The following is a 136,942-nucleotide window of genomic DNA, read 5'->3' as shown; positions in this document are numbered from 1 at the left end:
CGTCTAGTCCCTCCAAGTCTCCCTCCCTGCTCCACCCCAGAGAATTCCCAGGGAACAGATCTGCCACGAAGTCCTGACAGGCACTTCCCTCCCGCTGTGACTTGGCTGCTAAGACTCACCTTCGAGGAGCCCTCAGGGGGGGTAAGCTGCCGCTGATGGGCCTTGTAGTCAAACTTGTAGTAGGTGTGGAGGATGCGCCTCAGATAGATGCGACAGATCTCCTCAGTGGTGCCCTTCTCCTCCAGGTAGCGCTGCACGCGCTCAATGATGGCACACACCTGCGCCTCATCCTTCAGGTGCTCCACGTACTCTGGAAAGGAGGGCGTCCCTCATCTCAGCCGGGCACCCGCCTCTCCTCATCGTGCGTCCCCGACCAACCCAGTTAGCTCCATGTGGTTTCTGCGCCCATCAGCAAAGTCTCCTCACGGTGCCCTGAAAACACCATCCCCTCCCTGGACACACCGAAGTCGCTTTCCATTCCCGTCGGGTGTGCTCTTCCGACGAACCTCTCCCCATGCCAACGGCCCCTGCTTTCTGTCGCCTTCTCCAGCCATGATCTAGAACTGTCTCATTTATTTACTTACTGAAATGGCTTTCTCCTTTCTCCAGCACCAAATCGTAAGCTCCATGCGCCTGAAAGGCCTCTGGCTGACTTGTTCATCACTACACGCCTGACCCAGGGGACAGGTGGGCACACTCCAATTTCACGGAGTAAGTGTCCTGTATTTCCCCCAACCCAAATGCCTCTGGATCCAAGCTAAGCAAAGTGGACTGAGGCCAGACCTCAAGGATTTTCAAAGTGTAGTCCCCAGACAGCAGCATCACCTGGGAACATGTAAGAAATGCAAAATTTGGAGCCCCTTCCCCAGATCTACTGAATCAGAAGTGATGGGGGTGGGGCCTAGCATCTTCCCAGGTCGTGTGTGTGAATGCTGGGCTAAGTAAGGGCTGGCTCCCCAGACACTCTAATATAATGCTTTGTTTCATTCCCTGCACCTTTCCTCTAACTGATGCCCACACTTGCCCAGGCTCACCTTGGGAGTGAGGATCAGTATTTTGCATTATTTTGGTAAATTCTTCATCCATTCGTTCCACCAGGGTTAGGATACAGCCACGGACACGCAGTGGCTGAAAAGGAAGGTAGGGGAGGAGCAAATAAATTAGCCCAGATCTCAGTGCCAGACTTCAACCCTCCTGTCTCCACTGAGCCTTCCCAAGGAAAAAACATACACCTCCAATTAGCCTCCAATTTCTCTCTTTACCTGGTCAACATTGTGCAGGTTCTCACTCTCTTCCAGAATGTTCTCTCCAACAAAGATGTTGGGGTTTGCAAACAGGATGTCCATGAGCTCATTGATGCAGTCTAGGCACTTCTGCCACATCTCAGGCTGCAAGAGATCAGATGGCAGTCAGAGGTGTGAAGGTGGAAGAAACGGAGGCCTCCCAAGAACTCCTTCACCAGGAATCCACAGGGCCTTCAACTACCAAGACTGCTTCCACAGCCCTCGAGTTTTAAGACACTAGGCACCCCACACCCCCAACCCACCAGCCCAGTTCTGGGATGGTTCTTCATTGCCCTCACCTTCATGTACGTGGCCAGGTTTGGGTTGTAGTCATAAAGAGAGGCGATGATATTGAACTTGATCTTGACTATGACACCCTCTCCCAGGTTGTTTTCAGATGCAATCTGAACGAGCAGCTGTAGCAGCTCAATCTGGGCTGCACTGGAGGGGAGCACAGGTGGGTGAGGCATCGGAGACAAATCAAAACCCTCCTCCTGTCACGCAATGTGCCCTCTGCCAACAAGCAAGGCAGTGTCATTCCCACTAACACCCTAGCCTCACCACCCGCGTCCTTGCTTCTCCTTTATAAATTCCAAACAGAAGCAGCAATAACACTAACAATCTGCCATCCTCTTTAGGCACCAAATAACTAAAGAGAGCATCATTTCTGTTTTACAGATGAGCAAACAATCCCAAAAGGTTAAGTGATTGGTTTAAGATCAAAGAGAGAGTCAATAGCAGAAAATGGACCGGTAAGTTCCACGTATACCATTCCTTCAACTATAGCCACATATAGATCTTCCCAAAACAGCACTATTTCCCCACTAATCTCTACCTGTGTCTTAAAGAAAAAGAGCATTCCCAGTCCAGGCCCGTGAATCTTACCGATCAGTTCCCTTCTTGCCTCGTGCCTGTAGGATCTCATTCAGCTTCTTGATGACAACAGCATGGGTGATCTCAGTTCCCTTGGCAAACATTTTTGGTTTCTCCTAGGCAACACATGTCCCATCATTCTTGCCCTAACTTTTCTCCCAAGCCCTGAGTGGGGCAGGGAGACAGCTGTATGCTCTACCAAACCATTTCCCAATTCATCTTGATACTACTGTCCTCACCTTAACAAGGGGCACACCCCCCCGGACCCTTTCCCACTCTCCGCCGTCATTGTCCTCCTCCTCCTCATCCAGGCGCTTAGATTTCCTATCGTGCTTCTTCTTGGCTTTGTCCTCTCGTTTCTTCTCGGCCGCCTTCTTGTCCTCCTCGGTGGTAGGGGCCCTGCCAGGAGACATGGGAGAAGGTGAAAGACCAGTCCCAGTCCACCTCTGAGGCTGCTTCTTCCCATGAACTTCCCCTTTCCCTCCATCCAGCCCTGGGTTCAAGTTACAATCTGTGAGAATGAGCTTGAGTCAACCATAACCATAACCATAACCATAACCATAACCATAACCAAAGCAAGGACTATCAAGCTTGTGAACTTGACAGGCTACTTACCAAGGTCTGTCACCATATCACACCCACTAAGAAACTCTTATGGCGGAAACAGTGTGGCCTGGTCTAATGAGGTAGAGGGGCCCACCCAGCCGCAGGAGACACAAAAGCAGCCTGCCATGTTGTCCCATAGCTAACCTCTCAGGTTTTCCAGAAAAACCTATATTGATAAGCTATGTAGCTTTTAATACTAGTTGCTCTATCCAGACTGATCTTTTCACCAGCCAACAACTAATCAGTTTGAACTTAGTGTAAAAAAACTGCTGTTCCTAGACTGTCTGCTCCCTGCTTATGACAATTAACCTAAGTTCTGAATTTAAAAAACAATAGCGTAAGACAACAAAATTCTCCCACAAAAGTGAAAAAGATCAGTGGCTACCCCAAAGTGGTCTTAAGCCACTTGGTGTCTGAAACCATCTCCAGGCTTTAATACTTATCTAATGAAATACAAACCCCAAATCAGAGAGAAGTTATCACAAACTTTACATAGATACTAACAAAAAAATCTTTCCAGTTTCAAAAGACAAATTATCAACAGAGAGGGCACACAAGCAGGGGAGAGGAGCAGAAGGAGAGAGAGAATCTTAAGCAGGCTCCACGCCAATACGGGGCTTGATCCTACAACCCTAGGATCGTGACCTGCGCTGAAATTAACAGTCGGATTTTCAACCAACTGAGCCATCCAGGCACCCCATCAACTGCCATTTAGACATCTAAAAATAAATTTTGGGGCACCTGGGTGGCTTAGTCGATTGAGTGTCCAACTTCGGCTCAGATCATGATCTCGAGGTTCGTGAGTTTCATCTCTGTATCAGGCTTGCTGGTGTCAGTGCAGAGCCTGCTTGGGATCCTCTGTCCCCCTCTCTCTGCCCCTCCCCCACTTTCCCTCTCTCAAAAATAAACATTAAAAAAATTAATAAAAAATAAAAATAAATTTCATTTGAATTGTTTAAAAGGTCTGAATATATTTTAGAAATAGTTTATACACTTGCCAGCTGGATTAAACTTTTCCCCTTGCCAAAGGACATATGCCAGAACTCTTAACAACAGCTTGTTCGTTTTCTCTCCATACTACTGCCATACTAATGATAAAAACTCACTTTATAGGTAAAATACTTTGCAAACATACAAAGTATGCTCATTAAACTGAAATCTCTTGGTCATATCAACTCTAAAGCTCTGAGAAGATCAAAAAACCTAATGCTATTTAAAAACCAATGCAGCTTAAACTTCAAAAGACCTTCATCTTTCTCACCCTAAAGTTTTACTCCTAACCCTGAGGGGGTTGGGATTTATACTTCAAAAACACAACTCTTACCCTATGAAAAAAAAAATTTCTTTTTTAAGATTTTATTTTTAAGTAATCTCTATACCCAACATGGGGCTCAAACTCACAACCCTGAGGTCAACAGTGGCACACTCCAATTGAGCCAACCAGGCACCCCTTCTCACCCTACGAAATTCTAACTGAAGGACTAAAACTTGGCTTGACCTCTCTACTATGACAGATAACACTCTGGTATATTCACATGTTGTTAGAAATTACCAGAAAACTAATGCTTACGCTCTCAGTTATACATCCAACAGAGACAAGCTACTGTTGCAAAAGAGCATCACCAAATACACTTCTACTTAAACACACGGCCAAGAGACTAAAGATGTGTTTGTTTGTTTTAATGTTTATTATTTTTGAGAGAGAGAGACAGGATCTGAAGCAGACTCTGTCCTGAGAGCAGAAAGCCTGATACGGGGCTTGAACTCACAAACCACGAGATCATGACCTGAGCCAAAGTTGGACACTTAACTGACTGAGCCACCCAGGTGCCCCAAGACTAAAGATATGTTAATCTTTTTTGCCTTTTTTCTCCGCTGCTAACCTTTTCGACAATTAAGTATTATCTAAATTTCAAAAAAATCTTGATAACTCACTGCTGGAAGGCCATCAAAGGGATAAGACTGCCAGTTAACCCTTGAGCTGGACACAGGCAATAGGAGGCTCCTTACCCTCTCCCCTGTCCTTGCAACGTACATTCTGCCCACCATTCCCACTTTGGGGGCCGTTTCCAGAATGCAACCTTGTGAGTGATGTGTTAAGACCATCTGGACTGTATATGTGACACTATCACGTTAAGACCTCTATCTATACTTTTATGATTCAGGTAGGCAGGTGCGGAGATAACACTAGTCTCGTAGCCTCCCAAGATAAGTCTTGTATTTGAGTCCCTTTGCTTATTAAACCTGCCACATACCAACCTGGAATCATCTGCTTCTTTCCTTGGTCTTTCCCTGTCCTCCATGTACAGAGACTGGTTTCAGATTTCACCCTCAGAACTCCCAAGGTTGTTGTGAACCAATACATCTAACATGGCAGGCAGTCAATAAATATTTGTGGAATGAATAGAAAAAAAAAGTGTAACTTGGCAATTTATCAGAAGGGATTTAAGACATTAGATTTCATTAGTCTGTACTTAAGAATTCCTACCCCAATTATAAATTCAGAAACATTACTGTATAATCTGTCATTTACCTCTAACGTGGCCCATACAGCAAATTAAATACACATTTTAGCCCCAACCTCATATTAATTTCCTTAGCTAAGAACTGAATGACCCTAAATAAATACAATAAATAAAGTCAAGACTGTAATAAAAACGTGCAATAACATCTTATTGTACTTGGACAAATACCCTGAAAAATAAATCAATTAAGAGAAAAGTGAGGGCATCTGGTTGGCTCAGTTGGTTAAGCACCCAACTTTGGCTCAGGTCATGATCTCACAGTTCGTGGGGTTGAGTCCCACATCAGGCTCTGTGCTGACAGCTCAGAGCCTGGAGCCTGCTTTGGATTCTGTGTCTCTGTCTGTGATTCTCTCTCTGCCCCTCCCCCACTCATGCTCTGTCTCTCTCTCAAAAATAATGAAAAAAAAGGAAAGAAAGAAAGAAAAGAAAAGAAAAGAAAGAAAGAAAGAAAGAAAGAAAGAAAGAAAGAAAGAAAGAAAAAAGCCACTTGTGGGGCACCTGGGTGATTCAGTCAGTTCAGTGTCCAACTCTTGATTTTAGCTCAGGTCATGATCCCAGGATTGAGCGATCGAGTCCCGTATCCGGCCCCATGCTAAGCATGGAGCCTGCTTGGGATTCATTCTTTCTCTCTCTCTCTCCACCCCCTCCCCGTCTCACGTGCTCTCAGAAAATAAATAATAGAAAAAGAAAAGAAGCCACATGAGGAAAAAAGAAAAAAAAAGAAAAAAGCTATTTGATTTTAAAAGTTCACTATACTGGGGGACACCTGGATGGCTCAGTTGGTTAAGCATCTGACTCTTGGTATCAGCTCAGATCATGACCTTGTGATCGTAAGATCAAGCCCCGCATGGGGCTCCACACTAAGTGTGGAGTCTGCTTGGGATTCTCTCTCTCCACCTACCCCACTCACACATGAAAGAGTGCACATGCTCTCTTAAAATAAATATTAAAAAGAAAAAGTTCACTAAACTGGGGTGCCTGGGTAGCTCAGTCCATTAAGCGTCATTTTGGCTCAGGTCATGATCTCATGATTCATGGGTTTGAGCCCCACGTCAGGCTTGGTGCTGAAAGTGCAGAGTCTGCTTGAATTCTCTCTCTCTCCGTGCCCCCGCCCCCCCCCCCCCCACCCCCGCTCTCTCAAACTTAAAAAAAAAATTCAGAGCTGCTTCTTTATAAAACACAGACTCTTGTGTTTCTTATAATATCTTTGATTGTCCTCATATTTTCTGCCCAAAGCCACTACCTAATATCCAGGTGCCTTAATGTTGCTAGACATTAAGAGACGACATCTCATGAAAAAGAGACAAACTCTTGAGATTAAATCCATTCCTTTATATGCTTGTTTTAATCAGAGAAACAAAAGCTGACGGGCAACTGGGTGGCTCAGTCGGTTAAGCGTCCAACTCCTGATTTCGGCTCAGGTGAGGATCTCTCAGTTGTGACACAGAGCCCCGAGTGAGCTGGAGCACTGAGCATGAAGCCTGCTCTCCCTTTCTCTCTGTCCCTCCCCCTCTCTCACGCACTCATGCTCTTTCTCTCAAAATAAATAAACTTAAGACACTGAAAAAAAAAAAAAAGCTGAGAAATTCTGAGGAAAAGGGTATATAGACTGGCTTACTATGGAGATGGTGAAAAAGGATCCTGCAAACATTAGGGAAAAACTATCATGCTTCTAGAAAACCCATTAACAACTAACACTAATGCTGGTTGGCTTAGTTAATGAGAAAATACATGCAATCAGAATTTACTGTTCCATATCATCTGTGGTTTTTGTCTTTCTCCTTGTTCCTTTGTATTATTTAAATCTTTTTCTTTTTCTTGGTTGGAAGTCAATCTTAAAATCTGGTCTTGTGTGGGGTGCCTGGGTGGCCCAGCTGGTTGAGCGTCCGACTTTGGCTTAGGTCACGATCTCAGTTTGTGGGTTTGAGCCCTGCGTCGGGCTCTGTGCTGACAGCTCAGAGCCTGGAGCCTGCTTTGGATTCTGTGTCTCCCTCTCACTCTGCCCCTCCTATGCTCGTGCTCTCTCTCTCTCAAAAATAAAAATAAACATTAAAAAAGGAAAAAAAACTTTTTTAATTGGTCTTGTGATACAAGTAAAACAGTGTCTCTGGATTATTCTTTGACATTATGAAGTCAAACTCAACGTCAAAGACCTCTGAGGATTCTATGGTTAACCCGACCTCTGTCAACTGGAATTTTAACTAAATCTAATTTTAGGTGTTTTTTGGGCTAGGTATACAAAATAAAATTTCATGTTTAAAAAAATATGTATCGGGGCGCCTGGGTGGCTCAGTCGGTTAAGCGGCCGACTTCGGCTCAGGTCATGATCTCGTGGTCCGTGAGTTCGAGCCCCGCATCGGGCTCTGTGCTGACAGCTCAGAGCCTGGAGCGTGTTTCAGATTCTGTGTCTCCCTCTCTCTGACCCTCCCCCGTTCATGCTTTGTCTCTCTCTGTCTCAAAAATAAATAAACGTTAAAAAAAAAAAATTAAAAAAATATGTATCAAGGGTAATTTCCAAAAGGATAGGATGTAACTCCCAAGCCAGTAGAGAAACAAACTGAGAAAAAAAAAGACAATCTAGAAATGGGTTAAAAAGTAGGAAAAAAGTGAAAAGTAAAAGAATGAATTTAATCTCAAAATAATTATTCTGAGTGAAAGAAGCCAAATCCCTCCCAATCAAGTAACATACTGTGATTCCATTTATGTAAAAGTCTAGAAAACGCAAACTTTTCTAGGGATAGAAAGCAAATCAGTGGTTGCCAGGGAAAGGGAGGGGGGCTGGTTGCCAGAAAGATGACGGCATGATTGGGGGTTTTGGAATGTTCAGCCCCACCACGACCACTAAGATGGGAAGAAGGACTGGAGAGACTGACATCAATGACTTAATCCATCATGCTAAGGTAATGAAACCTCCACCAAAATCCCTAAATGATGAAGTCTAGAAAGCTCCCTGGTTGGTGAATGTATCAAGGTATCAGGAACGAGGGGCACCCAGAGGGAACGGGGGCTCTGTGCCTGCTCTCCCATACTCTGCCCTACGCATGTCTTCCAACCGGCTGTTCCTGAGTTGTCCCCTCTAAAATAAATGGGCAATAGCAGGTAAAGTGCTTTCCCAAGTTCTTTGGGCTGTTCTAGCAAATTCTCAACTGAGGAGGGGGTTGTGGAAACTCCGAATTTACAGCTGGTTGGTCAGAAGTCCAGGAGCCAAACTTGGACTTGCCACTGGTGTCCGAGATGGGGGCAGTCTTGTGGGGTCTGCAGTTAACTCCGGGTAGTTTCAGAACCGAACTGCATATTGAACACCACGCTGGTGTCCGGACAGTTGGAGAAAGTGGAAGGTGTGAAGAAAAAAAAACCCCACACGTATGGTGTCAGAAGTGTTGTGCGTAAACGCGTATCAGATACGCATGCTCACTGGACTTGACCGGTCAAGGGGAGCACAGAATAAAAAATGCTTCCCAGACTAGCCTGTGCCTGGTCCTCTATAGTGTCAGGGAACTCACTACCTCCTAAAGCAACACAACCCTAACTTCTGAAAGCAGAGCAAATCCCAAGAACAGCAACAGTTCCTATAGGAAAGCAACACTGTTACCAGTGAGCTCCACACTGGACCCCTGCCAGGTGCACAGGGGCAGCTCTTCACCTTGACCTCAGAGGAAGAAACAGAGCCTATGGAGGTTCAGTGACGTAGCAAAGTTGACAGCTACCACAGGACTAAGGGCTGGAACCAGAATCCAAACCAGACTCCTTCCCCATTCCAAGACGGTCCCGGCCAAGTTCAGGAAGACTTGCTGTGGTCTCTATTTTACACGCTACGACGTTCTCAGGGAGAGGGGTCAGAGTGGCAGTGCCGTGTGCTGGCCCCGGGCTCAGCCACTTCCCTATGTCATCGTTTTAGCTACCCTTGGAGGCAGGGTCAAGTAACCCTCATTTTAGATGACAGAACCTGGAAAGGTTAAGGAGCTTGTCCAGTATCGCACACATGGCTGGTTGGGGCCAGAAAGAGATTCACATTCAGTCCACACGCGGGGAGTCATATCCCGGTTAAAACATTTGCCTCCGGGGCTTCCAAATCCCATCCTCAATCTTATGAGACACATTAGCTTTGTGCCCTTAGCCACCCAACATACTCGACCCTGAGGTCCCCCCGCTGGCCTGAACAACCCGCAAGGATTCCGTGGAAAAAGCAACAGCCTTCAAGACGACGCCAGGCTTTCCCACCCTCCCCACTGTCGCCTGAAGCACCACTACTTTTCTTACTTCTTAAGGAATCTTGAGGCCAGCACGGTCTGTTTTCCTTCTTCCTCTTCTGAGTCTGAATCAGAAGATGTGGAACCCGTGTCCCAATCTTCATCATCCTCTGAATCTTCCGAGTCCTCATCTTCATCCTTACAGAAACAAGAGAATCGGCAGGAAGATGATGAGGAGGCCGACTGGCCAACCCGCTCTGCCAGCTAACACACGTTCCAGACTCTCTCAGGAGCAGAACACGAGTGGTCATTTGTGAATCGGCATATTAGGAGCTGGACTGGACCGCCAAGGCCCAGAGCGAAGGGCTGGCTTGCTCCAGGGACACACAGCTCCCCAGGGGCAGAGCTGGGCCCCGAATCTATTCTGTTCTCTCTGTCCCAGGTCGCTCAGCGCTCTAATCCAAGGGGAAGCCTGTTCCCAAACCGGACTCTACTAACCCCACCCCTCCCAGTCCTAGGGTTCTGGGAGTCTTCTCCCCAAAAACCCAAGAACGGTCCACAGGAGGCAAATCACCCTTCGTAGTCTCACCCTGGCTCTTACCTCCATTTTTTTGAGGAACTTGCGACTGTCTCCAGAAGGGGCTTCTGGTTTCTTCTTCAGGAAAGCTGCAGCGCTGACTCCATCCTCATCCTCATCCTCATCCGAAGAGGCTGGTGGCAGAGGTGCGAGGAGAGAGCCAGATGGTCAAGAGCAAAGCTGAAGGCAGCGAAGAAGCCAGGCCGAGGGAAGCCCCAGCTCTGGGCCTCTAACTGCCTGCAGTAAGGGGGTCCCCTCTCACCTTCTGAATCCTCCTCATTCTTCTCAGCATCTTCATCTGCAGACTGTTCAGGGTTCTTGACAAAGGGAAACGAGAGAATAATTCACGAGGCCTGCCAAGCACCACCCTGGCCTACCCCCTCACCCCAGACAGTCGTGACCTGATTCCTCCTCTAGTCACATCTTCCGTTTGCAAACGCTTTTGTCTCACTCGTGGAGTCACCGTCCCCACAGGGCAGAAGGTCTGCCTCCAGCATCCCTACCTGCTTATAATTTGTAATATGGGACTCAAAATCTCGGTTGTATTTTCGGATCTTCTGACGCAGGGTGCTCAGGGCCTTAGCATTGTTCTTGTTCATCTTCTTTTTCCCTTCCTTATCTTCCCACAGCTAAAGGAAAGAAGAGGGCAGAAAGGGGGAAGAGGGGGCTGTGACTAAGTGGTATCTTCTTAAACTCCAGGCTTCAGCACACCACTATGAGTTTTGCTATCTGTACACCGTCTGTACTACTTACCAACCATATTTGTTATTTTTTTAAAACAGATCCTTTGTGTATTACCACCAAAAGAAAAGAAGCCACAGATAAACAACATAAAAACAAATACGATTAAGATGCTTGGCCGAAAAAGGTCCCTCTCCTCACTTCATGCCCCCGTTTCTTATGTTCTAGGAAGTACCGTACACACAGCAAACAACCAAGAGGCGACAGGATCCCTGGAAGTGGGTTAGGCGCAGGACCTAGGACCACGATCCCCTCTGGATCCACCCTTACCCACAGGAATCACACCTCATTAAGATAGTCCTCCAGGTCAGCCAGGATGCGGATGTAGAACCGGGGGACACCTTCCTTGTCCACGATGCTCTTAGCCTTCCCATATGCTTTCCCCAGGAGCTCAAACTCTTCCAGGCACTTGGTAACATCCCGGATCTTCATGGCATTACGGATGGTTCGGATGAGGTTGGTCAGCTCCTCAAACCTAGATCGGGAGCCCAAAATCACACTGGACATGCCCACCGACACCAGAAAAGCCACCACTGCTGCAGAGACTCCCCGGCACCCGGCCTCCCCCTGGCCTCACCTTTTGTCCTTGGCACTTCGGACAACTCTCTTGGTATCTTCTTCATCCTCACTGAGCAACAACGGCCTGTTTGAAACAACAGAGATCACTAACTTCCCTTCCTGGCTCCAGTCTTTTCAAGTGATCTCTAGTGCCCTTCTCAGACGGGACAGAAAAAATGGAAATATTCAAGCCATCATACCACACTCATCCTTGAGTCTTCCTCTTCAAAACTTCATCATCTATAACCCCGTTATTGAAGCCTGCTTCAAGAATGCCCTTTTGTCACTGTTGCACCTACAAAAATGACCATCCCCATCCTCTCAAAAATAAAGGTGCTTATTCACAGCGTCAGAAAACTTATTACATGAAGACACAACTAACTAAGCACACACACACACACACACACACACACACACACAAAAGGTACCACAACTAGAATGAAAGGAAATGGCTTTAAGAAGCTGGTATTTGAATTAGATCACAGAAAGCAATGGTTCCCAGAATGTGAGAGGCCAATGGCAAGGTTAAAGTCCTAATGGCTTTAACATCTCCATTACTAGCGCTTTTCTTTAATAAGACCACAGACAGCATTCAGCTGGCAACACACTTCCATTCTTTTCCTTCCATTTTATTAATCTTTCCAATCATTTTCTATGTTAGAAGTCATATTGGTTTTCCGATTGTGGCAATAATATAAAATCGCATGCAGGTAGGTACACATGGGTACATATGTGTTTTCAAACCGCACAGGGATATAAAAATCGTGAAGGTGGGGCGCCTGGGTGGCTCAGTCGGTTGGGCGGCCGACTTCGGCTCAGGTCATGATCTCGCGGTCCGTGAGTTCGAGCCCCGCGTCGGGCTCTGGGCTGACAGCTCAGAGCCTGGAGCCTGTTTCAGATTCTGTGTCTCCCTCTCACTGACCCTCCCCTGTTCATGCTCTGTCTCTCGCTGTCTCAAAAATAAATAAAACGTTAAAAAAAATAAATAAATAAAAATAAAAAAAATAAAAATCGTGAAGGTGACACGTGTGGGAAGGAAGTTGGAGAAACAACGTTCCACTGATGCAAAGAATTTTAATTCGCAGAGATAGGGAAAGGGTATTTAAGAGAACACCCCCCTCCCCGAAAAAAAAGGAAAATAATAGATGTTTAAATAGATGTTTGTGAACCAGCCCACAACGCCAGGTGGCTGGGCTTCAGAGCCACATCAAGCAGCTCTGAAATACCAAACGAGCATTCTGGATTTCTTTTTGCGAGCAGCGTTTTTTAGCGGTCAGAATAACCACGACTTTTGTTGGAGTCCCATGCCGAGCAGAGGAGAGGTGGCACAGAAGCTGTGGACATATAAGCCAGCTAGGAAGCTGATGCAACAGACCCAGCCAGTGGGAAACCTCTGGCTCTATCCTTTGTACCCGGCGGGTGGTACACAATTCACAGCACCCCGAAGCATGAAGGTTGTCCCGCCAACACTACTGCTCTGGTTCCTCGAACTCTCGAGAACTCGCTCTCGCTCTCGCCCCCACCTCCCCTCCCCACCTCTCCCACATACGCGGCCGCGCGGAGCCTGCCGAACGCCGCACGCCCCGACTGGTCACCCCCGCGCAGTCCCCCCACTCACTGTTTGCCGTAGTTGCCCCCGACGGGTTTGGTGACGAGCTCCTCCCCTGACAGGGAGGACTCGGACTCGCTGTCCGAACCGGTGGTGAAAAACCGCGACATGGCGACGGGCTGAGAGGCTGCGGCGGGCGCAGCGGGACCTGTGGGGAAAGCCGGAGTCACAGGCCACAAGAAAGGACTGGGGTCGTCACCTCTCGACCCCCACCTCTCACTGTCCCCGCAAGTACCCCGACCTGCGACCCCTCCTCAAAGAACAAGGCCCAAGAAAAACACACCGTCGCAACTCGGGAGTCACACTGCGTAGCCGGCACAGCGGAAACGGAAAGAGAGGGAAGGCGGGACGCTACGTCACTTCCGGGAGATGCTGCTGAACTACACCGGCGACTACAATTCCCAGTGGTCTTCGCGCCACTCAGGGGCGGAGACCGGCCTGACGTCACCTTGGCAGGCAAGGCGGTTCCTCAAGAGTCTCACAGCGTACTGCGCGATGTCGTCACGTTTTGTTACTCAGGTACATCCTCAGCCACCTCCTGCGGAATCAGAATTTCAGGGCCGGGAGTTTACTTTTTTAAAGTGCCCACGTAATACTGATGAGCTGCTAGGTTTTGGAGCTAGGCTTAGAGCAAACTTCGAATCAGACTTTGGATTCAAATCCTAGCTCCACCGTTTTGTGTGAATTTAAGCAAATTTCCTGATCTGTGTTTCATTCTCCCCAAACTGTAAAATGACAATGATAGCACCTACTTCATGGGGTTGCATGAAAGTTAAATGGCTTCGTATATGTGAAGCATTTAGGACAGTGCCTTGTACAAAATAAGCATGTAATAATTAGCTAGTATTCACTCATTATAACACAAATACGTATTTATCAAGCATTTATCATGAGCCAGCAGTGTTCTAGGCACTGGATACAGCAGTGAACAAGACAGAAATGGTCCCTAACTTCCCAAGGAACTCAGTCTAGTGGAGTGGCTTAAAGTAACAAGTAAACATAATTTCAGATAGTAATAAGCACCATAAAGATATTAAAGTAGCTGGTTAGGTGGGAAAGTTGTTTTGGATAGGAAGGTCAGGGCCTCTTTGAAGAGGTGACATTTGAGTTGAGATCCAAATGACAAAAAGAAGGAAGCCATGCAGAAGGTCTTTCAGGGAAAGAGCATTTCTAACTCTTCTTCTAGGAAAGAGAAACAAGTGCAAACGTCCTGAGGCCAGGTTCTGGGAGTAAAGGGAATGCCAGTGTGCTATCAGCAAAGTGATCAGGCATTAATAGTTTAGATGTAGACAATACCAGATCATTCAGGTCCTTCTAGTCCTGTGGATTTAAATCCGGGTGGGTTGAAGAAACCATCAGCAGGGGTTTTACCACCACAGGGACTGTCTTACATTTTTAAAGGTAGTTTCATTCATTCAGTATTTGCTGCACGTCTGGGCCCGTGTTTAGCATTGAAAGCACAATGCTCCTCTGAAAAAAGTGGGAATTAACAGCAGACTGAAGGGAAAGAAGGAGGCCACTTTGGGTAGGGAAAAGAGTATGAAGATCCCAGAAACAGGAAAGCTCTGGGACATTTAGCGACTGGTATACTGGGATTAGAATGTGGCAGGGCCTCTCTGCACATCTTGGCCAGTCATCTCTGTTCTTCCCATCTCCCTCTCTCTGTCTGTCTCTCTCTCTCTTCCTCTCTCCTTCCCTCTCTCCCCACAGGTCCATTTGATTCCGACATCAACTTCATCACCTCCCAGAACAGAAAAAGAATGCATTGAAATTGCCAAGGGAGCCCAAGGTAAAGGGTGAAGGAGGTTGGGTGAGATAAAGATCAACGTCAGTGAGGATGAAGAAATGCAAATTAACACTAAAGGAAAGCTACTGATTTTAGCGTGGCTTCCTGTTACTCCCCAGACCCTGATAATTTGCAAAAAAATCATCTCATACTGAATTTTTTTAAACCAATCTTTTACTAAGTGATTATGAAAAATTTCAATTTAACAGGAAAGGGTTTTTTTAGTAAACTTTTTTTTGAAGTGTAACATAGGTTCAGATGAGTGACAGATACAGCTTGATGAATTTTCGTAGTGAGCAGACTTATAGAGCCAGCACTCACATCAAGACCAGAACATGACCAGAGCCCCCCCACCCCACCTCTAAATTCTGTTCTTCCATTCGCCTCCAGTTACTACCTAGCAGGGTAGTAGATTTTATTAAATTTTATTAATAAAATTTATTTTTTTATTTTTTATTTTTAAATTAAAAAAATTTTTTTAATGTTTTTATTTAATTTTGAGACAGAGAAAGACAGAGCATGAGCAGGGGAGGGGCAGAGAGAGAGGGAGACACAGAATCTGAAGCGGGCTCCAGGCTCTGAGCTGTCAGCGCAGAGCCCAACGCAGGGCTCGAACCCACGGACTGCAAGATCATGACCTGAACCGAAGTCGGACGCTTAACCCACTGAGCCACCCAGGCGCCCCAATAAAATTTATTTTATTAATTTATTTTATTGAATTTATTTATTCACCATTTATTTTATTATTTATTATTAATAAATTACTAATATGATCCATTATTTATTAATCATTTATTTTATGAAATTTTATTTTTTATTATAAAATATTTCAAACATAGAAACAAGAATAAAGAGTACTCTAGTGAACATCTATGGACCCACAACCCATCCAGGGTTGTCACAACTTAATATGCCACATTGGATGAAGCTTTTGTTATTTTTTTTTAAAATAAAAACACACTCAGGAACTCCTAGGTAAATAGAGGTCTTAATGAACAAGATTCACATCCACAAATATCTTTAAGGCACTTAGTGTGTGTCAAACCCTTTCACATGGACGGTCTTTCTCTTAATAATATGTGTGCATGATTACAGAATGTAATCACGTTAATTAATTCACACAACGTAAATGATACAGGGGCGCCTGGGTGGCTCGGTCGGTTAAGCATCCGACTCTGATCTCAGCCCAGGTCTTGATCTCACGGTTGGTTGTGAGTTCAAGCCCCATGTTGGACTCGGTGCAGATATATGTGTGTATGGGTATGTATATGGGTTATATCAATAAGGATGTGTAGATAGCGAGGTTTCTGATAGATCTTATCGATATAATCCTTATAATATGCATACACACATATATCTGTATCTTTTTATGTACCAATATTTATACAGAGAGGTATATCAATAGAGAGGTGGAAGAGATATATCCCCTCCTTTTTTCTTACACAAATCATTAGCACATTTTTGTGCTTTTCTGTATCTTATTTCATTATTCATATATTTTGCAGCTCTTTGTAAAATTTTTTCCATGTTACTGGACAGTGTGATGCTAAGTGAAATGAGCCATGCAGAGAAAGATACCATATGTGTTCACTCTTATGTGGATCCTGAGAAACTTAACAGGAACCCATGGGGGAGGGGAAGGGAAAAAAAAAAAAAAAAGGTTAGAGTGGGAGAGAGCCAAAGCATAAGAGACTCTTAAAAACTGAGAACAAACTGAGGGTTGATGGGGGGTGGGAGGGGGGGAGGGTAGGTGATGGGCATTGAAGAGGGCATCGTTTGGGATGAGCACTGGGTGTTGTATGGAAACCAATTTGACAATAAATTTCATATATTAAAAAAAATTTTAAAAATAAAAATAAATAAATAAATAAATTTTTTTCCATGTTTATTTATTTTTGAGAGAGAGAGAGAGAGAGACAGAGAGCGAGTAGGGGAGGAGCAGAGAGAGAGAGAGACACAGAATCTGAAGTAGGCTCCAGTCTCTGAGCTGTCAGCATGGAGCCCGACGCGGGGCTCGAACTCACAGACTGTGAGATCATGACCTGAGCAGAAGTCAGACGCTCAACCGACTGAACCACCCAGGTGCCCCCACAACAACCCTTTAGAGAAGAGGATGGTGTCGCCTAGGCAGGAGGTCAAGTGACCTGCCCAAGAGCACACGGCTAGCCCGTATTCCAACCCAAATATTCCTTCACGGCCTTCAGAACTGTTGAGAGCTTTTCTGTTTTAGAGCAAGATCCTAACAATTTGTGAGTTAAAAAAAAAACAAAACTTGGTCTTCTCAATAGGATGGGTGGGAATGAGGTCAGCAGAGTAAAGAAAAGCTGAGAATTTCTTCCTTTAAGGGCAGAACGAGGCCTCATAACTGGAGCCAAGCGTAACATGGGCGTTTTTAATAGGTGAATTTTGTCAATGCCTAGATTTTGATGGGCTCCTTGATGGTGGCAGAACAGGAAGCACACCCTGGCAGAGCTTTGATCAGTCTGGTGCATACAGTTCATGTGGGCGTCACACACCCCTCGGCAGATTGCTTCTCTCTGAAGGCCTGTAATAATGCAACCCGCAAGCCGAAAGGTGTTAGTCATCACTGGCATTTGAACAGCAATTTCAAACGCACAAAGGCATTTGAAACTCGTGACAAACTTGTAGGTAGGCAGGAAAAGCAGTCACTACTAACCTCATTCTACACATGAGAAAACCAAGACTCTGAAAATGCAGGTGATGGCTCAGCTAGTGACAGATCCTCTAATTCGGAGGCCACAGAAGACTCTTCTGGATACATTGTTTTACTTTGTAATGTTGAGCAAAGGGGGATACATTATTTTCTTTTTAATTTTATTTTTTCAAATTTACATCCAAGTTAGTTAGCATCTAGTGCAGCAGTGATTTCAGGAGTAGATTCCTTAATGCCCCTTACCCATTTAGGCCATCCCCCCCGTCCCACAACCCCTCCGGGAACCCTCAGTTTGTTCCCCATATTTGTGAGTCTCTTCTGTTTTGTCCTCCTCCCTGTTTTTATATGATTTTTGCTTCCCTTCCCTTATGTTCATCTGTTCTGTGTCTTAAAGTCCTCATATGAGTGAAGTCATATGGTATTTGTCTTTCTCTGACTAGCTAATTTCACTTAGCATAATACCCTTTAGTTCCATTCCACATAGTTGCAAATGGCAAGATTTCATTCTTTTGGATTGCCGAGAAATACTCCATTGTATATATATATACCACATCTTCTTCATCCATTCATCCATCAACAGACATTTGGGCTCTTTCCATACTTGGGCTATTATTGATAGTGCTGCTATAAACATGGGGGTGCATGTGTCCCTTTGAAACAGCACACCTGTATCCCTTGGATAAATGCCTAGTAGTGCAATTGCTGAGTGGTGGGGTAGTTCTATTTAATTTTTTGAGGAGCCTCCATACTGTTTTCCAGAGTGGCTGCACCACTTTGCATTCCCACCAGCAATGCAAAAGAGATCCTCTGTCTCCGCATCCTCGCCAACATCTGTTGTTGCCTGAGTTGTTCATGTTAGCCATTCTGACAGATGTGAGGTGGTATCTCATTGTGGTTTTGATTTGTGTTTCCCTGATGATGAGTGACAGTGAGCATTTTTTCACGTGTCGGTTGGTCATCTGGATGTCTTCTCTGGAGAAGTGTCTATTCATGTCTTTTGCCCGTTTCTTCACCAGATTATTTGTTTTTTGGGTGTTGAGTTTGATAAGTTCTTTATAGATTTTGGATACTAACCCTTTTTCTGATACGTCATTTGCAAATATCGTCTCCCATTCTGTCGGTTGCCTTTTAGTTTTGCTGATTGTTCCCTTCGCTGTGCAGAAGCTTTTTATTTTGATGAGGTCCCAGTAGTTCATTTTTGCTTTTGTTTCCTTTGCCTCCGGAGACGTGTTGAGTGAGAAGTTGCTGTGGCCAATGTCAAAGAGGTTTTTGCCTGCTTTCTCCTCGAGGATTTGGATGGCTTCCTGTCTTACATTTAGGTCTTTCATCTGTTTTGAGTTTGTTTTTGTGTCTGGTGTAAGAAAGGGGTCCAGGTTCATTCTTCCGCATGTCGCCGTCCAGTTTTCCCAGCACCATTTGCTGAAGAGACTGTCTTGATTCCATCGGATGTTCTTTCCTGCTTTGTCAAAGATTAGTTGGCCATACATTTGTGGGTCCATTTCTGGGTTCTCTATACTGTTCCATTGAACTGAGTGTCCGTTCTTGTGCCTGTACCATACTGTCTTGATGATTACAGCTTTGTAATACAGCTTGAAGGCCGGGATTGTGATGCCTCCTGCTTTGGTTTTCTTTTTCAAGATTGCTTTGGCTATTCAGGGTCTTTTCTAGTTCCTTACAAATTTTAGGATTGTTTTTTCTGGATCTGTGAAGAATGCTGGTGATATTTTGATAGCGATTGCATTGAATCTGTAGATTGCTTTGGGTAGTATTGACATTTTAACAATTTTTATTCTTCCTATCCAGGAGCTTGGAATCTTTTTCCATTTTTTTGTGTCTTCTTCAATTTCTTTCTATATCTTTTAGTGTATAGATTTTTCACCTCTTTTGTTAGATTTATTCCTAGGTATTTTATGGTGTTTGGTGCAATTGTAAATGGGATCGATTCCTTGATTTCTCTTTCTGTTGCTTCATTGTTGGTAAAGTGAGATACATTGTAATTGTAAGAGGGGAGCAGACTGAGAGGAGACAGGACTGAGCATGGCGGTGGGGGGGGGAGGGTTGCCTTAAGACTGCTCTCTGGGACTGAATCCTAGGTACCACGCTCTCTCTCACTCCCTCCAGCCGTGGAGGCCTCAGTTCTGGTGGATCCGGTGCCCCATTTTTAAAACAAATATCTTAAAAAAATTTTTTTTGGTAATGTTTTATTTATTTTTGAGAGAGATAGATAGACACGGAGCACACATGGGGGAGGGTCAGAAAGAGAGGGAGGGAGACACAGAATCTGAAGCAGGCTCCAGGCTCTGAGCTGTCAGCACAGAACCCTACGTGGGCTTGAATCCACAGACAGTTAAGACCGTGACCTGGGCTGAAGTCAGACACTTAGCCGACTGACCCATCCAGGCGCCCCTTAAAACAATTATCTTGAGACACTTTATGAAATTCATAGACACTATAACCTTCTGACACATACAATTTTTTTTTTTTTACTTTGTGTGTGTTTTATTTTCCCAAATAGCTCCTGAACTCTTTGAAGACAGGAATAATATCTTTTTCAAAAAAAAAAATTTAACATTTATTTATTACTGAGAGACAGACAGAGAGAGACACAGAGCATGAGCATGGCAGAGGCAGAGACACAGAATCCGAAGCAGGCTCCAGGCTCTGAGCTGTCAGCACAGAACCTGACACGGGGCTTGAACTCACAAACCGCGAGATCATGACCTGAGTCGAAGTTGGACGCTTAACTGACTGAGGCACCCGGGCGTCCCTTTTTTTTTTTTTTTTTTTTTTTAATTGAGACAGAGGGCTCAAGTGAGCAAGGGTGGAGAGAGACTCCCACAAGGGGCAGGGGACAGAGAGAAAGACAGAGAGAGAGGGAAGAGTGGCGCACCCAAAGCGGGGCTCACGTTCACCAGAAGCAGGGCTCGTGCTTACCCAATGCGAGACTTGATGTGAGACTCCCTGCGAGACTCAAACTCACAAACGGCGAGATCATGACCTGAGCCAAAGTCAGATACTTAACTGACTGAGCCACCCAGGCACCCAGGGCTATAGTATCTTTAATACATTTTAGTATCTCTTTCAATGCATTTCTTTTTTCTTGTTTCTCATTTTTAAAAATATTTATTTACTTTTGAGAGAGAGAGAGCGCGTGCACAAGTCAGGGAGGGGCAGAGAGAGAGGGAGACACGGAACCCAAAGCAGGCTCTAGGCTCCAAGCTGTCAGCACAGAGCCCGATGCGGGGCCCGAACCCATGAACCATGAGATCATGATCTGAGCCAAAGTCGGATGCTTAGCCCACTGAGTCACCCAGGTGCTCCTCCCTCAATGCATTTCATGTAGTATGTGTTCAATAATGTGTCCTTCTTACGATTACTATTGAAAGGCAAGGCAACATACATACAAGTTGTTAGTTTCACTTCTACCATCATGTTAGTTTTTCCTGTCCTTGAGCCTCATACACATAGAATTATAATGTATGTCCTGTTTGTGTCTGGCCTCTTTCAGAAGTGAGTGAATCTGTGAGATTCATCCATGTTGTTACATACTGGTCGTTGCTCTCCACTTGTGTAACTAGGCCATAACGTATTAATTCTCCTGTTGGTTTGGGTTGTTCCCACTCTGGGGCTATTATGAGCAAAGCTTTTATCAACATTTTTACACAACTCTTTTTGTGGACATTAATACGTACCTTCTTTGGTGAGAGAGCCCATAGCTGAACCATAGAGTAAATGTATATTCAGCTTGAGTAAATACTGCTATACTTGAACTGTATTTATAAAGGAGAAAAAGACAAATAAACTCTATTTGAAATATGTGCTCAAGGGGTACCTGGGTGGATCAGTTGGCTCAGGTCATCATCTCTCGGTTCGTGGGTTTGAGGCCCGTGTCAGGCTCTGTGGCGACAGCTCAGAGCCTGGAGCCTGCTTCGGATTCTGTGTCTCCCTCTCTCTCATTCATACTCTGTCTCTCTCTTTCTCAAAATAAATAAACATTTAAAAAAGTTTAAATATGTACTTAAGGGGTGCCCGGGTGGTTCGGTCAGTAAAGCGTCCAATCTCTGATTTTGGCTCAGGTCATGATCTCGTGGTTCATGGGTTCAAGCCCCAAAAGAGCTCTGTACTGACAGCTTGGAGCCTGCTTGGGATTCTCTGTCTCCCTCTTTCTCTGCCCCTCCCCTGCTCACACACCCCTTCTCTTTCTCGCTCTCATTCAAAAATAAATAAATAAACATTAAAAGAAAAGGAAAGAAGTACTTAAATATGCAAAGGTTAAGGTGTGATTTCCCTAGAAGATATAAGGAAAGAGTCAGAGATTTACATCTACTTGAAATGACATAGTTTGGATTTATGAGAAGACAATTATAATATGAACAAATGTTGAACTTGTTTCTTTATATTTGATAATTTGAAAGAGGTATGTGTATATATACTCAGCCTTTTGACATATATTTAGAATCACAGTGAACGAGGCAGCTACGGTGTAGCCTTATAGGTTTTACTATAAGGGATGCCTTCAGTGAGGGGTATTTTCCAAATATAGTGAGCAGCTCTTGGGAGAGATCCAAAGAAAACAAAACACAGTCTTCCTGCAATGTAAATAATAGTTGAATTCCTGGAAAATTTGGTGCAGATTAACAGCAAGCAAGATATATCTTAAAAAAAATTTTTTAATGTTTATTTATCTTTGACAGAGAGAGACAGAGAGAGAGAGAGAGAGCATGAGCGGGGGAGGGACGGTGAGAGAGGGAGACACAGAATCGGAAGCAGGCTCCAGGCTCCAAGCTGTCAGCACAGAGCCCAACGCAGGGCTTGAACTCATGGACAGTGAGATCGTGACCTGAGCCGAAGTCAGATGCTCAACTGACTGAGCCACCCAGGCGCCCCATCAAGCAAGATATATCTTGAGTTTACATGTAAAATGAAGTTAGATTTTTGGCACGTATTGTTAGATGTCTAGCAGGGACACCGACAGGCCACTTGGGTATAGGAACATTATTCTTCATGCAGGACAATATTACACATAGCAGGATGGCTTGGCCCTCACCCTGTAAGGGCCCTGCCTTCACTCACAGTGAGATTCAAAACCCCCACATACTTCCAAAATGACGACAGGGGGCAGTATCACCCCATTGAGAACCACTGCCCAAGCAACACCTCTTTTGTCCAATATGGTCAACAATAGCCATCTGTGGTTTGTTATATATTAAATGAAATTAGAAGTCCAGTTTTTCAGTCATACTAGCTACATTTCAAGTGCTTAAAAACACACGTAGCAAAAACTTCCCACAGAGAAAAGCCCAGATCCATATAGTTTCACTGGTTAATTCTGCAACTACTTAAAGAATTGATAGTAGTTCTTCACAAACTCTTCCAAAAAATAGAAAAAAGAATACTTCCCAACTCATTAAATGAGGTCAGCGTCACCCTGATACCAAAAACTAGAAAAAAATGACATAAGAAAATTACAGACTAATATCTCTTATAAATAGAGACACAAAATCCTCGACAAAACACTAGAAAATCTAATATACAAACTGTGACCGAGCGAGGTTTATTAGGAATACGAAGTTGTGAGGGGGTGCCTGGTGGCTCAGTCAGTTAAACATCTGACTCTTGATTTTGGCTCGGGTCACGATCTCACAATTCTTAGGTTCAAGCCCCTCATCGGGCTCTGCGCTGAAAGTATGGAGCATGCTTGTGACTCTGTCTCTCTCTGCTCCTCCCCTACTCACTCTCTTTCTCTCTCTCAAAATAAATAAATACGCATTAAAGAAAAAATGAATCAATGTAATACACCATATCAATAAAAGACAAAAACCACACGATCATCTCAATAGATGTGAAAAAAAGAGCATTTGACAAGATGCAAAACATCTTCATGATAGAAACACTTTGCAAAGTAGGAACAGAAGGGAACTTCCTCAATATGATATATAGGACATCTACAAAAAATCCACAGCTAACATCATACTTAATGATGAAAGATTGAAAGCTTTCCCCCTAAAATCAGGAATAAGACAAGGAAGTCTACTCTTACCACTTCTCTTCCACATTGTACTAGAGGTTCTAGCCAGGGCAATTAGGCAAAAAATTACATAAAGGACAGATTAGATAGGTTTGCAGACCTCGTATGTAGAAAATCCTAAGGAATTCATCAAAAACTGTTGGAAGTAATATTGAGTTCAGCAAGGTTGGAGGGTAAAAGAGCAAAAGACAAAAAGCAATTGTATTTTTATACGTTTGTAGAGGCCAATCCCCAAAGGAAACAAGGAAAACAATTTCACTCACAAATCACCGAGAAAGAAGAAAATACTTAGAAATAAATTTAACAAAAGAAGTGCAAAACGTATACTTTGAAATTAGAAAGCATTGTTGAAAGAAAATAAAGTTCTAAGTAAGAGGAAATGCATCCCATGTTCATGGATCCAAAGAGTTAATATTGTTAAGTTGGCAATACTTCCCAAACTGATCAACAGGTTCAGTGCAATCCCTATCAAAATCGCAAGTTGGTTTCTATGCGGAGATTCATAAAACGTTTTTGAAAAAGAAGAACAACGTTAGGGGATTCACACCTCCCTATTTCAAAAACTCTCTACAAAACCACAGTAATCAAGACAGTGTTGTAATAGCATAAGAATAAGCATGTAGATCGATAGGATTGAATTGAGAGTCCAGAAATAAATCCCCAAATTTACAGTCAACTGATTTATAACAACTGATTTTCCAAAACAAATCAATAGGGAATGTTTTTTTTCTTTAACAACGTTTTTTTTTTAAATGTTTACTTATTTTTGAGACAGGGAGAGATAGGGCGTGAGTGGGGGAGGAGCAAAGAGAGAAGGGAGACACAGAATCCGAAGCAGGCTCCAGGTTCTGAGCTGTCAGCACAGAGCCCGACATGGAGCTCGAACCCACAAACTGTGAGATCATGACCTGAACCTAAGTCAGACGCTTAACTGACTGAGCCACCCATGTGCCCTGGGAATCTTTTCAATAAATGGCGTTGGGACACCTGGATATCCACATGCAAAAGGATGAAGTTGGGCCCCGTGTTAGGGGTCCCCAAGACCATCCTCAAGTTCAATGATTCACTAGGAAGACTCATAGGACTCAGCATATAGTCATACTCACGGCTGAAAGGAAACAAGCCAAAAATCAGCAAAGGGAAAAGAAAGACACATGGAATGAAGTCCAGGGCAACCAGATACAAGATTCCGAGTCTTGTCCTGGTGAAAACACATATTTAAATCTCCCAGCAATGAATTGTGACAACACCTATGAAATGTTGCCATCTAGGGAAATTCCAAACTTCTAGAAGGAAATCAAGTGTTCAGCAGAACCCATAGTGTTTGTACAAGCCTTTTAAGAAGTGTGTGCCCCTGGTAGCAATTAATGATGGGAATCCTCCTGAAACCTAAGTTCTCAAACTCCAACCACAGGCCAACCTTGCAAGCAGCCTTTTTACAAGGTTAGTCGTTTAGGCCTGCTACGTTAACTCTTTTCTGGGCATACCCTTACCTCACATGACATGCAAATAAGAACTCAAAATGGATGAAAGAATTAAATGTAAGAGCCAAAACGATACAACTTTTAAAAAGAAATAGGGAGGGGCGCCTGGATGGCTCAGTCAGTTAAGCATCTGACTCTTGATTTGGCTCAGGTCATGATCTCACGGTTTGTGAGTTCAAGCCCCAAGTTGAGCTCCACGCTGACAGTGCAGAGCCTGTTTGGGATTCTCTCTCTCTCTCTCTCTCTCTCTCTCTCTCCCTCTCCCTCTGACCCTCCCCCCCATCTTAAAAATAAATAAATAAACTTAAAAAAAAAAGAAACACAGGGATAATTCTTCTTGACTGTAGCTTTGGCAATGCTTTCTTAACTATTTCACCAAGAGCTCAAGCAGCCAAAGGAAAAATAGATAAATTTGGCTTCATCAAAATTCAAAAGTGTTGTGCACCGAAGATATCATCAAAAAGGTAAAAAAAAAGTAACACACGGAGGAGGAGAAAACATTTGAAAATCCTGCCTCTGATAAAGAATTTGTATCTAAGATACATAAAGAACTTTTTTAAAAAATTTTTTAACGTTTATTTATTTTTTGAGACAGAGAGAGACAGAGCATGAATGGGGGAGGGGCAGAGAGAGGGAGACACAGAATCCGAAACAGGCTCCAGGCTCTGAGCCGTCAGCACAGGGCCCGACGCGGGGCTCGATCTCACGGACCGCGAGATCATGACCCGAGCCGAAGTCGGCCGCTTAACCGACTGAGCCACCCAGGCGCCCCAATACATAAAGAACTTTTACAACTCAAACATTTTTTTAAATGGGCAAAGGACTTTTTTCTCCAAAGAACATATACAAATGACCAATAAGTACATTAAAAGACGCTCAAAATCCTTAGCCATCAGGGAAATGCACATCAAAACCTCAATGAGATACCATTTCACACCCACTAGGAGGCTATAATAAAACAAAGAACAAAAAACCAAACAAAACAGGAAAAGAGTAAATATTGGTGAGGATGTGGAGAATCAGAACCCTCACGCGTTACTGGTGGAACGTAAAATGGTATAGTCACTTTGGGTAACAGGCTGGCAGTTCCGTCACGAATTAAACAGAGTTACCAAATGACCTACAGTGTTATAGGCCCTGTTACTCAAGAGAAATGAAAACATATGTGTGCTCAAAAACTTGACCCAGTGGGGCGCCTGGGTGGCTCAGTCGGTTGGGCGTCTGACATCGGCTCAGGTCATGATCTCGCGGTCTGTGAGTTCGAGCCCCACGTCGGGCTCTGTGCTGACAGCTCAGAGCCTGGAGCCTGCTTCGGATTCTGTGTCTCCCACTCTCTCTCTCTCTTTCAAAAATAAACACACACACACAAACTTGACACAAATACTTAGAGCAGCATTGTTCATAGTAGCAAAAAATTAAAATTAAAAAAAGGAAACGCGCTGGATTTCCATCAATGGACACGTGGATAAACAAAGCATTGTATGTCCACACAATGAAATAATATTATTCGGCCATAAAAAGGAATAAGATACTGATCCATGTTACAACATGGGTGACCCTTAAGAATATTATGCTAAGCGAAAGAAGCCAGTCACCGGGGCCACATGTTATATGATTCCATTCACACAAAATGCCCAGAATAGGGAAATCTATAAAGACAGGAAGTAGACTGGAAGTTTCTTAGGGCTGGTGGGGGTAGGGTGGGGATGGAAGGGTAGGGAGTGACAGCTACAGAGTACAGGATTCCTTTATGGGGTGATAAAGGTGTTCTAGAGTTGACTGTAATACGGGGCATACTTATCTTTGATTATACAGAAAACCGATTACTGTATACGGTTACGTGAAGCAATGTATATCTCAGTAAAGCTGTTAGAAACGTTTAGATAATCCAGATTGGATACGTTTCCACTCACTTAGCAAATGATCAAAAATGATTATACCCAGTGCTGAGGAGGGTGCTGTGAAGCACACACACTTGACAGGTGCCCTAAACTGGTGAAACAAAACACCTTTCAGAAAATTATGTGGTGACGTATCAGCCCTCAAAGAACGCGCATCCTTCAAGTTTCACTTTTGAGAATCTACCCCAGAGAAATACTGTTATATACAGAAAAATCTAATGTAAAAGGGTTATGTTTAATAATAATAATAACAATAAATGGATACAAGACAAATGGCCAGCATTAATAGAACGATTAAATAAGCTGTAAAGGGCCACAGTGATGGAATACTGTGTACCCGTCAAAATGAAACATATTTTTCTATCTAAAAAGTTCCTGGCCTTTCGAAGGACAAACTCATAAATTTGTTGAACCGAAAAGGAGGATGAGGGAAGTCCTATTAAAAAAAAAAATGTTTTAAAGGGGCACCTGGATGGCTCAGTGGGTTAAGCGTCTGACTTCACCTCAGGTCATGATCTCATGGTGAGTTCGAGCCCCGCATCAGGCTGTCTGCTGTTGGCACAAAGCCTCCCTTCAGATGCCCTGTTCCCCTCCCTCTGGGCCCCTCCCCTCCCCTGCTCTCTCTCTCTCTCTCTCAAATAAACTTAAAAAAAAAAAAGTGTGGTCCCAAGAACAACAGCATCAGCATTACCTACACTTACGATAGAAATGCATATTCTTGGTCCCCACCCCACACTTCCTCAATCAGAGCCCTGGGGGTGGGCCCAGCAATCCGTATTTCACTAGCCCTTTGGAGCACACTAAAGTGTGAGAACCACTGGCATAACGCAGTCTAACAGGAGAGGCAGGATTCCAACTGTAGCAGGATCAAAGCTAACATGTACTGAGTGCTGACTCTGCCTTCCCACGAGGTCATGTCGTTTCCACAACCATATTACGAGGGGTTGGAACTTCGGTTATTCCCACTGGACAAATCAGTGAACGGAAGTGCAGAGATGAAGGTAATTGCCCGAGATCGTGAGTTAGCGAATGGTAGAGCTGGGGCCCGCAGACCGGGCTTCTCTGCCTGCAAAGCCCACGCTATTAACCATCATGCCCACGTTTCGCTGAGCGTGGGCCCCAAACATCACAAGTAGTGATGGGATGGATGGTCTCAGAGCGTACTTGGATGTTCACTTTGAACTCCGAGAGTTATGTACCGGTAGGTCTTCCTCGACTGAGGACGGGGTTCTGTTGTGATGAACCCATTAAGTTGAAACTATTTTAATTTGAAAATGCATGTGATACACCCAACCTACTGAACATCATGGCTTAGCCGAGCCTACCTGAAATGTGTTCAGAACACTTAGGCCAGCCTGCAGTGGGGCAAAGTCATCGAACGCAACATCTATTTTACAATGGAGTGTGGGATGCCTCATGTGATTGACTGAATACCGTACTGAAAGTGACAAAATGGTTGTACGGGAACACAAGGGCTGTAGGTGAGTCTGTCGTTGACCCCGGCGATCGCGTGGCTGACTGGGAGCTGAGGATCGCCGCCACTGCCCCGCGTCACCAGAGGATAGCACCACGTATCGCCAGCCCGGGAAAAGATCAAAATTCCGAATTCCAAGTAGAGCTTCTACTGACTGGCTCTCACGTTCACGCCATTGTAAAGTCGGAAAATTGTAAGTGAAACCCTCACGAGTCAGGGGCTGTCTGCGTTTATTTTAATGAGGTGAAGAAGAAAACCTGTAACTAGCATTCCACACTCAAGGTTAAGCTTCCTTTTAAAAATTTGTATGGTCATAAAAAAAAAAAAAAAAAAAAAAAAAAAATTAAAAAAAAAAAATTAAAAAAAAAAATTAAAAAAAAAAAAATTAAAAAAAGGGGCGCCTGGGTGGCGCCGTCGGTTAAGCGTCCGACTTCAGCCAGGTCACGATCTCGCGGTCCGTGAGTTCGAGCCCCGCGTCAGGCTCTGGGCTGATGGCTCGGAGCCTGGAGCCTGTTTCCGATTCTGTGTCTCCCTCTCTCTCTGCCCCTCCCCCGTTCATGCTCTGTCTCTCTCTGTCCCAAAAATAAATAAAAAACGTTGAAAAAAAATTAAAAAAAAAAAAATTAAAAATTTGTATGGTCACTTAATTAAAAGAAATACTAAGTGAATAAAAGCACTCGATGGGGACGCCTGGATGGCTCAGTCGGTTAAGCATCCGACTTCAGCTCAGGTCATGATCTCACGTGTGTGGGGGAGTTGGAGCCCACGCTGACAGTGCACAGCCTGCTTGGGATTCTCTCTCCCTCTCTTTGCCCCTCCCTTGCTTGCTATCTCTCTCTCTCAAAATAAATAAGCATTAAAAAATTTTTAATGAGGTGGGGGGAGGGGCAGAGAGAGAGAGAGAGAGAGCGAATCTGAAGCAGGCTACCTGCTGTCAACGCAGAGCCTGACGTGGGGCTCGAACCCACAAACTGTGAGATCATGACCTGAGCCGAAGTCAGGTGTTCAACCTACTGAGCCACCCAGAAGCCCCTAAAATTTTTTAAAAAATATATGATTTATGCAGGGGCACCTGGGTGGCTCAGTCGATGAAGTGTCCAACTTCGGCTCAGGTCACGATCTCAAGTCTCGTGAGTTCAAGCCCCCGTCCGGCTCTGTGCTGACAGCTCAGCTCTGATTTGGATTCTGTGTCTCCCTCTCTCTCTCTGACCCTCCCCCATTCATGCTCTGTCTCTGTTTCAAAAATAAGTAAACATTAAAAAAAAGATACGATTTATGCATTTTAGTGTATAAAAATTATACCTAAAAAAAGGACTGTACAAAAATACTAGATTCTAGCTAATGCACATGCTGGAGCGTTTAATGTTTATTTATTTATTTTGAGTGAGAGAGAGAGAGAGCAGGGGAGGGGCAGAGAAAGAGGGAGAGAGAAGATCCCAAGCAGCCTCCATGCTGTCAGCATGGAGCCCGACATGGGGGCTGATCCCACAAACTGTGAGATTAGACCTGAGCCAAAATCAAGGGTTAGATGCTTAACTGACAGAGCCACCCGGGCGCACCTGCATGCTGATGTGTTTAGAGGGAAGTGTATTGGGGGCGCCTGGCTGGCTCAGTCCGCAAAGAATGCAACTCTCGATCTCAGGGTTGTGGGTTCGAACGCCACGTCGGCTATAGAGATCACTTTAAAATAAAATCTTGGGACGCCTGGATGGCTCAGCTGGTTAAATGTTCGACTCTTGATTTTGGCTCTGGTCGTGATCTCCCGGTTCATGAGACTGAACCCTGTGTCAGGCCCTGTGCTGGTGGAGCCTGCTTGCGAGTCTCTCTCCCCCTCTCTCTCTCTCTCTGCCCTTCCCCTACTCTTCCTCTCTCTTTCTTAAAATAAACTTTAAAAAATAAAATAAAATCTCAGAAACATAGGAGAAATATATGAAAGTCAGCCTCCTACTTTGAAATATGTCACAAAAATAAGATAGGCTGATTTGCATGGAGTGTTACATATGGGATAAAGTAATTCTAGCAAAAGGTTTACTGTGGAACCATGCCTACATGAATACGAATTCTCTCAACCTCCCTGTAGGCTTGAAAACTTACATGTTGGGGGAAATGTATATATATATATGGCCCCGTACAGTGAATGAATGAATGAATGAATAAGGCCTCAAAGATGAAGTAGAAATCTGCTGAAATGCTTTCTTTATGCTCTCCTGCCTACCTTCCAAAGTGGGTTTGTATTACTTCCGTAATAAAAGAAACATTTTTTTTCAACCAGAAAAAAATGGCACAGGAATCAATTGACAAAATAGGCATTTATTCCAAGGACATAATGCCGTGAAGAAACCCCCCCAAGGCCAGCCTGGGAGTGGGAGAAAACGGCTCCCCCCAGCTCAAGGGGGAACGGAACCTCGGTGCTTCTCTGCACCCCAGCCGTGCAGGGAAGCCTGGGGCGGAGCTCTGGGAATGAGCTCTGGGCTGTGGGCCCGCGGCCTGACTTGCCCGCCTGTCAGCGCAGGCCCAGATTAGTGTGACCAGTGCTCCAAGAAGCCAGAGTGTCAAGACAGATGACAAAGGAAGTCGTGCAGAGGCAGGGCCAGGAGCCCTGACAGGGAGATGCCCAAGGTGTCGGAGATACAGGCGGCCGCCATGGCAAATTCCCGGTGCTCATCACTCGTCTGGAGAGGGCAGAGAGCAGGGGTGAGGCTTCAGTCCTAGACACCCCTGCCCTGGCCTTCCCCAGCGAGGCTACCCACAACCCTCAGCCAGCTGGTGCTGACCTCCAGCGCAATGTTGTGGAAGGTGTTCACATAGGCAGCACCGCCCAGGAGTCCCTCATACAGAATGATCAGGAAGACGAGGTAGATGCTGGGCAGGAAGCTCAACCACACGTCCACCAGCAGGAAGGCCAGGTTGAAGCACTATGGATGCAGGAGGAGGGGAGGGCTGAGCCTGGGACCGGCGGCGGCCAGGGAGGCCGCGATCCCATCCAGTGGCCCCCGGTTCCGAGAGATGCTGAGAGGGCTGACGGGCCTGGCTCACATCCCAGCACCCAGCTGGCCTACCAGACCCTGAGATCCGGGGTAAGCCTGCTCCCTGTCCCGTCCCAGCACCCGAGACCTCGTAGGTCTCGCCCCACCTCACCTTTGGTCCTGTCACGCCTGCTGCCTGGAGCGCTATTCTGCCTTCCCCTCACTTGGGATCTCCTAGCCACCACTGTTCGTGGCTCACCTTGGATCAGGACCCCTCCCACCCCAGTGCCCTCCTCCCAAGGGCACGCTCCCCCCCCCCCCCATTTTGGGCTACACATGCACCAGCAGTTCTCAACCGGGTGTGATTTTGCCACCCAGGGGACACTGGGCAACATGTAAAGATGTTCTTGGCTGTCACGAGTGGGGACGGAGTAGGCAGAGGCCCAGCCCCCTGCCGGGCACGAACGGCCCCACGACAAAGGATGGTCCAGCCCCAAACGTCAACAGTGCCGAGGTTGAGAAACTCTGGCTACAGTGTTCTCAGTTCTCTTACGAAGCTTCTCCGACCCCACCCAAGGGGGTAGGTCCCTCCTGTGTGCTCCAGTCCTTCAGAGGATCCCCAGTGCCCCAGGTCTGAGCACACAAGGTTGCCTCCCCAGTGGGTAGGCCACCGTGGCAGCTCACGAGGTTGATGTACATACACCTGGGGGTGTGGTGACCCACATAGACCTTGCCCTCAGAGGTTCTCATTCATGAAGTCTGAGGTAAGCTCAGAGACCTGCATGGAAAAGAACACGCCCAGTAGGGGGCGCCTGGGTGGCTCCGTCGGTTGAGCATCTGACTTCAGCTCAGGTCACGATCTCACAGTTCATGGGTTCGAGCCCTACATCGGGCTCTGTGCTGACCGCTCAGAGCCCGGAGCCTGCTTCCGATTCTGTGTCTCCCTCTCTCTCTGCCCCTCCCCTGCTCACTGGCGCGTGCACACTCGCTCTCTCTCAAAATAAGTAAATAAATAAACTTTAAAAAAAAAAAAAAAAAAGGACAGCTAAAATCGCAAGCCACCCATTTCAGTGGCATCTACTGAGTTCAGAATTGTTGACGCAGTGCTTTGGCACTTTGGGGGTACATAGCCCTGGGTTCGCAGTACTGCTCAGACCAACAGAGAAGCTGGAGGCCATTCACATGGCGTCGTCATAACCCGGAAGTGCAAAATCTTCACTTGCCCTATATCTCGTTATCCGAGGCGTGAGCTCAGCTTATTAAAAAGGACTTTCCTGTACTAACCAAAGATGTAGTTTGAGAGTTACCTTCAGGGGCTGTAGACACATGACCTTGAAAATGAGTTACCTCCAGGAGCTGTAGACACATGACCTTGAAACAGCGAAGGCTGGTTATGTGAAGCTACTTGGGTTAGACCGTTGGGAGTGGATGGTGTCTGTGCACTTAACGCTGTAATACTTTTGCTGTGGGAAGTCACAATTTGCTCGCCAGCCTTGAGGTCAATAGCCTGTTGACTACGACATCACCGATTCTATCACAATGAACCATCCAGAATAAAAGAATGGTACATTTTTTTTTTATCCTTAGAAACGTTATTTGAAACCCTGTGTCTCTGCGCGAGGCTTGTGGAAATAACCATTAAGTGAGTGCTTCTAATGGGTTAAAACAGAATACAAAATCTCATTTTCTTCTTCTTCCTCTCACCTCTATTTCCTACGACTGCCCTGACAAGTAGGTGTTGGCCACACCCGATTTATAGAGGAGACGCTCTAGGCTCAGGCTGGTGTAGAGACCGGCCCTAAGTCACCCAGCTACAGAGTACATAAGCTGGGATTTGCACCCAGGTTTGCCAGGCTGCTGAGGTCACGCGTTTTACGCAGAGCCGGAGCCCTGCTGGCCTTCTGTCCCCCGGGCCCAGAACCTGATGGTGAGCAATAAATAATTCCTGCTGAGGGAGGGAAGCCTGGGGTCTGGGAAGCCGGGAGCTACGGTGGGAACAGAGGGAGGGCTGGGCTCGGTACCTGCAGCAGGGCCAGGACCCACGTGAAGCGGATTCGACAGCAGCGGAGAGAAGAGCGGGACACAAAGACGCCGGCCTGGTAGAGCATCTGGTACCTTCGGTGGAGGCAGGGAGTAGGAGGAAGCCCTTCCGGGTGCCGCCCCCAGCCCCCTGCCCGTCCTGCCGCCACACCCTCGCCCTTCTTACCAGCGGTACTGCTGAGCGTGAGTCAGGGACGTGTTCCGGAAGAACAGGAGCTCAAACTGCAGCAGAGAGCAGACAGGGCAGACGGTCAGAGACATGTGGGGCCCCGCCTCCGTTGCTACTCCCCCCCCCCCCCCCCCCCCCCCAGCAGCCCTCACTCACAAGCCCCTGATTGATGAAATACTCCGCAAAGTAGACCAGGACCAAGGGGACGATGTACCACAGCAGGCCCTGGAAGGGTCAGAAGCTGTAAGTGGCAGGCTGGCAGGCGGGCACTGGCCACGGGGGACCCGCCACCATCCATACCTTGAACACGGTCCACCTTTCCTGAAGGGAGAGGTTCGAGCTGGAGTCTGCAGGGGAACAGGGAGAGAAGGGCAGGTGAGGCTGGCACGTTGACTCGGCAGAGGGTGCTGGTGTGCAAGAAACCAAGCACGCTCACGCTCATTGAGCGTGCTTAAATGCCACCGGACTGGGGCGCCTGGGTGGCTCAGTCGGTTAGGCGGCCGACTTCGGCTCAGGTCATGATCTCGCGGTCCGTGAGTTCGAGCCCTGCGTCGGGCTCTGTGCTGACAGCTCAGAGCCTGGAGCCTGTTTCAGATTCTGTGTCTCCCTCTCTCTCTGCCCCTCCCCTGTTCATGCTCTGTCTCAAAAATAAATAAACGTTAAAAAAAAAAAATTAAAAAAAAAAATGCCACCGGACTGGGACTGTACAATTCAAAATGGTCAAATTGAGGGGCGCCTGGGGGGGCTCAGTTGGTGAAGCATCTGACTTCCGGCTCAGGTCATGATCTAACGGCTCGCGAGTTCGAGCCCCGCATCGGGCTCTGCGCGGACAGCTCGGAGCCTGGAGCCTGCTTCCGATTCTGTGTCTCTTCCTCTCTCTGCCCCTCCCCTGCTCGTGCTCTGTCTCCCTCTCCCCCTCTCAAAAATAAACATAAAAAAATGGTGAAATCGGTAAACTTCACATTAGCTCTGTTTTACCACTGCTTAGAAAGAAAGAAAGAAAGAAAGAAAGAAAGAAAGAAAGAAAAAGAAAGAAAGAAGCCGGTGAGACGTCTTCACAGCTCATGTATACAGCTCAAAAAGGCTACACACTCCATCCCAGCCAAGCTGGCCCCTCCTTTCCGTTTCTTGAACATCCAAGCTCATTCCCACCACAGGGTTTTAGAATTTGCTGCTCCCTCTGCCTGCAACCTGTTCACCCCGACATCCATAAGGCTGACACCTGGTCATTGAAATTTCAGCCCAAGGACACTGCCTCAAAAAGGCCTTCCGAACCACCTTCTCTACGCAGGACCCTTCTCTGTTTCCCCCCGGTTCCCAGCAGCAAAACCGCTTTATGTCCGGCCAGCACTTACCAATGCTTGAAAACAACACGTTTCCGATTCAGCTGCTTCTTCACGAATCTCCCCCCTTTCCTATGTCAGTCACCTGGTACCCCCAGCAAGTGCTCAATGAGAGCACTTCTTGAATAGATGAACGCAAATGATTCTTACCGTAACCAGCACATCCACTCCCCCCCCTTCCCGACCGGGTCCACCGTAGACAGCAAAGGCTAAAACCCAGCGAGAGAGACAGTGACGGCTCTGCGTCTCTTACCTGACTTCGCCTCGGGGGCCTCGCTGTTTATCAGGGGCTGCCGGGCTGATGTCTCTGCCTCTTCCTCCCCTCCAGGGTCCTGGGGCTCGGGAGATGTGAGCAAAAAGAAATAGCTAGGAGCGGGTGGGATGAAGGTAAGACCAGAGAGGCCGCTCCCTCCCAGGGCACCACCCCCTCCACCCATCATTGCCACAGCCCCCCATCCCGTGCCAGAGATGATCGCTCTAGCTACCGTGTGTTACGCATTCATTCAACTTTTCAAATTTCCGTCACTTCTAATTTGCCGTATCTACGCTCCTCCTATATATAATTTTTTTTTTTTTGCTTGTTATTTTCCTTTAAATTGATTCCCTTTTTCTACGTGGCCTTGTTCTAAGCATTAATATGTGGATAATAGATTGGATTGGCTAGTTTAAATTTTTTTCCTAACACACTCAAAATTAATCAAGTAAGGGTCCCCCCCACCCCGCCCCCCGCAAATCATCTTGGGATCCACACTGTATCAGAGGCTTCACACACATCACCTCATGAAGACACAAGGAGAACTACCGCCATTTAAGATATGGGGAAACTGGGGCGCCTGGATGACTCAGTTGGTTAAGCATCTGACTTGGGCTCACATCATGATCTCACGGCTCGTGAGTTCGAGCCCCGCCTCGGGCTCTGTGCTGACAGCTCGGAGCCTGGAGCCTGCTTCCGATTCTGTGTCTCCCTCTTTCTCTGCCCCTCCCCTCCTTGCGCTCTGTCTCTCTCTCTCTTTGTCTCTCTCTCAAAAAACAAGTAAACATTTAAAAAATTTTAAAAAAATGATACAGGGAAACTGAGGGCCGGAGAGGTGAAACACCTTGCCCCACACTATATCACTAGCAAGTGGAGGCTCCAGAACTCAAACCAGGCCCATCAGAGTCCAGAATCCACATCCCCTCTTTACAAGGAGGCCAGGATCGGAAGACTGGGAGCAGGGTCTAGTTCTCTCCCCTGACCCATCACCCTCCCAGCCCAGGCAGCCTACCTGGCCAGCAGCAGGGCGGGGATACCCAGCATGGACAGCAGGGTGTGCTGGGGGGAGAGGCCAGCCTGGGTGAGGCCCAGGTAGGACAACGCTCCCAGCAGCCCTGCTCCCCCGGTTCCTGAGGACCACCAGGAGATCACGGCCCTGAGAGGAACACAAGGGTTGAGGAAGGACCAAAGCCAGCACCGGGAGGTCCTCTCCCCGACTCCCTGCTCTGCCTGCTTACCTGGGGTAGAAGGCGGTGAGCGAGAGGAAGGTGACCTCCCCCAGACCTGACGAGATGCTAGCCAAGACCACACCTGGGGGGGAGGGGAGGGGGGGACAAGCATGGCAGTGACCACACCCAGCCTCCCTGATATCTCCGGCCCCCTGAGGTGTCTGGCCAGGGCCTCCTCTGCATCAGCTCAGCGGAGCTAAAAACAGATCCCTTGGGCAGGCGGGCTTCAGACCTGGAGTAGAACCAACCCGCTCCCCCCGCACATCCGCTCACAGGGAATGGTACCGCCATCCGCCCAGTTATCAACTCCGGAGCAAGAACTCATCTCTGATGCCTCGGCCGTCATGGAGTCTTGGTGACTGCTCGTCTTGAGCTCCCGGTGTTCCATCCATTCCCTCCTATCTCCCCACCCCCCAACCCCTCCAAAATGACCCCATCCCCCCTCTCCTGCCTGTGACAGTCCTGGCAGGCTTCTGAGGGTTACACAAACAATCCCTTTCCTCGGGGAAGCTGGGGAGACTACCCCACAATGCTCAGTTTCGGTTCCTCTGGGTTCCCCACCTGACACGAAACCTCACACTCACCACACAGGCTGGTCCCCACTGAATGAGAAAAGGCAACCAGGATGAAGCTTCCCGCAGAACAAATCCCGCTGACGAGCACCCGGGGGCTGAGGGGGAGAGGTATAGCGAGAGAAGAAGAGGGTCAGCTTCCGCCCGCAACTCCCCAGCCCTCCGGCCGTCTCAGCCCTCCTGGCCTCCCCACTCTCAGATCCCACCTGCCCTTCCTCCCACCACCCCCACCCGGACCTGTAGGGCAACAGATGAAGACCAAGAGGGGCCAGCAATTTGATGACGAGGGTGGGGAGGATGTCGGCCAGGAGCACCGCCTGGAACGGGAGAACACGTTGAGACCCCAGATGGTCCCAGGCACAAACCTCCCAACCAAGTGGCCAAGGAAAGACACACACCAGCCGGGTCGACCCGCTACAAACACAGGCCCTGAAGTCAGACAGCTCTGGGTTCGAGTCCCAGCTCTGCTGCTCCTTAGCTAGGAGTCAACAAGACATTCACACGCTCCGAGTTTCAGTTTCCTCGTCTGGAAAATGGGGGATGGTTATAGCGCCTAGCTCGTAGCACTGCTGTGTGCATTAAATGAGCCAATGTAGGCCACACACAGAAAAGGCTCAGTAAATGGTCTTGATTATTATAATCACGACAGTCGCAGCTGGGTGCTGGGGGTGGGGGTGCGGGGCAGGGGGAGACCAGATGGGTACTCACAGCCGTGGAGACAGAGTTGCAGTCAAATCGAGATGAACTATTGCGGGTGGTGGGCGCTGGGTCTGGGTCTACCTGATAAAAGAGAAGAGTCTTTTACCCAGGGAGGCAAGAGGAGAGACCAAAAGGGCCCGACTCCAGTCCCAGCTCAGCCCTAACTTGAAGGACGGCTTTGGCTCCGCGCTGTACTCTTGGGACCTGGCTTTTTCTATGTGCACAACAGGCAGGGTGAGGTGGCCGTGGAAACCTTAAACTAAGGACCCGAAGGCCAAAGATGGCCCTGTAAATGGGCTCTACTTGGGTAACACATTCAGGAGCTTTCATTTTTAAAGATTTCGGTTTCCAGAAAAGCTGATCTTGGACCGAATTCCCTGTGGGGCCTGTAAGGAGGTGGCTGCTGGCCTTTGGCGTGCATCCCCTCGCTCATCATAGACAAGAGGGTCTCAACGGGAGGTGATTATAGCCCCCAGGGAACATTTGGCGATATCTGGGGACATTCTTGTCTCAACTGGAGAACTGGGGGGGCGGGGGGGGGGGTATGCTACTGGTATCTAATGGGTAGAGGCCAGGGATGTTGCTAAACACCCTACAATGCACAGAAAGCCCCACAACAGAGAATTCTCCAGCCTAAAATGTTCAGTGCTGGGGTTAAAAAAACCCTACCAGGGCCCCACCTAGCCAAAATTTGAGTTTGGACACCTGGCACCAGTTGATTCTTAAAAACCCTTCTCACTCTGAGGTCTGGGAGATTGGGAACTTTAGTCCTCTTGCCCCAACCCTTGGCTACCCCATTCCCTGAGTTTTTCAAAGGGGCCCCTGCCCTAGGTTGAGTTCTTCATCTTCCCATGATGACTAAATATGGTGGCGGTGATAGAGAGGGTCACTTACACGGCTTTGGTTCCCGGATGCCCTCTGGTGGCTAAGGATGTCATGGGCGGCGCTGAGCATCACCACATAGGAAAAGTTGTTGCAAAGGCCCAGGAGCCTGGAGTGAGCATTATAGACCTTTTGTTTCTTCAGTTTTATTGAGATATAACTGACACAGAAGAACACATCCCAGCCTCCTTCCAGGCTTACAATCTACCCACAGTCCTAGCACCAAATCTCCCCTTCTTGTGGCCTTCAGTCAGCTCCCTTGTTTTTCTCTGTCACTAGGCCCCCCCCCCCCCCATCTCCATTCAATGTTAGGGCTAGAAATAACAGGCTTTGGGAGGCAGACGGGTCCACATCTTATCTCTCCCAGGAAGAGAAGGAAGTCGTCCTTGATGCCTGTCTCCTCCAAGCTTCCACCATGATTCAGTTCCTGGGACTATTCTCATCCACTGATCCACAGTCTCTGACGTGCTGGGACAGTAGAAAGATCCCGGAGCTTGAAGCTCGGAAGGATCACGTTCAGATCCCAAGCCTGCTGCTTCCTACTTGAGTGGCCTTGGTCTCCTCATGGGTAAATGAGGATACAAGTTTCTCTTCTCACTGCCTCACAGGGGGCTGCAGGGATGAAAATAAGATAATACCAAAGTCCTTTATGACCCATGAAGAATCTTTTTTGCTTAGTCTCACTTCCCAGAGCCACACTCAGTGATGGGAAAGGAACTGGGCCAAGAGCCAGAGAGTTCACGTGCTCCTTCCACAAGCCTACAAAGTGGTACTACCGTTCTCATCTTGCTGCTGTGAAACCGAGGTTCAGAGAGGTTACGAGACTCTTCCAGAGTCACGTGGGAAGTCACTTCCAACCCAGTGTGCCACCCAAGCCCTCCATGGTCAGGTTAGTGCTAGAAGCATTTCCCAGAGCTCAATATTTGAATGATTCCAGGAGGTAGGTGGATGATCTTTTAAAAAGCAGGCATGTGCTTTTTAAAACATGCATTGGGAGCAATACTGGCTTTCCGTCTAGAATAGTGATTTAAAGTTTTCTTTAAAGAAACACATGCATTTACAAATCTAAAGCCTGACTTGCTTGAAGTAAAACACGAAGTAGTCCTACAGGTGAAATGAGGCTCTGGCCAAAATAAGAAGGTGGTAAGTAAATGAATAAAGTCTGGGAACTTTACCCGCAGCCTTGGGCAAACCAACTGGCTCAGTAAATATTTGTGAATTCAGCTCCTTTTTCAGAGCTCAATTTTTTCCTCCTCAGCTCTTTCTTCCTGTTGCTTCCCCTCTTCCCACCGCATTTTTACTTCTGCTGAACTCTTCGGGCCACTCACCAGAAACCCATCGCGTTCTTCCAAAGGGCTCCCTGACGGTCTAACAGACGGGGCCGAGGTTCGGGGGCGGTCTCCTCCCCTGGGAAGGCGAGAAGAAGCGAGCATGACCTCCACCCCACTCGCAGGTGCACGAAGGCCCCACGGGGCTCCTCCCGGGGCCGAGCCAGCGCCCGAGGCCCGAGTCTGGTGGGGACAGAGGCTGTCACTCTCAGGAGGGCGCGTAGAAATACGCACCCTCGGAATCCAAAAGGCGCCGCCGCGAGCCCGCACAGCCTCCCATGGCATCAAGTTGAGATCCCGCGAAGCGTTCAAAGTCAGCGAGAGTCCAGGCTTGGCTCTGACCCGGCGGATGAGGGTCTGCGACAGATGAGAAGGATCAACGCCCCACTGCCGGTCCCGGCTCCGGCTTCTCCGCCGCACTCGCGCCCGGCGACCCACCACGTTACCCCGGGCTCCATCTCGCGCCCTCGCACACCCCACCACGTCCCACCCGTGGGACTCCGCCCCCGCCCCCTTTAAAGCAGGGGGCTCTGCGGTCTGTACCTTTAAGAGCAGCTGCAAGTTCGGCCCCGAGGTACCGCAGGTGGGCGGCTCACGTGACAACACCAGCGGGTCCCTCATCACGTGCTTTTGGAGGTCACCACAACTTCCGGGTCCTCTCTCTGTCTTCGCTTTAGGCCTTCCCAGCCTCGGGGCGGGGGACAGAGAGAGGCCGGGAGAACCCTGGAACGGCTGGTTTAAAACTAGAGCGGGTAGGATCAGCAAAGAAGAGCCACGACATTAGACTAGCGGGGCGCAAGGTCTTGACCGTATCCTGCCAGCACTAGGCATGGCAGCAAGCGGCTTCAGCTCCTCTAGCGACCTTCAATTGCCAGAAATAAATATGGCCACCGGGTTACTCCCTTCTCTGTTTCTGGTTGGGAACAAAGACAGCCAGTTTCGGGGCATCCTTATTCTTATCTGTTGCCCTTAGATTGCTTCGGAACTGAAAATAAAGATAACACTCATCAAAGAGGATTTCTACCTATTGGCAATATCCAAAGCATTAAGGAGATCCCTTTCCCCAAATTATCCTAGAACTGAAGATTATCACAGAAATAGTCCCGCCTCCCCCCTCGCTTTACAGATGAGAAAACAAAAAAGGAAAATTGCTGGTGAAGACGCAAAGTGAGACCTAAACGTGACCTTAGAGACCTTTTTAGCAATAGGAAATAGAGCACCAGAGGCAGGTGTGTTTGGCTGAGCAGGCTGCTGGCAGAATTCCTGCCTGCATCGAGGATACTTAGACCTGACGAGTAATAAGTTCCAAAATTCTGATTCTGTGATCTCATCTAGTCCCTTTAATTGGAAATTTAGAAGGTGGGGATTAGGGGAAGAGGTGTAGATCAAAGTCACTTCACATAGTCCCAAATAAGGAGTGATTATTCTCTTACCTTTCTCTAGGTAGTTAAGCAGCATCCTGAATTTTCTTCATGGAGTCCTTCCCCTGCTAATCCCTTCTATGGGCTTCCACCAGCTGGTGCCCACCTCTACCAGCTCTTTCTCACCACCAAGTCCTCAGACTGCTGTTTGAAATGTGGCCCCCTTGGGCTGCTTCCCAGGTCACTCAACCAATGAAATATGGTGTCCTACTACGCTTGCGGTGCCCTAGAAACTCAGCAACATGTCATACATGGCCTCTGCCTTCAAGGAACTCACAAGAGGTTGAGAGGTAGACACAAATAACCACAACACAAAGCTTAGCCAAGTTTTGTTTTGCAAGAATGACTACAGATGAGGGAATGGACATTGGAGCCACCAGCCCGGCCCCTTCTTCCCCTTAGGGAAGCATTAATGACCCTGAAATGAGAAGCCAGAGCTCTTACCAACCCCTCTTCACTCCTACTCCTTGTCCCTAGGCAAAACAGGAACCACAAACCCCAGCTTCCTCTCACAGAGTGGCTGTGGCTTGTGGGGGAGACGGAAATGGCTGAGGTGTGAATACAAGACCTGAGTCATTTAAGCTGCAGTTGCCACGGCCCCCTCCCCCCTCCCCAATTCTGAGGTCTCCTGCTCCTACGTTTTTCTTTATGGCCTCCCTTCCCTTGCCCTTCAATTCCAACTATGCACCTGAGTCCCCCCAGGTGATGCAAACCCATTTCCCAGCCAGGACTGGAAGCTGCTGTGGGCACCGCAGAGGGTGGGCAGGGCCTGGGGAGGGGATGCGTCAGGCAGACTTAGGGGAAGAGGAAGTGTCCTGGGCCCCGGGGAAGACTGGCTTGTCTCAGTGGGTGGGGACGGTCATTTGTCGGCTTTCTGGACACACAGAGACAGACAGGATGGATTTCCTCCGGCTCCATCTCCCTGGGCTGCATCAGGCCTTGAGGGGGGCATTGGTGAGAGGGGCAAGGAGATGCCAGAGACTTTCGCCCTGCTCCCTGGGCCCCCCCCTCTTCCCTCCACCCTTTGAGACTCTCCTCAAGACTGGAGATTCCTTTCCCAGGATCAGGTAGCCTCCTAGCCTGATTGTTTCTGGATTTCAATACCCCACCTCCACAGATACATCCCTACCCCTAATCTAGCCCTTTCCTTTTCCTTCTGCAGATACAGTTCTCTTTCTCCTTCCAGATCCCAGAACCCCTCTTCTGTATCTGAGTTCCTCTGGGGCAGGGTCCCATCCTAAACAGTCCTAAGAAGGCTGGATCTCCCCTTAATGCCTTTGTCCCCCTGCCCCTTCTCTTCCAGGATTCCCTCAGCACCTTTGTCTCCTACCTTATGGGCGATGAGGTCCCCACTGTAGAGAGGAGGGAGGCAAGGGCAGCTGAGGAACTGGGGGAGGTGGCTGCAGGAAGGCCAGAGGAGACTGAAGAGAAGGGAGCCCAGGAGGCCCTTGAGGGCCTTGGAGGCAGCCAAAGCAAGGAGGGTGGAGGGCTGAGAGAGCCTAGAGAGGCTGGAAGGTACCAGGAGGGAGGTTCAGCTACAAAACAGACCTGGGATTGGGAAGAAGGCAGCTCCCATGGGTCTCAAGCAAACAGGCAGCTCACTGGGGCCTGGGAAGCAGCCAAGGCTGCCAGGTGCCAGGAGCCAAGTGCCCACTTAGAGGCCAAAAAGACGTCTGGGGCAGGGTCTAAGGCTGGTCGAGACAACGGCAGCCAAACCCAGGAGAGTCGAGGGCCCAATGAGCAGGAAGTGAACAGAGAGGAGACACGGAGAACCTGGGAACAGGAGGAGGAGGCGGAAGAGATCAGGGAAGGGAAGCCAGGGGTGGCCGGAAAGGCGGAGTCAGAATGGACCTGGCAGAGGGAGCCCGAGGGGAAGGTAGCAGGGGACAGCAGGGAGTCATTAGAGCAGGTGTTCAAGGAGGCAGTTGCGGAAGAGATCCAGGCGCCTAGGGCCAAAGAGGCTGGGAAGGAAGGAGAGGTGATGGTGGTCCTAAGGGGTAGCCAAAGCACAAGGGTAGAGAAAACACGGGAGTCAGGGACAGAATCTGAAGCTGGGACAACCTCAGGCAGGGAGGAAGAGGCCAGGACAGCCTCAGGCAGGGAGGAGACAGAGACAACCTCAGGTGGAGAGGAGGAGGCCAGGACAACCTCAGGCAGGGAGGAGGAGGCTGAGACAACCTCAGGCAGGGAGGAGGAGGCCAGGACAACCTCAGGAAGGGAGGAGGAGGCCGGGACAACCTCAGGCAGGGAGGAGGAGGCCGGGACAACCTCAGGCAGGGAGGAGGAGGCTGGGACAACCTCAGGTAGGGAGGAGGAGGCCGGGACAACCTCAGGGGGAGAGGAGGAGGCTGGGACAGCCTTAGACAGGGAGGAAGAGGCTGGGACAATCTCAGGGGGAGAGGAGGAGGCCGGGACAACCTCAGACAGGGAGGAGGAGGAGGCAGAGACAACCTCAGGCAGGGAGGAGGAGGCTGGGACAACCTCAGGTAGGGAAGAGGAGGCCGGGACAACCTCAGGGGGAGAGGAGGAGGCTGGGACAGCCTTAGACAGGGAGGAAGAGGCTGGGACAATCTCAGGGGGAGAGGAGGAGGCCGGGATAACCTCAGACAGGGAGGAGGAGGAGGCAGAGACAACCTCAGGCAGGGAGGAGGAGGCCGGGACAACCTCAGGCAGGGAGGAAGAGGAGGCAGAGACAACCTCAGGCAGGGAGGAGGAGGCCGGGACAACTTCAGGTAGGGAGGAGGAGGCTGGGACAACCTCAGGGGGAGAGGAGGAGGCTGGGACAGCCTCAGGCAGGGAGGAAGAGGCTGGGACAACCTCAGGGGGAGAGGAGGAGGCCGGGACAACCTCAGACAGGGAGGAGGAGGAGGAGGCAGAGACAACCTCAGGCAGGGAGAAGGAGGCTGGGACAACCTCAGGCAGGGAGGAGGAGGCCGGGACAACATCAGGGGGAGAGGAGGAGGCCGGGACAACCTCAGACAGGGAGGAGGAGGAGGCAGAGACAACCTCAGGCAGGGAGGAGGAGGCTGGGACAACCTCAGGTAGGGAGGAGGAGGCCGGGACAACATCAGGGGGAGAGGAGGAGGCCGGGACAACCTCAGACAGGGAGGAGGAGGAGGCAGAGACAACCTCAGGCAGGGAGGAGGAGGCTGGGACAACCTCAGGTAGGGAGGAGGAGGCTGGGACAACCTCAGGGGGAGAGGAGGAGGCTGGGACAGCCTCAGGCAGGGAGGAAGAGGCTGGGACAACCTCAGGGGGAGAGGTGGAGGCCGGGACAACCTCAGACAGGGAGGAGGAGGAGGCAGAGACAACCTCAGGCAGGGAGGAGGAGGCTGGGACAACCTCAGGCAGGGAGGAGGAGGCCGGGACAACCTCAGGGGGAAAGGAGGAGGCTGGGACAGCCTCAGGCAGGGAGGAAGAGGCTGGGACAACCTCAGGGGGAGAGGAGGAAGCCGGGACAACCTCAGGCAGGGAGGAGGAGGCCGGGACAACCTCAGGTAGAGAGGAGGAGGCCGGGATAACTTTAGGCAAGGCAGAGGCCGGGACAACCTCAGTTGGGAAGGAAGGTAACCTCTTGGGAGCCAGGGAGCCAGAATATGGGGAAGTAGTCTCCAGAGAAAGGATCTCAGAGGGCACTGGGAGGACCTGGGCAATAGAGGAGGCTGCCAGGGAAGACCAGGAGGAGGAGGTGGATGAGAAGAGAAAGGCTGAGATGAGCATTTCCCCCAAACAGAGCCAGGCTCTAGGAACTGAGGGCGTGGAGGAAGCAGTGAAGGACCAGCTGGCAGGGAAAGAGTCTGCAGGAGGCCAGGGGTCAGAGGGGGAGGGAGAGGGGTTTGAGGTCCAGGCAGATCGGGACGGGGAAGAGGCCGAGGGGAGGCAAGCCTTGGTGAACAGGACTGTTGCCCTTGGTCTGGAGGAGGTGGTGCAGGCAGAGAAGGCCAAAGAGGAGGGAGAGAGTTGCTGGATCGCCGAGGCTGAGTTGCCCAAGAACAAAGTGGCAAACGAGGCTGAAGGTGATGCTGGCTTGGAGGCAAACCCGGAGGCCAGCCTTGAGAAGGAGTGCAGGGGGGAGAAGAGCGAGGGGGAGGCTCAGACAGGTGGAGAAGGGCTGGCGTTGGAGGGCAGTGGCCTTGAGCACGAGGTCACCGAAGGCCAGGACCCTGAGCTGATGGCCGCCCCCCAGACCCCAACAGAGCAGCCTGAGGAAGGACTGGGGGAAGAGGAAGAGCCCCGGGGCATTCCAGCCCTGAACAAAGAGGAGACAGAAAGGAGCCCGGAGGAATACCCCAGAAACCTGGGGTATGGAAAGCCTGGTGCCTCTGGGACTGAAGCCCAGAGGAGGGACTTGGAGGGAGGGGATTCCCACAAAGAAAAAGCAGATGCTGAAGAGGGGGAGGAGGAGGCTGTAGGAAGCCAGGCATCAGAGGAGGCCGAGGAGGCCGAGGAGGCCGAGGGAGGCCAAGAGTCTGCGCTCCCAGATGTCCTGGAGGCAGGTGGGGAGTGGAAGAAAGCTGAGGAAGCAGGGTGTGGAGCAGAGGAGGAAGAGGCCCGCGGAGCACAGAGCCAGGAGCCGGGTGGAAGGTTCAGCGCAGGGGCAGGGGCAGGTCGGGCACTGGGGGAGTCAGATGCCCGAGACACCGAGGATGAGGAGGCAGAGGCCACGGTGCCCTGCAGGGCAGACACGACATCCAGCGGAGTCTGGGGGCTGGAGGAGGCGGCTCTGAGCCTCCAGGGCAGCGAGGACACAGGGGTCAGTTCTTCGGCCGCTGAGATAGCGGGGGACAAGGCCGATGGGAGGGCTGCTGCACCTGGGAGAGGGCCCAAAAGAGAGGCTGGGGAAGCTTGGGAATCAGAAGGGAGGCAGGAGGCTGGGGAGGAAAGGAGCTGGTGGAGGCTGCGTGGGAAAAAACCCGAGGGGGGCCAGAGTTTGGCCTGGAGGGCTCAGCAGACATGGAGGTAAATAGCAGAGGGGGCCCAGAAGAGGCTTTTGAGGCCGGAGACGGTGAGCCCAGGGGAGAGTGCGCAGAGGTCAGGGAATCTGCAGCGGCAGAGGGAGGCTGTGGGATGGACGGCTTTACCTGGGGTTCCCAGGTGGCGAGGGCAGAGGGCGCCACGGCCACGGTAGAGGCCGAGGGGCTCCCAGGAGGGCAGACGCCGCCGCGGGAACAGGAGGCTGCGGGATGGCAGTTAAAGGAGCAGGGGCAAGGCGGTGAGGGGCAGCGTGGGGACCTCCACCCTGAGAAAGAGGCACAGAGGCCCCTTGACGTGGAGGGTGTTGAGGTGACTGAAGACCAGAGGGCAGAGGCCGAGGAGATTGTTCCAGAAGGCCCGGAGGACATCCAGGGCCAGGAGGACCAGTCAACACACCAGGAGCCTGGGCCACGTGGGGAGACGGCAGCAAGTCCCGGAGGGGATGCTCACGGCAGCTGGAGTGAGGTGAGGGCTCCAGCCGGGGTCTGGGGCTGGACAGAGCAGAATATCGAAGCCAGCCCCTTGGTACTCGGTGCCCCTGTCCCTGCAGGCCCTGCTTCCTGGGTCTCGCCTGGACGTCTCTGTCTCGAGGAGCCGTGTACTCCTGTCTCGAAGCTCCTCCCAGCGTCGCTCCCGGCCCTCTTTCCGACGGACCCCGGCCCCTGAGCGGCAGGAGGAGCCTCCCAGCCCCCCCCCTGAGGAAGAGCCGTCAGCCCCCGAGCAGAGACTTCTCCGGCCAGAGGAACCCCCGGAGGCAAGCCCCCCAAGGCCTGAAGGGACCCCACCGCCAGCCAGGAGAAGGCCCCTGGGACACGGGTAAGCAGAGGGCGACGTGGCTGGGCCGGGGTGGGGAGGAGGCCGTGGACACGTGGAGACCAGCTCCCACAGCCCGTCTCCACCTGCAGGTTTGGCCTTGCCCACCCCGGCATGATGCAGGAACTGCAGGCCCGACTGGGCCGGCCCAAACCCCAGTGAGCGCCCCGAGCCCCTGGGAGCCGGGCCCTGAATGAGCGTCAGAAGGATCCACCAAATCCTGCTCGGCCTATCTCCCTCCGCCACTTTGGACACACCCTTTTCCACCCTCTGGGCCTTGGTTTCTTGGTGTGTCAAGCTCGGAGCAGACAGAGGCAGACATCCTCGAGAAGCGTGAACTTGAGGAGTCTGACTGCAGTGTGGCTGATGGACAGCCCCCCCCCCAACCCCTGACCCGCTGGGAGCGCGCCCCTCATGGCCCGTCCTGATCACGCCTCCGGCGCATCTCTGCTGTCTGCAGGACCGAGGGGACGGGACAGTTCTCCTCACGGCCTTCCCTCCCCGACCTCTCCGGTCCCCACCCAGGCCTCCAGAGGGCAGTGCAGTGGGAACCCAAAGCTCGGCGGGGTGGGCGCTAGCCCGGAGGAGAGGGGTCAGGAGGCCCTCTGGACCTCCATCTGCAATCAGAGGTTGATGGGACGGATCAGTGGCCTTGAGCTTTGAAAAACTCACGGCTCTGCAGGTTACTGTGGCAACCACCAGCCCAGCAAGCCAGTCTGGGGGAAGGTGGGCCAGGAGCCCCCGAAATTTAGGAGCAGAGAGGGGTCCAGGGCGGCCAGAGACTACAGACCCCCCCCCCCAGACCCTTTTGTCCTTTGGCATCAGGCACCCCTTCTGGGAAAAGAAGCCGAGGCTGAGAGAGGATGACAGTGCTTTATTCGGCACCCCGCACGGTGGCCTAGCTCGGGGACAACTAGCCGGCTCTGAAACAATAAATAAACCATCATTTTCCTAAACAATAAATAAATATCCAAGAAATAAATATCCGGCAGGGCCTGGAGGGGCCTTAAGTTATTGGGTGGGGGTTGGGGTGGGAGGCCGGTGGAGTCCTGCCCTGTTTGAGGCAGACGAGCTGGAGGCTGTCCCGTTGGCCCGAACTGAATGAAGGGTGAAGGGAAGGGGCTGAGCGGTCACCCCATCAGGGCCGGGAGCCGAACGAGGACCCCGAGGCCGGGGCTGGGTTTCCAGCTTGGGAGAGTAAGAGCAAGTCCCTTACGGCCCGAGCTAAGACGAGCTCTAAGGAGTGCAGCAGCTGGTAGGTATAGAGGAGCTGGGGCCAGGACGGCTGCCCTGACACCCGTGAGAGGCCACTCGGAGCCCCTGGGAGCGGCTCCTTCCTCTCCTCGTCATCTTCCTCCTCGGGGAGGTTGAGTCCCGCAGCCAGCACCTGTGAGGAGAGGCCCACGGGTCAGACAGTGGCCAAGCGGAGACCCCGAGCAAACCCTTGTTCCTTTAGGTGCCCAGTGGTAACAGAATGACATCAGATACCACGAGGTCATGATTTCCCTGGACAGCCCCTACTCTAGACCTTCCATTATGTCATCGTCTCACGTGTCCTGCCTGATTTTTTGATTCGAGAAAATGGAAGTCACCGAGCCAGATGCCGCGCCCGGGGCGGGCACACAATCCCAGGATCGCCCTGGGCGTGTGGGATGCCCGAAGTTCTCCTCTCGAGGGTCATTTGGGGGTCCGGAGAGGGCAGCAAGGTGGGACAGCCAGTTTTCATGCTGCTTACATTTTATTAAGGATAAAACGCCTGTTTCCCTTGGAGATATTCGGGAGGATCTGGTGACGTTAGGGGCTAAGGGAGAAGGGACCGAGCTTTGCTGTAGGGCCTGCTAATGCCAGCAGCTGTTCCGGGTGCTTCAGAGCTGTTTGGATCAAGACATCAAGAGGAGGCAGAGATTCGGGGGGGGCAGAGCCAGGGCCTACACACACACACACACACACACTCAGAGGACCTACAGCATCTCCTTCCAAACTTACCCAACCTGCGGGCAGGGAGTGTTTGAAAAAGGGGGCCCGTGAGGCTCAATGTTACGTGTTGGTCTCTGGGAGTTCGGGAGGGGGGTGAACACTCTACCTGGAAGTGGAGATGCCGCTGCAAATCCCGGAGGTCCAACCTCATGGTCCATAGCTCTATCTTCTCTGAGCTCGTCCAGCCCCCCTGGCTTCCCAGGCTTCCCAACAGGGCATGGAAGGGGCGAAGTGTCATGAAGAGGAAGCAGAGTCGTTCTGGGTCCTGCAGGAGGGAAGGGAGGGGGTCAGGAAAGGCTTGCAGGCTGAGGATCAAACCTAAGCCCATCTCCACTGTCCTATCACTCTCTCTCCACAACCCCACTCTATCCTCTTCCCTACCATCCCCTTTCATGTTCCTTTCCTTTTTTTTTTTTATTTTAACGTTTATTTATTTTTGAGACAGAGAGAGACAGAGCATGAACAGGGGAGGGGCAGAGAGAAAGGGAGACACAGAATCTGAAACAGGCTCCAGGCTCTGAGCTGTCAGCACAGAGCCCGACGCGGGGCTCGAACTCATGGACCGTGAGATCATGACCCGAGCCAAAGTCGGATGCTTAACCGACCGAGCCACCCAGGCACCCCTCCTTTTTTTTTTTAAGTTTATTTTGAGGGGGGGGGAGGGAGGGACAGAGAGAGGGAGAGAGAACCCTAAGCAGACTCTGTGCTAACAGCAGACTGGGGGCTCGATCTCAGGAACCGTGAGGTCGTGACCTGAGCCGAGATCAGGAGTTGGACGCTTAACCGGCTGAGCCACCCAGGCACCCCCCTCCGTTTCACGTCCATGGCTTCACTTGTGTTTTTATCCTGTCTCCAACCTCCTTCCCACACTAATCCCACGCCATCCCTCCTCCGTATGTGCAGCCTCGTTCTGACATGACTTCTTTATTCCAGCTGGATCTTTATATCCGGTGACGTGCCAAGCCTCATCCGGATCCAATTCCTCCATTCATCCCCAAATCCATTTTCCATTCAATCCCCTGACGTCATCACCATCCACCCGGCCCAGCCTTGCTGCCAGCTCTCCTGCCCCACCCCACCGGCCCCCAACTCACAGAGAGGCTGTGCCAGGCCTGGAAGGTCAGGGAGACATTGGGGAGCTGATCTCCCAGGGGCAGGAGGTCCAGGCTCACTCCTGGCAGGTGAGATTCAGCCTGTGGGGCAAGATCTGTTAGTGGGGGGGCCAGAGGGATTGGGGATTCGCCCGTCCCCAAAGCCAGCTGCATCAGAGAGAGACTCACAAAGCGGTGGGCCTGGGTCCGAACCTCGGAGAACAGCTTCCTGGCGAGGTGCAGGCTGACCTTGAACTCCCTCCGCAGCTCCTGCAGGCTCAGGGGGGGCCTCCCTGGCGGCCTCGGGAATCCCCAAACACCAGCACGAGCCAGGAGCAAGGAGAGCAACAAGAGGCTGAGCCCTGGAGAGAGGGGGGAGATGGTGGGCCAGGTTGGGGGAAAGCTCGAGAAGAACTCAACATGCCCCTTCTGAGCCTGTGCTGTAGGCAAAGCCTGTGTGCCATTTTGCTGACCCCGCAAGGCCACTAATAACATGGAAGCTATCGAGGACACCATATGGCATCTCTGTCTGAACGAAAGGAAGGTACCCCTTCTCCGAGGGGGACACGGCCTTGCACAGAAGGCCCACATTCGTAAGCAGATCTCAGGCTCCATCTCGGCCCCTCACTAACTCCCTTGGCTAAGTGTCTTTTTCGGTGAACCAACCGCTCAACGGTATGTGGCAGCCTGGGGGCTATTATCCGTGCATTTTGCAGATGAGGAAAATGTGAGGCTGACTAGCCCAGGGTGGCGTGGCGAGAGGGGGAGGGGACCAGGACTGGATTCCAGATCTGCCCAAATGCAGATCCTGCGTGCTTCCCCCGCAGGGAACTCAGACGAGGCAGCCACCTCCCCTGGAGTGGGCACTCTGTTCTGCCGAAGATTCCTGGGGCTTAGCCAGGCGGCTCTGATGGCCTGAACTGGAGCCCCAGGGGTGGGCGGGCAGTGCTGGAGACTCTACCTTGGAGAGTCAGAAGGACAGATTGGTCCAGCCACCACCGAGGCCGATGGGTCACTCTGCAGTGTCAGAAGAAGAGGGGGTGCCAGGGGGAGGAAGGGGGCCTGGGATGGGAGGCATAACCTCTGTTTCTCGTCCAGGTCCTTCCCTGGATGAGATGAGTCGCCTCTTATCTCTGTGCCTCAGGTTTCCATCCGTAAAATGGGGTAGTCAGGCCAGCTGGTTTCTGAAAGTATTTCCGGCCTATGTTTCCTGGACAGAAGAGAGAGGGGCCCTAGGGTGGGGGGTCTGGGAAGAGGCCAGGGTTCGGTGGTTTCTCCATCAGGGAGAGGAAATCTAGCAATCACTGGAGTTACACAATTCTCCTCGAAACACAAACCAAAACTAAGCTGTAAGTCTGTCTGTTCCCGCTCACCCTCCTCTCCATGCTTCTCCCTTGTCCATTCTTGATGGGCTCTGCTTCCCGAAATGTCCTGTACGTAAAGGTGAAGGAGAGCTTCTGGGTCCTTCACCGGCCAATGTACTTCTAGAGGTGGTGGGTGGTCCCTGGGACCCCTAGCATCCGGGCTCCCCGGTTTAGGGACCACATCCCAGGGACTTCAGGCAGAGTGGGGTTCTTCTCAGCTCTGTGTTGAGGGAAAGTGAGTACCCCAGGCTCTGGTGGATATTGCCACCCCAAATCGAGCTGGGCCACTTCCTAGGGCTTCCTGTCTGAGCTCTGGGACCCCAGACCCTTCCCTTGGCTTCTCCCTACGCTCTGCACTCAATCCCAGCTCCTTGGCTCTGGCTCTCTACCCGTTCTCCAGCCCTTGGTCCCTACTATGGCCCTACCATCTGCTCTTCCTTCTGTGTCTCTGTGTCCTTGAGTCGCCCACTGTGGATTGGACCTCCTTCCAAGCTACAGACCCTTGACCCAGTTAGGCCGCCGCTGCCTTGCCCCCGCCCCACACTCCAGCCCACTCCTCCTGCCCTTCTTCCTCTCCCAGCCCCGGTTCTCAGCCAAACTGTCCCGTCCCCGCTCAGTCGCTCTAGCCAAACTCCTGATCCTGGCCCTGGTCAAACTGGCTGCCCGCCTCTCCCCATCTGGGCCGGTCAAGGCTTCCCATCCGCTGCCCAGCCCTGATCAAACCATCACCCTCATTCACTCCAGCCTCATTCCTATCCTCCGGTCGACTGTTTCCTGTATCCTTAGTCTTGACCCAGTAGCTGTCCCTCGGCCCCCGGCCCCCATCCACACCAGTCAAGCCCTCCCACCCCCTGCCCAGTCTCAGCCAAGCTTGCCACCCCCTCCGCCCCCGGCCCTGGCCTCAAACTCACGCCAGCCAAGGTCGCCTGCCATCTGGCCCATGACGGGGCCCAGCCTGTGTGGCCAGCCATCTCCCGGGCAGGGGTCTTATACTGGGGGCTGCGCCGGTTTCACTTTCCGTCCTGCTTGTACTTTCGGCTTTGCGCTCAGTCTTCCCTCCTCACCACCCCTTGCTGAAATGGGGAAATGTCATTTCCCTTCCCAGAGGGGGCGGGAGGTGCAGCAGGGGGGGTGGAGGGGGTGGCGGGAAGCTAGGGTTTCGGTCAATCCAAGCTCCGGACCCCCCGCTGAGCTCCTAGGACATTTCCTCCCCTCGCATCCCCACTCCCGGGTAAGTCACTGCTCTAGGGGCTGGTGATGGGTCCTGGACCCTCAACCCCTCCTGTTCCTTTGCTCTGTCATCATCATCCTATGCCATCACCAGCTCACTGTCTGGCAAAAGATGGACGGCCAGGTAAGGGGATTGCCCATCGGAGAGGACTTGGGGTTTTGAGTCATCCTACTCTTTTCTGGTTTACCAGATGGCTGAGTGAGGGAGTGCGAAGGAAGCGGGGAAGTCGCTGGGGGGGCTGGGAGGGGGGTTTTGTGTGGAGCACTGGGGCCCCAGCCCGGGCAGGGGCAGGGCAGGTGAGAATGGGCCGAGGGCTCTGTCTTTGGCCAGAGTAAGACCTGGGATTAGATCTCAGTCTGTAACCATGATCAGGACTTGGTCTACTAGGGCCGGACTTGGTCTAGAACTTTGTCTAGGGCCAACATCCTAGCTCTGTCTGTGTTTGGGGTCAGAGCCGTCAATGACCCAGAGGCTCTGCTTGGGACCCATCGGGGTTGAGCTTAGACCTCAGTCCGGATTGGGCCCAGAGCTCAGGCTGTGGCCGAGCTTCTGACAGAGCCTGTGACTCAGGTCAGGGCTCAGGCCTGGGCTGGGATAAGAGCTCCCTCGATGACCAGGGTCAGGGCTCACCAGGTTGGGGTTGTGTGAGGTCAGGATGGGGCTCAGCCAGGTCCCAGAATAACCCTGCCCTGTGTGTTTCTGCTCTGTGGACGGCTGTCAGGGCTGGGCTGCCTCAACGACAGGTCTCCCTTCCAGCACGGTTCCACCCTTCACCCCACCCTGGATTTTCCATCTTCAGGGACACGATGGGGGTTTCTTGGTCTTCCCCGAGGCCCACTTTCCTTTTGGGATCCGTGGGGTTTCCCTGTTGGGTCCCTGCAGTGAGACAGAAACCATGGGGGCTTTCCCTTCCTGTAGTCTGCCTCCTCGGCTCTACACAGGCCCTGCCCCTCGGGGCCGCCTGGAACCAACTGCCAGGGAAGTACCAGTACATTTCGGGGAGCAATCCCAGAGGGCTGCTTGGAGGAGAAGGAAAAGGAAGAGCGGCTGGCACCTGCCTAGCCCAGATGGGTTTCGCTTGCCGCGTCCCCCAGTGGTGACAGCTCATTCTCCCACATCCCACGCAGCTGAGGCTCCCCACTGTGGGGGGTCCCAAACATCCTGAGACTGATCGTGAGGACAGGCACAGGCCCTGGTCGGTCTTCCTCCCATCCCCAAGTCCTGCGGCCACTCTGGAGGCATGCCACCCCACTCACCCTCTGATGCAACCACTCCCCACCCTTTGCCGGTACCCAGAACTGCCATACCTCCTGAACCTCGAACCCCATCACCCACTCTCTCACCACAACCTCCTGATCCTCCCGACCTTCTCTGATGGTTCGTCAAGACCTCCTGTCTCTTGTCGTGTCTCTGCCCTTCTCGATCTGGCTGCAGCTGACTCCCACAGCCTCATTCCTGGCCCCTGCCCTATTTCTGCTCCGGCAGCTGGAGCTTCACGCTTGGACATGATGAACCACCTCAGACTTGCTTGCCTTTGCACACGCTCCTCTCTTTGCCTAGAATGTCCCACTGCCTTCTCTGGAGTTCCCTCTCCTCAACCTTTTCTGAACCTACCCCTTGTCACGGGCTTCCTCCCCTGAATAGCTCATTCCTTCCTGCCATAAATCCTGTCTCCAACAGACGTTTCATTTTTATTTCTCTTGCTTATTCTATCCTCGCTCATACCACTCCAGCCATCCCGGCTCCCTCATTGCCAGGCATGCATGCTCCTGCCTCAGGGCCTTTGCGCTTGCTGTCCCTTCTGCCTGGAAGGCTCTTCTTCCAGATATCTGCAAAGCCTACTCTCTTCTTTCGATCCCCGCTCAAACGTCACCTTCTCAGATGGAGTCCTCACTGACTACCCTATTAAAATATGCAGCCCGGTCCCTGGCACTTTCTCTTTTCTTTGTTCTAGAAAGAAATGGTGCAATTTCCAACTATAACTGTGGATCTCTCCATTTTCCTTTTAGATGCATCGATTTCTCTCAACTGCTTTGAAATGCTGTTATTTAGGCAGATACACCCCTAGAACTGTGATGCCTTTTTGAAGAGCTGACCCTTTTACCAGAATGCAGTGTCTCTCTTTCTCCCTGATAATATTCCCTCTTTTTCCCTGAAGCTTACTTTTTTTTTTTTTTAAATTAATTCAACCGGTCCTGCTCTTTTTGATTGGCGTTTACATAGCTTATCTTTTTTTTTTTTGAACATACTCATTTTTAATCTATTTTTATTTGCAGTGGGTTTCGTTAAAACAAAATTTTAGATTAATATTTTCGTCAGTTTGTGTGGTATTTATCAGTGTCCGCCCGAAGCAAATAAACGTTCTATTGCTGACCGAAGGGATCTGTCCTATTCTGAATGTGAGGTCCGTTCTTAGCCCCGTGACCTCAGCGCCTTCATGAGTTCAAGATCATTAGTTTATAGTTTGTCCTACTTTGTTCCTGGTTATAAAGGGCAAGTGGTGCCTTTTCCAGATTTTATACCTTTAAAAAATACACATTATTTGTGTGGCCTTGTTTTTTCTAGCTGGGTATTTTAGTACCATGTTAATTAGATGTGACAGTGAACGTCTTTATTTTTGTCTTCATTTCAGAGAGTAAACTTTATTTATTAATACTCTTTAAAAACTGTTTAATGTTTTTATTTATTTTTGAGAGAGAGAGAGAGAGCGACAGAGTATGAGCGGGGGAGGGGTAGAGAGAAAAGGAGACACAAGAATCCGAAGCAGGCTCCAGGCTCTGAGCTGTCAGCACAGAGCACGATGTGGGGCTCAAATTCACAAGCTGCGAGATCATGACCCGAGCTGAAGTCGGATACTTAACCAACTTAGTCACCCAGGCATCCCTATTTATAGCTTTTTAATTTTTATTTTTGAGAGAGAGAGAGAGAGAGACAGAAGAGTGCGAATAGGGGAGGGGCAGGGAGAGAGGGAGACACAGAATCTGAAGCAGGTTCCAGGCTCCAAGTTGTCAGCAAAGAGTCCAACGTGGGGCTCGAACCCACGAACCGGGAGATCATGACCCAAGCCGATGTTGGACGCTCAACTGACTGAGCCACCCAGGCGCCCCTCAGAGAGTAAACTTTAATTATTCATTATTATTTTTTTCTTATTTTTTTATAGATTCCCTTCATTAGATTCCAGAAATCCCATATAATCATAGTTTGAAGACGTTATCTTTAATAACTGTTCACTTTAATTATTTGCCTGTGTCTCTTACATACACTTTCTATCCCTTTCCCTGCATTATATTTCTCCATAACATTTAAAAATATCTAACATTTTTGACCTCCTGGGTGACTCATTCGGTTAAGTGTCTGACACTTGCTTTTGGCTCAGGTCACAATCTCATGGCTTCATGGGTTCGAGCCCCACAGCAGGCTCTGCGCTGGCAGTATGGGGCCTGCTTGGGATATTCTCTCTCTCTCTCTCTGCCCCTCCCCACTTGTGCTGTCTCTGTCTCTGTCTCTCTCTCAAAAAAGAGAAAACACCGTTAAAAAATATTTAACATTTTCTCTCTCTCTTTTTTGTCTCTCTCTATGCACTAGAGCGCGAGCTCCCCAAGGGTGGGAATGTTTGCCAGTTATGTGCACTGATATATCCCCCGTAGCTAACAATAGCAGCTTCTTAGCAAATCAGCAAACAAATCTGTCTTTTATCACAGTGCCTAATGCAGGTTCTACTCACGGCTGGCGCTCTGTAAGTTGCCCTCCTGGCGCTCTGTAAGTTGCCCTCCTAGACGGGAGGTCTGGGACCCACTGCTGAGCCCTGAGCTCTTGCTGTCAGCCTTCCCCGACTCTGCCAAGGCTCCAGACAGGTACTGAAGGATGGAAATGGGGTTTTCTGGGCTGCTGGCCACGGCCCTGGGCTGATGATCTTGGCAGAGCCTTGCCAAGAAACCAGAGGGCCGATGAGGAGAGGTGCGGGGTGGTGGTGGGGCATGGGGTGGGGGGGCAGCCTCTGTCTATATCCTTGGAGGATGGGCCTGAGCCTGTCTCTGTCTACCTGGGCCTCAGTTGCCACGAATGGATCTTGGCTGGTGAGCTGAGGCTTGGGCTGGGAGCAGCAGGAAATCGAAGGGATGTGGTGAAGGCTGAGAACTGCTGGAAAGGAAACCAAGATCCCGGAGATCTATGGACTCCAGTGTGTAGCTGACACTTCTGGTGACCTCAGGTGAGTCACTGGCCAGCTCCGGAAATCAGGTTCCTCATTGAGAAGCAGTAGCAGTTTTCAAATGCTGCCCCTATTATTACGTAGGGAAATTAAAACCTAGATGATTTAAAAGAGAGAGAAAAGAGCCATCTGCCACATTTCTGATCATTTCCCAAGTACCCCGTTAGAGCTCTGACCCCACGGGACACTCCATGGGGTTGCATGGGAATCCTGCGCCCAGGAAGTCGAAGTTAGAAGCTTCAGATGTGATATCAGGATGGAATCAGGGAGGGGAAGTCTCGATTCAGAGTCGACACAGCAGATCAGCGACAGGGCGAAGCCTGGAACTCAAGTCCCTTGTTTTCAGCTCGGGCTGGTGAGGGGAATCCCTGGGCCCTCTGATGTCAACTCCGAGACTTGGAAGTAACCCCTCGGTTAAATCAAGCTGGGCTTCGCTGAAGGCAGGAAGGCTGGGGGGAGGTGGGGCCAGTCTGGAGCTGGGGCCACACCTCGGAGTCTCCTGAACACAGGTGGTGAGACCCTGAGCCCAGGCACAGCGCCCACCCCTTCCCCCCTGAGCGTGGAGGTGGAACATCCTAGAGCCCCAGCCCCCATCACCTGACTTCTCTCCTGTTGTACACATGCACCCCACACCACACCCAGGGTCAGTCATTCTTTCTGCAGCGTGCCCTCGCCACGCCCCTTCCCACCGACCCTGGGGGCTGCCTCTAGATGGGGTGTCTCCTATGCGACTCCCGACCTGGGGCAGGGGAGTCTGGCAAGGGGAGAGGGCTTCTCTCCCTCGATCCCATCTCTTTTTTCCCTGTAAGAGAGAAAAAAGTCATCAAGGCCATGGCAGACACCTAGGGAGGGCTGAGACAAAGGGGTGGGGGTGGGGGACGCACTAGTGATGAGATATTTATCGCGGGGTGTTCTGTGTAGGTGAAGCAGGAATGCAGGGGCGGGAAGACTGAGCCACGCAGGGTGTGGGGAGAAGGTGGGACACCAGCTCTGTGGAGTGCCAGGAAGGAAGAGTTTGAAACCCAGGAGGCAGGGCTGTCGAGGAAAAATCACCGGCCTGGGGGTAAAAAGTCCCGGTTCAAGTCCCGGCCCTGCTTGCCCTTCCCCCCTCAAGTGTACCCTCTTGAAAGAGAGAGGCCCAAACACTCTTGGCTTCAGTTTCTCCATTTGTAAGATGAGGCTTGCGATCCCAGGCCTGCCCACCTCCCAGCTCAGACATGGAGGTGAACTTGGGAGACATAGGGGGTCACGGGTCAGGGCCCCACTTGGGAGTCAGTCCTACGCTGCTTTCACAGCCCCTATACTTCCTTTGGTCAAGTACGACCTTTGGCGAGGCCTGAAATCCCCCTGTTCTTGGCTCATCTACTAGGTGGGGAGGCTACTTATTCGCCGGATGGGACTGCGGTGACGATTACGCACATAAATGGCTGCCACTGAGTAGCTGTGTGATCTTAGGCAAGTTACTTAACCTCTCTGCGCCTGCTTTGTCAGCTATAACATGAGGCAAATAATACAAACTCCTAAGACTGTTTAGATGATTCAATGAGCTATTATTTACCAAGAGGTTGGAACAGGGCCTGGCATGTGGTAAGACAACAGGTATAAGGAAAGAAATGTTAGTTGTCATTAATAAATACAAGGCATGGTTGCCCTCCACGGACGAAAAAAGGTGGAAGGAGAGTGGGAAGAAGAGGGTAAGGAACAGAAAAGGCTGCAGTCACATCTTACAAATTAAGGACGGTTGGGGCTGTGAGTGGTGAGGGCACAGGCAGAGGGGACCTAGGGACCCAGAAACATGCGTCAGGGCAGAATTCGGGCCAGAAACAGAAATCGCCGGGAGCCAGCCAATTGGGCCCTGGGCCAGGGTGTGGACAGCCTCAAATATGAGAGCCAGTGGGTGGGACTCACCTCTGGCGGTGAGTCCCAGTGGTGGGACTGACCTGGGATGGAGACAGACCCTGGGCTGAGCCCCCGGATGGGTCACGCCAGGTGTCTGAGGGAGGGGCGCAGGCCCGAGCACACACCAGGCCTCCGGCGGCCCTAAGCTCAGAGGCTGACACCGGGCCCTACGCCACAGCCAGAGCTCTCACCCCGCAGCCTCTGCGGGGTCTCAGCCACCCGTGGCTGCCGTGTCCCTCACTCGTCTGGCCCACTGCATGTGAAACCCCCAGGTGGCTCCCCCGGAATGGTACACACCCACTGCTTATAGTTTCATGTCTTATCTGATTCATACAAAAGAATATATACAACATATATGCTTCTGCCCACCCGCTTTTCTTGCTCCTGCCTCAGTTTCGCTCCTGGCCTTACGGGTCCCCGTGGCTTCTCATTCCACTCAGTGAAAGCAAAACCCTCTGAATGGCTTACAAAGCCCTGGAGATCCTTCCCACTGACCTCCTTTATTCCCTCCCACACCTTCTGGCTGCCCCACAAACACTCCAGGCGCACTCCTACCTCAGGGCCTTTGTACCTGCTATTCCCTCTGTGTAGAACCCCTTCCTCGGCTCTTCAAATAACCGGCTCCTTGTACCTCCATCTGGTGTTTCATCTTTTCATGAATGCCTTTTCCCCTCTATGGCTTGAGGACTGTCGCCTCCGGTTCCCACCTACACTAAGACCCCTAAGATCTAGATGTTAGTCTCTTAGCTTTTCAATTTTTCTGCACGTTCTGGGCCCTTCCCAAGGCCCCTAGGGTCTTCCCCAGACCTCCTCCAGACCCACCTCCTCAGACATGAGTCCCGCTGCCAATATTGATGTGAACAACTTCCACTCTTCCTATGATTCTGCCCTTGGGTAGGAGAGGGGAAGACAGAATTAGGGATTGAGTACTGAGGTGTGGCAACCATGGTCCCTGCCCCCAGAGGCGGCCACCTAGCTGAGAAGACTGGATACACGTGGGAGACCAGAGTCAAAGCAGGGCAGTTTGTAACTTACCGGTCTGCAGCTGTGACTAAACAGGCAGGATGTGAACTTGAACCTGCTGTTGGCTGCTGTGAGGGAAGACCCTGCCTCAGTCTGGAACTGACTTTGGAAAGTAGAGCTGAGAGCCAGAGAGGGAGACAAGGATCTCACAAGTTACTTCGAGCTCCTGGATCCAGCTCTTCCTGAAGCGATTACTTTGAAAAGTTTAGTTTCGTGAGTGAATCTCTAAAAAAAAAAAAAATTTTTTTAATGTTTATTTATTTTTGAGAGAGAGTGTGAGTGGGGGAGGAGGAGGGGCAGAAAGAGAGGAGACACGGAATCCGAAGCAGGCTCCAGGCTCTGAGCTGTCACACAGAGCCTGGTGTGGGGCTTGAACCCACGAACCGCGAGATCATGAGCTGAGCCGAAGTTGGACATTTAACCGACTGAGGCACCCAGGCGCCCCTCTTCTTTTCTGCTTAAGCTATTTGGAGCTGTGTTTCCCCTCCCCTGCTTTGAGCCACCTTCACAATGGATTTCCAATGTCAAAAATCACAGACCAGATTTTTGTTAAATGATAAAGGCAAATACATCGTGTAGTAGAAAGAGCCCTCTGTTAGAAGCCAGTGGAGAGAGCGTTTCAGATAGAAAGGACAACGTGAAAACAGAGTAGATGCTTGGTCAATATTTACCGAGCGCCAACTCGGTATGTCCAGGCATTATTCTAGATATTTGAGTTCAGCAGTGAATGGGGCCAATGGAACGTTCTGCCTTCACTGAACTTATACTGAATGGAATAAAGTTAAAATTATATGATAATTATAAAATTATACAAATTAAAGTGATATAAAATGTAATCAAATGCTTCTATGTGCCCAGGTACTTTTCAACTACTGGCTCATGGAATCCCTATGCTGGAGGTATTATTATTTATATTCATTATATGAAGAGGAAACTGAGGCCCAGAGGGGTTAAGGCTTTGTGCCCAAGGTTACCCAGCTAGTAAGCGGCAGCTCTGGGACTTGAACCCTGGACCTCTGGTCTTCTTAGCCATTTATACTATACTGCCTAGCAGAGCGGTTAGCATTTTGAACCTTCTCTATACATCAGACATCGCTCTAATGGCTTTACACGCCCAAACTCGTATATTTCTCAAAACAATCCAGTTTACGGATGAGGAAACCAAGGTTGATAACACAACAGTAGCAGGACTGAAATGTGAATCAAAACAGAACAGTTTGAGAGGCCACATCCTTCCCCCCCCCTTTATGGAAGTCTAATTGACAAAATTACAAGCTAAAGTGTACGAGGTGCTGATCTGATATGTGTAAACACCGTGAATGTGTTTCTCCCTTGGCGTTAATGAACAATCCGTCACCTCGTATCCCAACCCCCCTTTTTTTTGGTGAGAACATTTAAGTTATAGTCTCTTAGCACATTTCAATTCCACTACAGCCGTGGCAGTTCATGCTCCTGATCACTGGCACCAACGGCCTCTAATTGCGGAGGGCACAGAAAGGAAGAGGGGCCAGAAAACAGAAACCCTGCTCAGGAGCAAAAGATAGCAAGAGGCCTACCCCTGACGCCTCCTCTCCAAATGGTGCCATGGTTCAAACTTTTTTTTTTTTTTTTAAGTTTATTTATTTTTGAGAGAGAGAGCGCGAGCACAGGTGCAAGTGGGGAAGGGGCAGAGAGAGAGCATGGGGGGGGGGGGGGGAGAGAGAGAGAGAGAGAGAGAGAGAGAGAGAGAGAATTCCAAGCAGGCTTTGCACGGCCAGTGTGGAACCCGACGCGGGGCTCGAACTCACAAACCATGAGATCGTGGCCTGAGCCAAAGCCGGACGCTTAACCCACTGAGCCACCTAGGCGCCCCAGGGTTCAATCTTGACAAAGAGATGATCCCTCTCCTGCATTCACTGAAAGTGCCAGGAGCCCTACTGGCCCGGCCCCCCCACCCTAGGGTCCTCTCCGTGTTCCCTTGCACCGAGGATCTTGCCAGGGTGACTGTGATGAGCAGCCAGAAGAATGCAGGAAACAGTGACACTGAAAGAGGGCAGAGGAGAGGGGCAAATAAGAGAGGGTGGGACCCAGGGAGTCTCCCAGCCACCCCCCCCCCTCCCCGGGCTCCACACATCCCACCAGGAATCTCATGGCCATTCCCCCAAAGTCCAGAACCTCTCACCTGTCCGGGAGTAGGAATATGCACTCCAAGCTTTCTGTAAATACCAGGAAACCCTCAGGAGCAGAGGGGTGGGGGGTGTCTCCCAAGGGAGACAGGCCCCTTGCTGCCAGAGGGGAAGCTGGAGTAGAGGTCAGAGGTCACAGCTATGTCAGGCCCCGCCCCTTCCACCTCCCGGACCCCCATCCTGGCTCACACTCTCCTCTGCAGGTGATAGACCAGCCCTGCTCCCAGGACCCTCTCGCAGAGATTGCTGGTCAGGACCTCGTGCCCTCACCGCTGTCCTTGCTGGTCTGAGCCCCAGAATCCAACTGACCGCCCGGTCCCAGAGGAGGAGAGCAGGGCAGGCCCAGACAACTCCTATAGAAGCAGCAGATATACTGACTCCAACACCGTTCTCATTCAAGGGGGAGCAGACGTCAACACAGCCCTAAAATAGGCCAGACTGCAGCAGGAGGTACAGAGGAGCATGGGGTTCGGGGTGAGGAGAGGGTGGTTCTCGTGAGAAACAGAGGAAGCTTCCTGCAGGTGAGAATCTCTGACCCAGACCTAGCTAATCGCGTTCCTTTTCAGCCTCGGTTTCTGCATCTGCAAAATGGGGGTGAGGACTATATTTGCCCGGTGAGGTTGTGGGGTGGGTCAACTCTGTCGGGCGATCAGACGGGGGAAAACTCTGGAAGGCAACACTGATTGTTGGGAATTAGTAGGATTCTGACAGGACGGGGCGGGAGGAGAAACGTCCCCAGTAACAAGAGCGCTGTGAAGCGAGACTAGTCCTGACATGCTCGTCCGCGAATGTTTATTGCGCGCCTTCTTGACCAGCCCTGAAGAAGAACTTAGCCCGAGGGGCGGGTGGTTGGGGTCTGAACACCACACGCAAATGGGCAGTGGGGAAGCATGTTAAGGAGGATGGTGACGGAGAGGGCGTCCCCAGAACACCTTTAGGAGACTCCCCAGGGCAGTGCACCTGCTCCATGGAGGGCCCAAAGCACCAGGCTTAGGGGAGGAGGGGTCAGCAAAAGCAGAAGAGAGGACACTTAGGTCACCCAGCCCAGGCCCTGCCTTCTGCCTCTGGTCACTGAGCCCCTGCCCTTAGTGCCTCGGGCTTCTTGGCTGCCAGCGGTCACCTCCCCTAACCCCAGACAATAAATTAATAAGCAAAATGCATAGTATGTTAGATGGGTACTATGTGCTCTTTTAATAAAGAGGAATTTCAGCACAAATGACTCCCTAACTTCCTTCTGGTCTTCACTTAAAGGCCCTCACGTCTCAGTGAGGCTTTCCGTAACCAAGGCGTGTTTTATTTTTTTTAACGTTTATTTATTTTTGACGGAGAGCGAGAGAGAGACAGAGAGACAGAGCATGAGTGGGGAGGGGCAGAAAGAGAGGAAGACACAGAATCCGAAAGCAGGCTCCGGGCTCTGAGCTGTCAACACAGAGCCTGACCCAGGGCTCAAACTCACGGACCACGAGATCATGGCCTGAGCCGAAGTGGGACGCGCAACTTTCTGAGCCACCCAGGTGCCCCCCCGCAACTGAGGCGTTTTAAATTGCACACGCCCTGCTGAAATTCTTTTGTTTGTTCACTTTTATTATTTGTCCCCACTGGAATGTGAGCTCCATGAGAAGAGAACTGGTTTACTGTTGTACTCATAGCTTCTAGAATATTCCCTGGCTCCATAAATATGTGTCGAAGGAATAAATGATTATTTCCTCGAACAGTAAAACACACACACACACACACACACACACACACACACACACACTCCAACAAAACTTCTCCAAACCAGTTCTCCAGAAAAGAGAGAACAGGATAAGCCTGCACAGAGCTGGTGTAAGCATTCCGTGAAATGATTACAAATGAACTTCAATTTTATAACTCAAATGTAAGGCAAAAGTTAGAGGGAGGATGTGTTCAGTCAGGAGGACTGAACCCAAGGGGATGGTGCTCATCTTCTGATTCCACAGCATTCACTGCTTTTGTAATCAGAAAAGCAAAGTATAGGGACGCCCGGGTGGCTCAGTCGGTCGAGTGTTGGATTTCGGCTCAGGTCACGGTCTCGCGGTTCGTGGGTTCGAGCCCCGCGTCGGGCTCTGTGCTGACAGCTCAGAGCCTGGAGCCTGCTTCAGATCCTGTGTCTCCCTCTCTCTCTCTGCCCCTCCCCCACTCATGCTCTGTCTCACTCTGTCAAAAATAAATAAACATTAAAAAAATTATAAAAAAGAGAAAAAAAAAGTGTACCTTCTTTTACACAGAAAAGGAAGTGCTTCTAGTTGTCAGAGACCTGGGCGTTGTGTCTGGCCCCTGGGGAAAGGTACCCCTGTGTGGGGCAGACTGCTTGCACAGGGACTCTGGGGATGGGTTGTTCTTCCTTCTTTGCTTTCTCCAGCCTGGCACTCCCTGAAGGCCACAGAGCTCTCTGGAAAGCTTGGACGTGGGAATCAGCACACCGAGTCTACTCCCAGCTCAGCCTGTGACCGCCAGTGAACCCATAACCCAGGCCTTTGCCCTCCCACAGGACTTTGGCATTTGCCAAAGTGTGATAATAATAATTACCATGCGGGGCACCTGGGTGGCTCCGTTGGTTGGGCGTCCGACTCTTGGTTTCGGCTCAGGTCATGATCTCATGTTTGTGAGTTTGAACCCTGCATCCGGCTCTGTGCAGACAGTGTGGAGCCTGCTTGGGATTCTGTCTCCTTCTCTCTCTGCCCCTCCCCCCCTCACGCTCCCTCTCTCAAAAATAAATAAATAAACCTTAAAAATATATATATTAAAAAAAATAATAATTGCTGTGGTTGAATAATATTTTTATGCTTTATTATTGAAGTCAAGTTGGTGTAGAACATGTAAGTTTCAGGTGTAACGTGATAATTCGACGTTGGTATGCACTACAGAGTGATCGCCCACCAGTGATCACTGGGTACCATCCATCGCCGTGCAATTTTTGTACACAAACCAAGGTGGAGTTTCCCCACGTCTCCTTTGATGCTCATCCCATTCCTGGTAAGTCAGTGAGGGCCATGTGGCTTTCATTGCTACGGCGAAGGGATGTCAGTACGGTTTCATTTTTAGTTCAACAGCCGTGGGGGACTGAAGGCACAGAGGATCGCAGCCACCCGAATAGCAAGGTGGATGGGGTGGGGGTGGGGCCAACTTTAAGGTACTCCCCAAGTCAGGGAAGAAGGGAAGCAATTGGAAAAGGAAAGGAGGAGAAGTTAGAACTGGCGTGTCCCCACGGAGTCCAGGCCACGCTCGTTTTGAACAGTATGGAGAGATCTGAGGACGGAAGGGACTGTGCCCCCTTTTCCAGTGAAGGACAGGCCCCAGATGTATCCCTGCCCCCAGGTGTTGGGAGGTGGCCCGGAGCACACAAAGAGCAGGGCTGTGAGGGTTGATCGTAAACAACAAACGGAAAGGCAAGGGGGCGCCTGGTGGCTCAGTCAGTTAAGCATCTGACTCTTGATTTTAGCTAAGGTCATGATCTCATGGTTCATGAGTTTGAGCCCCTCATGGGGCCCTGTGCTGACAGCGTGGAGCCTGCTTGGGATTATCTCTCTCTGCCTCTCCCCTGCTTGTGCTCGCTCTCTCACAAAATAAATAAATAAACATTAAGATAAAAAAAGAAAAGAAAGGACAGGAAGGGCAGTGGCAGGGACACGGTGGCAGATGGCAATGTATCAAGGGGATGTTGAGGCCTCGAGCATTCCACGCCCCTTCCCAGCTCTGCTCCTGATCAACCCTGGAGAAAGGAGAGAAAGGAGGGCAAACTGACCCCATCAGACACCTGCTGCCAGCAGAAAAGGAGCAGTGTGTATCAACTTAAACAATAGATTGCATTTCTTGCACGCCGGAACTCTGTTTCCGGGTCACTGTTTTAATCAAGCACTTACATGCTGCTTACTATGCACTTTGCAACACTTCCTTGCTTAATCGCAGCAAGGACCCCGTGTTTAATGTTACTGGAATTCCTATTTTACACGTGGGGAAACTGAGACTAGAAAGGTCAGGTAAGCGGCCCAAGGTCACACAGAGGATGAGGGAGCAGGGACTTGAACCCACAGAGTCTGGATCCAGAGCCCATTGTGTCTGCTTCTCTGCCGTTTCCTTAAGGTCTTGTTCTGGGTCAGGTGCCCTGCTAAGTGCTTGAGAGACTCCATTTCCTCCTCAAAACCATTCCGGGGGGTGGGTGTACTTTTCATCTCCTGCCTACAGATGTGGAAATTAAGGTGCAGGATAAACTGGGGCGCTGGGGAGGCTCAGTCGGATGAGCGTCTGACTTCGGCTCAGGTCATGATCTCACGATTTGTGAGTTCGAGCCCCACTTGCAGACGGGATCTGGACTTGAGCCCGGGGGACCCTGAGGCTGTTCCAGTCACTATTGCCGTGTAACATACCATCCCCAAACGTCAGGCTGTGAAATGACCGTTTGGTCACGCGCTGCGTCCGTGGGTGGGGAATTAGAGATGGCTTGTCTCTGGCGCCCCAATATGTTGTTGGGCCTCATCCGGGAAGACTCAGATGCCAGAGGTGACACGGCGGCTGGGGCTGGAAATCGTCAGCGGGTTCCCTTCGCTCACACGTCTGGAGCCGGAGGATGGCTTTCAGCTGGGACTTCCGCGGGGCTGAAGACCAGAATGACATCAGCACGTGGCCTTTCCATGTCGTGTCTCCACGTGTGTCGCTTCGGACTTTCTTGCAGCAGGGTGACTGCGCTCCAAGAACCCCAGAGAGCAAAGTTCCCCCCACGTTCAAAAGGAGCACAGTCCCCTGTCTCCCCTTCGATAGGAGGGTGGCAAGGCCCCACGGTAAGGAGGGCGTGTGGCTTGGGAGCGCTTGCAGTGACGACCCTATTTGTTAAGTGCAGTGTGAGACAAAAGCCCCGTGCACCTGACGCCTTCACGCTTCACTGCACGTTAGACTCACTCTCCCAACTCCCAATGCCCGGCCTCCACCTCGGACCAACGAAATCAGACTCTCTGGGAGGGGAAGCCAGGCAGCCGTGTCTTTAATGCACCTGCGACCGGGTGATTACAAGGCGGCCTTCTCCCACGTATGCAGAGCACCTGGAGGAGTGTCTGGCTCCGAAACAACCCATGTTTCTCCGAGTGTGAACGCCCGTGACCCTTAGCACACAAGGTCATCCGAGGTGTGCGCAGGTGGACTGAAAGAAGTGATAATGGGTGTCTTTCTACGATCTTCGAGTTATGACAAGTGATTGTGGTTTTCCAGTTTGGGTGGTGATGTAGTCTCCTTTTAAAGTGCGTTTGAGTGGAAAAGGTAAGGAGGTAATTTGAAAAATTCTAGGCAAACAATGGTACAGCCTAAATGCACGTAGGGCAGAAATCAAGAAAGTGCTGTGTGAAAGATGAGGCGGGGAAAAGCCTCAGGCAGACCATCAATGATGGTGACCATGACTCTTCCTAGTACTGGCATTACCTTTAAGGAGTGCCAGTTAAAATCAACTTTGGGTGCTTTTGAAATTGGAAAAAATACACAGCCCTGAGAGCTGAGTGGGCAGAAGAGGACTAGGTGTTGGTGAAGCAAACCCCGCAGTGAGTTTCCAGATTCTCGGCAAGGAGCTGGGAATCCTTAGAATTGTGGCAACTTGGTGGGGAAACTTCCGCAAGCTCCCAAGGGGAAATAGAAGTCAGTCATCCCTCTGTCCTCAGGAGGACCCCTAGAAACTAAGGAGACAGACATTACATGCAACTAGGGGACCAAAAAAAGGGGGGGGTAAAAAGTAGGTGGAACAGTAGAGGGGTGTTCTGGACGGGTAGAGTCAAGAACAGGTTCTTGTCCTGACTGCGTCCCCAGTCTTCGTATGAGTTTTAGCCCCTGCCCCATCAGGCCTTGATTTTCCCTTCCGCGAAGGGCAGAGTGGGGCTCTAACATCCAGGATCCTTTCGGATCCAAACATTCAGTAATTCCAAGAATTATCTGGTTCCCGGAACAGCCACGTAAAGGCCTCCCAGGCAGAGTTTGTGCCAAGGTAGGGCGAGGCCAGGGAGGGCCAATCACAGGCCAGGAGTGAGGGTAACATATGGGGCCTCCTGGCAAAGTGTCAAAGGACCCAGAAGACAGGGAGTGGCCACGTTCGGCCACAGACACAGCGCTTTGCAGCCTTTGTTTTCTCCTTTGAAGTAGACCTTTTTTAATTTTTTTTTTTTTCAACGTTTTTTATTTATTTTTGGGACAGAGAGAGACAGAGCATGAACGGGGGAGGGGCAGAGAGAGAGGGAGACACAGAATCAGAAACAGGCTCCAGGCTCCGAGCCATCAGCCCAGAGCCTGACGCGGGGCTCGAACTCACAGACCGCGAGATCGTGACCTGGCTGAAGTCGGACGCTTAACCGACTGCGCCACCCAGGCGCCCCTGAAGTAGACCTTTTGACAGGAAAAGAAACAGGCTCAAAAGGAGTAGTAATTAACCAGAAATGAACGAGCATCTAGGATTCCACATTGTCGTACATTTTATCCTCAGGCATATAGTAAAAAGGGAAAGACCCGGGCTTCAAAAATTAGACGGACCTAAGTTCAAAATCCCAGCTCCTCCAAGTTGTGGCTGTGTGACTTTGGGCAAATTACTTAACTTCTCTTAACCTCGGTTTTCTGGTCTGTAAAATAGGATCAAATAACATTATGCCTGTTGGATTAGTGTAAGGGTTAAATGGAACAGCGCCTGTAAAACACCTGTCACAGAGAAGTAGCCCAATTACATGGGGGCTGTTGCCATGATTTTCGAAAGCTGACACACCAGATCTGTGCTGGGCTGAGGCCTTCCTCTGTTCACATTCTTAGGTCCCTAACTAAGAACAATTGCCTCCAAGTTGTGCAGCCTAGGGCTTATATGGAAGGGCAGGAGAAAAAGAAAAATGCTTTGCCCAGGACCAGACCTAGGGCTTTTCTCCCCCGCCCCTTGTGCTGAGTCTGCCGGTGGAAAATGTTTCTTGCCAGTTTTTTCCCCAGTATTCACACCCCCGCCTTCCCCAAGTTTTGGTGAACACGTGGCTAAGCACCTGAATACTCTGTCTCCCGACCTCTCCGGTAGTTGGACGTGGCCATGCGATTAAATTCTGGCCAGATGTAACGTATTCTACTTTTAGGTCATGGTCTTCAAAATGAATTGGTGTGGCTTCCCCCACTCCCTTTCCACGGGTTGAGATGCAGATCTGATTGGTGGCAGACACCGAAGCAGCGAGTGTGGACCCCAAGGTGGAAGCCATGTTTGGAGCGTGGCGGAACAATGAGTTCCAAGTAGCTGGAATCCCTGACGTGGTCCAGTTGTCATTTTAGCCCAAGAGTACTGACTGTTGGAGCTGCTACGTGACAGAGAGAGAACTTTCTATCTCGTTTTGAGACTTCAGTACAGCAGCCCCCGAGTAACCTGGGGCAAGTCCCTTCATGTTCTAAATCTCGGTGTTCTCCGTTTTGCAGACGGCACCATAAAGAACAGTCACTTCAAAAGGTGGTTTTATATGAAAATGACATGATCAGTAAGATTGTTTATTCTGAAAAGGGAGAGGAGCTGGGGAGGGTCTGGGGAGGGGGCTTCTTTCACAGGCAGCATGACAAGGAAACAGGACATTTCCGTGCATTTCCTAAGAGACCACAGAGGCACATTTGCCAAAACCTCTGCGCACCAAAATAAAACAAAAGCAGCCAGGCTGGCCTCTACCCGTCCCTACCAAACCGGGGACGCCCTCTCCCAGACACATATAACCAAAGACAAAAAACGTTCTTGTTGGTTCATGCAGAGGCAGACATATGCAGGCAGGGACAAGAAACAAACGAAACCACACAGAGGGAGGGGGGACAAAATTCCACACACAAGCTGCAACTGCTGAATTTTGTTTATTGTCCTTGCCACCCTTAAGGGGTTCCAGTTTCTTTGGTGTCTTTCCTTCGGGGTGGGGGGTACCTTTCGTGACGCTGCCTCTCCATTCCCTTCGTCTTGCTCCCCACCCCTAGCTTGTCCTTTTTCTGGGGCTTGGTGGCCCCTCAGAGCCTAGTCAGGTAGGGTAAGTCCTGGGGTGGAGTGGGAAGGCAGGCAGGCCCGGATCCCTCCCCCAGGTGCCAATTCTCCGCAGTCCCGTCTCCATCGCTGTGTGGTATCCGTGCTGTAGCCTTATCTGGGGCAAGGAAAGAGAGTGACAGTTCTAATTCTGGGTTCTAACTCTTCCTCTCCCGGTCACTTGCTCTGGGTCTCCAGAGAAGGACCCTACCCTCTCTGGGCCTCTGTTACCCTCTCCGTAAACCAAATTTCCCTCCAATTGCAAAGGTTCTGTGTTTCCCCTTTTGCTCTGGCCACCAGGAAACTCAGAGTCCGACGTGTGTCTCATTTTATTCTATGTTGAGACAATCGTTCTTTTTTTTTCTTTTTTAATTTTTTAATGTTTATTTTTGAGAGAGGGAGAGAGACAGAGTGTGAGCAGGGGAGGGGCAGAGAGAGAAGGAGACACAGAACCCGAAGCAGGCTCCAGGTTCTGAGCTGTCAGCACGGAGCCCGACGAGGGGTTTGAACTCGTGAACTGCAAGACTGTGACCTGAGCTGAAGTCAGGCACCCAACTGACTGAGCCACCCAGGCACCCCGAGACGACAGTTCTTGGAACCTTGCTCCCCACCTGACCACACACATTCGAGCATGTCCTTTGGAGGCAGAGGGACTTCTACCCCTGACTCTTTACCTCCAGCTCTGCCTCAAGACCGTGCCCCTCGCTTTTTCCGCTCCGTGTTCTGAAGCTTGGTCACCAGCTTCCTCTCGTGGCCACCGGGGCTGGGGCGGTTGGTGTTGGCGGCAGCTTCTCTCTTGCTGCGACCTTTCCGACCTCCTGCTCCTGGGAACCAGGCAAGAGGCCGAGGTGAGGTGGACAGAGGCCTGATACATCCAAGGAGAGGCAGGGGGTTGGGAGTGCGGGCTGGAAAGAGCCTGGGTTGGAGGAAGCGGACTGGAGAGTGGTCACCACATAGCTTTGGGGCACTTGTAACCCCTGTCTCTCCATCTGTGGAATGAGGGGCCCCCATGATCTGTTGTTGCTCCCAAATTCTAGGGGCGTGTGAGGTCCCAGGGCTGAGCAGGACAGCACTAAGGGGAAGAAGGGTTGGAAGGGGTGACTGGAGGGGTCAAGGGAACAGGTTAGAGAGGGGTGGGGGGTGGGGAGGAGTCCAAGGAGGAATCCTAGTCGGGGGTTGGGGGTAGAAGGTAAGGGACCAGGAAGGTGACCGGGCCAGACCTTACCCAGGTAAGAAGGAGCCAGGTTATAGAGGTCATACTCATCCAGGCTGAGGTCTTCGTCCTCCGGACCTGGGGGCTGCTGGGCCGGGCTGGCTGCTTGCGGGAAGGTGGCCATCACACCTGACTTTCCCTTGCTGTCTCCCTGCCGTCTCCCAACGCTTTGTTTGTGTCTGGTTTCCTGACACCTCCCTGTTCACGGGCCCCAACTTATAAGGCCACGTGTCCTCCCCAGGCCCTGTCTGATGCAATCTGGCCCTTTCCCAGAACCCGACCCAGTAAACAGCAATCACGAGAGGGGAAAAGAGTCGGTCCTGTGAGTCCCAGCCCCTTCCCCTCGCCTCCTCCCTCTCACTGGGGCTCGCCCAGCTGGGTATTTTTCCACAGAGGAGATCCCCGCCCCTCAGGGAGGAGGAGGAAAGAGGCAGAGTCTGAGCATAAACAATCCTTGGGATCGTGGCCCAGTGGGGATCGGAGGGCCTCACCTGGCCGACTCCTTCCTGTCCGTCTCCTGCCCCCTGCCACGCAGCTGACCCCATCCCAATTCTGCCTTAGACGCAGGACCCTGGTGGCGGGTTATGAAGAACACTCCATGAAATAGGTCAGCTGTTCTCACCCCGAACACACCCAACACCCCTTTTTGATAAGAAACATCTGGAAAGCCCCCTTCATATGCCGAGCTGGGAAGGGGGGGGGGGTGTGTGTGGTGATGGAGTGGGTCCCTAGGTAGTTTCCCTCACCCAACAGGGAGGGTTAAAAGTGCAGATTTTGGAGCCAGCTGCCCTGGGTTCAAACCTCTGGTCCACTACTTCCTGGGTGACTCCAGACAAGTCACTTAACCTCTCTGTGCCTCGGTTTTCTCCTCTGTACAAATGAAGATGATAATAATTGCATTGACTTCACGGGGTTGGTGAGAGAATCGAATGAGACACCTCAGGGAAGGACACTTGCGACAGTGCCTGGCACGCTCCTACGATCTTAGCTTCCCTATGAGTAATTCGCACAATTTCCAAACAACTCCATGATGCTGTCACGTAATGGGAAGGCGACGTGAAAGGAAACCCACTTATGCTGCAATAATGTCTTTCAAACCATGGAAATGCTGAGGGAGAAGACATTAAGGAGTAAACAGGCATTTGGGCCTACTTAATATGAATGAAAGGAAGGGATTCAGATAAGAAATGCGTGAAGATGGAAAGTTCCACACTTGCCTGAAGGGATCTGCCCGTGTGGGTTGAGCTGACCCAGAGAGGGCCACACCCGGGGTGGCCCACTCACACTTTCCCTGGGATTTATGTGCCAAATCCCAGGGCCGGGGCTGAGGACCTTCTCGGGCTTAGCCAGGTGTTTAAATTCTCTGCTCACTTGCCCACCTTGCTGTGAGCCCATTCAAACACCGTTCCCTCTCAGTGCTGCCTAAATTTTACCTCCCCCAAAACCCTGTAATAACCCAGTCTCGTTCTGCGTTTAACACGAAGAGGCACTTCTGCTCCCGTTTCTCCCTAGCCTGAGCCAGAATTAACTTTAGTTTTTGTTTTTCAGGTTTGGTTGATATGTGAATTCCTGAACATCCAGGAAATGAAAGTGAGGTCACCTGAATCAAACAGAGCTTGGGACAATCACAGACGGACCGAGGGCAGGCCGCCCCACAATGTGCCGCTTCAGCCTATTGGCTATTTTATTTTATTTTATTTTTTCAATGTTTATTGTTGAGAGAGAGAGGGGCGGAGAGGCAGAGAGAAAGGGAGAGAGAGAATCCCAAGCAGGCCCACACGGTCAGTGCAGAGCCCGATGCGGGGCTCGAACCCACGAACGGTGAGCTCGTGACCTGAGCTGAAACCAAGAGTCAAATGCGTAACCAACGGAGCCACCTAGGCACCCCTAGCATATTGGTTATTTTATTTTATTTTATTTTTTTATTTTTTTAAATACTTATTTATTTTTGAGACAGAGAGAGAGCATGAACAGGGGAGGGCCAGAGAGAGAGGGAGACACAGAATCTGAAACGGGCTCCAGGCTCTGAGCTGTCAGCAGAGAGCCCGACGCGGGGCTCGAACTCATGGACCGTGAGATCATGACCTGAGCCGAAGTCGGACGCTTAACCGACTGAGCCACCCAAGCGCCCCATATTGGTTATTTTAAATAAAAGTTACTTCAGAGACAACCTGTGGTGAGAAGGGCAGACCCTCCTCAGTCGCCGAGAGCAGGAAATAAATCTCCCAGGTGAAAGTTAAGGAGGTAAAGAGACACCCTGATCACCAGACATAGGAAATTTAGAGCGAAGACGTCCGTGATTTATTTTTTTATTTTTTTTCGTCCGTGATTTTTTTACTCATTTCCTATCCCAGCCCAAAATCTGTTTAGAATTGCTTACAAATTAAAGCTCCCCAAATTAAGTTCTCTTTCTCCTTTCAATTCCTCATGGATTTATTGTCTCTTCATCGAAAAGGATAAAAACTGCCTGCTTTGGTCATTTTTGTTAGGTCTCAATTTCATGACGGGGGGGCCCCCACGCGCACATAATAAAACTTCGCTTTTTCCTGTTGTTTATCTGTCTCGTGTCCATTCAATTCTTAGTCCAGCTGGAAGCTTCTGAAGGACAGGGGAAGAATTTTTCCTTCCCACGAATACTAACAGACCAGATGATCAGGCGCGGAGGAAAATAACCTTAAACCAAGATGCCACACCCAGGCAAATTAAGGTGGAGACAATGAGGAAATACGCGGTTCCTACAAGGCAGTGGACTTCATCACTGCATGTGATAGAGTACGTTCTAGCCTCACGTCCTCGTAAAGGAGCGTTTTAGCTTCATGACTGTCTAGCAGGACAAACGTCTGCACCCTGTCGTGGTCACTACCAAGAACACCCCCCCACCCTCCAAATTCCCGAGCTGCCCAGGCCCCTGTACGAGCTGCGAGATCCTGGGCTCCCTTCTGACTTTCCATCGGCTCAGCTGCACGGGGAAGATGGTGACAGAACCACTAGGTGCGACAGGCCTTTGTCCTGAGCCGGCACAGTGTAGACCGCTATTTCCTCCGATCTTTGGAGAAGGGAAATTGAAGCTCCGAGAGCAACTTGCTCAAGGTCACACGGCTGGTGAGTGGTGAAGTATTCCTCCCGAGGTCTACCTGACCCCAGTTCCAGCCTGGTTCTAGATCAGCACGGCTGACCAAACACTGGCAAGCTTTTGGCGGCCGTGCCTAGGGAAGCACCTGTCAGGGATTCCTTCCTTCCGCCCTCCCTGTCCCTCCTCCCTTCCCCTTGAATGATTAGGACTTGCTGTGGACCAGGCTGGGTGCTAAGGATTCCCCATTTTTACCCCATGACCCTCATTTTATTATACTTTCCCCATAGAGATCACTGATGGAAATATCCTTTTTTCTTTGTTTCCTTCTACGTGATATGTCCCCACTCGAATGCAATCCTGGTTGGTTCAGTTAGTGGCTAAAGGAGTAGGCTCTGCTTGGGTCCAAAGCTTGGTTCTTGCACCTGTTAGTTTTGTGCCCTGAGATAAGTTATTTAGCCTCTCTGTGTCTCAGTTTCCTCATCTGTAAGATGAGATTAACGATGATACCTACCTGGTGGGATTGTTAGAAGCATTAAAAGGCCAATTCATGTCAAGGTGCAGAACAATGCCCAGAACAGAGTACGTGGTCAATACATGTGAGCTGTTATTATTATCATCATTCACGAAGGCAGGAATCTCATCTATCTTGTTGTATCCCCGGTCCCTGGAACACAGTCAGTGCTCAATAAATGATCAGTTGAATCCGCAAAGCTCTTTTAAGACCGGTGGGTTTTTCAGCTTCTTGGTGCTGTGCTCTGGGGGAACTGAGAGCCCCAACCCTAGTCCCACAGAAGACTGTGAAGACAGTGTGACCGTTCTCCGTGGAGCCGGGGAGGAACTTTTCCTGGCCTTGATCCTGCAGGTGCTATTAGAAGAAAGCCCAGATCCCAGGGGAGCGGGGCAGACAGAGGGAGGGTGGCCAAGAGAGAAGGGACTTTTGGGAACCCATGGCATGGACCTGTAGGGCCCAGAAGGTGACTCAGTGGGAAAAGTTGAAGTGTGTTTTCCCATTTTCTAGTCTCCAGGTAAATACGTGTAATCGGCCAAGAGGAAGTTTATTTTCTTTCTATGTATGACTGTACCTTCGTGACATTCCAGGAGATGGCCAGGCATACCTATTACAACCCAGTGTGATCAGCAGGTAACCCGGAGTAAACCCCGGGGGCGCTGGGGAGCTCTCAGGAAGGTACCCAACCCAACGGGGGTGAGGAGGGTGGGGGACAGTTGGGAGAGGATCACAGCAGGTTTCCTAGAGGCAGTGAACCCTGAACAAAAATGACCGAGAAAGAGGGGTGCCTGGGTGGTTCGGTCAGTTAAGCATCCAACTCTTGATTTCGGCTCAGGTCATGCTCTCACGGTTCGTAGGATCGAGCCCAGCATCGGGCTCTGCCCCGACACTGTGGAGCATGCTTGGGATGTCCTCTCTCCCTCTCTCTCTCTGCCCCTCCTCCATTCATACTCTCTCTCTCTCTCAAAATTAAAAAAAAAAAAATGAGAAATACACCAAAACACATCCAACTCCACGAGTTAAACTGGCCAAGTCAGGAAAGCGTGGACAGCCCAAAGGATGTGCAGGTGTTTTTGGCTCAAAGGATCTGGAGATTCCCAGGCTGAAGGCAGGTTACATAATCAAGCTGGGCTGGTGGCATCCCTGGGTACGAAAGAGATGAAGAAACCTAAATGTGGTGAAATAAAATGGGTCTGCCTGACTTTATAGCAGCAAGTCCAGAGACACCCCCCCCAAACCCGGCAGCTGACTTGCAATTATTCTTGGCTGCGCACTACCATCACCTTGAAGACCAGTGGGTGCGTTCTCTCCATGGGCAGTTTGGCAACGCTGTTCGGAATGTTAAATATGCCGTGATAGTGTAGTTCTGCTTACAGAGTCTCCTGAGGAAATGCTCCTGCGGAAATGGCCTTGTTTATAATAGTGAAAAGCTGGAAACAAGCTAAGCATCCAACAGAAGGTGACCGAGCAGCATTCTTTGGTGAAATACTCCATAGCCTTTAAAAACAATAAGCTACGGGGGTGCCTGGGTGGCTCAGGCGGTTGGGCATCCGACTTCAGCTCAGGTCACGACCTCACGGTTTGTGAGTTCGAGCCCCGCGTCGGGCTCTGTGCTGATGGCTGGGAGCCTGGAGCCTGCTTCCGATTCTGTGTCTCCCCCCTCTCTCTGCCCCTCCCCTGCTCATGCTCTGTCTGTCTCTCTCTCTCTCTCAATAATGAATAAACGTTAAAAAAACAACAACAATAAGTTATGTCTCTGGCTCTGATGAGAAAGTCGTCATGAATGAGAAAAACAAGTTGCAGAACATTATGTGTACTATAATCCTAACTTTTACATTACGTTGTTTAATTTTTTAATGGATTTACTTATTTATTTTTCCAAATATTTCTCTTTTTTTATTTAATTTATTTTTTTAAAATTTACGTCCAAGTTAGCATATAGTGTAACAATGATTTCAGGAGTAGATTCCTTAGTGCCCCTTCCCCATTTAGCCCATCCTCCCTCCCACAACCCCTCCAGTAACGCTCTGTTCTCCGTATTTAAGAGTCTTTTATGTTTTGTCCCCCTCCTTGTTTTTATATGATTTTTGCTTCCCTTCCCTTATGTTCATCTGTTCTGTGTCTTAAAGTCTTCATATGAGGGAAGTCATACGATATTTGTCTTTCTCTGACTGACTAATTTCACTTAGCATAATACCCTCCAGTTCCATCCACGTAGTTGCAAATGGCAAGATTTCATTCTTTTTGACTGCCGAGTAATACTCCATTGTATATATAGATACCACGTCTTCTTTATCCATTCATCCATCGATGGACATTTGGGCTCTTTCCATACTTTGGCTATTGTTGAGAGTGCTGCTATAAACATCGGGGTGCAGGTGTTTTTATTTATTTTTAAGAGAGAAAGACAGAGAGCCTGAGTGGGGGAGGGGCAGAGAGAGGGAGACAGAATCTGAAGCAGGCTCCAGGCTCTGAGCTGTCAGCACAGAACCCGACATGGGGCTCAAACTCTTGAACCGCAAGATCACGGCCTGAGCTGAAGTCAGACACCTAACCGACTGAGCCACCCAGACGCCCCTTACATTACAGTTTTTGAAATAATATAAGTAACTGTGTGTAATACATTGTTTTCAGCATAAAATAGGTATCACACTTTCTCTGGTAAATAAAGAAGATGGATGGTCAGTTAAAACAATCATGAATGAGTCTAGAGTGATAAATTCTATTCCTGGAACACTCCCTAGAAATCAGTGAACCCAACCCCTTTACCAGAGGAGGAAGGAAGGATAAGACAGGCTAGCATTCACTATTCTACAAACGTCTAGGGCACCAATCATACACCAGGCACTTGCTTGGTGCTGGGATATAGAAGCGAACAGAACACGGTACCCGTATCCAAGGGGCTCATAGGCTGGTGGATGATACTGTCCAATAAGCAGGATGTTACCACCCAGCGTAATAAGTAATGTGACAAAAGCACCTTCAGGCTGCACCATGCACCTAACCCAGGCTTGTGAGCAACTCCCAGAAAAACTCACGTGTGAACTAACCTAGGAAGTCAGAGAGACCAGGTCAGTTTTCCAGGAAGGCCAAAGTGAAGGGAAGCACAGTGCATTTAGTTAGCCAAAGGAGCTAGAGCACAAGGGAATTCTATTCCTGGATTTATTAGACGAGAGTCTCCTGTCTCACAGTTCAGTGCTCTTTTTTATTCTTGTCTTTTTAAAAATTTTTTAAAATTTTTATTTATTTTTGAGACACAGAGGGACAGAGCATGAGCAGGGGAGGGGCAGAGAGAGGGGGAGACACAGAATCTGAAGCAGGCTCCAGGCTCTGAGCTGTCAGCACAGAGCCCGACGCGGGGTTGGAACTCACAGAGTGTGAGATATATGATCTGAGCTGAAGTTGGATGCTCAACCAACTGAGCCACCCAGGTGCCCCTTAAAATGTCTCTTTAGAGGAATAGTACAGACTTCTAGTTACGCCAAAATTTCTATGTGAATTGGGTCATGCCATAGAACTCTTAAATCTGGAAGGGATTTTTTTTAATGCAACCAAATATTTATTAGTTATTTTTTTTATTTTTTAAATGTTTATTTATTTTTGAGAGAGAGAGAGAGAGAGAGAGAGAGAGAGAGCAAGTGGGGGAGGGGCAGAGAGAGAGAGAGAGAGAGAGAGAGACAGAATCTGAAGCAGGCTCCAGGCTCTGAACTGTCAGCACAGAGCCTGATGCGGGCCTTGAACCCATGAACCATGGGATCATGACCTGAGCTGAAGTCGGACACTCAACCGAGTGGCTCAGTTGAGCCACCCAGGTGCCCCAAATCCGGAAGGGACTTTAAAAGGGATCGCTTTGGTAGGAGGGGCCAATGTCAGCATTCTGACACTAAAGGGGTCGTTGTCTGTAAACTGACCCAAATCACTACTTTTTATTATCACCGTCAATCCTCAACAATGTCAATAGTACAATACGCCTCCCTGCCACAGCCAACACCTTAGCCCTTCCTATGCCGGGGCACCTAGTATGCACCTACACACACGTAAAAAACAGGACCAAGTGGATTTCAGAACTAGCCGAAGTATCCATATTAGCTATCTACTCATCTCATGTTACCATATGTTCTCCATTCTGTTTCATTTTGTAAACATAGCTTGAGTAGTCAAAATTACAGACATACGAAGAACTCACAACTATGTTTATCTTCGTAAGATGACGATATTTACCTCCAGCGAAGAGCCCTGTCTCTTCAAGTCTCAAATCCATTTCCCTCCGAGGCCGTGGCGTCTGATGTCCAGTGCTGTCACTTCTGCGTTCGCGGGCTTACCTGCTCTGCTGGGTACTCTGGCACCTTCTTGGTGGGGTAGACACACAGAGGTCTTTAATGTCCAGCTGGATGTCAAAACACTTGGCGGACAGTATCACCTTGTAATTCCTGGTGAAGGTTTCCTGGATAGGATAGCCATCCTTGACTGTACAAATTCCAATCCAGGTGTCATGTGGTCTAGCTGACTTTCTGTCTGACCACTCCTGGATGGTAATGTGCTCTGGGGATCCCCTGTAGAAGCCCTGGTCTTTAAAGGTGGCATCCAGCCTGAGGAATGTCAAGAGAATCCTGGGGGTCCATCAGGGAGATCTTTGAGCATTTGCTTGTTGGCTCATTCAATCTGATACATCATTCCATACTTACAGAGGAAAATCTATTCAAATACGATTTTCAAATAGTGAAGATCATAGCCTTGCAGTTTGAGTGGGTGGTGGTAGGGGGTGGGGAATGTCTGTAGAGCCCAGTACTCTTCAGGGGCAGAATCTGGCCCCCTTCCCACCAGCCACCAGCCCTCCTCCCAGCCCTGCTCTCAGCTGTCCCAGGTTACAAAAGTTCCCGTGCTTTGAGGAGTGGCTTCCCCCCACCCCAGAGAAAGAGAGCCCCAAGCCCATCTTATTTTTGTAAGCAAAATTATTGTAGTTACTGAACAAAGAAAGGGGGAGAGGCTAGGGGATGGGAAGTCATCACACTCTTCGGGAGTGGTCACGCCCTGGACAGGGATCATGGAGAATTTGTACTTTTTCCATTCCAGATTCTAGATCTCTGCAATGTTTGACTTTCTACCGCGTATACCCATTTTTAATTTAATTTAATTTAATTTTACTTTATGTTTTATTTTATTTTTTATTTTATTTTATTTCTTTTTTAAAATTTATATCCAAGTTAGTTAGCATATAGTGCAATAATGATTTCAGGAGTAGAATCCCCTGGTTCATCCCCTACGTATAACCCCCAGTGCTCATCCCATCAAGTGTCCTCCTTTTTTTTTTTAAATTTTTTTTTTAACGTTTATTTATTTTTGAGACAGAGAGAGACAGAGCATGAACAGGGGAGGGTCAGAGAGAGAGGGAGACACAGAATCCGAAACAGGCTCCAGGCTCTGAGCTGTCAGCACAGAGCCTGACGCGGGGCTCGAACTCACGGACCCCGAGATCATGACCTGAGCGGAAGTCGGCCGCTCAACCGACTGAGCCACCCAGGCGCCCCTCAAGTGTCCTCCTTAATGCTCCTCACCCATTTAGCCCACCTCCCAGCCATAAGAGTCTCTTATGTTTTGCCCCCGCTCCCTGTGTTTATATTATTTTTGCTTCCCTTCCCTTATGTTCATCTGTTTTGTATCTTAAATTCCACATATGAGCGAAGTCATATGATATTTGTCTTTTTCTGACTAATTTTGCTTAGCATAATACACTCTAGTTCCATCCATGTTGTTGCAAGTTTTCACTGGCAAGATTTCATTCTTTTTGATTGCTGAGTAATACTCCGTACAATGTATACCTATTTTAGGACCGGCAGTGGGGTAGGGGAGGAGATAAAGGCAATTTTTAAGAGTTAATGTATTGTATCCCCTTCCCCCCTTGGGTTCCGCACACACTATGCCACCTTCTGGTCATGCTACGGCTTCTTTTGTATGTGTTGGGGAGGAAAAGCAGTAAGTGTAAAGAGTTAGAATTTGCCCCACCTGCCTGCCATGGGAGGTCAGATCCAAAGGAAGAGCCTGTAACCAAACCCAGTGAGAATTCATTCACCTGATGCACAGCAAGCCAGTAAAAACTGACGCCGAGCTTTTGCAGTGAAGGAAGATAGGGTATTTATTGGTGTGGTGCCGTCCAGAAGAACGAGGAGCTAATGCTCAAAAGTCCCAAATGCCCCGATGGCTTACAAGTGAGGGTTTTTCAGGGCAAAATTTGGGTCAGGGATCTTCTGAGAAGGTAGATGCTGTTGATTAGAAGTCCATGAGGTCATGTTAACAGTTGTTCCTTAGTTGGTTCTGGTGTTGCTTTGTCCCGTCCCAGGGAGGTCAAAAGTTTGTTCCACCTTTTGAGGGACTTGGAATCTGAAAAATATCTTTGTTCTGTATGTCATAGATTTCGTGAGCTGCATCTAGTGCTTATGTGTTCAGGATAGTGCTGGTTAGCTGCCTGTATGTGCTCGGACTACTTGTAGGTGCATACAAGTAGTTGGGCTGTATTCCTTCACGTTCCTTTGAATAGTAAGCAAGCATTTCTATCTCTTGGGCCTGGATTTGTATGTTGTTCCCTGGTCAGTCCAGCCATGCCTGGGGATCATATGACCTCTAGTTAGTTCTATCATCTGCACTAAGAAGATGGGTGTGGGATTCAAGCCTTTTCTGTTTTGTTCAAGTGGGTTATGGGTAGGCATGAATAGGGACAAGGTGAGAGATGGGTAGCTGGCTTTCCATAGAAGGTTCCGGAAGCCCCCCATGCACAGAGTCAGTTCTGAGCAGGAAGAAAGCAAAGAGGAGGGAGAGTGTGAGCACCGTCCTCAGCAGTGGAACTCTGTGAAGAAAGGGATTTGTAAAGGGATTGTTAGGAAGTCATGGTAATGTAACTCCCTCCGCATGACCTAAAGAGACCTTCCGTCAAGATCCCTGTGACCTTTCAAGGCTTTTTGGCAAAGATTTCAGATGTGATGCTCTGACGCAAAGGGACTCAAAGACCAGAAGGGCCCAGTTTTCTTTGCCACACTGTGCCTTTCTCACAGGAACGAAGGGTGCTGTCCAGGCAAAGTGAGTGCTCTGGTCAGCACCACATTTCTAAATCAGTGGGTTCTGGTTTGTACATCAGTCCCTTTTGAGCTGCATCGGTGTGAGTCTACCCTGAGAGGTTGCTCACAAAATGGAATTTCTGGTCCTGCAGAGCTGAGGACCAAATTCTCTAGCAGTCACCCCACCAAGACGCCGGCCCCTCGATGGCCCTCCCCAAAGCAGAGATAACACCTCCATTTTCTCTTTCATCTAACGAATGTTTTTGTTATCTGCCAGGCACAAGGCTGTGTGCTAAAGATACGGTGATGAACATAAACAGGTATGAGCCCAGCCTTCATGGGGCTTATAATCTAAGGAGTGAGAGGTAGGACAGACATAAATCAAATTATGCCACAAACAACTGTACGATTGTGTTATTGTGTTATGGTCACAATTACAGGAGGTCTACTACATGGGGCTCTCGAGGGATCGTGACAGAGGGATTTGGCCCAGTCAGGGAGATCTGAAGTTGAGTAGGAGATTTGGAGGCAAATAGGGCAGGGAAATATGCTCCAGAGGAGGGAGGAGGGACGTGGCAGGTATGAAAGACCTAAAGAAGTGGAGACGCTGAAGGAGAGAGCGAGGTGGAGAGGGTTGGGAGAGAAGGTGATGGGGCGGGAGACCCAGGTGCCAGTTCACGCACACCTTTGTGTTTTGAGAAGAGTGCTCTGGCCAGAATGTGCGAGGGCAGACAATTTAAGGGGCTATTACCAGTCTCACTGGGCAGTTATACTTCCCAGAAAAATCCTCACATTGGCCGCTAGAGGACAGGCATGAGGCTGGTTGTCTGCCGTAGCCAGTAGTTGGAGGCGATTTAAACGTCCATCACCACGGGTCCAGATAACTACAATGTGGATGTCCATTGAGAAAGATTGCACAGTTTTTCTAAGTAACAGGCACATACAACAACAAGGACAAATCTTAAAAGTACAGGGTGGAGTGGAAAAAATAAGAAACTGAGGTTTATAGCACAATACCACTTAAGCAAATTAAAAATACATGCACCCTAAGCAACACGCGTGTTTTGTAAAGACACACACACGCTGGGGAAGGGAGGAGGAGTGGAGAAGAGATAAAGGTCATAAACAGAGAAAACAAGAGAGAGGGTGTACTGAGCCCAATGATTGTAGTCTGTCATAAAGCGAGTAATGAGTAACCCAACCTCCACATCTGGGAATAAACAAATAAAAAGCTCTTGCAGTTGTTGAACGAGGAGTAGAGACCCCTCAGACGAGGGTGCAAGCAGTGAAGACGGTAAGTATATGGAGTATGTTTTATGAATGAAACATACAAAACATATTAACAGCACCTGGTACATAGTAAGTCCCCAACAATGTGAACTGTTATTATTTATTATTTAACCAATCTACATGGAATTTCTTGGTCAGCACTAGGAAATTTACTGATAGATCCCTTCTATTCCCCTCAGGAGGGGTGACCTTGCCCAAAACAATGTATTCTTTGCTAATAATATCCTTTTTTTCTGCTCCCTCTCCACTTCAAAAACCTTTCCTTTTCTTCAGCTCGGTGGGTGGGATGCTGCCCAATTCACGAACCGTTTCAATAAAGCCAATTTGACCTTCTAAGTTACTCAGTTGAATTTCTGTCGTTTGACAGTAGTAGTATAGGAGATTAAAGATAAATTCAAACAAACAAACAAACAAACAATTGTGAGCTCCAAATCTCTTCTGAGGAGCCACTAAGGTCAGTATTTGACATTCAGGAGAAACAGCTCTTGAGACCTCCACAAACGCAAAATTTGTGATATCCTTGCCAGCATTAGCTTCATAAAATGCAGGATATAGGGCTGAGTCTGGATAGATGGTCATGCCAGCATCATTGAGACAGAGATCACAAAATCAAAAAGAAGCTTGATGGGGGCGGGGGGTGGGAATGATGCATTAATTTGGGGCTGGAACAGTTTGTGTTGAAGTCTGCGATCCTTCTAAGTGTACACGAAAATGTTGAGGGCCTACCATGCGCCCTCATAGGTACTAGGAATGTGCTAGGTACTGGGAACACATAGGTGAACAAAACAGATGATCCTAACCTTATTGGGCTGGCAAGTGTATCAAATAATCAAACGACATAAAATGTACTTCTAAACTTTGGCAGGGGTTATGTAAGAAGTTATAAGATACTGGTATGGAAACTAATATAGTTAAACATTTACTCACGTCCTTAATAGGTTCCTGAGAAGACTCCCTGAAAGGGCAATTTCTGGGTCTAAGGATCTGTTTGTTTTAATTTATTCAAACTTTTTAAAATAGAATTTATCTTTTGGAGCAACCTGTGGTTTCACACACATAAAATTTTTTTTTATTATCTTATAGAGGCTTTGGGGAATGAGAGGCTACTGAAAACAGACAAAGGCCTTAGTTTGTTAAAATAAGGTCCAGCGGCTGACTCCGGACTAGGGTGACAAAGTAAAAACTACATTTCCCAAGGAGCAGCGCGGCGCGTCACACAGGAAGGACGGCGCATGCGTGAAGGGGTTCGCGCTGCGACTAGCTCATAAAAGGAAAACAGCGTGTGTGGCTCTCGACGTGCCGCGAATCTTCGAACGTAAGCGCGTTATGGTCCTAAGGCTTTGAAAAGCATTCGAGGGACGCGCCCGCTCCTGCCGTCGTAATTTCCAGCGCGACGTGCTTACTCCGTTCGTGGCTTGGCAGGTGGGGCTGGGTCGCGGTCTGGGGCCCCCGGGAAATGGCGGGAGCGGAGGGTTAGGGTCCCCGGTGCGTCCCTACTCCCGGGCCTTGCCGAGGCGGCTCTCGAGGGGCGGTGCGCACGCGCCTTGGGCGGGGAGAGGCGGGGCTGGAGGAGGGAGGGCCGGCGGTGTTTGAGTTTGCGCGTGCGCTCGCCGGAAGCTGGCGCGCGCGGTGCGGGGCGCTAAGGCGGCAGAGGCGGGGTACTCAGCCCAGGTGTGGGAAGACAGCAGCCGAGGATGCGCCCCCCTTAAGGAGATGACTTCCTTCGCCCTCCAGAGACTTCCAGTTGCCTCCTCATCTGTCTGCGCCCGTTTACAGCCTAGGGCTTCAGTCTGTAGCTGACATCTCATCTCCAGGTCTCTCGAGAACCCACTCCAGTCTAGGCCCCCACCATTCCACTGAAATAGCACTTTGTCAAAGCCACCAATGATCGCCAAATTGGTGGCTTTGTCAAAGCCACCAATGATCGCAACGTCGCCAAATTCAGTTTTAACTTCGTTCGCACTCCCGTAGCAATGTTTGATGCGGTTCATCGTTGCCCCTTCTTGAAGCACGTTCTTCATTTGATTTGTGCAATAGCCACGTCTTTAGCCTCAGCTCTCTGGCTTCTCTGCTGATTTCTTGTTCCTCTTCCTTATCTTTAATGATTACACCGCCCCCAGGCCTCATGCTGAATCTCTTCTCCGTGGTCACTTCCTAGGAGCTATCAATTTCAAGGCTTTAAATATAAATACTGTGTGTTGTGCTCTCAAATTTCTATCTGCAGCCCAGTGCTCTACCTTGAACTCCAGATTCTTACATTCACCTCTCAAATGGTATCTCTTAAAATGTCAAATCAGCATCTCAAACATGTACAAAACTGACATTTTAAGTGTTACCCTTCTCGTACCTTAACCTGTCTTCCCATTCTTCCAGTTGCTCCTGCCAAACACTTGAGTTATTCTTGGTGTATTTTGTCCCCCTCCCCTTTCCTTCTCCAGTATATTATCATGTATTTGCCCTTGAGGCTTTGAAGTTTCACTATTGGGTGTCTAATTGTAGATATTCTCTTTGGCACTTTGTCCTTTTTGCCTGAGAATTTGTGTTTTCAGTTCTTCAACATCCCTGTCATTGTTTATTCAAATTTATCTGTGTATCTACTCTGTCCTCTATGTCCCTTTTATTTAAAAAAAAAATTTTTTTTAATGTTTATGTATTTATTTTGAGAGAGTGCACATGTGCATGCAAGCCAGGGAGGGACAGAGAGAAAGAATCCCAAGCATGGAGCCCGACAGGATTCAATCCCACCAACCATGAGATCATGACCCGAGCCAATATCAAGAGTTGTTCCTTAACCAACTGAGCCTCCCGGGTGCCCCATCTCTATGTCCCTTTTAACTTTCACCTACAAATAAGTATATGGGACTATTTTTTTAATGTCTGTGTTCCTTTCTGGACTGTAAGTTTTGTACAGCAAGGCAGGGAGTCTTTGCCTCATTCACTGCTGTATGTTCCTTATGCCTGGCACAGCAGTATTTAACAAATTATTGAATGAATTAATTTATAGAGGAAAAGTACCTCTTCTCCGTAAGTGGGAGTAGATTGTCTTTCTTAGAGTATGTTTATAGGAACTATTTTTTTTTTTTTTTTTTCTGGGATTGGAGAGAAGGTATTGACTAACCCAGCTTCAGAATTGGTGCATGCTTCTAAGCTGAAAGACTGTTTTAAGAGATTTCCAGGATTCAGCTCCCATAATCTATTTTGAAGACTTAGTAGGTGCCAGGCCCTGTGCTAGTTGCTGGGAATATAGAGACGAATATGCCTGCTTCTCTGTCTTCTGAGAGTTTGTGGTCTGCAGGAGAGACAAGTTAATGCAAGTGTCTCGTGCGTGTGTGACAGGTGCAAGAACAGAAATTTGTGTACTGTGCTTTGGAAATTTTGATTGCCCTTGGCATCAGGGCACCTGAGCAGGGCCTGGGACAGCCAGATCCCCCTGCCATTCTCTTCTGGCTGCAAGCAGCTTTGTTCTTTTACACGAGGACACAAATAACATCATAAATAATACGTTCTGTGTATGCTGTGGTGTGAGAAATGTTGGCAAGTACTGCCGTGAAAGTATTAACTTGGCTGCCATTTGATTTGCACCTGAAATACGAGCAAATTTGAGACCCACGGAGAGGTAGGGAAAGGATTAAAGGACCTGAAGCATGAAAGCCTGTGCTTGCTTGGGATGGGGACACTGGAATTGCTTACTGCAGTTGCTGTATGGTATTGCTGTTTGAGAGGGGCTGGCTGTCCAAGATCTGAAGTGGTGCCTTGAAAGTGTTTTGTTGGGGCACCTGGCTGGCTCAGTTGGTGGAGTGTGTGATTCTTGATCTCAGGGTCATGAGTTCGAGCCCCACGTTGGGTGTAGAGATTGCTTAAATAGACAAACTTTTTAAAAAATCTTAAAAAAAGAAGTGTTTTGTAAACCACAGTGTGTGTTTTATAAATACCTGGCCCAGCCACGAGGCACCCTGTTCTCAGTGGGTAGGTCCATTAGAATTCATAGTTTTAGTGACCCAGCTTTCCGGACCTGGAAACAGGGGCATGTAGTAAGTCAGCCTTTTAAACCTCATTTCTAAATTTGTGTACAAAGAGTCTTACAAATGTTTTAAAAATGAATCTTCTATAGGATCCTATATCATTTGCATTGGAAAAAATACCCAGTATACATCACTTCAGGATTTGTGGTCACTCTATCTGTGGAGGGGAAGCTAGTTTGTTGAACATTATACCAATAGGTTTGGGATGTTGATCATGAGCCTTAAGGCTTAGGTCATAGAGTCAGACAGATCTGGATTTGAATCCCACCTCTTCCACTTATTACTTGTGTGACTTCAGTAAAGTCACTGATTTCTCCAAGACTCCTGTTTCCACAGTGTTAAATGAAGAGCACTTCCTCTGCAGGACCGTTAGAAGAGTTAGATGGAGTCATCTACATAAAAGTGCTTAGCTCATAGTAGGTATTCAGTAAGGAATAGCTGTCAGTGTTTGTCGTAGATTCTAAATCTAAAGTTCTCTCTTGGCCAGCAAGAGAGCAGACGCAGGATTAAAAGCAAGAGATGGCTAATGTCCGCGAAAAGACAAGACCCCGAATAAGGGTCCTTGCTCCGTATTTATTAAGATCAGAAGGCTTACAAACGTGATGGGCATGCACAAAGAGACAATGAATCTGTGAACATTAACTCATGGGCATGAGGGAAAGGGGGTTTTGAAGATACACGGTGTTTGAGGTTTGGGTCAATCCTGGCGCCAGGCAGATGGGCAGATGGTTGTTAATGGCAGACAGGAGGCGCAGTGTCTGTTTATCTTAGCTAGCCTAGGGGATAAGGCAGATAGGGGAAATGACCTCAGGGTTAACAAGGCACCTTTTCTTTTGCTAATCAGCTCTGCTCTGGGCTGCTTCACGCACAGCAACAGAGGTCTATAGCCCTATTTACCTGTTTACTTAACTTGGTCCTTCCCTCCTGTGAAAATAGTACTGAATTGGGGGGCACTTTTGCCCTGAATACCTAATCTTGCTTACTTCATATACCTTTGTGTTGGGGGCCTTTGCCCCCCTCTCTATTCTAGGGGCCTTTGCCCCCTACCACGTCTATTCTGGGGGCCTTTGCCCCTCTCCTACTCTATTCTGGGGGCCTAATCTTGTCTACTCAAGCTTGGGTAAGAGCATCCTATGGTTTTGTAATTCTTTATGCCTTGTTAACCCACTGGTGCAAGCCCAGGGAATTTCTAAACTTATTTCTCACAATTGTTACCTTTATTTTTATCAGATGCCACTACGAATCACCATCCTATTGGTGACTCTTTCAGTGCAATCTTAATAACAGTTGATTGACAGTTTCTAGTAGACGAAATGGTCTTACTTCATGATCTCTTTTGCTAATGAATAAGCCGAAGTCCTTACAAAGTTTGAAATTGGGAGGGAGAACATAGATTTTAGAGTTTGCAGTTTTGTAACTGCCTGTTATTTCCTGAGTTACCGAGCATAATTTAACCACTCTGAACTTCAGGTTCCCCAGCTATAGAGAGGGTGTGCTTAGGCGATTGTTAGGTTTCAATGAGAATGATGTATGTAAGCTTTGGTCTAGAAGCATGGTAGGTACTAGGGGAAAGAAATCCGCATCTCCTTAATTTTTTCAAACCAATTGATGAATGTAGATTGTTGTTGAGCGTGGCTACATTGAGAGTATGGGATCTGAGTGTAGGGTCTTAGATGCCTGACTTCCCTTTGATTCAGAACAAAGCTCTGTCTTTTTTTTTTTTTTAATTTTTTTTTTCAACGTTTTTTATTTATTTTTTTGGGACAGAGAGAGACAGAGCATGAACGGGGGAGGGGCAGAGATAGAGGGTGACACAGAATCGGAAACAGGCTCCAGGCTCCGAGCCATCAGCCCAGAGCCTGACGCGGGGCTCGAACTCACGGACCGCGAGATCGTGACCTGGCTGAAGTCGGACGCTTAACCGACTGCGCCACCCAGGCGCCCCTACAAAGCTCTGTCTTAAGCCCTGTGGGATTGATGTTAGAGTGGTTTAAGTATAGAATGTTTGGATTTCTTGGTATGGGGCCTTGGCTTCTAGACAAGGTGCTAGAGAACAGGTTTAGACTGAGTGGTTAGCGGTTAACACGTTCTTTGTCCCTATAATTACCTATTAGGCTTCTCAGTTGCAGATAACAAAAAACTAACCCAAACTAGTCCAAGGAGAAAAGTAGTATCCATTAGACTCTAACTGAAAAGTCCTGGGTATACCAGCCTCAAGCACAGTTATATCCCGAAACCTAAGTTATGTCACCAGGAATTTTTTTTTTTTTTCTTTTAATGTCTTTCAGCTCCACTTTTCTCCATGTTGACTTCTGTCTCAGACGGGCAAAAGCCTCCATCAGTTCCAGGCTTCCCTGCTACTCTGTTAACAACCAACTGAAAGAAGGTATCTCTTTTCAGATAGCTTCCAGCAAAAGATCTTTTTTTCCCCTAATTTCTGTCTAATTTTAATTAAAACAATTTTTTAAAATTTTTTCAAACATTTATTTATTTTTTTGAGAGACAGAGCACTAGGGGGCAGGGGCAGAGAGAGAGAGAGAGAGTCACAGATTCCGAAGCAGGCTCCAGGCTCCAGGCTCCAAGCTGTCAGCACAGAGCCCAACATGGGGCTCGAACCCATGAACCGTGAGATCATGACCTGAGCCGAAGTTGGATGCTTAACCGACTGAGTCACTCAGGCGCGCCCCAGCAAAAGCTCTTAAATTGATTTGGGCCAGACTTAGGTCACATTCCTCTTCCTGAGCTAGTCATGGCGGTCAGAAAGAGTGGAATACTCTTGTGGGCCCAGGTCATATACCCATCTTGGAGCCAAGGTGAAGGACATTTTCTCGAAGGAGAAATTGGGAGTACTGTTACCAAAATGGAGAGAAAAGGTGATGGGCATACACTGAGAGGTTGCTTCCAGTAATGATGGAGGAGCTCAGATCAGGCCAACCCTCTCACAGACAATGACCATAACTTGTACAAATTAAAACAAAACAAAAACCCACTAACTGGAGTCAGTGGAGCAGGAGTTGACCCCCAGAAGGGAGTGGCACTGATGAGGTGTTCTCAATGTCTTGTTACGTGATACTCATCTTGAAAAGATAGCCACGCAGAGGGAGTTCCAGTTTTTTTTAATGTTTGTTTATTTTTGAGAGAGAGAGAGAGAGAGACAGACAGACAGACAGACAGAGTGCAAGCAGGGGAGGGGCAGAGGGAGAGGGAGACACAGAATACGAAGCAGGCTCCAGGCTCTGAGCTGTCAGCACAGAGCCTGATGCGGGGCTCGAATTCGTGAACTGCGAGATCATGACCTGAGCCGAAGTCGGATGCTCAACCGACTGAGCCCCCCAGGTGTCCCCCAGATTCTTGATATAAAAGTCATTTTACCTAAATGTCCCACCCACCGATGAATGGAAAAACAAAATCCATACCAGTGGAGTATTATTCAGCCATAAAAGGAATGAAATACACATGTGTAGCAGGAATGAACCTTGAAAATATTGCACTAAGTGAAAGAAGCCAGTCCCCAAAGGCCACATAGTGTGTGATTTTGTTTCTATGAAGCATCTAGAACAGGCAGATCTGTAAAGTCAGAAAGAATAAACAGTTGGCAGTGGCTACGGGGAGTGACTGCTGATGGGTACGGGTTTTTGGGGTGTACAGGCTTTGGGGGTCCCGAAAATGATTCTGAAATTAGGTCACGGTGATGGTGGCACAACCTTTTGAATATACTAAAAGGCCGCTGAATTGAACGCGTAAAGGAAGCCATATAAGCACATGGGAAGGTGCTCAGCATCAGTGGTCACCAGAGAAGTCTAAATTAAACCCACAATGGAAAACCACTTCACACTAGCTAGAATGGCTAAATTTTCTTAAATAAAATGAAAACAACAACACTGTATGTCATCGGGCATGTGGAGCAACTAAAGCTTCCGTATGTTGTTGGTGGGAAGCCGGTACACCTTCTCAGGAACAGGGTCTGGTCCGGCGGTTTCCTGTAAAATTAAGTATCCACCTCAGACCTAAGCACTTAAGAGAAATGAACATATGTCCGAAAAAAGACTCACGTGTGACTGCTCGTGGCAGTTTTATTCACAGTGACCCCGAACTGGGAATCACCCAGGTGCCACCAAAGCGAGGGCTGGTTAAAGAAACAGGTTTTTTCGTACAGGAGAATGCTGCTGGGCAGTGGAAAGAAACGGACTCCTGATACACATCCCACCACCGATGAATCTCAAAAACATGTTGAGAGAATCCGGACCCTAAAGATGGTGGATGGCATGATTACATTTCAGTGAAATTCTGGAACAGGTGTAACTAATCGATAGTGAAAAATGTCAGAATGGTGGTTCCCTCTGGGTAGAAATAGAAGGTGTGGTTTGTTTTTTTTTTTTTTAAGAACATGAGCAGGATAGAGGAACAGAGGGAGAGAGAGAGAATCTTAAGCAGGCTCTGCGCTCAGCATGGGTCTGACCTGGGGCTTGATGATATGACCCTGGGATCATGACCCGAGCCCACATCAAGAGCGAGATATTCAACAACCGAGCCACCCAGGCGCCACGGAAGTTGTGGCTTCTAAACCGGTTGGAAGAAGAGAGTGCTAGGAGCCAAAAAGTGTACAGTGTTGGGCCTTGCCTCAGAATTCAGAAGAATGCCTGAAACCTTGCAGGGATTGCCTGGCCTCCCAGGGTTAAGAACAGTGATAGATCAGCTGGGGACTTTGGACTCTGCTAACAGGCAGCTTGGGCTCAAAGCCATGTCCTCCCAGCTGGGAGCTCTGGCCTTTCAGCCAAGTTCCAGTGCCCGGTGCTTGGTTCCCACAGGCTCTGGTGTTGCAGATGTTTTCTGGGGAAGTCCAAGTTCACAACCGACTAGATCCAGTTAGTGGGAGTTTGTTGTAAAATCATAAAATGAGGTGGTTCTCCCAAGCAAGGCGCCACCCAGCAGGCAGAGCTCACACAGGAGAGCACTCCTCCGTGGTGTGGTCTTTGTGCGGGCCGTCCGCTCAGAGCCGCTCCCCTCGGGCTCGGGATGCATCAGTGTTTTCTTTTGCTTGTGCCTTTGACTGCTTTGCTTGACTTAGCATAGTCCCTGTTTTTTCCTGGCAGTTCCCTGAGCCACATCTGCGGACAGAGAGGGGGAAACTCATGTCCACTAAGAGTGTGTGTTGTCCCAGGCACTGCCTGGACCTTACTTGTGTTGTTAATCCTCCAGTGGGTGCTCTGGTCTTTATGGAGACCCAGGAAGGTTAAGGAGCGCCCACAGGGTGAGTAAAAGGCCTCATGAGAACTTATGTTCCCTGTTCTGTCCCCTTTCCCCTCCTTGGAATGCTCCTAAAATATGCATGGCCGTCCATTTCTCTGATGACTTGTTGGTGGCGTATTTCATTTCTTTCTGTGACTTGATGCGTTTGGGCATGTGGGAATGCTGTTTGCCTCTTCCTGTGTTTACCAGAATAGTTTCTGATAAACAGCTGCCAAGCCCTCCTATGTTCTAGGCTTTGTTTCGGGTGCCAAGGCACAGAGATGACTAACACTCAGTTCTTGTACTTAAGGGGCTAGAAATCCTAGAAGTGGGCTCCTACGCAAATAGAAAACAGTTTCACAAGAGCAAGTGCACTCTGATTGCAGTTATATTGCACGTACAGGGAGCGGCACACAAAATGAAAATCATTTAGGTTGCTGAGGTTTACTTTAATAATTCTTTAATAATTCTTATACTATTTTTTTGTCTGCTAAATTAGGAAAAAATGGAAAGAGAGGTGTGGCCAGAGTGCTCTGGGGCCCAGGGGCGTTCCTCACTGCTGAGTGGTTAAGGAGTGCCCCAAAGAAGAGAGGGCATTTGAGCAGGAAGAACATGCTGGCGTTTGTCTGTTAGGTTTGGGGGGAAGGGGCATCCGGGTAGTGGAAAAGCTTGGTGGTCCACTTGCAGAGGTGACTGGTTCCAGAGAAAGCAGTCGTTTGTTGTATAATCGAGAGATGAACTTTTCCCGGGCGGGGCACTACCCAGCGGACAAGGCGACCCTCCGGAATGCTGTTCTCCATCTCAGCACTTCACAGTGTTTCACACTGGATGGAAATGAGGGGAGGTGAAAGCATTTTAAAAACTACCAGTCACCATTCATACGTGAGGGGATCCCGATGATTGGTATAGGGGCTGAGTGTCGGAGGCCAAAGGTCTCCAAAAACGGGGCCCACCCTCCACTGCTGCTTGCTGGTTGCAAGATTAGGCCCTGACTGCTTTGCTCTTTGACCTCCTTCTTCCCCTCCAGACCACGTGGGTCAGCTTTCAAATTTCAGTGTGCTGAAAGTTTCAAGCTCCATCACGTGTGTGTGTGTGTGTGTGTGTGTGTGTGTGTGTGTGTGTCTGTCTGTCTCTCTCTGCATCTTCCATTTGCAAAAGGTTTTCTGAGATACATGCTTTTTTTTCCTGTGTATGCATAGGATACCTCTGGAGAAATACCCAAGAAACAGTAGGGGTTACTTCTAGGGGTGGGAGATTTCATTGTACTTCTGGAATCATTTGAATTTTTTTTTATTATGTGCATATGTTAAAGGTTTTTTGTTTTTTTTTTTTTTTTTTTTTTTTCCTTAAGAGGAACAGGCTTTGTGTCCAGCCACAGTGAGGCACAGCAATGGGTGATATTGTGATAATGTGATGAGAGCCCCAACTAAGACAGTGACAAGTGGGGTGGAAGGGAGGGGCCGGGTTTGGGAGAAATTTCTGAGGCAAAATCCCTAGGAATGGAATGGGGTGGATCAGGGAGCTGTGGGGTTGCAGATGGCCAAGAAGGAGGAGTGGATGTCTCTGAGATGTGAGGCCTGGGAGGCTGGCTGGGCAGCGATGGGTGCCATCAAACCACATCTGGAAGGCAGAGCAGAGCAGGAAGTGTGAGTTGTCTGAGGGGCGTCTCGGACCCTCAGCTGGCAGCTCAAAATCTGAGCTGGGAACCTTGGCGAGGGGTCAGGGTTGATGGAGGAATCTGGAAGTTTCAGAATATGGGGCCTTACAGCAGATGAGCTACCCAGGGAGCTTAGAGACTGAGAGGGGGGTCCTGGAGTAGCCGTCCTGTGGGTCGGAGGAGGGGGCAGCAGAAGGACCGCACAGGATGGTTGGAGAAATAGGAGGGACCGCAGGCCTGGAAACTCAGCCAAGCTTCGAGAAGCAGCATGTGGTCAGGTGTTCAGGGCAGCAGAAAGGTCCAGGAGCTAACAGGAGATCACTGGGGAGTGGGGGGGGGGGGGGGGGGGGGAGCCATGCTGTGTCGGGCTGAGGTGTGAATGGGAATAGAAAATGAGGACAGTGGTATGTGTGGAGCCCTGTGCTAGGTATCGACGATCTAGTGATCCCCACCCTCAAGAGAGGAGACAAAAACACACAAAGAGAATTTGAATATGATTTGATAGGCACTATGGTAGAGAGATGCACAGGATAATTCGAGGCCACAGAGAAAGGTAACAAGTCAGCCTAGTAGACAGGTTTCCGACCGTGGCTGATGAAGGGAGATGGTATATGAGCCAGATCCTAGAGAGTAAGTAGTTAAATTGGGCCGAGGATTAGGGATGTCCTGCTTGCAGGAAGCACATCCCAGATGGAGGGAACAGCATGGGGATAAGAAATGTGACATGGCGTGTGGCCAAAAGCAGGAGTGAGAAGTGTCTGGGGTATGAAGTGTGAGGCAGGCAGGGTGACGAGAGGAGACAGGAATGGGGGGCCAGGGACGGAGGCCTCTTCCGTCGAGTCTGTGTTGTGGGTAAGGACTTGATGCACCCTGGAGGCACGGGTTGAAAGCGTTTGGCAGGGGAACATGGCCACGCTTGTCTTTCAGATGGGTGGTGCCGCGGCCGCGTCGAGGGTGGATTTGATGGAGAGGAAACTGCAGAAGGGTGTGCTGGGTAAGTTACCGGGAGGCCATCGGTGTGGTGGGAAACAGTGACTGAAGGCTAAGAAGGGGGCAGTGAGTCAACAGGAGCGGTGACCGATTGGACAGGGGATTGAGGGAGAAGGTGGTTTGAAAACAGCTGTTTTCAGCACAGGCAGCTGAGTGGCTTCTGGACACGCCGGCAGGGAAGGAGCGAGCTAGCACACAGGAGTTTCAGGGGTGGAGTGGGTAGGGAGGGATGAGTTGGGTTTTGGACATACAGGTTTTTTGGGTTTTTTTTTTTAAGTTTTATTGAGCTATAATTCACATACCATACAATTCACCTAAAGTGCACGATTCATTGTTGGTTTGTTGTTTCACTGATTTGTACAGCCATCACCAGTATTTTAGAATGGTTCCTGGACAAATTGATTTAAAATCTTTTTGAAATTGTAGAAAATTTCTAGTGTATAGGAGAGACTCATACAAGGAATGTCTGTGTCGGGCATAGGGATTTGGGGTCTTCTCTGGTAGGGCTGTCCAGCTGGCATGAAAATAAGGTTCTGAATCTTGGGGACGCCGTGGGGGCTGGAGGTAGATTTGGGAGTTGGTGCCATGTGGCTCATAGTTGATAATACGAGGGAAGAAGCCTTTGCTTAACAACAAAGTTTGGGAGAGTTGATGCGGGAAGTTCACAGTGGACCTTACTGCGGGGGCGGGGGGTGGGGAGAGGGTCAGGGCAGGAGAGAGGTGGTGTGTCAAGTAGAATTATTATCAAGTTCTTGCCAAGTCCTTGACACAACTTACCAGTGGTGGTTATTGATGTGAGGGGATTGCTGATGAAAGCAGAGGTGTTTGTTCTTGCCTGAGGAGCTCCCGGTCTGGTTGGGGAAGAAAAGCCAGTTTATAAAGGGAGGTTGGAAAGTCTAGATAGGAAGAGTCCAACAGGAGACACGTTTGGCTTATTTAGGGACAGTCAGGCAAGACCAGTCTTGAGCTGATCCTTGCAAGTGTAAGCTTTGGAGGAAGGGCATGCCCTTCAGCCTCTGTGGAGGGCAGGGGTGGTGGAAGGGACCTCCATGTCGAGTGTTTGTAGATGGGACGGGCTGGAAGGAATGTTCGAAAATGGTGATGGGACGGGCTGGAAGGAATGTTCGCAAATAATGAGGGCTGCCGCTGGGTGTATCTCAGGGCTGGATCCCGTCCCTCAACTGCCCGTGTCTTCTTCAGATGCAGCCCTGTTCTTTGGCCCTTGGTCTCGTTCTCAGCATGCTTCTAGAAGCCCCTCAGCCAGCGTACTCCCATTTCCCCACCCGAAGCCCCCCTCCCGCATCCACACTGCCTTCCCCTCAGGCCTCCACCCTCTCTGGTGCCACAGCTCTGGCAGGAGGTAGTCGTGTACATGTGCTTCTCCTGCATGGTGGCTCCTGTCTCTCCCATTGCCCGTTTCCTGAGACCACTCCCGAGTCCTTTCCTGTAACATCTGGGGGCAGGTGGATGGGGGTGGCGGCCGGGGCGGGGTGGGGTGGAGACCTGGAAGTGTATACGGCGGCGGCCAGGCTCGAGCCCTGAGGAGCGCCAGCATTTGCAGGACAGGCCGGCGAGAGGCCGGTGCAGGAGAGGAGTGGAGGCTGACCACGCAGGAGGGAGGCCCTGACGCCAGGGGAGGAGGCGGCGGGCACCTGTGTCCAGCGGATGCAGGCAGGGGAAGGATCTAATTCTTTGGCCTGTGCGGTTCCTGGTTCTCCCGAGAGCATCATTGCTGGGCTGGGGACGACAGAAGCTAGACTCAAGTGGGTTGCGAAGTCAAATGGGGGCGAGGACTAGAAGCACAGGCTTGGACCACTTCTGAAGTTTTGCCGTGAAGAGACGAGGTGGGGAGCTGGAGGGGAGTGTGGGCTTTGGAAGCTCTTACATATTTTAATTTTTAAGATGGGCTCTCCTAAAGTATGCTCGTGTGCCATACGGCATAGGAAAGGGGCGTCAGCCGGCCCGAGAGGAGATGGGATTCAGAGCACAGATGACGGGTTGCTCTTCACTAAGCGCAGAGGTGACCGGTGCTGCTGCACTTAGCTTGTCCTGTTCATGGTGGGAACAGGGTCTCTGGCTTCTCTTCTGACCAGAGTGGGAACTTGGGACTTCAGCTAGGGGGGCTCAGACCCGGGCCTGAGGGCAGCAGCAAAAACATTGAAAGAGAGAGAAAGGTTGAAATGTCAGACGGACTTGCCGGGAACGACACCGATTTACGGGACAGCATTGTGGACACGCCCGCCGCCGGTATTTGTGGTGGCACAGCGTAAAGTCAGATGCACCCGTCCAGTTGTGGGGCTCGCCCCAATTTTACCGTGCACCGGTGTGGGCAGGTCCACGGCAGGTGGCTCCACCCAGGGTTCCTGCTTTACTTAGCGGGAGAGAACAACTCTTTTCCACGCGAATCCATCCTCCTTGGGATCTTTCCACTGAGCTCTCCTTCCGTCCACACCTTCACCTTTGTTGTTGCTCACTGGGGTGGGGGTGGGGGGTCTTTCTCCTTCCTCTTTTCTCACTCAGCAGATCAGTTCCTTCATGCTGATCATTCTCAAGTTTGTACGCTTCTAATCTCTAAACTCTCTAAACTTGAGATCCATTATTTCATGCGATTCTAGCTAATGCAGCTGGACTGTTTTTTTTAAGGGACATGTTCTCCCCTGTATTAAAATGTATTATGTAAAGCTGTGGTGGCAAAAAATAGTGTTGCATGTGGGAAAACGTGTCTTGTGTCCCAAGCAATCGGGAAAAATAGATAAATTGGACTGTACAGACATTTAAAAATGTATTTCAAAGACAAAAATAAAGACAACCCAATAAAAATGGGTAAAGGGCAGTTCTCCAGAGCAGACACACCAATGGCTAATAAACAGGTGAAAACACGTTCAGCATCGTTAGCCATGGGGGAAATGCAAATCAAAACCGCTAGTTAACTTTTCAAGCCCACTAGGAGGGCTGTGATCAGAAAGACAGTTACACGCACTGCTGCAGATGTAGGGATATCGGAACCCTGGTGCTTTGCTGCTGGGAATGTAAAATGGTGCGCCCACTTTGGAAACCGTCTGGCAGCTCCTCAAAAGGTTAAACCTAGAGTTACCATACAACCCAGCAGTTCCACTCCTGGGTATAGACCGAGAAAATGGAAACACGTCCACAGAAAAGCTTGTCCATGAGTGTTCATAGCAGTGTTATTCTCATTAGCCAAAAGTGAACACAACCCAAATGTCTATCAGTTGCTGGATTAATATACAAAGTGTGGTGTATGCAAGCAGAGGAATATTATTCCACAATGAGAATAAATGAAGTGCACAATAGGGAAATCTATAGAGGGGCGCCTGGATGGTTCAGTCGGTTGAGTGTCCGACTTCAGCTCAGGTTGTGATTTCGCTGTCCGTGAGTTTAAGCCCCGCGTCAGACTCTGTGCTGACAGCTCAGAGCCTGGAGCCTGTTTCGGATTCTGTGTCTCCCTCTCTCTCTGCCCCTCCCCCACTCATGCTCTGTCTCTCTGTTTCTCTGTCTCTCTCTCTCTCTGTCAAAAATAAATATTTTTTAAAAAATTTAAAAAAAATCTATAGAAACAGAAATAGATTAGTGTTTACCTGAGGCTGGTGGCTGGGCGTGGGGAGGTATATCTATCTAAAATTAACAACTCAGTGAATTTCAGTATATTCAGAGTTGTGCAGCTGTCACCACAATCAATTTTAGAACGTGGTCATCCCCTGGCTAAAAAGCCCCGTACTCATTAACAGTCCCTTTCCCCCTAACCACACTCCCGCCCCCCCCCCCCGCCGCCATTTTCTGTGGATTTACCTAGATGATATTTCATCTAAATGGAATCGTACAGTAGGTAATGCAGTCTGTCGTGTGTGGCGTCTTTTACTTAGCATAAGGTTTTCAAGGTTCACCTGTGTTGTAATATGTGTCATACTTCGTTCCTTTTTTTGTTGAATCATATCTGCCTTTGTGTGAACAATACCACTTTCCTCCATTCGTAGGATTTCTCCACATCCTCACCAACACTTGTTATGTCTCTTTTTAATGTGAAATGCTACCTCCTTGTGGTTTTGACTTGTATTTTCTTGATGGCTAGTGATATTGAGTATCTTTTCATGTACTTTTTGGCCATTTATATATCTTCTTTGGGGAACTGTCTATTCAAATCTTTTTTAAGTTTATTTATTGGGAGAGAGAGAACAAGTGGGGAGGGGCAGAGAGAGAGGGGGACATAGGATCCAAAGCAGGCTCCGTGCCAATAACGGAGAGCCTGATGCGGGGCTCGAACTCATGAACTATGAGATCATGACCTGAGCTGAAGTCAGATGCTTAACTGACTGAGCCACCCAAGTGCCCCAGATCATTTTTGTATATGGTCTGAGGAAGGGGTCGAAATTCATTCTTTTACATATGGATACCTAGTTGTCCCAGTACGGTTTGTCAAAAAGACTATTCTAGTTGTCTTGGCACCCTGGTTGGAAATTAATTGACCGTAGGTATGAGGGTTTATTTCTGGTCTCTCGATTCTGTGTCATTGATCGATAGGTCTATCCTTATGCCCATACTGCACCGCCTTGATTGCTATAGCTTTGTGTAGTGCATTTTGTAATTGGGAAAACATCTTTATATTTGAGATTGTTTTGTCTATTCTCGATCCCTTGAGTTACCAACTGGATTTTAGGATGAGCTCATTAATTTCTGCAAAGAAGCCAGCTGGGATTGCATTGAAAATGATGAGGGACAGAAGCAGGAAGATGTTTACCCTTATCCAGGAAGCTGACCTAAAGCCTGCATAGTTTTGTTTTTTTTTTTTTTTTTAATTTTTTTTTTTTCAACATTTATTTATTTTTTGGGACAGAGAGAGACAGAGCATGAACGGGGGAGGGGCAGAGAGAGAGGGAGACACAGAATCGGAAACAGGCTCCAGGCTCTGAGCCATCAGCCCAGAGCCTGACGCGGGGCTCGAACTCACGGACTGCGAGATCGTGACCTGGCTGAAGTCGGACGCCCAACCGACTGCGCCACCCAGGCGCCCCAAGCCTGCATAGTTTTGATAAAGATCAAATGCATGCTGGTTACTACATTCTGTAAGGGTCTCGCGACTGCCTCTATATCTCCAATAGTTAATATCGAACTGAATGACAAAGGAATCTTGCAAAAGTAGTTTTACGAGTAGACATTCAAAGAAATCGAAGAAATTTTGGTAATCTGATATTCCCAGCATGCCTCCTTCCCTTTGATTACTGAGTATATATAACCACCAGCCTCACACAGCAAAAGTACAGCACCTTCTGCCCATGGGTCGGGTTCCCATGCTACTTAAATACACTTAGTAAGTTGCACTGTCAGCGGCTCAAGAATTCTTTCTTTACTGTTGGCCTCAACCCCCACATAATTTTTGGTAGCCTGTACGGGGACAGTAATGAAAGAAATTCAGGAGCTTCAGTGCGGCTTGGTAAGTCTTCTTTACCCCCAGTATTTGTTTCTTACTTGTTCTTTTTCGGAGATGTCCTGAATAGTATGACTCTCCAGAATGTGCCTTGTCCAAGTGCTCAGGAGAGAACCTGTGCCTGTGGCTACACTACAGGGAGGGACAAACTTCTGCCCCCCAGCTGGACACTGGTACCTTGGCTGTAACAGCATTGGTCAGAAATCAAGCTCTCCCTGTTTTACTGGTTTATTTTATTTTTTTTTAGTGTTTGTTTATTTTTGGGACCGAGAGAGACAGAGTGTGAGCAGGGGAGGGGCAGAGAGAGAGAGAGAGAGAGAGAGAGAGAGAGGGAGACACAGAATCCGAAGTAGCCCCAGGCTCTGAACTGTCTGCACACAGCCTGACGCAGGGCTCAAACTCAGGAGCCATGAGATCATAACCTGAGCCGAAGTCAGACACTTAACTGACAGAGCCACCCGGGAGCTCCTATTTTGCTGTTTTTTATAATGTTTGTATTCTTCTTGGGCATGGGATGGCCATACCTGTCATTAGGGTGGCTGCCAACCTTAAGACCCCCTAAATAGCCCAGTGTGATCCCTCGATGAGCATAAAATTCAACATACATCTTCCTGTGTGCTTCCCGAAAGGGACAGGTGGGAGCTGTTCCCATTTGGGGCACTCACCCAACAGGGGACCCCTCCCTTGGGACTGGTTCACGGCTGAAACTCATGAGAAAGTTGCCCGGGTTAGGTAGGAGTTCCACACTGCCATCTTTTCATGTCTCTCATTTGACCTTCCCCATCGACTGTTTGGTGTTCTTGGTCCTGCTCTCAGGGTAAAGGTACTTCTACCTTAGATATCTCGTGTGTAATTTGATATGAAATGGCTGCCCCTTCTAAACAAAGGCCAGGACCTCCACCCCATCCATTACTACTAGATCCAGAGGCTTACGAAGGGTATCATTATTGGTCACCAAGCCTACCGACTCCCCCAAAATGGAAAGAGGCAGCCTCAACGGTTGCGGCATTTCAGTCCATCTCCCCGCACCTACCGCAGGTTAGGGTGCAATAGGGGAAGTGGAGGGAGGCCCACATCCCTCCTCAAGTAGTACAGGGGTGTCAGAGCAGTCAGGGGAGGGTGCCTCCTGCCGCCCTGAACCCCAGGAAGCTTCAGCAGTGTTCCTGACAGGATGCCATTCAGAAGCCGAGAGAGATTTTGGTCAAGGACTCTTAGTTAATGTAACGATGGATGGGATCAGCTTCTTCAGTCCCAGAGGATTCCCCGTCTCCTAACACAATGAAGTTAATTTGGATTTAAAGAAAAAGTGCCGAACCCTACTCCCCACCCCAAAGAATAAATACTGCCCCCTAGTTAACACTGCCAATAAAAGATAGAAACCCAAGTGCCAGGGCGTGCAGCTCACTCTCTCGAGCTTGCCTGCTCTCACATCTCGAGAGTGTCTTTTTCACTTTAATAACCTTTCCCTCCCCACTTCTTTTACTCATCTGCTGTGCTGCATGTCTGTCCTGAGCTCCTTCCTGAGACAAGACCAAGAACCTTCAGCATCCGCTTTGGGTCTGGCTGGGTCAAGGCTCCAGGGATCGGGGTCTCCCCAGTTCACACGGCAACACCTTCGGCAGCCACGAAGGGACAGGGTAACAGCAGGTCGAGTGACCGACCGTCTTCATCGGTGAGCTTCTCACCTTCCTTGTGCTGGACAGTTGCTTAGTCACTCTTTGTTCTGCTCTCTCTTTCTGATCTCCCTGGGGAAAGGCCTCAAAAGGAAACAAAAAATTCCAGTATGCCAGATTATATCTCAGTACAGGGGAGACTTCTCCTGTCTCTCCCAAGGACACCCATGTTGATTGAAAGGAAGGATGGGCAGGGGTTCCCTCTTGGGGGGCACGCTAGGCCAAAGAGGGCAGCAGGTTGGGGATGCCCACCTGCATCAGGGATGATAGTGTGATGGTTCCAGGGAGATGTCCTAGGGCCCAGACTCTCCAAGGTGGTGCTCTTGGGGTTCAGCAGGGACGCCTCTAGCCCAGGAGACTGTCAACTTTCTTTCCTCTAAATCCTTGATCCCATCCCACCCCGCCTTGAGATACATCTTGAGAAGCTACAACCAGTTTGACCCTGGCACCTTGTATGCTTCCTTCCCACGTCGGCTTCTTTGTAACATTGTCGGCCTCAGTATAAACTAAGGGATGGGGAAGTCTGACTAGAAAAATAGACCGAAATCCCATATGGTCAGGCTTTTACGGATCTGTACCCAAACCCTGATCTGTCCGTGCTCTTTTAGGGGGCCTCAGAACACCCACCTCCTCCACTCCTCAATGCACCATCAGCTCACCTGCCTTAGGCCTTGTTCTTCTGTTAATCCGCCACAAGCCTGTGTTCTGTCCTGTGTGCCCACCCACCTTGTCTCTTTTGTAAACAGGTTGCTGCCAGGATCCTGTACAGCCCCCCCTCTTTTTCCTGAGTTACTCGTCTCCTCTTTGCTGCTGCTTTGGTGTGTCAGATCTGAAATCTGTCTTGAGAGACCTGGATGAATGTCGCCTGATCCTTGTACGTGGAGGCGTCTCCCTCCTTCGTCTCCAGGTTAATGGCTGTGATAAACGGAGCCAGTTGTCTGTTACAGGTCTTCCTCAGGATGGGGACTTTAAGGAATATTCCCAAGCAGCTTTTGAAACTCCTTTTGTCTCAAGGGAGTTCCCTGTATTGTCTGGCCAGACTGGACTGCCTTTTTTCACATTTTGTTGGGGGAAAGAAAATGTTCATCTGTTCTCCTGTCTGGTGACCGGGAGTCTCTTTCTTCTGTTTGGGCTTTTATCGCCTCCAGCCTTGCAGGCAGCACCTCGCCTCTTCTGCCTCTTCCTCCCTCTCCTCCTGTTTCGGCACCACCCTCCACCCTAGGCAAGGCTTACCTAACAGGCTCCTGCACCTTCCTCAGTGCCTGTGGCACCAGTGGTTTCTGGTCCTACTCCCAGAGTCACGGAGCGGAGAGCACTCCAAGCTGTTGGGCCGCCTCCTTATGAGGTTCAAACTGAAACACCTCCCAGGTCGGCAAGAAGGGGCCTAACGGTTCCCTTGGACTTAAACCACCCCTCAGATTTCCTCACAGGTACCCCAAGCAACATGGACAGTGCGGAGCAGATTGATTGACTTTTAGTGGGCACAGGTGCAACATATTTTGATTGAAAGTCAATTTAAGTTTGTTTATTGTTTTTAAGTTTATTTATTTTGAGAGAGAGAGGATCCCAAGCAGGCTCTGTGCTGTCAGCACAGAGCCTGAGGTGGGGCTCGATCTCTTGAACTGTCTCATAAAGCTTTCGTGGGTGATGGTTACGAACAAGTAGGTAGGTTGAATAAATGAAAAGGTTTCTAGGTAAAACTTTTAATGGCTTTCAAGATCTTTTGTAACATGAATTTTTTTTTATGTTTATTTAGTTTTGAGAGAGAGAGTACACATGCAAGCAGGGGAGGGGCAGAGAGAGAGGGAGTCAGAGAATCCAAAGCAGGTTCCAGGCTCTAAGCTGTCAGCCCCAGTGTGGGGCTCAAACTCATAAACCATGAGATCCTGACCTGAGCCAAAGTTGGATGCTTAACCGGTTGAGCCACCCAGGTGCCCCAGTAACCCGAAAGTTTTAAAGTTTTGCTAAGTTAAATGATAAATTGGATTGAATTCATTGGATATCCATAACCTTTCTAAATAAGGTAAAATACCTAAAGCATTGTTTTCTGAACATAGGTTTGTGTTTTTGGCTTCTTATTGTGGAGAAACTGACAGGGTTGCTTTCCTCATCATTTCCATCAGCCTTAATTATGTTTAATAGAATTTTAACTTAGAAACCTTAGTTTCCAGTGAACATGAAGTAGTAACCAATTGTGAACTGTCTGCTACACCAGAATTCTTTAGATTGGCAAATTTATGAATATAGTTCATAATTTCTAAAAACATGTTTTCCCATAGCACAATCTTTCAACAAAGCATGCTTAACAAGAGACTCAACTCTGTATGTAGGAAAGTGGGAAATGTGTTAGGAAGATACAAGAAATGAGAATACATTTTGTTGAGAGGAAAAACAAAGTAATTTTGTCCTAAAATGAGACTGTTTATTTAGAGAGAGAAGCCTTAGGACAAAGCCTGAGTGAAAAAGAAAGTTGTAGAAGGTTTGTCAAGGCAAATCTTTGAAAAGAACTTTGTATGTAATCATGACTAAGATTGAAATGATCTCTTATTGTCAGCTTGGTTAGTTAAATATGGAGTTTTATAGTGATCTACGATCCTGTTTAGGCATGTACCATGAAACTTCCCAAGATTCAAACTCTAGATAAAGTCTTTTTGACTGATTAGGCTGGTTTATTTGGTATGGTAAGCTACTTGGGAAGTTGTATCACAGAGATGATGATAAAGGTTATGTTGTTTGGGTAAATGCTGTAACTGTTCTAGAAATTATATGAAATTCCTGTAGTTTTAGTATTTTCTGGTACAAGGTCATCATTTGACATTCTGAGCTTCAACATACCTTTTGGAGGACACGATGAACCCGTAACAGCCACTAACAGGGTTCTCTCCTATTCCTCTCCACCCCAGGCACCCCGTATGCAATGGCCCTGGTGTCTGCTGATTCCCGCATTGCAGAACTTCTCACGGAGCTCCATCAGCTGATCAAACAAACCCAGGTAAAAAGCTGTAGCCCTTGGCTCCTGGAGGGCAGCATGTGAGTGGCAGGGGTGGGGGGTGGGGGGTGGGGAGGGTTGTGTTCAGAGAGATTGGACGTGCAGGAGCCCAGGTGATGTGAAGAATGCGTTTTAAGAATGAGAATGTGGGGGTATAACTACCCTTCCTGCTGGATTTTCTATCAGGGGCAGGATTTTGTGATTCTTTCTGTTTAATAACGGCTGTATTGAGATCTAGTTCACTGGTTCCAAGTGTCCGATTCCAGTGGTTTTGGTGTATTCACAGAGTTGTGCCACCGTCACCACGATCAATTTCAGAACGTTGACATCGTCTGACAAAAATGCCCTGTATCCATTATGGCCATTCCTCTTTTCCCTCCACCCTCTTATCTCAGCTGAACACAGATACTCTTACTGGGCAGGATACTCCAGGGGTGCAGGCAGAGGTTCTCTCCCGGGAGCTGGTCAAGGGCCAAAACTTTTTTGGAATATGCAGGATCTGAAAACACAGGCCTGTTGAGTTCAGCTTTTCCGGCACAGCCCCCCGTCCCCAGCCCTTGGCCTAGGCTCCCTTAGAGTGAAATGATATCGGAGCATCTACATTTAATACAGCATTTCTACATCAGCTATAGCAGCAGTGTCAACACGAGTATGCCTAACATTTGGAGGAGCCGGTGTGGGGTCGGGATAGACTTCAAGAAACAGCCTGTCCTATTGAGCCATTACATACATTTTCATATATTTTTTTTTTTTATTATTTATTTTTGGGACAGAGAGAGACAGAGCATGAACGGGGGAGGGGCAGAGAGAGAGGGAGACACAGAATCGGAAGCAGGCTCCAGGCTCCGAGCCATCAGCCCAGAGCCTGACGCGGGGCTCGAACTCACAGACCGCGAGATCGTGACCTGGCTGAAGTCGGACGCTTAACCGACTGCGCCACCCAGGCGCCCCACATTTTCATATTTTTATACTAATTTGGTTACCCATTTCGCCCCTTCATCCACTCCTGTTTGTGCCTTATAATACGTTTGTGTCGAACTGTTCCTTTGGGCACTGGTACCAGAATTATCATATGACTTCTTTACGTAAGGCAGTTGAGTTTTACTGGCGATACCAGGGTGGTACACTGTTGAACTATGGTCGTGGTAGAATTCAGTTTCATTATAGAACAAGTTAGTAAGAATTATAGACTTATTTCTTATGCCTTCCCACCGGAATTGGCCTTGCCCACTTACTAGATATCGTACTTAACTAGATAATGCCCTAGACAATAAAAGTATACTTTACAATATTTGCTTTGTTACGGTTGGCCACGATTCAGTTATTTCTGGGTTCTGGTGACAAAGCCAGTCACCCTGTTGCAGCTCACAGGCTTGAAAAGAGACTGGTTTTCATTGCGTGCCCTTGTACACCGGGGCTCACCTCCTCCCTATGGGAAGGACCTAAGCGATACTCAAAGTAACAGCCCTACCTCTGCCAGCTGTACCTCAGGATGTCTTATTTTGATCTGTTCTTGGATCAAGGTAGTCATGGTGCATCAATATAAATTATAAAAGCCCTGTACAGGTGCCCTAGAAGGGCCGCCACAGGTTTAGAAACGCGTGCTTCCCCTAGGTGTGTCCTTGGAGCTCAGTGGCTAGAATGGAGGGCCATTGCCCCATGGCTGCCGCAGCCCCCGTCTAGATTAAAATAGCCAAGAGGCCCTGAGGGGCAGGGTGGCAAACCTTTCCCAACAACACATGGGTCCGTGAATTATCCAGCACTATCTGTTGGATTGACCTGGCCCAAGACACTAACTCCTCCTCATCTTTCCAGGTGGACACACACTCCTTGTCTTCCTCCTACCAGAGAACTCACCTTAGTCTGTTCGTTTTACTAATCAGTCTTCCTCTGAATGCCACTTCTCCTTAAAAGTGTATTCAATTGTCCCATGAGGCGCACACTAGCACCCGTCTCCCCTAAAACCCTTTCTGTCTGTGGGCCAGTGTACTTTGTCCAGCACGCATTTTGTTACCATTGTTGTCTACTGGCCTGGGTGCAGTGAGGAGACCTATTTCATACTCCAAAATGCTGGGTCCCCTATACTGGATGTATGGCGGCCACAAGTAGATGTATTTTAGCCTGAATGTATCAAATGGCCTCTCCAAACCTTCCTCACCTCAGGGCGAGAAGGTTCCCCAGGGGAATTTGGACCCACCATGTGATGCCTGCTGCTCTAATCCTATCAGAAAGCCATTTTTTTTCCACTTAAAAAGATATCTTTTCATTCACAAAAATAAGGGTGGTGTGTGTTTGTGCACGGCATATTGGATGTGCCGCTGCTATACTTTGGTCCATTATAATCAGGGTCCTCTCCAAGCATTCGGTCATCCAGGTTTATAGTTACACAGGGACCCATCTCCTGGGAGCCATGCACCACACAGTCATGTGGCCCAGAAGGGAGCGGTTCCCGGAAATTCCTTCCCAAATGAAGTCTTTTGTAGTGGGATGTAACCTGAAAAGTAAGGGTCAGGAGATGCCGGTATAAATATTTCTGGGGCCTCTGGCCTGGGATGCGGGGTGCCACAGCAGGATAAAGGGCCGCCCTCATGCCTGTTGACCTCACCCTTGCAGGAAGAGCGTTCACGGAGCGAACACAACTTAGTGAACATCCAGAAGACCCATGAGCGGATGCAGACAGAGAACAAGAGTAAGTAGCTGGGCTCACAAGAGAAAGGGGTATGGGCCGAGACAGGGAACCTGACTGTTACTAGTGTCGGACAGGATTTGGACAGGATTTTTGCATGTACCTACACAACCCGAAATGAACCGCTCCTTGGCCAGAGGGACAGTTTTCCCTTAGGCTGTGTGATATATGGTGACCCAGGAAACAGATAGCAGATGACCTAGCACTAAGGAGCCTTAAAATCCCCCACTTCTAGGGACTGGGACGTCAGTGAAATGAGGCTGCATCCAGGGGAACCCCTTTGGGCACACAAGCATCCCCAGTAGGCTGGTGTTTTCTAGAGAGAGCTTCCCTCCCGTGCACTGCACATGCCCCAGCGGCCCTCATGCTCAGCCTCCTGGGTCGGTGCTTTCCAACCCTGAGCAGCTTCGAGAGTTGTTGTCTGTCTTCCTCTGTGCTGACACGTATTTTCTGTCATGCGATGGCAGAGATTAGAAAGTCCTCTCCTGACATGTAATGATGTGATCTGTACCACATGAAAATGTGAACTCGTCGAACATGGGCATCTGCCTCAGAGAGCACTTCTGACCCGATAAAGCTCACACCCTGGCCCGTGGCCTCTGTAAGCCTCCGGAAGTCTGATTTGGGTGTACTGGAAGCAGGGCCACATGACCACCAGCTGCCCCTTGCCCACGCCTCTTTCTCTGTTCACTTGGCAGTCTCTCCCTATTACCGGACAAAGCTGCGTGGGCTCTATACAACCGCCAAGGCCGATGCGGAGGCGGAGTGCAAGTGAGTACTGTCCCACCGCCCCGCCTTCACCTCCCCTTCCCCGCCCGTGCGCTGGGCTCCAGAAGCCTACAAAACACAGCCCCAGCCGCCTTTCCTGCCACGGATAAGCAGATTCCCACTCCCCAGGCTGCCCCTGGGGGCCTGCCTTCCCTAGCAGGGGAAGAACCCACTTTTGGACCTCTCCTTCCCGATAGCCCTGCTGTTTTGTAGATGGCAGTGAGGTGGGGACCAGACCCCAGCACTGCCATTTACCAGCCGCAGTGACCTTTTGAGCAGGCCCTTCCATCGAGACTCAGTGCTCCATCATTACAATGGGGATAATAACCATCTACAGAACTGTCAGCATATGAGACGGTTGTATATATAGTGCCTAAAACCAGTGTTTTTCAAACTTCTGATCATTACCTGTGGTAGGAAATACATTCTCTGTTGTGGCTTAATAATAATAATATTAAAGACATAATCATCATGTTAATAATATTAATAAAGACTCCTTTTGGCCTTACTGTGCCAGGCATTATTCCAAGTACTTTATGTATTTATCTCAATGCTCAGAGCCACCATTTTACAGATGAGGAAACTAAGACACAAGGGGTTCCATAATCTGCTAAAAGACACACAGCTAGTAAGTGGGGGAGCCCAACGTTAGACCCAAAGTCCATATTCTTGGATACCATGCTAGAATGGTTTAATGATTGTCTTTTCACATTTATTTTATATGCACATATATCATAGAATTGGAACAAGAAATAGTTTGTACTGTTACTATGTCTTTGTGTGTGTGTGTGTGTGTGTGTGTGTGTGTGCGTGCGCGTGTGTGTTTTGTTTTGTTTTGTTTAAGTAATCTCTACACCCACTGTGTGGGGCTCAAACTCATGACCCAGAGATCGAGAGTTGCATGCTCTTACGGCTGAACCAGCCAGGTATCCTCTGTTCTGTTTTTTTTAAATGCTGGTTGTTACCCAGGAAATTAATTTCACAACTCACTAATGAGTTATGGGCTCCGTTTAAATACTGGCCTGCACATGTGGTGATGGCCAGCACCCTAAACATTTCTAGTGGTTCCAGATCTTCCTCTCCTCCCGTCAGGCTCTTCATGAGCACACCCTGCCTTGCGCTCATGGTCCCAGATTTTCGTCGCCTGCTGTCATCTTTGTTTTACAAACCTTTGCCGGCACCTGTGTCTGGTGCTGGCCATCCCCATGTAGAGACACGAGGATAGCGAAGACCCTGCCTTCAAGGGCAAACGGTCCGAAAAGGAGAGGCACCCTAAGAAAAGAGTTACAGGACAGTGTGGTTGATGGGCCAGCAGAGGTGGGCTCACTGTGCCTGCAGGCCCGGGATGGCCGCGGGGAGGAGGAGAGACTTGAAGTAGGGGTCAGCAGGTGGACACGGCAGAGGGGACAGTGTGTGGAGGCTGTGGAAGAGTGCCCGCTGGGCATACGCACTGGGGGACTGAGAACCAGTCCTGTGTGGCTGGGAAGGGCAAGGCAGCATGTGGAGGGCTTCCAGGAACTGGGTTTTATCCTGGAGGCCACAGGGAGCCAGTGCGGATGTAAAAGGAGAGAAACCTCTGGCTGCTGTGTGGACGGTAGACTGGGTGAGATTCAGAGCCAGTGAGGAGATCGGGCAAGAGGTGGTGACGGGATTGAGCCAAGACAGTGGCTGTGGGGATGGAGAAGCAAGGGGGGGTTCAAGGGCAGATTCTGAAATAAAATTGGGGGAATCGGGTGCCTGGGTGGCCCAGTCGGTTGGGCGTCCGACTTCAACTCAGGTCATGATCTCACGGTTTCTGGGTTCAAGTCCTGCGTCGGGCTCTGTGCTGACAGCTCACAGCCTGGAGCCTGCTTCGGATTCTGTGTCTCCCTCTCTCTCTGCCCCTCCCCTGCTCATGCTCTGTCTCTCTGTGTCTCAAAAATAAATAAAAACATTTTTAAAAAATTAAAAAAAATAAAATTGGAATCATTTGGGACAGGGGAAGGTGAAGATCCCAGGGTTTTTTAGCTTAGAGGCACCAGCTGGGCTCCCTGTGCTGGTCTGGGGAGGAGAACAAAGGGTGGGGCTGACTTAGGCAGGGGGAGGCACAGGCCGGGGGGGAGGCACGGAGCGTTCTGACCGCCAGCCGGCCTTCCAGCCCACCCTTCCCCACCGCCTCTTCTCCCTGATGTGCAAGTTTGTCTTATCCGGCCATAGTCGGGCCCTTTCCCGCTCACCTGCACTGGAGTTGGGCTGGCATGAGTTAGAGGGACACGCACATTAGAGAGTAAAAGGCAAATGGCCCTTCCAAGCTTAACTGCTAGGAAAGTGACTGCTTCAGAAACCAGTCTGGTGTGGGCTCCTCTCTTCCATTGACCCACCGGGAGTTAAACACTTAGAAGCTTATTTCCTAATTTCAGGGCCCAGCCTCTTGCAGTTCTGCCACTTTACTTTTCAGACTGTCAAAAGTTCGTACATTTATTCACTAGACTCTGAGTCCTTGTCAGCACCGGGTGCCGTGCTGGGCCCGGGAGCACATGAGGGGGCGAAGTGCCACCCTGCCTGCGGGAGGCTCCGAGTCTGGGAGTCTGGGTGGGGAACACATGTCACGGTGTGTTCCCGCGACACTCTCCTCCACCCATACATCTCCAAGCAGATTAATTAAAGCCCTCAGGAAACTGAAGAGGCGCCAAGAGCCAGCGTCAGGAGTTAGTCCCATGACACGCCGCTAGCTGACTCCTTGACACGCTGCTGCACTTTCCTCCACATGCTCTTTCCTGCCCCCCGGCTGGGTTTCATCCTCCTGCTTGCAGAAAATGGAAAAGTGCCTGTGTCTTCATTTAACAATTTCTTTTTTTTTTTTTTTTTTAAAGTGCTTGAGGTTGCACACTGGCTGCAGGGGTCAGAGGGCAACAAGATCAAAGATTTCACTTTCCAGAAATAGGCAGCCATTCCAGGCAGGAGCAAATCATTTTCTAGCCTTAGTGCAAAAGGTCTTCCGCAAGAGTGGGAGGGACGGGGTCCTCAGTGATACTTTGGCCACAGACCGTGGCTTCCAACCACCCCGAGTTCCGGCTGGGGAAGATGGTTTTTGCCCTGGCTCGGCTGGCGCAGGCAGAGGTGTAGGTTAGCTTCCCAAGGGCCTGAACGACTCCCAGGCTAACACGGCAGGTCCCCAGAGGAGAGAATGATTTGTGGTCTGAGGACGGTCCTTCCGCACCAGGTGCGGGGCCCTGGACAGCTGACCGTTGGCTGCGGGCGCTTGCGGCGTAGATGTTGTTCCAGGCTGCAGGCCAGAGGTGGCGCTCTAGTCTTGACCTGTTCCATAGGAAGGAGGTCTCGTCCACTTTTTTCCAGGGTTATGGCCGTTTTCCATTGTGTAGTTAGTAAGTCTCTTATGGGAGGTCATCGAGATTATGTAAATATTCCAGGTCAAGCTGTCTCTCAGCTTTGGCATCTGTTTATGGTCCTTGTTCACAACAATTGGGATTCTTTTTCTTAAAGCGCCCCAGGGGATTCTGATGTGGTTGAGACCCACTCCATTAATGTCTCACAGAGTACAGCTTAGGACATACTGCATAGAGCTGTGTTCTTCAGACAGGCCCAGCAGCAGTGGTCAGACTCCCAGGTTCCCTTTGGCCTCCTGGCTTTTACTCCCCTCCTGTCCTGGTGCCTGACTGCCCTGTGTCCCAGTGCTCCCGGCCTGCAGTGGCCCTGGCTGAGCCCTCCCTGTGTCCTGTGCCTGCCGCGCTGAACTGTGATGCTGCAGGCATATCAGGTGACATGTCCACCCCTCCCTGCTTTGGACTGCCCCACTCCATCTGCCTGACAAGCTCCACGAGAGCCTGGGACCCAGCAGGACACAGCTGCGAGGCTGTATCGCGCTGTGTTCTTATTTGTCTCCCTCTTGCTAAATGAAGGCCTTCAGAACTACAGGGGCATTTACTAAAGGTTTACTAGAGGAATAGCTATGGGAGAGGAGAATAAATGACCCAAAATGGAGTCTGTGCTGCTTAGTCCTATTGAAATACTTGTGGGGGAAGAGTCCTCAAGATCTAGGATAAAGAAATCTTCCTCCAGCGAGAATTGTGTTCAGTCTGCTGGATTGCCTGGGCCCCAACCACTCTGGAACCCCGTAAGTTAACTCCAGAGGCTTACTGGGGCTGTGGCCTTTCGGAGACAGATTCCTTCTACCCCTACCCCTGCTCTGAGCTGAGAGGACTCCCCACAATCCTCTGGAGTGTCTCCTTTTACACGTCCCAGCGTGGGCAGACCCCGAGCCTTAACTTCCACCCTGCGAACCTCCAGACTGTTCAGAGCAGCCAGACCTGTAGCATGCTTTCTTCAGGCTTTGTCAGATGCAGTTCTCTCTGCTTTGCTTGCCTCTCTGCGATTCTCTTGGATTCTTTGGCCTGCTTCCTCTCACTACCTTATCGGTTCTTTTATGCTTTTAAAATTAAAAAAACACGGGTGCCTGGCTGGCTCAGTCAGTGGAACACGTGACTCTCGATCTTGGGATTGGAGGTTTGACCCCCGACCCACGTTGGGTGTAGAGATTACTTAAAATTAAAATAAATAAACAAACCAAACCAAAGAAATAGGGGCGCCTGGGTGGCTCAGTCGGTTAAGCGTCCGACTTCGGCTCAGGTCCACGATCTCACAGTTCATGAGTTCGAGCCCCGCGTCGCGCTCTGTGCTGACAGCTCGGAGCCTGGAGCCTGCCTGTGACTCTGTGTCTCCCTGTCTCTCTGCCCCTCCCCCGCTCACATTCTGTCTCCTCTCCTCTCCTCCCTCTCTGTCTGTCAAAAATAAACATTAAGAAATAAATAAATAAGCACTTAGGGTTTATAGTTTTTGGCAGTAGGGCTGATCTGAGTTACCCAGCTTGCTGTAAGCAGAGACGGAAGTCTGTGCTTTGTGCTTCATCCTGACGCCTTCTCTCCCTTCTCCCCACCCTCAGTATCCTCCGGAAAGCTCTAGATAAGATAGCAGAAATCAAGTCTCTGTTGGAGGAAAGGCGGATCGGTGAGTCGGAGATGCGTCTTGACCAGGCTGAGTGAGGCTTCTGAGAGCAGCAGCCACGGCTCCCTGCAGCCTCAGCCCTGTGTGCTCGTTCCGTGGACTTCCGGTGGGGGGAGCGCATCTGTGCAGCCCGGGTCTGGGAGGGAATGGAGACGCTCCCCTGCTCAGAGGCAGGGGCTCCCCAGCGTCCCTGTGCAGACCTGGGAGGTTTCATCCCCCCACCCGTGCTCGTCTCCCTTCCTCTTGTGCCTGGGCAGGTGCCTCCTTCCCGCTACCTCCACTCGCACTTCTTTCTGTCGTAAACCCTGGCTGCTCTGTGAGGGCCGTCCTAGGATGGAGTTCACACAGGTGCTGGCTTCCAGATCCCTCCAGGCCGCCCCGGCTCTCCCACCTCTCTTACCGTAACGTTCGGTGAGCCCACGGCGGGCAGTCGCCTCCCCCGTCAAACGTGTCACGCCGCCAGCGGGGTCCGTGTGAGGTTGACTGGGTGTGTGGTGCCATGCCTGAGGAGGTCAAGGGTCCGACTGAGGAACCTAAAGTTCTTTTACCTTTATGTGGAATAACAGCACATTCTAACAGTAGAAAAGCACACCTAATTGTACACACAGCTCTGTGAAATTTTCACTGACCGAACATCTGATGTGACCAGCATCTCAGAAGCCCCCCTTTTTGCCCTCTTCCGTCCTTCACACCAAGGGACCCCCCTGACCCGACATCTCACCGGTCCGTGAGAGTAGTCCGCAAGTGTTTCTCCGCGGGCATCCGGCGGAAGGGGCCGGGATCCCATCTGGGCCCTTGCTGCTAACTCGGGAGCTGGGGTTCCAGGCCGAACGCCACTGGCAGCCCAGTGCGCGGGTGGGCCTGGGGGAGGCGCCCTGTCCCCGGTGCCTCAGGGGCTCGCTTCCTTCCCACAGCGGCCAAGATTGCGGGCCTGTACAATGACTCGGAGCCCCCTCGGAAGACCATGCGCAGGGGGGTGCTGATGACCCTGCTGCAGCAGTCGGCCATGACCCTGCCCCTGTGGATCGGGAAGCCTGGTGACAAGTGAGGGCAGGCCCCGGGTGGAGGGAGCTGAGAAGTGGGAGGGGCTGGACCTAACACCTCGTCCCACCCTCAGGCCCCCGCCCCTCTGTGGGGCCATTCCAGCCTCTGGCGACTACGTGGCCAAACCTGGAGACAAGGTGGCCGCCCGGGTAAAGGCTGTGGATGGGGACGAGCAGTGGATCCTGGCCGAGGTGGTCAGCTACAGCCATGCCACCAACAAGTGAGTCGACACCCACGCCTCCGTCTGCGCTCCCGTTACACCTGCGCGGCTGCCCCTCCCCCACGTGCAGGATGGGAGAAGGGCTTCCCTCCTCCGGGTGCCTGTGGGGACGGGGACGGTGTGTGGAGCAGGCTCCCTGGGCCCCTTCCCTGCCCCGCTCGTGGCTCCCCGACTTGGCGCACCTCCCCGCATCCACCGTTTTCCTTTCGTTCGCCAGGTATGAGGTAGATGACATCGACGAAGAAGGCAAAGAGTGAGTGTGCTGGTCAGGGCGGGACCGTGGAAGCTGCTGGGAAGGAGCCCCCGCCTGGCCGCGGGTTGACCTAAGCCCCCCTTCCCCCAGGAGACATACCCTGAGCCGGCGGCGCATCATCCCACTGCCCCAGTGGAAGGCCAACCCCGAGACGGACCCTGAAGCCTTATTTCAGAAGGAGCAGCTCGTACTGGCCCTGTATCCGCAGACCACCTGCTTCTACCGTGCCCTGATCCACACGCCCCCACAACGGGTAAGCAGCCCCCACGGGAGAGGCCGCACAGGACACGACGACTGGGCTGACCCCATGGGCCATGGGGTCACCGTCCACCTCCCTCCCCTCCTGACCACCTCCTCCAGCCTCTCTGAGCCAGGAGGGTCCCGTGCGTTGCCCTGTCTCCTGCTCACACTGCCCCGCAGCTGCCCTCCGGCCCTGCCCCCTACGGCAGTGCCAGCCAACCCCTCTCCCACCTTCAGAGTCCCAGCAGGCCCTGAGTGGAATGTGACCCACGAGTCCCCTAGTCTCACCTCACCTGCGCATTTCGACAGGCAGCCCTGAGATGGGAAGGCCCGTGCCGGGGCCCTTTCTCCGTCCCCGGCTGCGCTCCCTCATGCTGGTCACCCTTCACCTCATGGTGGGGGAAAGGCCCTTCTCCCCTCTTCCTCCAGGATTCCTGCCTGCTGCCCTCTGGGTTTTCCTTGATCCCCTTAACAGAGGGTCCTCAAAAGGCACCAGATCCTCTATGTAGGATCTCCCCATATAGACAGTAAGTCTCCCTCCTGCTTGCTCTTTGTTGCTGAGAAAAGAACTCCGTCCTAGCAGGGGTTAGGTTCAAACATCTAGACTTTTTGAGCGAGGTTGGGGACAGGAGAGGCTGGGAGCCCCAGAGGTTCTGCTCATTCTCGGCACAGGGCCTCGTCTGGGGGTCTCTGACCAGCCCCTCCTGTCTGCCCCCTACTGCAGCCCCAGGATGACTATTCAGTCCTGTTTGAAGACACCTCCTATGCGGATGGTTACTCCCCTCCCCTCAATGTGGCCCAGAGGTACGTGGTGGCTTGTAAGGAGCCCAAGAAAAAGTGAAGTGGGCTGGCAGACTCCAAATCTCCTGCCGTCCTCACAGGGGACTGCAACAGAAGATTTTGTGATCAAATAAATATTGTTCCCCTTTGCCCATGTCTCCTTGGCTTTGCTTTTCCAGGCCCTTCTCCCCCTCCTCCTGACAGGACAAGTTGGGGAATTGGAGGCCGCGGAGGAGATGGCCGCATCTGGTCCCAGCAGGCATTTGGTTTCAGTTGAGGTTTGCTCTTTGCTCGCATTAGAGACTCAGGGTGTTAACACAAACGGAATTTTATTCTCGACCCCGGGGTCAGGCCGGGTCACAGCAGTGGGGCCGCGGGCGTGCCTCGGGGAGCACCACTCACAGGTGCGTGCGGAAGCGGAGGCTGCAGCCCGCCATCTTCTCCGCATAGTGGGCGTCAAAGCGCTCGTTCTGGGCCACAGTGAAGGTGGTCTTCCAGTCCCCCGCGACGCCTGTGGGCGCGAGGAAGAAGGGCAGCGTGGCTGTGCGTCCTGGCGGCAGAGGCGGCCCCGGGTGGCTCGGGCAGCTCTCGCCCTGCTTCCACGCTTGCCTCCCCGCCCGGCCAGCCGCCCGGGCGCTCACCTTTCCTCATGAAGGCCGACACGCTGTGATCCATGATGTCAGGGGGTATGGTGGTGTAGTTAGCCATGGGGTTCTTCTTCATCTCCTTGAAAGACGTTTGCTGGGTGATGAGATCCACGGTCTCCTCTGGCAGGGTGCGCCCCACAAACTCCAGGATCTTCTGAATTTCCCTTTTAGGGTTCTGGAGCAGCAGAGGGGCTCTTCAGTAGAGGTTGGGATCGCTCATTGAGCAAACAAAAGGGGGCCTCCCAACCCCTTGGGGGACCTGGCCGCTTCCGCTTCCGGCCCTCCCAGCCCCAGCTCCTTGGGCCTGCCTTCCCTGGAGGCACATTAACTGCCGCCGCCCTGTGACCCTGTAACAAGCTCTGCCTGGGTCCCAACGGGTGAGGGCAGGGACAGTCGTCTCTCAGAACTCTGGCCCCAGGGAGAACAGCAGCAGTAAATGGCCAGTGGATGGCGAGGCGTCGCTCCGGTCTGAGACGAGCCATACAGTGTTGCCCCCCGGGGGGCACCGCAGCTCCATGTCCCGGGCGGGAAGGCGGGCCGGGGGGGTCCCGGGGACTGACGTGGGGGCTGCCATGGGGAAGGTGGCTGAGAGGGCCTCGGCAGGTCCCCGTGGGCTTCTTGGCTCTCTGGAGAGAAGTGGCAGCGGGTGACCTCACCTCTTTCATGTCCTCATAGAAGAGGTAGAGAACAGGGTGGGTATGACTCAGCTCCCACCACTCCCGCACGTGCTGATACCAGGACCCGTAGGACACTGGGGAAAGGGCAGGGGCAGGGACACAGAGCTGGCATTAGTTTTGACTGACCGCTGCTCAGCTCCACCCCACTCCTTCCTCCAGATTGAGCCCCACCTTCTCCGGCCATGAACTTCTCCAGGAAGCTGTCCCAGGTGTCAGGGTCAGGGTGCACCTTGGCCATGCGGTAGAAGTGGTAATAGGAGACAGCCACATCCTTTGCGTTGCGGGCAACATAGACCACCTGGAGGGGCAGACGACCCCCCCCCCCCCACACACACACCCACGCATCATCACCACACAGTGAGCCAGGCACTGGATGTTCCACCTTTCACAGCATCCCTGCGAGGGAAGTTATCCCTGGTCTGACCAGAGGGGAAACTGGCTTAGAGGCTGACTTGTTTGTGTCCCTGGAACCCTATTTGATGCTAATCTAATCCCCTCAGTGCCGCCATACCCAGATTTGGAACCAGGCGTGCCCCACTGTCACCAGCCCCCTCCTCTGCGGGCCTGGGGAGGCCTGCAGAGAAGACTGCCTTTCACAGCTCTGCACAGAGGAGGCTCACTTTCACCGACTTCTACCACAGGATGGGGCAGACAGCCTCCCCCCTTAAGATGAGACCTTCCTCTCAGGACCAAAACTGGGATGGCTTCCTCTGCCACTCACCTTGACCTTCTGATCCAGCAGGGTCTGAGGGAGCAGGGCCAGGGGCAAGTGCGTCTTGATGATTCGTGGGGCCGGTGTGTCTTTCAGAACCTCCATACCTGTGCCGTGGGCAGGGAAAGGTCTGCCGAGCTAGAGCCCAGTCCTGCCTCCTCCCTCCGTTCCACGTGGCCCTAGAGCCCTACTGCACACCTGTGGGAATCCCTGGAGCCTTGAACTCAAGGAAGGGTATCCGGATAAAGACGGGGGCCCTGCGACACTTCTCCAGATCGCCACCTTGGTAGATCATGTCCAGGATCTCGCTCACCCAGGTGGTGCCTGGAGAGCAGGGAAAGAGGAGGCGGACAGGGCTGCGGGTGGCCCCCTGCTGGCCCAACGCGGGACTTGTGGCCCAGGAGAGGGGTGGGTGGCCCTCATCACTTACCGGATTTGGGGTAGGTGCTGATAAGCAGGTCATCGGGCTGGGCCTGGAAGTTCTGCAGTGGCCCCAGTGCCTCGGCAAAGTACTTGATGAGAGGGATCCCCTTCACGTACTGCAGTGGCGGGCGTGAGGTGTCCGGGACCAGCTCCATGCCGCTGCGTCAGGGGCCAGAGTGCAGCCTACTTCCCTTAACATCACAACATGCCATCTACTGAAACCTTTGCTTTAAGATAAGGGACTGAAGGCTGGGTGACTTGCCCCCACTCACAAGGCTAGCGAGCGGCGGGGGCGGGGGTCCAAAGCCACACGTAACCTGCAGAGGGTCACAACGCCGGCTGCACCTTCACCTGAAGGGCCTGAAAAATCCCAGAGCTTGGGGCCACACCCCAATCCAGTTAAATCACTCTGGGGGCCCAATCCCAGTTTTCGGGAAGCTCTCCAGATTCCAGTGTGCACTTGAGAAAACTACTCTAGAGGCTGCCTGTCCTAAGTCCCCGCCTGTTTTCTTTTTCATACTACTTCCTGCTTCAGCCCCTGGCCTACTGCACTGGCCTCCTCGCCCTGTCGTCCCCTGGAGCTCCTTGGGCCCCTCACATGTGGAAACATCCCAAAGGCCAGCCTGTGACCCCACTTGTCCAACCACACTCCATCTTGGCTCGGAGATAAACACACCCAGCTGAGCAACTGAGCTTCCTTTAGGGGCTAAAGTCTGAGATGTAGATGAGCAAAAGAGAGGAGTCACGGAAGGGGGTTTCGGACCGGGTTGCAGTTGGCAGACTGCTTTCCCGAGGGAAAGCACAAGGATGCCATGCTATCAGAGGCAGCAGCAGAGAGAGAGGATCTGGAGAGAGAGGAGCTAGCGACACCAAGTGAGGGAAGTCTGGCCAGCCCAGCCCACCCCAGCACTCACCACACCTCTCTGGATCTTGGCCTTGTGGCTCCTTTGTGCTGTGGCTTACTGGCTGCAGTTGTGGGGAGTACAGACTTGCTTTCTGAGCTGAAGCGTTTCTAAGTCCAAAGTGGGAGGTCTCTGGAGCCAGCACTGGGATCTGGCCGTCCTCCAGGAAGGAAAGGGTGGAGTTTAGAGTGGGAGGGCCCCCCTGTGCTCCCCTCCTCAGCACCTTAGCCAGAGCCAAGCTTAGACTGACCTGAAAATCCAAGATATGGGTTTAGCATGCAGAAAATAAGAGTGAATCTAGACAACAGAGCCCAATAAGCTTTCATTTTTGTCTTTTGGGGGTTTTTTGAGCTGTAATCCTGGCTCCCGACCTGCCTTCCAAACTCCACCCCTGCAGGGCGGGCCAACCAACAGCTTTTTCTAATGGATCCAGCCAGTTGAGAGGGGGCAGGGTGGAGAGGAAAAATGGGACACTCCCGTGAGCAGGGTCACTCACCTTCCTGGCTGGCTCCAGGCCAGTCTTGGAGATGCCAAAGGCTCAGGCTGGGGCTGGCACACAGGCCCCCAGCAGCCCAGGGATTCTAAAAACTGTTACTCTTGACCTCTGACAGCAAGGCCAGTACAGAGCAATGTGGGTGGGCAGCATGACAGAGTCTGGGGTGGAGCAGAAAAGAGAGGAAGAATGCCGAGTCTAATAACCCTGGGAGTGAGTCCAGCTTCATGATTCCCAAGGGATTTCATGGAGATTCATTCATGGTTGGTAAAAGAACCATGGCCCCCAGAAGGTGCTTTTCTCTCACTGGGTCTGAAGGGGCTCTGCAGACAGAGACAAGAAGGAGTTGGGGCTTAGAGAGCCACGGGGCCCCATGGGGGTAGAGTATCCCCCCGCCCCCCCCCCCCCCCCCCCGCCTCCACCGCACTCTTGGCCTCTGTCCTTCCTATTTGTATTAAAGTCCAGAGTCAAGCTGGGCACTGGATTTGGATGGGCTCTGAGTCAAGAGTGTGCCCCCCAAGCAAAGCACTGTGTGATGTCAGAAGCGTGCTAGGGACAGCTGAGGCACCCGGGCCTCCAGAAAGAGGAGAGGCTCATCCACACAGGCCAGCAGCCTCTCCCTGCCTCTGCTCTTCTCTTCAGGCCCCAGTGACTGGTAGGGCCTCTGCCTCCAGCCCCCAGCAAACACCAGGAAGTTCCGTTAACTCAAGACTCTTTATTGTGCTCAAGTAAAAACCGCCCAGACCCGCAGGAGTGGCACAAACAAGCAGTGGGCGAGGATCAGGTCTCCAGCATGTCTGTCCAGTGTTCCTGTGGAAACAAGAGGACCGGTCAAAGGCAGCCTGGGGGGGTGGGGCGGGGGAGGGGGAGGCCGGGGCCAAAGCCACCTCTCACCTCTTCTAATTCCAAGTTCTCTTCTTCCTCCTCGGTGCCCATCTGGCACAGCCAGATCAGGTCTCCCCACAGCAGTGAGTTCTTACAGCTACCAAGGGGTGCAGTTGGTAGGAGACACAGTCAGGATCACAAGCCTCTTCCAGGCTTGGCCCTGAGTGCCAAGATAAGGACTCGGCTGCCCTGGGCCTGGACTTGGACGACCGACACCATCTTCCCAAAGGTAGGCCAGGCTGGGGCAGGGGTGCTGGACTCACCCAGGGCATTGACCCTCTAGGGGCAGAAGCTGCCCTGGCTCCTTCTCCAGGAACTCCTCTGCAAGGCAGATCACGTGGGCCCTGAGGCGGCAGCCAGGGTGGGGGCAGCACAGGGGGCCCTCTTCATCCTGTCAGAGGTGGTAGGCAGGTAAGAGAGAAAAGCGGGAGGAATGAAGTAGCTAAACACTCAGAATTTCTATGGACCAGATACTGTTCCAGGGGCTTTGCATTAAACAATGCTGTGAGGCACATACTACTGCTATTTGCGTTTTATAGATGAAACTGAAGCACGGAGAGGTTACAGCACTTGCCCACAGAGACCAAGCTAATCAGTTTCCTCTCAGCATGAGCAGTGATTATATATTTTTTAAATTTTTTTAACGTTTATTTATTATTGAGAGACAGACACGGAGCGTGAGCAGGGGAGGGGCCGACAGATGGAGAGACACAGAATCCGAAGCGGGCTCCAGGCTCCGAGCCGTCAGCACAGAGCCCAAAGCCGGGCTGGAACTCACAAACCGCGAGATCATGACCTGAGCTGAAGTCGGACGCCTGACCGACTGAGCCACCCAGCCGCCCCATGGGCAATGATTATATACACAGGACGGCCACTGCAGCCAGGCCTATAGTTCTTCCAGCTAACCGACCTCAGGCAGGTCACTTAATCTCTGAATGGCAGGTACTCAATTTACATTTCCCGAGAGCTCTGAAGAAGTCAGGCCCATCCTTTCAGTTAATCTGTTAAATATGTATTGTCTGTTTTCCCGACCCTTTTCTACAGCAGTCAACAAGACCTGGCCTTGTATGGGCGGTGGGAGAAACTGACAAGATGAATAAAACACCTAGCATGTTAAACAATAAGTGTTTAGGTTTAAAAAAAAAAAAAAAGGCAAGGAAGTGTACAAGAAAGAATTGCAGTTTTAGATGGAGAGCCGAGGAAGACTTCATGGAGAAGGGGAAGGTGGCACTTTATAAAGACCGAAAGTCTAGGGAAGAGCCTTACAGTCAAAGGGGAAAGGCACAGGCCCTGAGCAGAAGGGTACTGATTCTGAGGAATGGCAGCAAGTAGGCTCATCCCCATTTGAGAAACGAGGGCAAAAGGTGTCAGTGGGTTGCGCGGTCCCTCAATAAACAGCTGGATCCCAAGTCGTCCGAACCCTGAAGGCCAGGTGGAGCCGCTCACCTGGAAGGAGCGCGCGCACAGGGCGCAGCAGGCCTCGGCATCTTGGTCAGGCTCGGACTCCAGGTCAGCTAAGGGTCCGGCGCGGCGCTTCGGGGCCGCGGCGCGGGGCGGCGGAGGCCCAAAGGTCAGCGGCATGTGCGGCGGTGGCGGTGGGCAGAGATCACACCGGAAGTCGGCGCGCAGCCAGCGCACGGTGAGCGGGAGGCGCACCCAAGGCGGCACGCGCAGCATGTGCGCCAGCACGCGTAGGTGGAAGGCGAAGGCGGCCTCGCTGCGCAGGCGCGGGCCCACGTGAGCCAGGCGGCGTGAGGCTTGCGGGTGCTGCCAGGCCCACTCGAACTGCGGGCGGAGAGTAGGGGCTTCAGGGACGCCCCAGGAAGGGGGCCGCCAGGGGAAGGCCCGAAGCCCCAGCCCATTCTCCCACCGTCCCCGTCTCCTTTCTTACCCGAAGGGCGGCCACGGCGGAAGGGAAGCCGTGCACGATAAGCACCATCGCCCTGGGGAAAAGAACGAGGGCGCGGCCTGTGAGCCCCCCGCCTCACCCCGCGTCAAGCTGAACCCCCTGGCCATGATTCACCCCCAGTCCTACCTGAGAGTGAAGTCCTCATGCCAGGCTTCAAGCCTAGTCCGCGAGGCCCCGCCCCCTTCGCGAAGGTGCATCCTCTCACACCTGCCAACCTCAGGCCCCGCCTCCAGCACAGGCCCCGCCTCCTGCCCTCCCCCTGTCCTCTCCCTTGCAGACTCTCTCTGGTACAACCCCAGCCTTGTTCATCAGCCGCAGTCACCGGACCAACCCTAGATCCTCAGTCCCCTTCTCACTCAATCCCTGCCTCTTAGTCCCACAGCCGAGTTTCACAGGGCTCCGCCTCCCCACCGTGCTCCTCCAACCCCTGGTGCCATTGCACCAGGAACTCGCATCCCGGCCCTGCTCTCAGCCACCGCACCGGCTCCGCCCACTGTCACTGGCTTGGCCCCGCCCCTCTCGGCAGGCCTCTCCCCCTCAGAGCCTCGCCTCTCCCTGGAAGCCCTGCTCCAGACAGCAATCCACTCCCTCTTACCAGGGCCCGCGCCCGCTGGTCCGCCAGGCCCCTCCTTTCTTGCGGCCCCCGTTGTGCTGCTGGACCCTACGAGTAGGGTTGACGGTGAACCCCACGTAGACGCGACCCCGGTGCCGAGGGTTCAGGCAGTAGAGCAGATAGACGCCGAAGAAGCGCCCGGGCCTCGCCGCGTCCCCCTCAGGGCCCATCGGCACTTGTGGGTTGATTGCTGTGGCCTATGACCTTAGGGAGGACTGAGTTGCCAGGGCCGCAAGATGCTTGTCTCGGAAAAAGCGTTTGGAGGCGATCCCGAGATACCCTCGAGGCCACGGCAATGCAGATTCGCGCACCCTCTCCTGACTGGAGCTAGGGTGTCCAAACCGGCCCACGGGACCCGGGCTGCTGTGCAGGCGGCGGGCACTTATTACCGCCCGATTCGGTCCTTGGGCTGACTCTGATTGGCTGCTTGATGGTAAGCGCGGAAACCTAGGACTGTTGGAAAGCTGGACTTGCCTGAGGGCGGAAGTGCCTGGTTTACAAACGCCTTAGTAAGGGCGGAAGTCGAGACTCTGACGGAAGTGGCGTCAGTACGGGCGGAAGAGGTGTGGCTGCGGTGGGAGCTGGGATTCCATCCCCGCTGAGCTGCCGCCCCTTCTGGGCTGCCGCAATGGAACTCAGCGCCGAGTACCTCCGGGAGAAGCTGCAGCGGGACCTTGAGGCAGAGCACGTGGTGAGTTGAGCGGTCTAGATTCGCCCAACGAGGGGGAAAGGGCCTGAGGGGCGGGTTTCATACTCCCCACACCGTTGTTCCCCATAGGAAGTAGAGGACACGACTCCCAACCGTTGCGCGTCCAGCTTCCGAGTCCTGGTGGTGTCGGCCAAGTTCGAGGGGAAGCCGCTGCTTCAAAGACACCGGTGAGGCCCCGGGAGCCCCTCACTCAGCGCGACCCCAGCGCCGGGACCACAACCCTGGCCACTCCCCTCAACCTAACTCCCTACCCCCACCAGTGCGGCCCCGCACGGTGACCACGACCCCAAGGATGCCGCCTTCGTGGCCCCTGGATTGAGACTTAGGCCCTCTTCCTCTTTGGTCCGCACGTCCTGGGGACACAACCTGGGTGACACCTCCAGTCTCCCTGATCACCCTACATTCTGGAATCGCAACTCAGGCCTCCACCTACCGTTTCCTAACCCCATCTTTCCCCCAGGCTGGTGAACACGTGCCTAGCAGAAGAGCTTCTGCACATCCATGCCTTTGAGCAGAAAACTCTGACCCCAGAGCAGTGGACCCGTGAGCAGCAGAAATAAAGAGACCTAGGCCTGCACAGCCATTAAATTATGAATCAGGGTCAGCTTCTGTGTCAGCGTGTTGTGGGGGGGAGGGTGGGAAGGGTGCTGAGCTTTAATCTAGAGCCTGGTTTCTCCCTGCTCCACCCCACCCCTACTCTCCATTGTCTTACTTTGGACAAGTCTTTCACATATCCACAAGGCCTTAAGTGTTGAATCAGATAAAAACAAAAAACAAAAACAAAACTGAGCCTCAATGAACTCACACGCTATCGTTTCTTCCCAACAGAGGCTACTGGTATTGCCTTTTGGCTTCAGCTAACACCCAATTACTTTACAAGGATTAATATGATCTAAAATCTACTGCCTCCACTGTAAGTACTCATTGACTAGTGGGCAAGGCATTTATGAAAAAGGAACCAACATTCACAAGAGGGTGAGTTAAGTAGGTGAAGTCAATCAGAAAGTTCCCATGGTACAATGTCTCCTATCTGACTTAAGCAAACAAAAAACCCAGTTAATACAGAATATAGTAACAGGATGTCTTGGGCCTGAATAATGCGAAAGTTCTTTTGGAAAAAATAAAACACTTAAGCACATGTAGTCTGAATATTTCTCCCAGTCTGTCTTGCCCGTTCATTTTCTCAGTGCATCCATTTTTCCTTTGTAATTAGTGCTTTTTTTTGGTTCTGTATCCAAAACATTTGCCTACCTCAAGGTTGTCAACATATGCTCTCATGTTTTCATCTAAAAGCTTTATGGTTCTAGCTGTTATATTTCGGTTTATGATCCATCCCAAATTCATGTGTACAGAACGAGGTAGGGGCTAAGGTCCATTTTGTTTCCACTTGAATATCCACTTTACCCAGAATTATTCATTAAAAAGACGTCCCTTTCGCCCACTGAATTGGCTTCACAATCTGGGTGAAGATCAACCAACAGTCCTTGTGTTTGGTCTATTTCTTGGACTCTTTATTCTGTGTCACTGATCTATCTCTATGCCAAAGACTTTGATTGCTGTGGCTTTACTGCAAGTCTTCAAATTAAGCAGTATTAAGCAGTTTAAGTGCTTCAACTCTGCTCTCCGTTTGAAGACTTTTTTGGCTATTCAAGACCCTTCACGTTTCCATATACATTTTCGAAACAATCTGTTAATTTCTTCTAAAAAAAAAAGATGGCTAGGATTTTGACGGTGATTGCACTGATTCCACGGATCAAGTCAGGGAGAACAGGAATCTCAAAACATCAAATCTTCCAATGCATGAACAAAGCATATATCCCATTTATTTCAGTCTCCTTGAATTCCTCTCAACAATGTTTTACGGTTTTCTGTGTAAAGGTGTTTTGCGTCTTTCATTATATTTATTCCTACCCAGTTTAGGTTTTTGGATGCTATTGTCAATATTTTCAATTTGAATGTTCCTACCCATGTATGTATACGTACAATATATCTCTCTGACAAAGAATTCCTATCCAGAATATATAATAAACTCCAATGAGTCAAAACCAAAAACCATTAACAACAAAAATGGGCAAAAGACTTGAACAGACAGTTCACGAAAGATGTAGGAATGTCCAGTAAGCACACAAAAAGATGCCTAAGATCATTAGTCACCAGGGAAGTGCAATTTAAAACCATACTGAGATGCTCTTTCACCCTCACTGACAATACAGAATGTTAACAAGGATGTTGAGCAACTGGAGTTTCAATATATTGCTGGTGGGAAGTGTAAAGCGATAAACCACTTTGGAAATTAGTCTAGCAGTTAAATATATACCCAACCTGTGACTAAGCAATTCTATTCCTAGACATTTATTTGAGAGAAATTGAAGACCTGTATGAGAATGTCCCTTGTAGCCTATTCACAATGACCAAAAACTTCGATACAACTCAAATGTCCTATCATTGGAGAACACACGAACAAATCATGGTGTATTCATACATGTATAGGAACAAACTACACTGACAAAGACTCTTTCCTTGACCAAACTCTAGCCAGGTTCCTCGAGCCCTCTTCTCGACTAGGCTTCAACCTTGACTTACTGTATAGAGACTCGAACAAACACTAACGTAGACTTTAACAGCTCAAGGCTCCACCCCTAGGATGATTCCCGTACCCCTTAGTGCCTGCCCGGGAAAACTCAAGGCTGCCAAAAGCATCCATTGTTTCTTCTAGCCAACACTGAAAGATCGGGTCCCTGTCTCCCAGTGAGCAAATCCAGGTGGTTTCACATGAACCAATACCTTTCCTGGCTTTTGTAATTTTTTACTTCTGATTTCATTCACCCCCAACTTTCCTCCCTCATTCTCTCTTTAAAATCTCCTCTGTACAAACTGAAGTTGAGTTTCATTCACTCTGGACTCTTTTCCTTATTGGAATAGTTAATTACTGATTAAACTCTGTCCTCACCACGTGAACTAGTATCTAGCTTTATCTTTAAAAAAATTTTTTTAATGTTTATTTATTTTGAGAGACTGTGTGTGTGCGTGGATGCACACGCAGAGGAGGAGCAGGGGGTGGGGGAGACAGAGAGAGAGAGAGAGAGAGAGAGAGAATCCTAAGCAGGCTCTACACTGTCAATGCAGAGCCAGACATGGGGCTCAATCCCACAAACCGTGAGATCATGCCCTGAGCCGGAATCAAGAGACAGATGGTCAAGTGACCAAGCCACCCAGGCGCCCCTGGCTTTATCTTTGATAACGCAAACAACATGGGTGAATCTCAAGGAACACAGTTGAGTGAAAGAAGACAAAAGAACACATACTGTATGACTCCATTTCTATGACATTCGAAAACAGGCAGATCTAATCTACCACAGATTTCGAAACCAGAAAATGACTGGTGAGGGTAAGAAGACTAATTAGAAACATATAACAAGGGAAGTTTCTAGAGTTTCAGATATATTTTATATCTTCTTTGGGTGGTGGTACACAGATATACCGTTGACTCTTGAACAATACAGGGGTTGGGGTGTCAACCTCCTGGGCAATCAAAACTTTGAATATAACTTTCGATTCCCCAAAAACTTAACTACAAATTGACTACTGTTGACCAGAAGTCTTAATAGTTGATTAACATGTATTTCGTACGTTAGATTTATTATATATTGTATTCTTTCAATAAAGTAGGCTAAAGAAAATATTAAGAGGGGCACCTGAGTGGCTCAGTTGGTTAAGGGTCTGACTTTAGCTCAGGGCACGATCTCATGGTTCATGGATTCGAGCCCTCCATCGGGCATTCTGCTGTCAGTGCGGAACCCACTTTGGACCTCTTTCTCCCTCTCTCTGCCTCTCCCTTGATCGTGCATGCTCTCTCTCTCTCTCTCAAAAATAAATAAGCATTAAAAAAAAGAGAAAATATTAAGAAAATCATAAAGAAAATACGTTTAGAGTACTGTACTGCATTTATTGAAAAGCCACATATAAGTGCAGTTCAAACCCATGTTGTTCAAGAGTCAACCATATACACTTGTTAAGACTCATCAAACTGAACACTAATGACCTGAGCATTTTATTTTATAAATCATCACCCTCCCACCCCTGCTCTCCCACCTCCATTTTCTTCCTTCCCCTCTCCCTCTGTCTCTTAAGAATACCTGGGGAAATTATGAAGAACAAGAAAGATGAGCGATATAGCTGACCCTCCCAGTTCCCCATTCAATATCCACTTACCCCTTCCTCCTTACCCCCATTTTGTTTGAGGTATCAATCTGCCCCGTGAGAAATTCTCCCCTCCCACACTTTCTTGCAGCTAGGGGTGAGGTCACCTGCCCAATTCTGGCCAATGAGAAGTATGTAGAAGTATGTAGAAGTCTGCAGGGTGGGATTTCCTGAAAAGCTATTGCTTTCACAGACTCAAACACGTGCTTTGGTTAGTATCACTTTCTTTTCTTTCCTCCTGGAGTGCAGCTGCTCAAATGAACTAAGGAGATTGTGCTAGTCCCTGATACAACCCTGTTTTACCCCAAGCTAGAGGAGCTCTTGGCAAGTCACGACTAACACTTCGCAAGTCAAAATGTTTAGGCATCGAAATGAAAAAAGCAATTCCGACTGGAAGTCAAGGATGATCTACGCATTGCTGTGCTAAAGTATACGTAAGAATTTAGTATGGAAGTGATATTTCAAATCAATGGAGGATACAGACCATCAACAGACAGTGTAGGAACAAAAACTGCTAACTTATAACATACAAAATTATAAAGATAGATGAATGCTCTAAGCAATAGAAGCCAAAACCGTAAAAGTGCTGAAAGAAAAGGCAGTGATTGAAAATGGTCTCATAAAACGTTACCCAAAAGCCCCAAGCCATAAAGTTAGACTGTCAGAGTTGGCACCATAAAGATTCAGAATTTCTGCATCATGAAATGTATGGTACAAGCTAAACTTAAAGACAAGCAACAGTTTGAGAGAAAATAATGGAACACATACGTAGGCAAAGGACTACTACCATACATATGACAAGTTCTTACAGACCAATAAAAACATAAATGAAACAAAAAACCAAAAACCCAGTTAGGAAAATGATAAGGAGAAAGGCGTCATGTAAAAAAATATCAGAGATAGTGAAGAACTAAAAATGCTCAGTCTTAGGACGCCAGGGTGGCTCAGGCGGTTGAACGTCTGGCTTCGGCTCAGGTCATGATCTCACAGTTTATGAGTTCGAGCCCCGCGTCAGGCCTTGTGCTAATAGCACAGGGCCTGCTTCAGATCCTCTCTCTCCCTCTCTCTGCCCCTTCCCCGCTTGCTCTCTCTCTCTCTCTCTCTCAAAAATAAACATAATTTTTTTTTAAATAAAAATAGTCTTACTAGTGAGTAAAATAAAAAAGTTTTTTAAATAAAATAAAAATTTTTAAGACGTATTATCCACCTGCCAGCTGACAAACAATTTAAGAGACTGAGAATATTCTGTGTTCAGCATCTCTTTTACCATGAGAACAGAAACGGACACAACCTCTTTCGAGGACCACTTTGCAAAGGCTTCTCCCCTGAAATCCATCTCACTGGAAAACTGAAACGCACATGCAAAGATGTTTATCGCAGCCCTGCTTTAATAGCAAAATCATAGCTACCCAAATAATGAACAGAAGAACAGTCACATAAACTAAAACCACATTGTGGAATACTGTTCAGCCATTATGACAACAACAAAAAAAGGAGACAAAAAATTATATGTACGGTATATTCAAATTAGACTAATGAGTTGGGGAAGAGTATTCACTTTGGCCCTTTAACAAATTAACCATTAAGGGGCACCTGGCTGGCTCAAAGAGTATGTGATGCTTGATCTCAGGGTTGTGAGTTTGAGCTCCACGTTGGGTGTAGAGACTACTTAAAAACAAAATCTTGGGGCGGGGAGGAATCTGGGTGGCTCAGTCAGTTAAGCATCTGACTCTTGATATCAGCTCAGGTCATGATCTCACATTTTGTGAGATCAAGCCCTGCATCAGACTCTGCACTGACAGAGTGGAGCCTGCTTGGGATTCTTTCTTTCGCTCTCTCTCTCTGCCACCCTCCTCAACCCGGCGTGCACACACTTGCTTGTTCGCTCGCGCACGCTCTCTCTCAAAATAAATAAGCATTAAAAAAATAACAAAAAATAAATAAATAAAATCTTAGGGGCACATGAGTGGCTCCGTTGGTTAAGCGCTTGGCTCTTGATTTTGGCTCAGGTCACGATCTCATGGCTTGTGGGACCGAGCCCCACACTGGGCTCCACGTAGATGGCATGGAGCCTCTCTCACCCTCTCTCTCTCTGCTCCTCCACCTTCCCCCTCAAAAATAAATAAACAAAACATCAATAATAAGAATGTTTACAAAATTGAAAAAATCTTAAAAACATAATCATTAAAAAAATTAGTATTCTAGATTTGAAACCATTGTTTTTCATAGATGTTTTCCAAAATTTAATTTGTTGCTTTTTTGAAAAAATGAGGAGGGTTGCAGAAAATCCACGATTTACGGGACCTTCGTGATGGGCAAGTTGGGCAGCTAATTTATCCTCACCAGAATATTCTAATTCTAAAGTGACACATCTTCTCTGAGGATGGAAAGCAGCAGCCCCCACCTTCAAATATTCAGATCAATCTCTCAAGCACTGCTCTCTGGGCACGGCTGCAAAGATGCAATCCGTGTGCTGCAAAGGCCTAGGCCCTTGGGAAAATGCCGCCTCTCCAGGGAGGTGATCCTGTGACCCACCTGCACCTCAAGGGGGACATTTTTGGATTCGGTAGAAATCAGATTGACTTCTGTAATTTTTACAACAGGATTTCAGTCTTACAGCCCCTGGCCTGGTTTCTAAAACAGACAGACCACTCAAATCCAGGGAAACAGAACAGCAGAATGTGGAGACCTCATCAGGAAGTGCAACCCTGAGCTTCGGCGTTCAGTTCCTCGTCACTTGGCCGCCTGAGAAATGGGTCTAGCAGGCACGTGGCTAAGGCAGACACGGTCATTCCCCACACCTTTCTTCTCGCGGGGGGGAGACAAACGTTCAACACTACGCCTGCCTACGCCGCAGCTGACTGACCGCCGCCAAGGACACGCACAGAGAACACGGGAGGGGCTGGGCCTGGTCTGCAGGTGTCAGGGGCCTCCTGGTGGGAGCCGCATCTGAGATGAGCCAGAGGGCTTGGCTTCTTCTTTCACTCACTGGCCTCACCCACATCCAATCTGTCAACACATCCCATCACCTCCTCCTTCAAAACGTACCCAGAATCTGGTCGATTCTCAGCCCTTCCGGTGCTACCATCCTGACCCAAGACATCAGCGCCTCTGTCTTGGAATATTCCATCAGCCTATTAACTGATCTCCCTGCTTCCGTCCTTGCTCCCTACAGGCTGCTCTCAACAGAGAAGCCAGAGTGATCCCATTAAAACCCAAGTCAGGTCACCTCGTTCTTCGGGTCAAAATTCTCCATTGGACACCACCACAAGTCCCTAAGACCCCTTCAGCCCACCTCCTTCTCCCTCATGCTGGCCTGGTCCTTCCTGGAACAAGTCAGGCCTGCTCCCTCCATGGGCCTTCCTACCCTCCCTGCTCTCTGCCTGGGACACCGTTTCCAGAGACATCCACAGGGCTCCCTCCCTCACCTCCTACAAGCCTGTCCCCACCATTGTCCTTCTCAGGGGGCCATCTCAGGGGAAACTCTAAGCTCTACTCAGAGATACCAGCCTAGAGGGCATCTAAAGGACAGAAAAAAAAAACAACAACAACAAACCAAACCCCTCTGGTCCTAAGGAAAAACACCCTGAGGACATAGCAGAAATAACTGACCAAGCAAGGTGGAAAGCAGAGATCGGGGTCGAGAGGGGCCGCGCTGCTCACGCATGAGGTGGTGCGGCACCAGGGTGGAAACACAGGGTGCCACCGCGGCGATGGTGACAGACATGGATGAGAAGAGGTGATCACTACAGACGAGGCATTCCAGAAAATGAGTGCCCTGTGCGTAGCCTGGGTCCTCCACACGCAGAGTGAAGCCGACTGGGCTGATGGCAAGAAGGTTGAGACAGACAGGAGGACTGTGGGCCAGGCACCCAAGACGTTCACGAATCAAGTGAATAACCAGGAGAAAACAGTAATGAGGAGGAAGAGAGGATGCTCCGCCTGGGGACCATGGATCTCAAGGAAACGGGGGGTTGGGGGGGTCAGAGAACAAGGACACTAATCTTGCACCCCCGATCCTGAAATCTCATACCCCGGGGTATGAGAAAACAGAGGCACCATCTGAGAGGACTTCAAAAAAGGATATCCCCGGGGAAGGACCAGGGTCAAAGCAAAGAGAGGGAAGAGATGGCTAAGGAGAGGCTGAGGAAGGAGACGAGGCTGGCGATTAAGGAGTGGGAATTTCCCGGGACACAGGGAGGGTCTGGGGAGAGGGGGTCAGGGGTAAACAACAGAGGGAACTGCCTTGGGCGGGCAGCACAGGACGGAGAAGACAAGGAGAGGGGAGATGGGTAGTGGCGAGAGTTAGCGATCACAGTAAGTGCTGGGAAAATACCTGCGGAATCCCACGGAATTTTTAAGCATAAGGCCAGAATGTCCGCTCAGAAGAGTTCTCACTGTAGGACCGCAGGACTGAGAGCACAGGCCCATGCTGATGGTCACGGCACTGACGATGACGACTGGGACAGTGCTGATAATAACCACCAGTCTTCGACACCTGCCATGTGCCAGGCACTGTGGGGAGCGCGCCACATTTAATCCTGCCGACAGCCGTCTGACACCGTTCACGTCACTACTATCCCCGGGAGGGCTCTGAGAGGAAGGAGGGAACAACCTGCAAGAGAAGTAACAGAACCGTACGAGTCCTGGGAAGCTAACTGGCTCCTGTGGTAAATCAGGGCTTTTATGGCCTTAACCTAAGGCGGGGGGAACCAGCCTGATCCACAGGTATGACATATTCAGTAACTTCAACCAAACAGTGTTCGGAATGGAGGCAAATCAAAACCAGTAGTAACAATTTATTGAAGGCTTCACGCTGTGCCAGATCCTGTGCTAACTGCCACGTGTCTGTGATCTCATTGAATCCTTACATCCCGAAGGTGGGTTACCATTGTTATCCCCCCACTTCAAAACTCAGACGACAGACAGCCCACGGTTCATGCAAGGAATCCCTATTTAATAACGTGATCTTTTGACAAGATTGAAGGGTTTAACACATTACGGTGAAGATATCACAGAACTTGAAGGAGAGAGACCTACAACATGTCTTAGAACGCTAACTTACGGATTCTCACAATCTTTTTGCATGTTTTTTTCAGATGAGAGAAAGGCCAGTGCAAAAGAAGCTTCAATGAAATGCGCCCAGATGGCAAACATGCCCAGTCTTTATAGCCCAGGACCTATCCCAGCCGATTCTGATTCCATGAGTCTAGAGTAGGATGTGAGCATCTGTGGTTTCTCTCTTTCTTTCTTAATTTTTTTTTAACATTTATTTATTTTTTGAGAGAAAGAGACACAGCATGAGCAGGAGAGGGGCAGAAAGAGAGGGAGACACAGCATCAGAAGCAGAGCCCGATCAAGAAACTTGATGGTGAATGGTTTAGTGGCAAAGCTGGGATCAGCTTGACAGAGCCTGGCCCAAGGTCCATGTTTTAAATCACTATGCTTAGTCTCCAAGAACCTACAAAAAGTGCGAGCCTTAACCCAAAACCTTAGCATTCCCCACCTCCATTCCCTAGTGGCCCCAGCTTCAAGGGCATTCTATCCATTCCTTTCACAGTTCGCACTCCCCTGCTCTGCCCCGTTTTGCATTCAGCCTTGTGATCTCAGCTTCAACATTATTGCCTAAATTACAAACTCGAATGGCATGCTGTATTTCTCAGCACTCAACACAAAACCGTAATTATGGATTTCACAGGGAATTATTTGCTTCCTGTCTTTTCCGAGGAGATGGTGCTGCCCTCAGACGCCACGTCAGTCCTATTCATCATGTGTTCCCAATAACTGAATACCCACCAACCATTCAAAAAAGAAGGCTTTGGCACAACGGATACGCTCAATAATTTCTGTGTCACGAATGAATAAAGTACACTCGAGCCTCGTGCTTCCAGGTGTGTGATACATGTCTGTGTTCAGGATACTGCCCTCACTACACCCCAAGTATGTAGACCCCTGTGGCATAGAGACAAGAGCTCTGGAAAATGCTGGCTCTGCACAGCAACATTATGGGGCCCCAGCGGTCCATTCCCCACCCCACCCCCGCCCCCCCCATCTCAACTGGCCTGAGTTTCAGGGGCACGATGGGGGTCGTAACAACCCCCAATGAAACGTAACCTATTAAATAGGAAGAACTTGCACTTCTAAGTTCTCAAGACTAGAATTATTTGCTTCACTGTCTGTGAAGTGCAGTCTGTCTCCCAGGAAGACTTGAGCCTCACGAAGGCCACAAGACCCCGTGTGCCTGGTTTAGGGCCGGATTCCCAGTCCCGCTCTCCCCAGGCCTGACACACGGCAGAAGTGAGACTATTACCGGTTAAATAAATGAACCGCTGCTCTGTGCACTTCACAGGTGTGAAACCAGGGTCGCCCGAAATTGACGGGTACCTTCCGGCGCACCAGGATGTTCCTGATACGCTGGGATCACAGGCCCACCTCCCACCTAGGCCCCAGGCCCCAGGGACGCCGGCCCCTAAGCCCGCGCCCGGCAGGCACCTCTTGCATCTAGAAGCATCTTCGCAAGTGCCGCGCACCCCCTCGTCGTCTGGGTCTGCCGAGGAGGAAGAAAAGGCGGTGAAAGAGAGCCTCCTCAGGCTAGCGGCCATGGGCGTGGAGGTTCCGGAGTGCCGTGTCCACAGGGGACATGGACGCGGACTCCACAAATGCCCTGGAAAGGAGCGAGCCACCCAGAAGGCTGGATAGAGGGGTTGGGCTCCAGCGGCCTCAGCGTGGGGGGGGGGGGGGGGGGGGCTCAGTGACACCGCCCACGTCAGCTGCCCCAGCAACCTTCCCGCTCATTGGCGCCTCTGCCCAGACGCTCATTGGCCAATTTCTCCGCCCCCTTGGCCCGCGGAAGGGCTCATTGGATAGCTCTATTGGCCCCGCCCACACCACCCGGAAGTGCTCTGAGGAGGGGAAGGAAATAAGTGGAAGCAAAACGAGAGCACCGCAATGCTTTCTGAGAATTGTGGTCGTGGATGCGCTGGAAGTGTATTGGGTATTCATTTGTTTACTTATTTATTCATTTATTCATTTGTGTGTGTGTGTGTGTGTGTGTGTGTGTGTGTGTGTGTGTGTTTATTTATGAGCGAGAGAGAGAGAGAGAGAAGACAAGTGGGAAGGTCACGGGAAGGAGAGAGAGAATCTGCAACAAGCTGTATGCGCAGCGCAGAGCCTGACGCTAGGCTCCATCTCGCCACCGTGAGATCACGACCCCAACTGAAATCAGGAGGCGGTCGCTTAACCCACTAAGCCACCCAGGTACCCCAGGCTTTGGGTTTCTTATTGTTGGTCAGAAAATTTTATAACTGTGATTCACGCAGGGCGGGAGAGCTAGCAGGATGCTCAGCTTTGGGTCGAAGGGCAGAGAGTCCAGCTGCAGGAAACAAGTGTTCGTGTTGCAGTTGGTCGGGGCTCAGTCTCATTCGCAATTGAACAATCATTGAGTGCTGACTCTGCGCCAGGAGCTGTGCTAAGTAAGGGCTTTGCGCACATAATCGCCTTTCAAATGTGGAGGAAGGAATGTGTGGGAAACTGGTACAATGGAAAACTATGTTGCAGTGTAAATGCACCAGAGCTGCCAGTTGCAAGCATCAATGGCTGAATTTAAGGACATAATATTCAGTGAAAGAAGGGATGTAACACTTTTATAAAGTCCCAACCAAGCAAAACGGATGTTAAGAGATACACATATATATGATAAAACACTCTACAGAAAAATAAAGGAATGGCGGGGGGCGGGGGGGGGGGGGGGAGGGAGGGAGACAGGAATCACCACTCTTGTGACCTTAAGAGAGTGGAGAGGATACAACACTGGAAGAGAAGGGTTACTTAGGCCCTTCAATAATTTCTCAAGTTGGGGTGGTTCACCTGTGTTTCATTATTACACATACCGAAGACATTCGTTACATATATTTTGTACTGGCCTTCTAAAACATTTTCTAGGTAAGTAGTGTGTTTGTATGTTCCATTTCTGTATCTGTCAGGAGCACTGAACGGACATACTCAAACTGTAAGAACCATGGACCACGCAAACACACACACACACACACGCGCGTGCGCGCAAAATAACAACAAAACCTCAGTGCACATATCTTGGGGCAAAATCATATATGAAAATCTTGCTTAGTAGTCACTGGAGGGATAAGAGCTCATTGGTACCCAAGGTAGAAATGACAGTGGGGAAGGCCGAGGTTAGGAAGGCTTGCCAGGGGGAGTTATGATGAGATGGATTACACCACTTTCTCTGAGTCGTGCTCTGCCAACAGGGTAAATGCAAAACACTGAATAAGCATAGTCTCCCAGCTTGGCCGTGTACACATTCCACGGGTGTCATAAGTAGAAAGTGTCATTGGCGAGTAGTACAAGGTGTCAATCCCGTAGGTGCGGACGGTAAGGCTCAGGGTAAGGGGAAGAGGGTGGAGACAGATATCCTGGTACACCTGTGTCGTTTGACAAGCAAAGAGTGTTCTTTGCTGAGCCTTTGATTCAGAAAAAGCTCGCGATTCAGAGGACTTTGTCATTTTTCACCGAGGACCTCCGCTGGGGTTCCTGCAGGCAGGGCCAATTCATTTCATTGAAGTTCCTGGTTGAAGAGCTAGACCTTTATGACTGAGGAGTGGAGGCTAGAAGCGGCAAGCTTAGCCATCTCAGGCTGTGTGGTGCCTCCAAATAGGAGGCTACACCGC

General features: G+C 50.1%; 9 protein-coding genes across 22 annotated transcripts in view; 3 read left to right on the top strand and 6 right to left on the bottom strand.

Moving 5' to 3' along the window:
- Positions 1-13,337, bottom strand: part of LOC122209692 (eukaryotic translation initiation factor 3 subunit C) — a 20,748-nt gene extending 7,411 nt beyond the window's left edge. The window contains exons 1-14 of the mRNA XM_042921792.1: positions 13,246-13,337; positions 12,972-13,110; positions 11,373-11,438; positions 11,081-11,270; positions 10,558-10,683; positions 10,317-10,371; positions 10,079-10,188; positions 9,548-9,675; positions 2,396-2,555; positions 2,169-2,272; positions 1,583-1,724; positions 1,263-1,388; positions 1,035-1,128; positions 120-310 (exon numbers count right to left, since the gene is read on the bottom strand). Of these exons, the coding sequence (XP_042777726.1) occupies positions 120-310; positions 1,035-1,128; positions 1,263-1,388; positions 1,583-1,724; positions 2,169-2,272; positions 2,396-2,555; positions 9,548-9,675; positions 10,079-10,188; positions 10,317-10,371; positions 10,558-10,683; positions 11,081-11,270; positions 11,373-11,438; positions 12,972-13,072 (1,593 nt within the window). The 5' untranslated portion in view covers positions 13,073-13,110; positions 13,246-13,337. The remainder of the gene's footprint in view (positions 1-119; positions 311-1,034; positions 1,129-1,262; positions 1,389-1,582; positions 1,725-2,168; positions 2,273-2,395; positions 2,556-9,547; positions 9,676-10,078; positions 10,189-10,316; positions 10,372-10,557; positions 10,684-11,080; positions 11,271-11,372; positions 11,439-12,971; positions 13,111-13,245) is intronic.
- A 17,262-nt stretch (positions 13,338-30,599) lies between these two features.
- On the bottom strand, positions 30,600-41,785 carry CLN3 (CLN3 lysosomal/endosomal transmembrane protein, battenin). 2 transcript variants are annotated; one of them, XM_042921490.1, is made up of 17 exons: positions 41,224-41,785; positions 40,334-40,533; positions 40,025-40,147; positions 39,791-39,869; positions 38,475-38,571; positions 37,590-37,661; positions 37,119-37,198; positions 36,894-36,979; positions 36,319-36,391; positions 36,093-36,236; positions 35,081-35,193; positions 33,785-33,831; positions 33,641-33,709; positions 33,482-33,537; positions 33,297-33,390; positions 31,084-31,224; positions 30,600-30,981 (listed from the first exon to the last, which is right to left on the bottom strand). In XM_042921490.1, exons 3-17 carry the CDS (start codon positions 40,068-40,070, stop codon positions 30,862-30,864), a joined length of 1,317 nt encoding a protein of 438 aa, XP_042777424.1. In that variant the 5' UTR covers positions 40,071-40,147; positions 40,334-40,533; positions 41,224-41,785; the 3' UTR covers positions 30,600-30,861. The 2 variants fall into 2 exon arrangements, with proteins under 2 accessions (XP_042777424.1, XP_042777425.1); XM_042921491.1 differs by lacking the exons at positions 40,025-40,147; positions 40,334-40,533; positions 41,224-41,785 and having other exon boundaries at positions 38,475-39,074; positions 39,791-39,870.
- Positions 41,786-41,833: 48 nt separating this feature from the next.
- Positions 41,834-47,961, top strand: APOBR (apolipoprotein B receptor). Its single transcript, XM_042921497.1, is given in 7 exon segments — positions 41,834-42,165; positions 42,515-43,408; positions 44,387-44,473; positions 44,573-46,117; positions 46,120-46,650; positions 46,736-47,001; positions 47,091-47,961. Coding segments are annotated over 7 exon segments (3,450 nt in total). The 5' UTR covers positions 41,834-42,108; the 3' UTR covers positions 47,161-47,961.
- Positions 47,962-48,046: 85 nt separating this feature from the next.
- On the bottom strand, positions 48,047-52,469 carry IL27 (interleukin 27). 4 transcript variants are annotated; one of them, XM_042921496.1, is made up of 5 exons: positions 52,342-52,469; positions 50,256-50,428; positions 50,070-50,168; positions 49,082-49,240; positions 48,047-48,385 (listed from the first exon to the last, which is right to left on the bottom strand). In XM_042921496.1, exons 1-5 carry the CDS (start codon positions 52,370-52,372, stop codon positions 48,137-48,139), a joined length of 711 nt encoding a protein of 236 aa, XP_042777430.1. In that variant the 5' UTR covers positions 52,373-52,469; the 3' UTR covers positions 48,047-48,136. The 4 variants fall into 4 exon arrangements, with proteins under 4 accessions (XP_042777430.1, XP_042777427.1, XP_042777426.1 ...); XM_042921493.1 differs by having other exon boundaries at positions 50,070-50,428; XM_042921492.1 differs by lacking the exon at positions 52,342-52,469 and having other exon boundaries at positions 50,070-52,258.
- Positions 52,470-69,787: 17,318 nt separating this feature from the next.
- On the bottom strand, positions 69,788-71,499 carry NUPR1 (nuclear protein 1, transcriptional regulator). The gene is made up of 3 exons (XM_042922694.1): positions 71,189-71,499; positions 70,638-70,787; positions 69,788-70,081 (listed from the first exon to the last, which is right to left on the bottom strand). Exons 1-2 carry the CDS (start codon positions 71,298-71,300, stop codon positions 70,651-70,653), a joined length of 249 nt encoding a protein of 82 aa, XP_042778628.1. The 5' UTR covers positions 71,301-71,499; the 3' UTR covers positions 69,788-70,081; positions 70,638-70,650.
- An 11,511-nt stretch (positions 71,500-83,010) lies between these two features.
- Positions 83,011-116,238, top strand: SGF29 (SAGA complex associated factor 29). 5 transcript variants are annotated; one of them, XM_042922035.1, is made up of 13 exons: positions 83,011-83,100; positions 84,180-84,411; positions 89,407-89,504; positions 94,932-94,998; positions 105,011-105,099; positions 107,710-107,785; positions 108,481-108,553; positions 113,490-113,554; positions 114,466-114,595; positions 114,669-114,815; positions 115,033-115,068; positions 115,159-115,321; positions 116,033-116,238. In XM_042922035.1, the coding sequence occupies exons 4-13, from the start codon at positions 94,932-94,934 to the stop codon at positions 116,147-116,149; spliced, it is 963 nt and encodes a 320-aa protein (XP_042777969.1). In that variant the 5' UTR covers positions 83,011-83,100; positions 84,180-84,411; positions 89,407-89,504; the 3' UTR covers positions 116,150-116,238. The 5 variants fall into 5 exon arrangements, with proteins under 5 accessions (XP_042777969.1, XP_042777968.1, XP_042777970.1 ...); XM_042922034.1 differs by lacking the exons at positions 83,011-83,100; positions 84,180-84,411 and adding an exon at positions 84,418-84,518; XM_042922036.1 differs by lacking the exons at positions 83,011-83,100; positions 84,180-84,411; positions 94,932-94,998 and adding an exon at positions 84,418-84,518.
- Positions 116,239-116,400: 162 nt separating this feature from the next.
- LOC122209757 (sulfotransferase 1A1) lies at positions 116,401-119,606 on the bottom strand. 3 transcript variants are annotated; one of them, XM_042921914.1, is made up of 8 exons: positions 119,462-119,606; positions 118,555-118,730; positions 118,323-118,448; positions 118,134-118,231; positions 117,584-117,710; positions 117,392-117,486; positions 116,730-116,910; positions 116,401-116,599 (listed from the first exon to the last, which is right to left on the bottom strand). In XM_042921914.1, the coding sequence occupies exons 2-8, from the start codon at positions 118,700-118,702 to the stop codon at positions 116,487-116,489; spliced, it is 888 nt and encodes a 295-aa protein (XP_042777848.1). In that variant the 5' UTR covers positions 118,703-118,730; positions 119,462-119,606; the 3' UTR covers positions 116,401-116,486. The 3 variants fall into 3 exon arrangements, with proteins under 3 accessions (XP_042777848.1, XP_042777847.1, XP_042777849.1); XM_042921913.1 differs by having other exon boundaries at positions 118,555-118,738; positions 119,462-119,605; XM_042921915.1 differs by lacking the exon at positions 119,462-119,606 and adding an exon at positions 118,820-118,836.
- Positions 119,607-120,637: 1,031 nt separating this feature from the next.
- SLX1A (SLX1 homolog A, structure-specific endonuclease subunit) lies at positions 120,638-134,954 on the bottom strand. Of its 4 annotated transcripts, none has more exons than XM_042921919.1 (6): positions 134,751-134,954; positions 122,719-122,770; positions 122,274-122,612; positions 121,091-121,218; positions 120,837-120,924; positions 120,638-120,752 (listed from the first exon to the last, which is right to left on the bottom strand). In XM_042921919.1, the coding sequence occupies exons 1-6, from the start codon at positions 134,858-134,860 to the stop codon at positions 120,723-120,725; spliced, it is 747 nt and encodes a 248-aa protein (XP_042777853.1). In that variant the 5' UTR covers positions 134,861-134,954; the 3' UTR covers positions 120,638-120,722. The 4 variants fall into 4 exon arrangements, with proteins under 4 accessions (XP_042777853.1, XP_042777852.1, XP_042777855.1 ...); XM_042921918.1 differs by lacking the exon at positions 134,751-134,954 and adding an exon at positions 123,332-123,828; XM_042921921.1 differs by lacking the exon at positions 134,751-134,954 and adding an exon at positions 122,863-123,166.
- On the top strand, positions 123,954-125,200 carry BOLA2B (bolA family member 2B). Its single transcript, XM_042921928.1, has 3 exons — positions 123,954-124,040; positions 124,128-124,225; positions 124,319-125,200. Exons 1-3 carry the CDS (start codon positions 123,978-123,980, stop codon positions 124,524-124,526), a joined length of 369 nt encoding a protein of 122 aa, XP_042777862.1. The 5' UTR covers positions 123,954-123,977; the 3' UTR covers positions 124,527-125,200.
- Positions 134,955-136,942: the final 1,988 nt, after the last annotated feature.

This window comes from Panthera leo, chromosome E3 (genome assembly GCF_018350215.1).
Source record: "Panthera leo isolate Ple1 chromosome E3, P.leo_Ple1_pat1.1, whole genome shotgun sequence".
Lineage (NCBI taxonomy): Eukaryota > Metazoa > Chordata > Mammalia > Carnivora > Felidae > Panthera > Panthera leo.
This window is presented reverse-complemented; position numbering and strand designations above follow the sequence as displayed.

What these genes read in the sequence shown, in the direction of transcription:
- CLN3 (XM_042921490.1), bottom strand. Translation starts at nt 40,070, where the DNA reads ATGGGAGGCTGTGCGGGCTCGCGGCGGCGCCTTTTGGATTCCGAGG. An exon ending in CATCCGGGAACCAAAGCCGT is followed by an intron (nt 37,662 to 38,474) that starts GTAAGTGACCCT and finishes CTCTTTTATCAG; the next exon opens with GTAGACCCAGACCCAGCGCC. An exon ending in AAAGGTGGACCGTGTTCAAG is followed by an intron (nt 33,710 to 33,784) that starts GTATGGATGGTG and finishes TGACCCTTCCAG; the next exon opens with GGCCTGCTGTGGTACATCGT.
- IL27 (XM_042921492.1), bottom strand. Translation starts at nt 50,681, where the DNA reads ATGGAGCCTGAGATCTGCTTACGAATGTGGGCCTTCTGTGCAAGGCCG. An exon ending in AGGCCTGGCACAGCCTCTCT is followed by an intron (nt 49,241 to 50,069) that starts GTGAGTTGGGGG and finishes TCCCTCCTGCAG; the next exon opens with GACCCAGAACGACTCTGCTT. An exon ending in AGCGGCATCTCCACTTCCAG is followed by an intron (nt 48,386 to 49,081) that starts GTAGAGTGTTCA and finishes CTCTCCTCACAG; the next exon opens with GTGCTGGCTGCGGGACTCAA.
- NUPR1 (XM_042922694.1), bottom strand. Translation starts at nt 71,300, where the DNA reads ATGGCCACCTTCCCGCAAGCAGCCAGCCCGGCCCAGCAGCCCCCAGGT. An exon ending in CCTGGCTCCTTCTTACCTGG is followed by an intron (nt 70,788 to 71,188) that starts GTAAGGTCTGGC and finishes CCTGGTTCCCAG; the next exon opens with GAGCAGGAGGTCGGAAAGGT.
- SGF29 (XM_042922035.1), top strand. Translation starts at nt 94,932, where the DNA reads ATGGGTGGTGCCGCGGCCGCGTCGAGGGTGGATTTGATGGAGAGGAAA. An exon ending in GATGCAGACAGAGAACAAGA is followed by an intron (nt 107,786 to 108,480) that starts GTAAGTAGCTGG and finishes TTCACTTGGCAG; the next exon opens with TCTCTCCCTATTACCGGACA. An exon ending in TCCACACGCCCCCACAACGG is followed by an intron (nt 115,322 to 116,032) that starts GTAAGCAGCCCC and finishes CCCCTACTGCAG; the next exon opens with CCCCAGGATGACTATTCAGT.
- LOC122209757 (XM_042921914.1), bottom strand. Translation starts at nt 118,702, where the DNA reads ATGGAGCTGGTCCCGGACACCTCACGCCCGCCACTGCAGTACGTGAAG. An exon ending in TGCTGGATCAGAAGGTCAAG is followed by an intron (nt 117,711 to 118,133) that starts GTGAGTGGCAGA and finishes CTGCCCCTCCAG; the next exon opens with GTGGTCTATGTTGCCCGCAA. An exon ending in TCTATGAGGACATGAAAGAG is followed by an intron (nt 116,911 to 117,391) that starts GTGAGGTCACCC and finishes CTGCTGCTCCAG; the next exon opens with AACCCTAAAAGGGAAATTCA.
- SLX1A (XM_042921918.1), bottom strand. Translation starts at nt 123,519, where the DNA reads ATGGGCCCTGAGGGGGACGCGGCGAGGCCCGGGCGCTTCTTCGGCGTC. An exon ending in CCGCCGTGGCCGCCCTTCGG is followed by an intron (nt 122,613 to 122,718) that starts GTAAGAAAGGAG and finishes CTCCGCCCGCAG; the next exon opens with TTCGAGTGGGCCTGGCAGCA. An exon ending in AGAACTTGGAATTAGAAGAG is followed by an intron (nt 120,753 to 120,836) that starts GTGAGAGGTGGC and finishes TTGTTTCCACAG; the next exon opens with GAACACTGGACAGACATGCT.
- BOLA2B (XM_042921928.1), top strand. Translation starts at nt 123,978, where the DNA reads ATGGAACTCAGCGCCGAGTACCTCCGGGAGAAGCTGCAGCGGGACCTT. An exon ending in ACCTTGAGGCAGAGCACGTG is followed by an intron (nt 124,041 to 124,127) that starts GTGAGTTGAGCG and finishes TGTTCCCCATAG; the next exon opens with GAAGTAGAGGACACGACTCC. An exon ending in CCGCTGCTTCAAAGACACCG is followed by an intron (nt 124,226 to 124,318) that starts GTGAGGCCCCGG and finishes TACCCCCACCAG; the next exon opens with TGCGGCCCCGCACGGTGACC.